This window comes from Aegilops tauschii, chromosome 7 (genome assembly GCF_002575655.3).
Source record: "Aegilops tauschii subsp. strangulata cultivar AL8/78 chromosome 7, Aet v6.0, whole genome shotgun sequence".
In the NCBI taxonomy this organism is placed as follows: domain Eukaryota; kingdom Viridiplantae; phylum Streptophyta; class Magnoliopsida; order Poales; family Poaceae; genus Aegilops; species Aegilops tauschii.
In genome coordinates, this window is record NC_053041.3 from 518,758,383 (window position 1) to 518,902,561 (window position 144,179).

Genomic DNA, 144,179 nt, shown 5'->3' on the forward strand with positions numbered 1-144,179 from the left:
TTGTTGCGAAAGGTTTTCGACAAGTTCAAGGGATTGACTACGATGAGACCTTCTCACCCGTAGCGATGCTTAAGTCTGTCCGAATCATGTTAGCAATTGCCGCATTTTATGATTATGAAATTTGGCAAATGGATGTCAAAACTGCATTCCTGAATGGATTTCTGGAAGAAGAGTTGTATATGATGCAACCGGAAGGTTTTGTCGATCCAAAGGGAGCTAACAAAGTGTGCAAGCTCCAGCGATCCATTTATGGACTGGTGCAAGCCTCTCGGAGTGTGCAAGCTCCAGCGATCCATCTATCATGTATGCAATGTTGTGTACCAGACCTGATGTGTCCCTTGCTATAAGTTTAGCAGGGAGGTACCAAAGTAATCCAGGAGTGGATCACTGGACAGCGGTCAAGAACATCCTGAAATACCTGAAAAGGACTAAGGATATGTTTCTCGTTTATGGAGGTGACAAAGAGCTCATCGTAAGGGGTTACGTTGATGCAAGCTTTGACACTGATCCGGACGATTCGAAATCGCAAACCGGATACGTATTTACATTAAACGGTGGAGCTGTCAGTTGGTGCAGTTCTAAGCAAAGTGTCATGGCGGGATCTACGTGTGAAGCGGAATACATAGCTGCTTCGGAAGCGCCAAATGAAGGAGTCTGGATGAAGGAGTTCATATCCGATCTAGGTGTCATACATAGTACATCAGGACCAATGAAAATCTTTTGTGACAATACTGGTGCAATTGCCTTAGCAAAGGAATCCAGATTTCACAAGAGAACCAAGCACATCAGAAGACGCTTCAATTCCATCCGGGATTTAGTCCAGGTGGGAGACATAGAAATTTGCAAGATACATACGGATCTGAATGTTGCAGACCCGTTAACTAAGCCTCTTCCACGAGCAAAACATGATCAGCACCAAGACTCCATGGGTGTAAGAATCATTACTATGTAATCTAGATTATTGACTCTAGTGCAAGTGGGAGACTGAAGGAAATATGCCCTAGAGGCAATAATAAAGTATTATATATTTCCTTATATCATGATAAATGTTTATTATTCATGCTAGAATTGTATTAACCGGAAACATAATACATGTGTGAATACATAGACAAACAGAGTCACTAGTATGCCTCTACTTGACTAGCTCGTTAATCAAAGATGGTTATGTTTCCTAGCCATAGACATGAGTTGTCATTTGATTAACGGGATCACCTCATTAGGAGAATGACGTGATTGACATGACCCATTACGTTAGCTTAGCACCCGATCGTTTAGTATGTTGCTATTGCTTTCTTCATGACTTATACATGTTCCTATGACTATGAGATTATGCAACTCCCGTTTACCGGAGGAACACTTTGTGTGCTACCAAACGTCACAATGTAAATGGGTGATTATAAAGGTGCTCTACAGGTGTCTCCAAAGGTACTTGTTGGGTTGGCGTATTTCGAGATTAGGATTTGTCACTCCGATTGTCGGAGAGGTATCTCTGGGCCCACTCGGTAATGCACATCACTATAAGCCTTGCAAGCATTGTGACTAATGAGTTAGTTGCGGGATGATGTATTACGGAATGAGTAAAGAGACTTGCCGGTAATGAGATTGAACTAGGTATCGAGATACCGACGATCGAATCTCGGGCAAGTAACATACCGATGACAAAGGGAACAACGTATGTTGTTATGCGGTCTGACCGATAAAGATCTTCGTAGAATATGTGGGAGCCAATATGGGCATCCAGGTCCCGCTATTGGTTATTGACCGGAGAGGTGTCTCGGTCATGTCTACATAGTTCTCGAACCCAAAGGGTCCGCACGCTTAAAGTTACGATGACAGTTATATTATGAGTTTATATGTTTTGATGCACCGAAGGTTATTCGGAGTCCCGGATGTGATCACGGACATGACGAGGAGTCTCGAAATGGTTGAGACATAAAGATTGATATATTGGACGACTATATTCGGACACCGGAAGTGTTCCGGAGAAGTTTCAGATTAAACCGGAGTGCCGTAGGGTTACCGGAACCCCCCGGGGAAGTATTGGGCCTTGGTGGGCCTTGAGGGGAGAGAGAGGGCAGCAGCCAGGAGGTGGCGCGCCCCCTCCCAGGAGGAGTCCTAGTTGGACTAGGAGAGGGGGGCGCAGCCCCCTTTCCCTCTCCCTCTCCCTCTCTTTCCTTCCCCCCTTCTTTTCCTAGTAGGACTAGGAAAGGGGAGTCCTACTCCTACTAGGAGGAGGACTCCCCCTCTCTCCTTGGCGCGCCTAGGGCAGCCGGCCTCCCCCTTGCTCCTTTATATACGGGGGCAGGGGGGAACCTCAATACACACTTGATATACGATATTTTAGCCGTGTGCGGTGCCCCCCTCCACCATATTACACCTCGATAATACCGTTGCGGAGCTTAGGCGAAGCCCTGCGTCGGTGGAACATCATCATCGTCACCACGCCGTCGTGCTGACGAAACTCTCCCTCAACACTCGGCTGGATCGGAGTTCGAGGGACGTCATCGAGCTGAACGTGTGTAGAACTTGGAGGTGCCGTACGTTCGGTACTTGATCGGTCGGATCGTGAAGACGTACGACTACATCAACCGCGTTGTGATAACGGTTCCGCTGTCGGTCTACGAGGGTACGTGGACAACACTCTCCCCTCTCGTTGCTATGCATCACCATGATCTTGCGTGTGCGTAGGTAATTTTTTGAAATTACTACGTTCCCCAACAATCATGCTCCTGCGGGACGGTGAACTCCACCAATGGGTCTGGGATCCCCTTTCGCATTTCGCATCCTGCATGGCCCATATGGGCCTCTTCCACGCGTAACCACAGCTTCTGAGGTGGTGGCACCCCATGTTCCACTCTTGAAGCCCCTTCATGTACTCCAACTTTTCTTTGGCAGCTTCGGCAACACAAGCTACCTTGAATATTTCAAACTGCTCTTCCGTAATTGTCGGATTATCCTTTACAATCTCGGAGTAGGGTCCCTTTTTGTCGATGATCCGATGTTTCACCCTTACTTTCCAGGCAGACAACGCGCCGCTAAACTTGCCCATGGCGCATTTGTTTATCTTCTTCATTGCTGGGTCTTGCCACGGTTGAGTATATTTGACTTCATCCCGGCCCGGGAACAAGAATACCTGGTGCAGCTTAGTTAGGAGGGAGTGCTCCATATCTGGTATCTTATTTAGTTTCTCATCGTTGATGGTGGCGGTTGTCCATAGGATGCAGCCTATTTGATTGCCGTAGCATGCGCGCGCTTCCGCAGGCTCTTTTGGCTCAAAATTGCCGGAGTCCACCTCCGTGACCACCAGTCTAGTAGAGCTGGTTTGGGCGCCATATCCTCTTTGGTTTCGGTTCTATACCGCCTTCGCCAGTCTCGGTGCCGGTGTCAGTCTTAGTGCCGGTCTCGATGTCGGTCTCAGTCTCGGATGTGACAGGTGGGCCCTACAATAACCGTTGCTCCTCGACAAGGTTCAAATAGTCGACTACCGCCTCATAGACGTTGCAATCACCAGAACCCTGTCCTTCATCGTTGCTAGTCATGTTTCCTACGATTAAATCTAGTCAATTAATTCTAGACCTAATAAAATGAATAATGACATAAAAAGGCCCATTTTTTGCAGGAATGTTGATTCATTCCCGTTGCGGCAAATCCCGGGCACTCGATATGTCCTAGTTTGTAGCACAAGTCATGCCGAAATTCACAAAAAATTTCGGCATGAACATTGCTACAAACTCGACAAATAGAGCGCCTGAAATTTGCCGGAACATAAACGAACCAACATTCCAGCAAAACATAGGCCACTCGGAATCATTCCCTGGAAACAACAAAAGGCCACTTGGGCACAATCGAACCACTTCAATGAAAAGATATAATATAACCACTTCAATGGAAAGATATAATCAACAATAATGGAATATGCAAATGAACATCAATGACATATATCATATAACATCAATTCTGTTTTTTGTTTATAGCTAAATGCCATAGCTACTATTTTCTATCTATAGCTAAATGCTTTTCTTTTTTGTTTAAAGCTAAAAGTCTAGGAAGGGATCATCTTTAAAATAAAACTTGCCTAAATTCTTTTCCTTGGAAAATAGTGGTATTCTCAAAAATCAAAAACCTTTGCAAAATGACCTCACTAAACACTTCTCTGCCTAGGACAGAACCCAAATTCTGTTCTAGCTATTCCTCTCTCTCTCATACACACATGCAAACGCGCGCGCACACACACACACACACATTATTTTCTCTAACCCTTCTCTGCCTAGGACAGAACCCAAATTGTAAAGGAACTCCATTTTCTCTAACCCTTCTGACCTCACCAAAATTTCCACAACAAGACCTTAGTACCTACACCCAATTTCTTCAAAAATATTCAGGTCCATAGTCCAAACAATTAAAATTTCATTTAAATGAAATTTGGACCAGATTCACGTCCATAGTCCAAATAATTTTTGCTCTAAACCCTACTGCCCTAGTTAAACCTACTGCCCAAACTAAATTTTTGCTCTAAACTAAATTTTTGCTCTAACCTAGCCAACCTAGTTAACCTAGCTTGTTAACCTAATGAACCTAATTAACCTAGCCAGTTAACCTAGGTAATTAACCTAATTAAACTAGTTAACCTAGCTAGTTCTCTGTCAAAGCCCTAACTAATTTTTTGCTCTAACCTAGATAATTAACCTAATTAAACTAGTTAACCTACCTAGCTAGTTCTCTATCAAATGTTTATGCTATGCATGAGAGAGAGAGAGAGGAGGGGTGGGGGCTTACAGAGGATGGCTCCGGTCATGGCAAGGGAGGCAGGGCGTCTCCGGTGATGGTGAGGGAGGCAGTGGTGGCGAGGCAGGAAGGGGTGTCGAGGGTGGCTCCGGTGGTGGCGAGGGCGGCTCTGGTGGCGTTGATGAGGCCGCGCGGTTTCGGTGGCATCGGGGGCGGCTCCGGTGGCGTCGACGGCGCGCAGCTCTGGTGGCTCCGGGGGCGTCGACGTCGGCAGGAGACGTCGGTAGGAGATGACGGCGAAGTGGGGCAATTGGCCGGCGAGGGATTTTGCGGAGAAGTGGTGGCCGGGAGGGGGGGGGGGAGAAACCGCCCGGGGGTTAAGTCAAACGTAGAGGTAGTGATGGTAGGCAAAAAGCATTATAGCTACATTAGCTATAGCGCTTGTTACAAAAACGCGCTACTCCTATAGGAAGTAGCTATTTATTTTTCTTTTTTCATTTTCATTTTCTATAGCGGGGATCAACAAAACGCGCTGCTGCTATATTATCTATAGCGCCTGTCCTGAACAAACGCTACTGCTATGCCTTTCTCCTTTATTTTTCTTTTTCTTTACATTTTCCTTTTTCCTTTTCTTATTTCTTTCATTTTCATTTACTTTTCTATTTATTTTTCATTTTATTTTATTTTCATTAGCAGCAGCGCTTTTCTTAGAAAATGCACTGCTACAATAAGCTTAGCCGTAGCACATTTTTCCGCTACGACTATTCCTAGCCTGCTCGCAATAGTGTGGGAATTTTAGTAGTAGCGCGTTCTCCAGTAGAGGCGCTACTGCTACACTCACATCTGTAGCGCGGTTTGTTTACACACGCTACGGGTAAGTAGCAGTAGCGCTTGCTTTTAATAGGCGCTACTGGTAAGATTCTATGTATAAGGTTTTCCCTAGTAGTGTGGAGTTCCAATCCTAAGTGCATATGATCCAAGAACGAAAAGTATGTTAGCTCATGCCTCTCCCTGTAACATCCCAAAATTCTAAATTTTTGGAATGTTATAATAAATAGATAGATTTGATTGTTAGTTTGATTGTGGTGTGATTGATTGAGTGAAATTCGAAACTTTTTGAAAGTTAAATGAGAGGGAATAAAAGGACTTTCCCAAACTTTCATTTTGCTTTTATGATCTCCGTAAATTCAAATTCTTTTCACCACAAAACCCTAGAGAGAAGATGACATGACTTCTTCCATTTATTTAAATGAAAAGGGGTGTTGAAAATATTTGAATTTCATTTGAAGATATTTCCAATTCTGAAACTTTATGCAACTCAATGATTTTCACGAGAGAAGATAAAATGACTTCTTCAAATTATATGAAATATGAGTTGGGAGTTTTAAAAGAACTAAATTCAAAGTCCTTTTGAAATTATTTTCAATTTGGAGTTATTTGGCTTTTATTCAAATTATTTTTCTCCAAAAATAAATATACAGAAATTAGGGTAAAATGATTCCCTACATCGGAAAATTTAGAGAAATAAATTTGAAATCATTATGGTATTTTTAAAATGATTTTTATTGGATTTTATTAAGGCAGTAGCACTATTTGATTTATTTGAAATTTTGAGGATTTTATTGGACTTTAGAAAAATGTTCATGTTGTAGAAAATCTTTTTCTAAAAATTTCGATATATTATATGCCTATGTTTTTATTTTATTTTAGTTTATCTTTTTTTCTGCTGTCTGTCGTCGTTTAAAACAAAAATCCTCGCCGACTGGGCCGGCCCAGCACCCAGCCAGGCCGCGGCCCAGCCAGCCCAGCCCCGCGCGTCCCCGACCTGCGCCCGGACTCTGGCTCCCGCACGCCAACCGCCGCCGCCATGGACGCCGTGCCGCCTCCGGCCTCCTCTGCCCCCTTCCCCAAGCATCGCCGCCGCCTTCCCCGCCTATATAACCCGAGGCCCCGGCCCCTCTCTCTCTCTTTCCCCGCATCGCGCCGTCGCCGCGGCCTCTCCTTGCCCCGTTCGCCGCCGCACCGCTGCTCGCGTCGCCTGCAGCCGCGCCTCCTCCCGCCGCACTCCACCGGCGCCCGCGCCTCGCCGCTGTTGCCGCTGCACGCCGCCACCGCCGCCGTCTTCGCCGCCCGCGGCCGTGCCCGGAGCTGCCGCCGTTCGCTCCCTCGCCGCCGGAGCTCGCCGTCGCCACTGCCCCACCTCGCCGGAATTTCCCCGCCGGCGCCGAACCGCTACTGAACCGGTAAAAACCGCCGGTCCAATCAAGTTTTCCCTTCAAGTTCGTTTAAAAAAAACCTAGACTAGATCTGTTTTTTTAGGTTTTATTAAACAGCGAACGTCCACTGTTTAGATCCTATAAATGGACGTTCGTTATTTTAGTCTTTTCGTTTTCTGTTTATTTATGTCAGGGACCTACCCATGAAAATAATTATTTACAGAATTGCCCCTAGTTTTCAAACGACCACAACTCTTTGCTCGTTTATCCAAATCCAACGAAACCAATGCCCACTTCTTCGTTATGATCTCCTCTTTCCAGTAGAACAACTTAAACATGTTTTGAAAGTTTTAAATTTTGAATTAGATCAGATTTGTATTTGAACTTCGTTCGACCGTAACTTGAGTTTTACAACTCCGATTTAGTTGATACTTTTTGCAAATTAAAGCTCTCGACCAAAACATTCTGATAAGGCCAAATTCACTTAATTTTGGTACTGTTAGAAATTGTTTTCTGTTGCAAGAGTTATTTGCTTGGTTTTGATGTTTTTGAATTGTCTTCTTCGTTCTATCTAATCTTTTGAGTGATTGCTTATGTGTGGTTACTATTGCTTTCTTACGATAGATTGACCGGAGTGTGACGAGTAGAACTATCAAGAGTTTTGAGTGCGAATCATCTTCATCAACATTGCAGGCAAGTTCACACTTTGATCATATCCCTTCCATACCCAGTTTTTATGCATTAGTTTCACCCTCAAACATTGCATGAGTAGGATTGATAACATGTGGGTGTTGGGAAGTAGATGATGAGGTAGAACTTATTGCCCTGTTTATTATCAAACCCTGGGAGTTACTTCCACGTTTTGCTTATACTGCTATGCTATGCTCGTAGACGTGGATTGGGTTTGAGTGTATTCCATGACAGATGTGAGATTGTTATTTAACGGTTCAACTTAAGGTGGCAACATTAATACACATCTGGGTGGATTGCTAGGGGCACCCTCGGGATATACCAGTGGACTTGCCAGGACACCTGGGGATATACCAGTGTTGTCCTAGGAGATCCCGGGAATATACCGTGTGATCCTCCTATGGTCCGCCACCCAGGCTCAAAGGGATCATAAGATTATTCATGCTAGAAACTTCCGTGTGCAGCCACAAGCTATTATGGGCTCTAGCATAGTTGAGTATGTTGCATGACCTCTTCCAGTGGTAGGCTAGCAGATGTAGGGGATGTAGGTTGGTACTGTCTACCCGGGGTTAGAGTTAATGCTTCTGAAAGACTGTGTCTCGGTCATCCGTTTCTCAAACACCATGTAGTGCGAGAATCCCAAAGAAGGAGATCGAGTCTTGTGGGGAAAAGTGCACAAACCTCTGCAGAGTGTACAAACTAATCATGGTTAGCCGTGTCCCCGGTTATGGACAATTTTGAGTCTCTGGTCTTTGGATATACATATTGATCTCATCATGTTACTTTAATTAATCTTGTTGGGTTAATGATGATACTTAATTGGGATTGAGATGTTGTCAACCATCTCATTGTTTAACAACCACCATGATAGTCAAATAAAATTTATTCCTTTGCAGTAGGGAAAAATTGGCTTTTCGCAAAAACATTATAACCATAGAGCTCTTCCACCAGCCATATATGCATGTAGTGATAGCCTTTGTTCATCATTTCTCTATGGTATGAATTTGCCAGCATATTCCATGTGCTGACCCGTTTTCGGGGTGCAACGTTTCATGTTGTAGGATTCTTACGACGAGTAAGTGATACGTTAGGGTTACGATTTCTACACTCAACTTTGCCGTTGGTTTTGATGGGAATCCACAACCTTGTTACTTCCGCTATTTGGATTGAGGTAATAGTATTTACGTTACTTTATACATGTGATTTACCTCTGTTATAAATCCTCAAGTACTGTGTGTGTCAGCATACCGATCCAGGGATGACACTTAAGCACAGAGACTTGATCCATTCGGGTCGGGTCGCTACAAGATGGTATCAGAGCACATGTTGACTGTAGGACGTGACCCTAGAAATTGGCAAGCCCATAGGAAGGATTTTCTCTAAAACCTTCTTTTTCAAAAAGATCTTTTACCTCTTTTCTCTTCTGAGCTTATTCAAACATTCCCTTTAAGTGAGACCATACCCCTTTTCCCTTTGGACAACTCGAAGATTCGACGGCTGAGACCACTTCAAGAAGTACAAGATATCGGACAACTAAGACCACTTTGGAATGAAGAAGATTTTACCGTGTAAATGGAAACTACAACGGTTGAAGTCTCTGAAGACTAGGAGAATTGGAAGATTTGTATGACCTAGGAATGGCTACTCTTATGGAAGTTGGCAGACTATGGAAGCCGTCAATGCCTGAGATCAAGGTGTATCGGAGAAAGACCGGAACATAGAGCATTAGAACTCAAAGATTTTATCAAGAAAACCTTAAGGCAAGGGATATCAACTATGGAATGATAGCTCATGGTAATGACAAGGGTAGAAACATGGCTATCCATGATGTTATCGCCCGCTTATGCTATTTTCACCGTGCTGAGTTAAGCAAGCATATGCATGGAAGGATTGGATGGTAGAAGGCTGATGGAACACCTATCAGCAAGATGAAGTTTTAACCTTAGCCGGTGTATCACCAGGATCTGGAGTATTACATCAAGAAGTTAAGATGGACCTGCAGGAAACAGTATTTGATAAGGAAGCGTTTCGTGAAGAACTCAGGACCCAGAAGCTGAAAGTAGCCAAGCTAGAGGAGCAAAACCTTGAGACATCAAAGATTCGTCAGGAACTGAAGGACAGTAGGACCATGGTTCATGCCAAGGATGTTGAGACCCAGAAGTTTGAAACACAATTATTAAAGGACGCCACGAGAGACTTCGCGTCAACAGAGAGGGTCTGGCAAAAGAACTTGAGAAGGACAAGCATGATCGGAAGAAGCCCATCGGAGACATGAACAAGACTTGAAGAGTTTGGCGACGTTGAAGATTTATTGACCTTTAGAAGACCAAACCCCTGTTATACCTACGTTAGATGCAACATTTGTGAGCTGTCATTTGTTTGTTGTTTTTCCGACAGCCACAATAAAAATCTGTCTTTTCAAAACCATTGTTTGTATTGTGTGCATCCCTCTCGATCTCTCTTATCCCACCCGAAAACCCATGGACCCAATAGAGGATTAATGGAGATGAACCCATATTTTTCTGGACCGATGATTCAATTGGAGATGGACCGATGGATTCAGAACATGGAGGATCACATGAAGAATAACCCTATAGCCGGAAAAGATATGGCCCAGCATGCTCTTCAGTGTTTTGAAAGAGGTGCTGCTACTTGGTGGAGGATGTACCAAACCATCAACGGATGGCAAGGAGTAACCACTTGGAAAGAATTTAAGTTGACCTTGCCAAAGTCTTGGCTTGTGTCCCAGAAATTGAGGCCTTATGGAAAGGATATGAAGAAACCTTGTGCATACAAGCTTTGTGGAGAAATAGGACACAACCATAAAGAAAACAAGGACGAATACCCTCATAATCGGAGGATTACCAAAGGAGTTAGCCGAGGATCTAGGGGAACTTCGGTTGGAGATTGTTCTCATAGGTTTTGTTGCAGCAAGGGAAGTTCAGTCTACATTGTTGGGAAAGATCCGTGAAGCTCAGAAGGATGACAAAGAGATTGCCGAGATAAAAGAGAGGATGAGCAAAGGAAAGGCCAAAGATTCGTAAGGATGAGCACGACACCTTATGGTTCGAGGACCGTGTATATGTGCCCAATAATGCAAAGATCAGGAAGTTAATACTTCAGGAGGCTCATGACTCACCATAGTCGATTCGCCCTGGAAACACCAAGATGTATTTGGATTTGAAGGAGCGTTTCTGGTGGACTGGTATGAAGAAGGATATTGCGGAGTATGTAGTCGTAGGTGATGTATGCCAGAGAGTAAAGGCAGAGTATCAGAAGCCAGCCGGATTACTACAGCCTATGCCGATACCCGAATGGAAGTAGGATAAGCTTGGCATGGATTCCATTACCAGATTTCCCAGAACCCGATCAGGATATGATTCTATCTGGGTAGTAGTTGATTCGCTTGACCAAAGTGGCTCACTTTATCCCAGTGAAAACCACCTATACAAGTGCGAAGTTGGCCAAGATATATTTGAGCAGGATCGTATGTCTGCATGGAGTTTCGAGGACCATTGTATCAGATAGAGGAACACAGTTTACCTCAAAGTTTTGGAATCAGCTGCACCAGACTTTGGGTACTAGGCTAGAGTTCAGTACAGCCTTTCATCCGTAGACAGATGGATAGACCGAGAGAGTCAATCAGATTCTGGAGGACATGTTGAGAGCGTGTGCGCTAGATTATGGATCTAGTAGGGATGATAATCTACCTTACGCGGAGTTCTCATACAACAACAGTTACCAAGCCAGTTTGAAGATGGCCCCTTTTGAAGCTTTGTATGGGAGAAGGAGCCAGACACCGTTGATGTGGGATGAAGTTGGAGACCGTCAGTTGTTTGGACCAAATGTGATCAAGGAGTCAGAAGAGAATGTCAAGTTGCTTCGAGATAGACTGAAGGTAGCTCAGTCCAGGCAGAAGAGTTATGCAGACTAAAAACGCAAGGAGGTAGTCTATGAAATTGGAGACAGAGCATGTCTTCGTGTGTCCCCTCTGCGAGGAGTTAAACGATTTGGAGTTAAGGAAAGTTAGCCCCGAGATTTGTAGGACCATACCGAGTTTTGGATCGTATGGGAGAAGTGGCCAACAAGTTGGAGTCACCCGAAGGACTGTCAGGAGTTCATGATGTGTTTCATGTTTCCCAGTTGAAGAAGTGCCATGCAGAGATGGCCAATATTCCCCTGTAAGGACGCTTGACCCTGGAAAGGATAATGATGTTCCACGAAGTGGAGTATGGACTTCATAAGTATAAGTTTTATCTCGGTATGTGGGATATCCCACGAGGATGAAGACGTAAATTACTATTGGATATAAAGGAGGTATGATGTTGGAAATATGGATCAATGGAAATGCCATGATGAGTCTGAGGAATCATGTCCTAGTTTGGTGCCAATAGAAGGAAGGAAGACAGTACAATTGGATGGATTTAAGAATACTAGGAAGTTGGATGTTGGATTAAGGATTAGTTTCCCCAATAATGAGTTCAAGGATTTCAAGTGATGAGATGGGCCATAACCCACAGGCCCCAGGACCTGCCAAGAAGCAAGCACATTCTTGCTGAAGGAAAAATCCTGGAAGAAGTTACGATTTTATCGACAGACGATCTTATAGGAGTTACGCGAAACCTGAGAGTTGTGCAGAAACGATAGATGTTTGTTTGGCTTGCAGAATCAATGGATTTATCCGAACCTAGTTCGTTGACAAGAGAAATTCTACAATGTTTGTGAGGATGACCGAGTGTTAGAATGCGAGATTCGCTAAACCATGTACAAGGTAATGATTTGGGTGCGGGATGGATTGATCACCATACCGACTTACTCTTATTGTTCACCTTGCTATACGGGATGGTAAATCTGAGTGACTTACCTATAGTAGAGAGACGACGGTATTAAACCTTGTTTGAACCTTAGAATGGTATAAGAATGTTTCCCTTGTACACGGCAGTTGTTGCCAATCGTAGGTTATACGGTGAGGATCAACCAGACCCATTTCCTGCAGGAGAAACCATAATTGGAAGACCACCATGAGATATCAATAGTTGTTTAGTATTGGCGCCTGACCCGTCAGCTAAGAAGACCCAGTCATGGAAGGACAAAAGAATTGAGGTAAAGATTATGCCACTACCGGAAGAGCCCAGAGAAGAAATTTTCCGAGAATCTGAGAAGACTGACACTGTCAAAGATAAGGATGGAGTATATGAGTTTTGATGGAACAGTAACAATGTTTCTAAGGGTGGTAGCACCCCAGACCCCCTCTGATGATCGATGGATTTTGAGAAGACCCCAAACCTAACCTATTTCTTGCTAGCTTCTCCGAATCTCGAGGACGAGATTCATTTTAAGGGTGGTACGTTTGTAACATCCCAAAATTCTAAATTTTTGGAATGTTATAATAAATAGATAGATTTGATTGTTAGTTTGATTGTGGTGTGATTGATTGAGTGAAATTCGAAACTTTTTGAAAGTTAAATGAGAGGGAATAAAAGGACTTTCCCAAACTTTCATTTTGCTTTTATAATCTCCGTAAATTCAAATTCTTTTCACCACAAAACCCTAGAGAGAAGATGACATGACTTCTTCCATTTATTTAAATGAAAAGGGGTGTTGAAAATATTTGAATTTCATTTGAAAATATATCCAATTCTGAAACTTTATGCAACTCAATGATTTTCATGAGAGAAGATAAAATGACTTCTTCAAATTATATGAAATATGAGTTGGGAGTTTTAAAAGAACTAAATTCAAAGTCCTTTTGAAATTATTTTCAATTTGGAGTTATTTGGCTTTTATTCAAATTATTTTTCTCCAAAAATAAATATACAGAAATTAGGGTAAAATGATTCCCTACATCAGAAAATTTGAGAGAAATAAATTTGAAATCATTATGGTATTTTTAAAATGATTTTTATTGGATTTTATTAAGGCAGTAGCACTGTTTGATTTATTTGAAATTTTGAGGATTTTATTGGACTTTAGAAAAATGTTCATGTTGTAGAAAATCTTTTTCTAAAAATTTCGATATATTATATGCCTATGTTTTTATTTTATTTTAGTTTATCTTTTTTTCTGTTGTCTGGCGTTGTTTAAAAAAAACAAATCCTCGCCGACTGGGCCGGCCCAGCACCCAGCCAGGCCGCGGCCCAGCCAGCCCAGCCCCGCGCGTCCCCGACCTTCGCCCGGACTCCGGCTCCCGCACGCCAACCGCCGCCGCCATGGACGTCGTGCCGCCACCGGCCTCCTCTGCCCCCTTCCCCAAGCATTGCCGCCGCCTTCCCCGCCTATATAACCCGAGGCCCCGGCCCCTCTCTCTCTCTTTCCCCGCATCGCGCCGTCGCCGCGGCCTCTCCTTGCCCCGTTCGCCGCCGCACCGCTGCTCGCGCCGCCTGCAGCTGCGCCTCCTCCCACCGCACTCCACCGGCGCCCGCGCCTCGCCGCTGTTGCCACTGCACGCCGCCACCGCCGCCGTCTTCGCCGCCCGCGGCCGCGCCAGGAGCCGCCGCCGTTCGCCCCCTCGCTGCCGGAGCTCGCCGTCGCCACTGCCCCGCCTCGCCGGAATTTCCCTGCCGGCGCCGAACCGCTACTGAACCGGTATAAACCGCTGGCCCAATCCGGTTTTCCCTTCAAGTTCGTTTAAAAAAACCTAGACTAGATCTGTTTTTTTAGGTTTTATTAAACAGCGAATGTCCACTGTTTAGATCCTATAAATGGACGTTCGTTATTTTAGTCTTTTTGTTTTCTGTTTATTTATGTCAGGGACCTATCCGTGAAAATAATTATTTACAAATTGGCCCCTAGTTTTCAAACGACCACAACTCTTTGCTCGTTTATCCAAATCCAACGAAACCAACGCCCACTTCTTCATTATGATCTCCTCTTTCCAGTAAAACAACTTAAACATGTTTTGAAAGTTTTAAATTTTTAATTAGATCAGATTTGTATTTGAACTTCGTTCGACCATAACTTGAGTTTTACAACTCTGATTTAGTTGATTCTTTTTGCAAATTAAAGCTCTTGACCTAAAATTTCTGATAAGGCCAAATTCACTTAATTTTGGTACTGTTCAAAATTGTTTTCTGTTGCAAGAGTTATTTGCTTGGTTTTGAAGTTTTTGAATTGTCTTCTTCGTTCTATCTGATCTTTTGAGTGATTGCTTATGTGTGGTTACTATTGCTTGCTTACGATAGATTGACCAGAGTGTGACGATTAGAACTATCAAGAGTTTTGAGTGCGAATCATCTTCATCAACATTGCAGGAAAGTTCACACTTTGATCATATCCCTTCCATACCCAATTTTTATGCATTAGTTTCACCCTCAAACATTGCATGAGTAGGATTGATAACATGTGGGTGTTGGGAAGTAGATGATGAGGTAGAACCTATTGCCCTGTTTATTATCAAACCCTGGGAGTTACTTCGACGTTTTGCTTATACTGCTATGCTATGCTATGCTTGTAGACGTGGATTGGGTTTGAGTGTATTCCATGACAGATGTGAGATTGTTATTTAACGGTTCAACTTAAGGTGGCAACTTTAATACACATCTGGGTGGATTGCTAGGGGCACCCTGGGGATATACCAGTGGACTTGCCCGGACACCTGGGGATATACCAGTGGTGTCCTAGGAGATCCTGGGGATATACCTTGTGATCCTCCTACGGTCCGCCACCCAGGCTCAAAGGGATCATAAGATTATTCATGCTAGAAACTTCCGTGTGCAGCCACAAGCTATTATGGGCTCTAGCATAGTTGAGTATGTTGCATGACCTCTTCCAGTGGTAGGCTAGCAGATGTAGGGGATGTAGGTTGGTACTGTCTACCCGGGGTTAGAGTTAATGCTTCTGAAAGACTGTGTCTCGGTCATCCGTTTCTCAAACACCATGTAGTGCGAGAATCCCAACGGAGGAGATCGAGTCTTGTGGGGGAAAGTGCACAAACCTCTGCAGAGTGTACAAACTAATCATGGTTAGCCGTGTCCCCGGTTATGGACAATTTTGAGTCTCTGGTCTTTGGATATTCATATTGATCTCATCATGTTACTTTAATTAATCTTGTTGGGTTAATGATGATACTTAATTGGGATTGAGATGCTGTCAACCATCTCAATGTTTAACAACCACCATGATAGTCAAATAAAATTTATTCCTTTGCAGTAGGGAAAAATTGGCTTTTTGCAAAAACATTATAACCATAGAGCTCTTCCACCAGCCATATATGCATGTAGTGATAGCCTTTGTTCATCATTTCTCTATGGTATGAATTTGCCAGCATATTCCATGTGCTGACCCGTTTTCGGGCTGCAACGTTTCATGTTGCAGGATTCTTACGACGAGTAAGTGATACGTTAGGGTTACGATTTCTACAGTCAACTTTGCCGTTGGTGTTGATGGGAATCCACAACCTTGTTACTTCCGCTATTTGGATTGAGGTAATAGTATTTACGTTACTTTATACATGTGATTTACCTCTGTTATAAATCCTCGAGTACTGTGTGTGTCAGCATACCGATCCAGGGATGACACTTAAGCACAGAGACTTGATCCATTCGGGTCGGTTCGCTACACTCCCTCATATAAAATTGCAATAATGATTACCGGTTTAGTTATCGATCACCTAGGGACAAATAACTTTCTTTTGTGATAAAAAGCTCTCTACTAAACAACTAACTTTTATTATCTCGCAAAGTACTCCTAGTTTTATTCTTGAAAGTAGTTCTAGCATCACACCTACGAAATAGTTTCATACTTGTTTTAGGTAAAGCAAACGTCAAGTGTGCGTTGAGTTGTATCAGTGGTCGATAGAACTTGAGGGAATATTTGTTCTACCTTTGGCTCCTCGTTGGGTTCGACACTCTTATTTATCAAAAAAGTCTACAAATGATCCCCTATACTTGTGGGTTATCATACACCAAGAGTCATTGTGGTGTGCCGGTGAACAAGTCTGTGAAGGTTTTCGAAGTCTACCTTGAAGACTTACCACAAGTGATTGGGCAAGGACTAAGTGACCTTAGCTCAAGAGGATTACGGTGAGGAGTGTCCTCTGAGTTGCGACTCAGCCGCCTCAACCAGACGTATAGTTGATACAACAATTGGAACTGGTCTACCAAGTTGCATTATCATCACCGAGCCAACCTGGTTTCAAATTCCTCACCCTCTCTTATATTATTCCTCTACTAAAGAAATTGTGATCTATCTTCTGATAAATTTGAACAGAAGAATTTCATCATGCTATATTTCATTTCCTCAGTTCATATTCCTCATGCTTGAATGCCTATGTGATTGCATGTTCTTCACTCTTATGTATCATGTATGCATGTACTATGATTCTATGATGACTTAGTTTCCCTCGCGTTTCTATTTCTTCACTTTGATCTTCGTCAAATTCTTCAGAGTTTGACGAATTTCTTAAAATCTCCCATTCACCCCCTTTGGGAGTAAACCCGCACTTTCAGTTTCCGTTTCCGTTTTATACAACAAATTCTAACATTCAGAGAACACAAGTCGGTATCTTTGAAATGATGTGTTTTTTTGCTTTTGCTTGGGACTATGATGTTTGGCATCCCTTAGTTCAAATTACCAAATAATAGTTTCATGTTCATCTATGATAATATCTTAGTTCACATTACCATCATAATCCCTGAACCTAACCAGATGTCTGCAATGATAACATCTTAGTTCACATCACTATGATTCTTAAATAACCAAGGAAAAAGGAAATACTTTTAATGAAATCTGACATACCATGGGGCCGAGGAGCCAGCTGAGGCAAGGGAAAGTGACCGAGGGAGGGCGGCGAGGCTAACAGCTCAAATGACAGGGAGAAGCCATGGTGGAGAAGGTGTGGTGTTGTTGGGGGAGATCAGCCGAGTGTGTCGCTATTCGGAAACGTAGTAGAAAACAAAAAATTCCGCACCTACAATCACCCAAGATTAATATGAAGATGCATAACAGGTTGGGATCACGATCGTTACCGTCACTGGGTTGCAGTGGAAGAAGAAAGTGTCATGTGTAGATCGTACTTGAAGTCCCTCGAACCGTTGATGAACGATCCCTCGCACCGTCAATGAACAATCCCTCAAACCAAAGACCGAAATCATGACCTCTCTACTTGGTTGCAAGCGTGCAACCTTCACGATCTGGCAGCGCTTCGTCATCCAGAGCTAATCGTCGCCTAAGAATTAGACGAAAGAGATTAGAACCACACTGGGCTTCTAATTATGAGGACAAGAGGATTATCCTAGCTCTAATTAGTCAACTAGGACCAACTAGAACTAGAACTTGAAGAACTAGATGAGGCTCCAAAACGTGTATGAACAAAAGAGCACAAATCCTCATGTCGGGTAGAGGGACGGCTGCCACCAAGGGGAGAGTTTCCGCCTTGGTGTGCCAGCCAGGGGGAGGAGGAGTTTGACTCCTCGCCCTCCCAATTTGGCCTCCTTCCTTCTAGGAAGAGGCGCCTCCCCTCTTGGGCCCTTGTGGCCCAAGATACATGACTTCCACCTCTTGTCCTTTTAAGGCTCTTGATATTTAAATTAAATATAAAATGTTCTAATACTTATATACCATTTTATATATAATTTAACATCTTCAGAAACATTTTGCACCTATATATAATATATCGGTAATACCCGGCATTACCTGATATTCACCGAAATCCTTCCAGTGACCCCAGTATGCTTCTGGATCCTCTCGGAACTATCCAGTATATTAATGAAACAATTCCGTAGATATTCTCATCACTCTCATCATACTAACACTCAACAAATCATGATTTCCTTAAGCTTGTGACCCTGTAGGTTCGGTAACTTATAGACATGAACGAAACCATTCGTTCAATGACCAACAGCGGAACCGTAGACGTCCATATCGATCCATGTGAGCACACGAATGATATTCGAGTGAACCTTTGGTTATTATGTGATGTTCCCTTTTCTTCTCGATACTTCACAAAAACCTGGATGCATAGGTATCCTCCTGAGTCATCACCATGCTTACGATACCGAAATCCTCGTTATCGGTTTTGTTCTTCTTTCTCGTTATTGTGTTTTGGCATCCTCGTGACATAGTCACCTGTGTCTGGCTAGACGATGGTGGATGGCGTCACACCGAGTGGGCGCTAAGAAAATCTCTCCATCGTTGGAGGAGCAAATCCCACTCTCGAGCTATCTAGTCCATTGTCAAACTTTCCGATGAACTTGTAAGTTGTCATTATGATCACTGTGTTATAGGTGACGTTTGAGCAACCCCGAAGCCCACCGCACGTTATGAAGTGTCTATGGTACACTCATGGTCTAAGGAGAAAATTCACATGCTAATACTCTGTGTTATTACAATTGATTACAGAAGATATTAACAACAATTGGGATGTACATACGAACGAAAACGTTTGTATGATATTCACTGTGTGGGATGTACATACGAATGGAAACGTTTGTTTGGGATTCACTATGTGGGATGTACGTACGAACGAAAACGTTTGGGCCTGAATAATTGTATGCGACGGCTCGCCCGATCGCACACAAGCCCATTTTGCCCCGCATGTGTGACCGGAGTACCTATCCCCGACGGTTTTTGGGTTTTTTGGGAAGGACCCCCCATCGCACACACAGGCAAGGCGACGGTTTAAAACTCCGTCGCAAAAAGGGGTTAAAACCGTTTGTATAGCAGCTCATTGTACCAGCGGAACCTTCATGGGTGGATCCCTCTGTGGACTCCCGCAATCGTTACCCTCCATGAAAGATGTGTGAAGCTAGCATCGGTGTACAGAAAGTAAGGGATGGAATGAAGAACTTGTTGTAAATGGTTACTGAGATGCTAGCTTCATGACTGATATAGATGACTGTAAATCTCAATCGGGTTATGTTTTTACACTTAATGGTGGTGCGGTTGTTCGGAAGAGTTTCAAACAAAACACTGTTGCGGATTCTATGACAGAAGCAGAGTATATTGCAGCTTCAAAAGCTTCAAAGGAGGCGTTCTAGATCAAGAACTTTCTTGAAGAAATTGGTGTTGTACCAAGTGTGATGAATCCAATGGCTCTCTACTATGATAATAGTGGTGCTGTTGCCCAAGCAAAGGAACCAAGATCACACATGAAGACTAGACATATTGAATGCAAGTATCACATTTCCGACAATATGTTGAGAAGGGCTATGTGAAGATTCTCAAGATTAACACGGATTTGAATGTTTCAAACCCGATGATGAAGGCTCTACCACGAGCAAAGCATGAGCAACACCGGATAGCCATAAGTGTTAAAGAGACTATGTAAACTAGATTAGACTCTAGTGCAAGTGGGAGACCATTGGAAATATGCCCTAGAAGCAAAACTAATTTTATTATTATATTTCCATATTCATAATTAATAGTTTATATTCTATGCTATAAGTGTTATGATCCTGGAATATGTGATTCAGTGGAAAACTCATATGCACGTGTGGAATGATAAACAGTAAATGAAAGGTTCGTACTCTTGCCTCTAAGACTAGCTCAAGTGTTGTTGGTAATCACGTTTTCCAGATCTTAGGATATCGTTAAGTGTAACAATGATCGTGAAACAACATTGAGATTATGACATTAGAAGAACGATCATATTGAATTGACCCAATCTTGTTTGTTATGAATTGAGTTAATATCATCTGCATTCAATTGTAATAACAAGGAGTGTTAACATGTGATATTGCTCCTTAGATCATGAGAGTATCATGGTCACTTCTTACCATATGGTGGACTTTGGGGTTGCTCAAACGTCACCTGTAACACGGTGATCATAACGACAACTTACGGGTTCATCAAAAGTTTGACAAGTGACCGGATAGCTCAAGAGTGGGATTTTCTCCTCCAACAATGTAGAGATATTATTAGGGCCCTCTCGGTGTGACGGCATCAATCATCGTCTAGCCAGACACATGTGACTTTGTCACGGGGATGGCAGAACACAATAACGAGAAAGAAGAGCAAAGCCGGCAACGAGGATTTCGGTATAGTGAGCATAGTGATGACTCAGGAGGATACCGATGCATCCCGAATTTTGTGAAGTATCGCAAAGCAAAGGAAAGAACATATGATACCCAAAGGTTCACTCTAATATTATTCGTGTACTCATAGGGACCGATACAGACGTCCAAGGTCCCGCTGCCGGTGATTGAACGAAAGGTTGCATTCATGTCTATGAGTTACCAAACCTATGGGGTCACAAGCTTAGGGCAATCACAATCTACTGAGTGTTAGTAGGATGGGAGTCATGAGATTATATTTGTGGAATTGTTTCATGAATATCCGGAATAGTTCTGAGAGGACTCGGAAGCGTTTCGGGGTCACCGGAAGGGTTTCGGTGAATATCGGGTATTATCGATATATTATATATAGGTAGAAAATGTTTCTGGAGTTCTTAAAAAATATAAAATGGTATAAAAGTATTTAGAACATTTTATATTTAATTTAAATATCAACAATCCTTAAAAGGCCAAGAGGTGGAAGGAGTTATGGGCCACAAGGGCCCATAAGGAAGTGCCCCCCTACCATATGGGGCACCGAATTGGACCAGGGGAAGGAGACCAATTCCCCCTCCTAGGCCGACGCCCCTCCCCCCTTGGTGGCTGCCCTTTCCTCCTCCAACCTATACATACTAGGGGTTTTTGCTCTATTGTTAATACAAGTTTTGGAGCCTCCTCTAGTTCTTCTAGTTCTTGTTCTAGTTGGTCCTAGTTGACTAATTAGAGCTTGGCTAATCCTCATGTCCTCATAATTAGAAGCCCAGTGTGGTTCTAAGACTAGTACATCGAGGTGCTATACAAACGGTTTTTAACCTCTTTCCGCGACGACATTCTGAACCATCGCCTAGTGATTGTGGGCGATAGGGGGGTCCTTCCCACACGACCCAGAAACCGTCAGGGATATACCCTCCTGGCACACACGCTTAGCAAAATGAGGTTGTGTGCGACCGGCGAGTGATCAAATACGGTTATACGTACAGTAGTGCTAAAAAAATACAATTATACAGGTGAAATCGTTTCCGGTCGTAAGTACATCACACAGTCAGTCCCCGCTAAACGTTTCCGTTCGTATATACATCCCACACAGTCGCTCCAAGGAAAACATTTCTGTGTGCAGGTACATCACACACAATTTTCCCCATTAAATCATTTGTGATAGTGATACGTCTTCGTCGTATCTATAACTTTTGATTGTTTCATGCCAATATTATACAAGTTTTACATACTTTTGGCAACTTTTTATATGATTTATTGGACTAACTTATTGATCCAGTGCCCAGTACCAGTTCCTGTTTTCTGCATGTTTTTTGTATCGCAGAGTATCCATATCAAACGAAGTCCAAATGCAGTAAAAAATATGGAGATTTGTTTAGGAATATTTGTGATTTTTGGGAGTTGGAATCACCGCAAATGGAGGCCCACACAGGGCACAATACACCAGGGCGCGCCAGAGGCCCCTGACGCGCGGTGGTGGGTTGTTCCCACCTCGTACGTCGGTTGGACCTCTACTTCGGGCGCAAGGAAGCTTATATCCGGAAAAAAATCGTGTTAAAATCTCAGCGCAATCGGAGTTATGGATCTTCGGGAATATAAGAAACGGTTTTAGGCCAGATCTAGAGAGCGCGAAACAGAAGAGAACAGAGAGGGAGATCCAATCTCGGAGGGGCTCTCGCCCCTCCCATGCCATGGAAGCCAAGGACCAGAGGAGGAACCCTCCTACCATCTAGGGGGAGGCCAAGGAAGAAGAAGAAGGAGGGGGGCTGAGGGAGTCCTGGATTAGGGGGTCCTCGGACAGCCGGACTATATCCTTTGGCCGGACTGTTGGACTGCAAGATTGAAGACTTCGTCCCATGTCCGGATGGGACTCTCCTTGGCATGGAAGGCAAGCTTGGTAATGCGGATATGTAGATCTCCTCCCTTGTAACCGACTCTGTGTAACCCTAGCCCCCTCCGGTGTCTATATAAGCCGGAGGGTTTAGTCCGTAGGACAACAACAATCATACCATAGGCTAGCTTCTAGGGTTTAGCCTCTACGATCTAGTGGTAGATCAACTCTTGTAATACTCATATCATCAAGATCAATCAAGCAGGAAGTAGGGTATTACCTCCATCGAGAGGGCCCGAACCTGGGTAAACATCGTGTCCCCCGCCTCCTGTTACCATCCGCCTTAGACGCACAGTTCGGGACCCCCTACCCGAGATCCGCCGGTTTTGACACCGACATTGGTGCTTTCATTGAGAGTTCCACTGTGCCATCACCATAAGGCTTGATGGCTCCTTCGATCATCGGCAACGATGCGATCCAGGGTGAGGTTTTCCTCCCCGGACTGATCTTCGTGTTCGGCGGCTTCGTACTGCGGGCTAACTCGCTTGGCCATCTGGAGTAGATCGATAGCTACGCCCCTGGCCATCAGGTCAGGTTTGGAAACTTGCACTATATTGCCGACATTCGCGGAGACTTGATCTTCGACGGATTCGAGCCCATGTCAGGTGCGCCGCACGACCACGACGAGCATGATTTAGCTCTGCCGTCGGACTGTGTTCGGGAGATCACACCTGCAACTACTCCGGCCCTCAATCCGGAACAAATTGCGCCATCCGAGGACGGGTGGATAGACCCCGCCATGGAGGCCGCACTCTCAGTGGCGATAGAGTCGAATACTGACTTCACCCCTTACGAGAGTCGTGTTGCCGAACCATTGGGTTCGTCCCCGGCCACGGGCTCCGAGCCGCCTGCGTCCGTGCCTATCGAATCCGATTGGGCACCGATCATGGAGTTTACCTCTGCGGATATCTTTCAGGACTCGCCTTTTGGCGATGTGCTAAATTCGTTAAGGTCTCTCTCCTTGTCAGGAGAACCTTGGCCGAACTATGTCCGGCTAGAATGGGATGCGGACGACGAAGAAATTCGCTCCCCACCCACCACCCACTTAGTAGCCACTGTCGACGATTTAACTGACATGCTCGACTTTGACTCCGAAGACATCGACGGTATGGACGACGATGCAGGAGACGAACAGGAACCACTGCCCACAGGGCGCTGGACCGCCACCTCATCATATGATATATACATGGTGGATACCCCCAAAGAAGGCGATGGCGATAAGACAGCGGAGGATGACCCCTCCAAGAAGCAACCCAAGCATCGACGTCAGCGGCGCCGCTCTAAGTCCCGCCATAGCAAAAGTAATGATACCGGCACAAGAGACAATAACACTCCGGATAGTGCCGAAGACGACGACAATCCCCTCCAGCCAGATTTAGAGCGGGAGGATGAACAAGCTAGCCCTGCAGAACAGGCAGCAGATGGAGAAACGGAGGATGACAATTACATGCCTCTCTCCGAAGACGAGGTGAGCCTCGGCGACGAAGAATTTATCGTGCCTGAGGATCCCGTCGAGCACGAGCGCTTCAAGCGCCGGCTTATAGCCACAGCAAATAGCCTGAAGAAAAAGCAACAACAGCTTCGAGCTGATCAAGATTTGCTAGCAGACAGATCGACCGAAGTCCTTGCGGCCGAGGAATACGAACTGGAACGCCCCTCCAAGAGTTACCCAAAGCGCAGGTTGCTACCCCGACTCGAGGAGGAAGCATTAAAACCAACGTCACCAGCATATGACGCGGCTGATCGGCCACCTCGTGGCCGGGACAGAGAGGCATATCAGCCCAAAGTCCAGACCGCACCCGCCACCGTTCAACCAAAAACACCAAGGCCCGGGGCAACACGCAGGACCTGCGAGACGTATTAGAAAACAAGGCAAAACATGCAAGATCGATCTACGGATGACGGGGTCGCGCCCCAACGCGAGATGATGATCGTCACGCCGGATATACCAAAAGCAAATCCGGCCGGGCCGAATACAGCAGACAAGACTCGTATGAACTGCGTCGTGATATAGCCCGGCACAGAGGCGCCGCACACCCCCTATGCTTCACTGATGAAGTAATGGATCACGAATTCCCAGAGGGTTTTAAACCCGTAAATATTGAATCATATGATGGTACAACAGATCCCGCGGTATGGATCGAGGATTTCCTCCTCCACATCCACATGGCCCGCGGTGATGATCTACATGCCATCAAGTACCTCCCACTAAAACTCAAAGGACCAGCTCGGCATTGGCTGAATAGCTTGCCAGCAGACTCCGTTGGCAGTTGGGAGGATTTGGAAGATGCATTCCTTGACAACTTCCAGGGCACTTATGTGCGACCACCGGATGCTGATGACTTGAGCCATATAACTTAGCAGCCAGCGGAATCGGCCAGGCAATTTAGGACTCGGTTCTTAACTAAGAAAAACCAAATTGTCGACTGTCCGGATGCAGAGGCCTTAGCGGCATTCAAGCATAACATCCGTGACGAGTGGCTCGCCCGGCACCTCGGCCAGGAGAAGCCGAAGTCTATGGCAGCCCTCACGACACTCATGACCCGCTTTTGCGCGGGCGAGGATAGCTGGCTGACTCGCAGAAACAACACATCAAGGAATCCGGGCACTTCAGATACCCAAGATAATAACGGCAGACCAGGTCATAACAGACATAAGCGCCGCAACAACGGCGATAACGCCGAAGATACGGCAGTCAATGCCGGATTCAGTGGCTCTAAACCCGGTCAGCGGAAAAAGCCATTCAAAAGAAGTACTCCGGGCCCGTACAGTTTGGACCGCATACTCGATCGCTCGTGCCAAATCCACGGCACCCCCGATAAGCCAGCCAATCACACCAACAGAGAATGCTGGGTGTTCAAGAAGGCCGGCAAGTTGAATGCCGAAAACAAGGACAAGGGGCTGCATAGTGATGATGAGGAGGAGCCCCGGCCGCCGAACACAGGAGGACAGAAGAGGTTCTCTCCACAAGTGAAAACGGTGAACATGATATACGCAACCCACATTTCCAAGAGGGAACGGAAACGTGCACTAAGGGACGTCTATGCGATGGAGCCAGTCACCCCAAAGTTCAACCCATGGTCCTCTTGTCCGATCACCTTCGATCGCAGGGACCACCCCACTAGTATCCGTCATGGCGGATCTGCCCCATTGGTCCTTGACCCCATCATCGACGGATTTCACCTCACCCGAGTACTTATGGACGGCGGCAGCAGCCTGAACCTCCTCTATCAAGATACAATGCGCAAAATGGGTATAGACCCCTCGAGGATCAAACCCACTAAAACCACCTTCAAAGGTGTCATCAGGTGTAGAGGCCCATTGCACGGGCTCAATCACACTGGAAGTAGTCTTCGGATCTCCGGACAACTTCCGAAGCGAGGAGTTAATCTTCGATATCGTCCCGTTCCGCGGTGGCTATCACGCACTGCTCGGGCGAACCGCATTTGCCAGATTCAATGCGGTACCGCATTATGCATACCTCAAGCTCAAAATGCCAGGACCTCGTGGGGTTATAACAGTAAATGGAAACACAGAACGCTCGCTCCGCACGGAGGAGCACACTGCGGCCCTCGCAGCTGAGGCACAAAGCAGCCTTTCAAGGAAAACTGCCAATTTGGCGATAAAACCCCCGGACACCTTCAAGCGAGTCCGGAGCAACCTGCAATAGGACCGGCTGGCATGTTCAGAGCTTTCCTAGCAATTCGGCCCCCGTCCTAGTCCCAGTCAAGCGACGGAATCTGTGCCACGCGTACATAATTACGCACTAGAAATACCATGGGCATAGGCGGGGGCACGACCAGGGCACGTCCCACAATGCGGCTCAACCGCCCCAGGGGCTGTATACCTTTATCATTTGCTCTCTTTCAGGACCTTACTCTCTGGAAGCCCTTTCCGGCAGTCTGATTGCTGGACACATTACGGGAAGGAACACCCAAGGAGGCAAGAAGCTAAGACGTATAAGGGAATCCCCAGATGGTCTCTGATAACAATCGAAGTACCCATTTTTAATACCCATACGCAGCTTATCCTTGGATAGGACATGTCAAATAGTCCTATTTTTTGCTCATTGCACTACTTGTATCAGTACGCTTCAACGTATTATTTAAAAAACAATGCATAGCATTAGTCTATTATTGCATTACCCTTCCTTTTTCTTGTCTGTTTTATTTACGACAACTTGCACCCATACATTCTGGTATGACCAGTACGCCAGGGGCTTCAGTATACCCCATAATACGGCGTGAGAAGTCCGAACACTTTCGACAGTGCGGCACCCCGAACTTATAGCATTATATGCATCAGCTCCAAATCATGTCTTGGGTCAATAGTTGGGTTTGCATGGCTCCCATGTTTTGGTACCTTACGTTCCGCAATATCGGCTAAGGTAGCGCTGGGAGAACTACTGTGATTGTGTCCCGGTTCTTCCGGACGAGCACCTCAGTAGAGAAAGCCGAAAACTGACTGTCATGATAAGGCGAGAGCTGGTCGCTGTTCGAGAGGTCTCAAGTCCTTAAAGACTTTTTCCGCTTCAGGCGAGGAGTTGGCCTTGCCCGACTTAGGCGTATATAGCTCCCCAAATTCGGCCTTCCGAATACTAGGGGCTTCGCCAAAATTTAAAATTGTAGACTTCTATGGCTAAGTGAGAGTGATAAAGCCTTACAGTCCGATTGCCTGGTTCGTTGTGCTGAACACCTTCCTCGAAGGACCCAAAATTGGGATAAAGAGTGCTCAGGTTTATCCCGAACACCTCAGTACTAGTTACATGGCGGCAGAAGCCGATGACTGGCCAACTCTCAGATTTTATAAACGGCCGCACAGAAGGTAATATTATAAATTCAAAAGCGTTGCATAGCGCAAATGAACTCGTTTCATACTACAGGATCGCATGAGTACATTCATTCAAATATTACATCTTTAGCACATTCCTCCGCCACAAGGCGGGAACCCTTCAGGACACTGTCATAATACATTTCGGGGTGGCGATGCTCCTTGCCTTCCGGCGGCCCCTCCTTTACCAGCTTTTCGGCGTCCAGCTTTGCCCAGTGCACCTTCACCCGGGCAAAAGCCCTGCGCGCACCCTCGATGCAGACCGACCGCTTTATGACTTCAAGCCGTGGGCAGGCATTCAGAAGACGCCTCAGCAGACCGAAGTAGCTGTCAGCCAGGGGATCGCCAGGCCACATCCGGACTATAAGACCCTTCATGGCCTGTTCGGCGACCTTGTGGAGCTCGACCAGTTGCTTCAGCTGGTCGCTCAAGGGCATTGGGTGTTCGGTCCCAGTATACTGAGACCAGAACAACTTCTCCGTCAAGCTCCCCCTCCTTAGCCTGGTAAAACTCTGCGGCATCCAACACACTGCGGGGAAGATCTGCGAACGCTCCTGGAGAGCTCCAAACTCGGGTAAGTAAAAGGAAAGTTTCCTTCACATGCTTGCTTTGCATAATGAATGCCTTACCCGCTGCTATCTTCTTAACCGCCTCAATCTCCTGGAAGGTCTTGTGGGCTTCAGCCTTGGTGTTTTGTGCGCTTTCGAGGGCCTTCGCAAGCTCGGACTCTCGCGTCTTAGAGTCAAGCTCCAAGGACTCGTGTTTTTTGGCGAGAGCCTGGAGCTCTTGCTGCACCTCGCCTACCCGAGCTTCTTGCTTTTCTCGCTCGATGCGCTCCTTGGCCACTTTGTCTTTGGCCTCGGACAGTGCCTTCTTTAGGGTCGCCACTTCGGTCGTGGCCCCTGGCAAATTCATGATGATCCTACTATTTTACAACCAAATTTCTTTTTAATATATAGACAAGGTATCGCTTACCTTTGTTCTCTTCAAGCTGCCTCTTGGTAAGGCCGAGCTCTTCCTTGGACCGCTCAAGGTCCTGCTTCAGTGCGGTGACCTCCGCAGTACATGCGGCATCGGCTAGCAGTGGAGCCTGCACATGCACATAGACATATTTCCATTAGACTCCTGCGGTTATTATTTGATCCTCTCTTCGGCCTTCTCCGCAAATGCCAAACAGAGCATCAGGGGCTAGTGTCTATGCGGTAACATTCTCTTATAATCTGGTTACTTACCTAAAACCTGTTAGGAGGCTGGCACAGGCTTCAGTCAGTCCGCTCTTGGCGGACTGAACCTTCTTGACCACTGCACTCATGATAGTGCAGTGCTCTTCGTCGATGGAAGCGCCGCGAAGCGCTTCCAGCAAGTTGTCCGGTGCCTCTGGATGGACAGAGGCCACCGTCACGGGCGGCTTGCCCCTCTTAACGGGGGGTCGCCTGACAGAGTCCGGAACCACTAGAGGTTCCGGCGCAGTGTTCGGCTGGAGGCCGAATTCGGAGCCCATGGGAGTCTTGCTCCCCTTGCGCCCAGGGTCCGGAACGTCGCCTTGAGGCGCCTCCAGGACAACCTCCCCTCGACTCGGTGCCCTTTGAGACAACACCTCGATGTTTTCCGTAGGGCGAGGGGTGGAGGCGGTCGGAAGTGAATCACTATTCATATCCGACGGGTCGAAAGAACCATCTGACGACGATACGTCGATATGGGCTCGGGATGGACTGCATAATCATGTTTGGCGTGATGAGAAGCAGTGTAATAAAACATACCATGAATTACTATGGTATCCGGATACTTACGACTTCGCCAGGGGCTTGTCCCTGGGTAACCACTCGTCGTCGCTGTAGGCGGCCGTCGTGGAGCAGTCCGGAAGGAGGGTCCTTCCCTTCTTGGACCCTTCGGCCTCCCCAGTTGGGGCGGCCTTCCTTTTCTTGTCTCCCCTGGCTGGGGGGGGGGGAGAACTTTCCTCTTCCTCCTCGTTTTCTTGAGAGGTGTGCGCCTCGGAGTTATCGGACGATGAGTCCGATATAACCTTGCGCTGGAGACCCTTTCGGGTCCCCGTGGCCTTCTTCTTGGCCTTCTTCATCGGCACCTCGTATGGCGCCGGAACCAGCATCTCCGTTAGGAGAGCATCTGCAGGGTCTTCAGGCAGGGGGGCTGGGCAATCGATCTGCTCCGCTATCTCTACCCAGTCCTGTTAACGGCATGGAGGCTTAGATCCCGCACATGATTAAACTGGAGAAAATAAACATCCTGTGAGATATAAAAAACTTACCGGATTGGCATGGCGCTTTGCGCTGAGTCCACGGTCCTCGGTAAGGGGAGGAGGTACCTCGGCGCCCTTGAACAGCACCTTCCAGACGTCCTTGTGCGTCGTGTCGAAGAGCTCTTGCAGCGTCTGGTGCTCGGCCGGGTCGAACTCCCACAAATTCAATGCCCGTCGTTGACACGGGAGGATCCGGCGGAAGAGCATGACCTGGACCACGTTGACAAGCTTGATTTTCTTGCTCATCATGTTTCTGATGCATTTCTGGAGTCCGGTCAGCTCCATCGATGAACCCCAGGACAGGCCCTTTTCTTTCCAGGAGGTGAGCCGCGTGGGGATTCCGGATCGGAATTCGGGGGCTGCCACCCAGTTGGTGTCGCGCGGCTCAGTGATGTAGAACCACCCCGATTGCCACCCCTTTATGGTCTCCACATAGGAGCCTTCGAGCCAGGTGACATTAGGCATTTTTCCCACCATGGCGCCTCTGCACTCCGCTTGCTGGCCGACCACCACCTTCGGTTTAACATTGAAGGTCTTCAGCCACAGGCCGAAGTGGGGCCTGATGCGGAGGAAGGCCTCGCACACGACGATAAACGCCGAGATGTTGAGGATGAAATTGGGGGCCAGATCGTGAAAATCCAGCCCGTAGTAGAACATGAGCCCGCGGACAAACGGGTGGAGGGGAAATCCCAGTCCGCGGACAAAGTGGGTAAGGAAAACCACCCTCTCATGGGGTTCGGGCGTAGGGATGATCTGCCCCGCATCTGGCAGCCGGTGTGCGATGTCCGCGGCTAGATATCCGGCTCCCCGTAGCTTTGTGATGTTCTCCTCCGTGACGGAGGAGACCATCCACTTGCCTCCCGCTCCGGACATGCTTGGAGTGGTTTGAGCGAAAAAATGCGAACTTGGGTGCTGGAGCTCAAGTGCGCAAGAATGGATGAGCAAGGAGGAAGAAGGCGTGGGTAAAAAGAGGAATCCTTGTCCCTTTATAGGGGCGGAGGTAACTATACGCCTCCCCACCTGCTTGGTAAAACTCGCTTATTCCCCAAGCGCCGTAATTGATGGCGTGGTTGGGTTACCCACACCCGTATTGATGAGAATCCCGTGATAAGGGGACACGATCTCTACTTTGACAAGACGTGCCAAGGAAACCGCCTCGCGATATGTGCGGTGGCTGGTTGTGAAAAATGGTTCGAATAATGACCGGGCCGTGGTGTGATGTCATACTGCAAAATGCGTCAGCAGATTAGATTTGTGGGAATATTATTCTCTCTGCGGTGGTATGTGGAATTTGTTTTGCAGAGCCGGACACTATCCTTGTGTTCAAAATCTTCTATGGAGTATTCGGAGGAAGAACCCGCCTTGCAATGCCGAAGACAATCTGCGCGCCGGACTCATCGTCATTGAAGCCTGGTTCAGGGGCTACTGAGGGAGTCCTGGATTAGGGGGTCCTCGGACAGCCGGAGTATATCCTTTGGCCGGACTGTTGGACTATGAAGATACAAGATTGAAGACTTCGTCCCGTGTCCGGATGGGACTCTCCTTGGCGTGGAAGGCAAGCTTGGCAATGCGGATATGTAGATCTCCTCCCTTGTAACCGACTCTGTGTAACCCTAGCCCCCTCCGGTGTCTATATAAGCCGGAGGGTTTAGTCCGTAGGACAACAACAATCATACCATAGGCTAGCTTCTAGGGTTTAGCCTCTACGATCTCGTGGTAGATCAACTCTTGTAATACTCATATCATCAAGATCAATCAAGCAGGAAGTAGGGTATTACCTCCATCGAGAGGGCCCGAACCTGGGTAAACATCGTGTCCCCCGCCTCCTGTTACCATCCGCCTTAGACGCACAGTTCGGGACCCCCTACCCGAGATCCGCTGGTTTTGACACCACCAGGGGCCTCTCTCCCCCTCGCTTCCGGTGGCGCCGGAGTGCCGCCGGGGCAACGATCGTGATTGCGATCTACATCACCAACCTTGCTACCGTCAACACCAACTTTCTCCCCCTCTATGCAGCGGTGTAACACCTCTTCTCCCTGCTGTAATCTCTACTTAAACATGGTGCTCAACTCCATATATTATTTCTGAATGATCTACGGTTATCCTATGATGTTTGAGTAGATCCGTTTTGTCCTGTGGGTTAATCGTGATCATGGTTGGTATGATTGTATATTTTATTTATGGTGCTGTCCTACCGTGCCCTCCGTTCTCACGCAAACGTGAGGGGCCCCCGCTGTAGGGTGTTGCAATATGTTCATGATTTGCTTATTGTCAGTGTTGCGAGAGTGACAGAAACTTAAACGCGGATAGGTGGGTTATGGCGTATGGGAGTAAAGAGGACTTGATACTTAATGCTATGGTTGGGTTTCACGACCTTAATGATCTTTAGTAGTTGCGGATGCTTGCTAGAGTTCCAATCATAAGTGCATATGATCCAAGTAGAGAAAGTATGTTAGCTCATGCCTCTCCCTCATATAAAATTACAAGAATGATCACCGGTACTTGTTATCGATTGCCTAGGGACAAATAACTTTCTTGTTGACAAAAGCTATCCACTTTTATTACCTTGCAATTTATTCGTAGTTTTATTCTCTCAAAGTACTCGTAGTTTTATCCTTGCAAAATAGTTTCATACTTGTTTCCAGTAAGGGAAACATCAAGTGTGCGTAGAGTTGTATTGGTGGTCGATAGAACTTGAGGCAATATTTGTTCTATCTTTAGCTCCTTGCTACCTCTTGAGCACTGCGTGGGTTTTCCCTTGAAGAGGAAAGGGTGATGCAACAAAGTAGCGTAAGTATTTCCCTCAGTTTTTGAGAACCAAGGTATCAATCCAGTAGGAGGCGACGCGCGAGTCCCTCGCACCTACACAAACAAATAAATCCTCGCAACCAACGCGATAAGGGGTTGTCAATCCCTACACGGTCACTTACGAGAGTGAGATCCGATAGATATGATAGGATAATATTTTTGGTATTTTGATGATAAAGATGCAAAGTAAAATAGAAAGCAATGAAAATAACTAAGTGTTGGAAGATTAATATGATGGAAAATAGACCCGGGGGCCATATGTTTCACTAGCGGTTCTCTCAAGAGCATAAGTATTTACGGTGGGTGAACAAATTACTGGTGAGCAATTGACATAATTGAGCATAGTTATGAGAATATCTAGGTATGATCATGTATATAGGCATCACGTCCGAGACAAGTAGACCGACTCCTGCCTGCATCTACTACTATTACTCCACACATCGACCGCTATCCAGCATGCATCTAGAGTATTAAGTTCATAAGAACAGAGTAACGCTTTAAGCAAGATGACATGATGGAGAGGGATAAACTCATGCAATATGATATAAACCCCATCTTGTTATCCTCGATGGCAACAATACAATACGTGCCTTGCTGCCCCTACTGTCACTGGGAAAGGACACCGCAAGATTGAACCCAAAGCTAAGCACTTCTCCCATTGCAAGAAAGATCAATCTAGTAGGCCAAACCAAACTGATAATTCAAAGAGACTTGCAAAGATAACCAATCATACATAAAAGAATTCAGAAGATTCAAATATTGTTCATAGATAAACTTGATCATAAACCCACAATTCATCGGTCTCAACAAACACACCGCAAAAGAAGATTACATCGAATAGATCTCCACGAGAGAGGGGGAGAACATTGTATTGAGATCCAAAAAGAGAGAAGAAGCCATCTAGCTAATAACTATGGACCCGAAGGTCTGAGGTAAACTACTCACACATCATCGGAGAGGCTATGGTGTTGATGTAGAAGCACTCCGTGATCGATGCCCCCTCCGGCGGAGCTCCGGAACGGGCCCCAAGATGGGATCTCGTGGGTACAGAAGGTTGCGGCGGTGGAATTAGGTTTTTGGCTCCGTATCTGGTAGTTTGGGGGTACGTAGGTATATACAGGAGGAAGGAGTACGTCGGTGGAGCAACAGGGGGCGCACGAGGGTGGAGGGCGCGCTTGGGGGGGGGGGGGTATGCGCGCCCTTTACCTCGTGCCCTCCTGGTTGATGTCTTGATGTAGGGTCCAAGTCCTCTAGATCACGTTCGTTCTGGAAATCACGTTCCCGAAGGTTTCATTCCATTTGGACTCTGTTTGATATTCTTTTTCTGCGAAACTCTGAAATAGGCAAAAAACAACAATTCTGGGTTGGGCCTCCGGTTAATAGGTTAGTCCCAAAAATAATATAAAAGTGTATAATAAAGCCTAATAATGTCCAAAACAGAATATTATATAGCATGGAACAATCAAAAATTATAGATACGTTGGAGACGTATCAAGCATCCCCAAGCTTAATTCCTCCTCGTCCTCGAGTAGGTAAATGATAAAAACAGAATTTTTGATGTGGAATGCTACTTGGCATAATTTCAATATAATTCTTCTTATTATGGCATGAATGTTCAGATTTTATATGATTCAAGATAAAAGTTTAATGTTGACATAAAAACAATAATACTTCAAGCATACTAACTAAGCAATTATGTCTTATCAAAATAACATAGCCAAAGCAAGTTATCCCTACAAAATCATATAGTCTGGCTATGCTCCATCTTCCCCACACAAAATATTCATATCATGTACGACCCCGGTTTTGGCCAAGCATTTGGTTCATACTTTTAACGCGCTTCAGCCTTTTCAACTCTTACGCAATACATGAGCGCAAGCCATGGATATAGCACTATGGTGGAATAAGGTATCATGGTAGGGGTTATGTGGGAAGACAAAAAAGGAGAAAGTTTCACATCAACGAGGCTAATCAATGGGCTATGGAGATGCCCATCAATTGATGTTAATGCGAGGAGTAGGGAATGCCATGCAACAGATGCACTAGAGCTATAAGTGTATGAAAGCTCAAAAAGAAACTAAGTGGGTGTGCATCCAACTTGCTTGCTCACGAAGACCTCGGGCATTTGAGGAAGCCCATCATAGGAATATACAAGCCAAGTTCTATATATTGAAATTTCCCACTAGTATATGAAAGTGACAAAATGAGAGACTCTCTATTATGAAGATCACGGTGCTACTTTGAAGCACAAGTGTGGTAAAAGGATAGTAACATTGTCCCTTCTCTCTTTTTCTCTCATCATTTTTTTATTTGGGCCTTTTCTCTTTTTTATGGCCTCTTTTTTTTAGTCCGGAGTCTCATCCCGACTTGTGGGGGAATCATAGTCTCCATCATCCTTTCCTCACTTGGGACAATGCTCTAATAATGATGATCATCACACTTTTATTTACTTACAACTCATGAATTACAACTCAATACTTAGGACAAAATATGACTCTATATGAATGCCTCCGGCGGTGTACCGGGATATGCAATGAATCAAGAGCGACATGTATGAAAGAATTATGAATGGTGGCTTTGCCACAAATACAATGTCAACTACATGATCATGCAACGCAATATGACAATAATGGAGTATGTCATGATGAATGAAACGGTGGAAAGTTGCATGGCAATGTATCTCGGAATGGCTATGGAAATGCCATGATAGGTAGGTATGGTGGCTGTTTTGAGGAAGATATAAGGAGGTTTATGTGTGATAGAGCATATCATATCACGGGGTTTGGATGCACCGGCGAAGTTTGCACCAACTCTCAAGGTGAGAAAGGGCAATGCACGGTAACGAAGAGGCTAGAAAATTGCGGAAAGGTAACTGTGCGTATAATCCATGGACTCACATTAGTCATAAAGAACTCATATACTTATTGCAAAAATTTATTAGCCCTCGAAGCAAAGTACTACTACGCATGCTCCTAGGGGAAGGGTTGGTAGGAGTTAACCATCGCGCGATCCCGACCGCCACACAAAGGAAGACAATCAACAAATACTTCATGCTCCGACTTCGTTACATAACGGTTCACCATACGTGCATGCTACGGGATTCACAAACTCCAACACATGTATTTTTCAATTCCACAATTACTCAACTAGCACAACTATGATATTACTACCTTTATATCTCAAAACAATTATTAAGCATCAAGTTTCTCATGATATTAATTAAAGAAAATTTCCATGCTATTTTAAGACTCTCAAAATAATCTAAGTGAAGCATGTGAGATCAACAGTTTCTATAAAACAAATCCACCACCGTGCTCTAAAAGATATAAGTGAAGCACTAGAGCAAAAACTATATAGCTCAAAAATATAAGTGAAGCACATAGAGTATTCTAATAGATTCCGAATCAAGTGTGACTCTCTCAAAAAGGTGTGTACAGCAAGGATGATTGTGGCAAACTAAAAAGCAAAGACTCAAATCATACAAGACGCTCCAAGCAAAACACATATCATGTGGTGAATAAAAATATAGCTCCAAGTAAAGTTACAGATGGAAGTAGACGAAAGAGGGGATGCCTTCCGGGGCATCCCCAAGCTTTGGCTTTTTGGTGTCCTTAGATTATCTTGGGGGTGCCATGGGTATCCACAATCTTAGGCTCTTGCCACTCCTTGTTCCATAATCCATCAAATCTTTTACCCAAAACTTGAAAACTTCACAACACAAAACTTAACAGAAAATCTCGTGAGCTCCGTTAGCGAAAGAAAACAAAAGACCACTTCAAGGTACTGTAATGAACTTCATTATTTATTTATATTGGTGTTAAACCTACTGTATTCCAACTTCTCTATGGTTTGTAAACTATTTTACTAGCAATAGATTCATCAAAATAAGCAATCAACACACAAAAAACAGAATCTGTCAAAAACAGAAGTCTGTAGTAATCTGTAACTAACACAAACTTCTGGAACTCCAAAAATTCAGCCAAAATAGGACGACCTAGAAAATTTGTTTATTTATCAGCAGCAATTTGAATCAATATTTTATCACGTTCTGGTGATTTTTAATAATTATTTTCCCGAACAGAAAGTTTCTGGAATTTTCTGCAAGATCAAATAACTATCATCCAAGAAGATCCTATAGGTTAAACTTGGCACAAACACTAATTAAAACATAAAAACACATCTAACCATAGGTTAGATCAAATATTTATTCCTAAACAGAAGCAAAAAGCGAAAAACTAAAATAAAATAAAATTGCGTTGCCTCCCAACAAGCGCTATCGTTTAACGCCCCTAGCTAGGCATAAAAGCAAGGATAGATCTAGGTATTGCCATCTTTGGTGGGCAATCCATAAGTGGCTCTCATAATAGATTCATATGGTAGTTTTATTTTCTTCCTAGGGAAGTGTTCCATGCCTTTATTTAATGGAAATTGGAATCTAATATTCCCTTGCTTCATATCAATAATTGCACCAATCGTTCTAAAAAAAGGTCTACCAAGAATAATAGAACATGAAGGATTGCAATCTATATCAAGAACAATAAAATCTACGGGCACATAGTTCCTATTTTCAACAATAAGAACATCATTAATTATTCCCATAGGTTTCTTAATAGTGAAATCCGCAAGGTGCAAGTTTAAAGAGCAATCATCAAAATCACGGAAACCTAACAAATCGCACAATGTTTTGGGAATAGTGGAAACACTAGCACCCAAATCACACAAAGCATAGAATTCATGATCTTTAATCTTAATTATAATAGTAGGTTCCCACTCATCATAAAGTTTTCTAGGGATAGAAACTTCCAACTCAAGTTTTTCTTCATAAGATTGCATCAAAGCATCGACGATATGTTTGGTAAAAGCTTTATTTTGACTATAAGCATGAGGAGAATTTAGCACGGATTGCAACAAGGAAATACAATCTATCAAAGAGCAATTATCATAATTAAATTCCTTGAAATCCAAAATAGTGGGTTCATTAACATCTAATGTTTTGATTTCTTCAATCCCACTTTTATCAATTTTAGCATCAAGATCGAAAAACTCCGAATTTTTGGAACGCCTTCTAGGTAAAGGTGGATCATTCAGTCCCATCATTATCAAGATTCATATTGCAAAACAAAGATTTAATAGGGGACACATCAATAACTTTTTAGATCTTCATCTTTATTTTAATAGAAATTAGAAGAACACGCTTTCACAAAGCAATCTTTCTTAGCACGCATCCTAGCGGTTCTTTCTTTGCACTCATCAATGGAAATTCTCATGGCTTTGAGAGACTCATTGATATCATTCTTAGGAGGAATAGATCTAAGTTCTAAGAATCAACATCAAGAGAAATTCTATCAATGTTCCTAGCCAATTCATCAACTTTAAGCAATTTCTCTTCAAGCAAAGCATTGAAATTCTTTTGCGAATTCATAAACTCTTTAACACTAGTATCAAATTCAGAGGGCATCTTATTAAAATTTCCATAAGAATTGTTGTAGGAATTACCATAATTACTAGAGGAATTGCTAGGATAAGGCCTAGGATTAAAGTTTCCTCTATACGCGTTCTTACCAAAATTATTCCTACCAACATATTCACATCCATGGATTCATTATTATTCTCAATCAAAGTAGACAAAGGAATATCATTAGGATCAGAAGAAACACTCTGAGTAGCAAATAATTTTATAAGTTCATCCATCTTTCCACTCAAAACATTAATTTCTTCTATCGCATGCACTTTTTTATTAGTAGATCTTTCAGTGTGGCATTGAGAATAATTAACCATAATATTATCTAGGAGTTTAGTAGCTTCTCCTAAAGTGATTTCCATAAAAGTGCCTCCCGCGGCCGAATCTAAAAGATTTCTAGAAGAAAAATTCAATCCGGCATAAATTTTTTGTATAATCATCCACAAATTCAAACCATGTGTAGGGCAATTACGTATCATTAAATTCATCCTCTCCAAGCTTGTGCAACATGTTCATGATCAAGTTGTTTAGAATTCATAATATCGTTTCTAAGAGATGATCTTAGCGGGCGGAAAATACTTAGATATAAAAGCATCTTTGCACTTATTCCAAGAATCAATACTATTTTTAGGCAAAGATGAAAACCAAGCTTTAGCACGATCTCTAAGCGAAAAAGGAAATAGCTTCAACTTAACAATATCATTGTCCACATCTTTCTTCTTTTGCATATCGCACAAATCAATGAAGCTATTTAGATGGGTAGCGGCATCTTCACTAGGAAGGCCGGCGAATTGATCTTTCATGACAAGATTCAACAAAGCATTATTGATTTCGCAAGATTCAATATCGGTAAGAGGAGCAATCGGAGTGCTAAGGAAATCATTGTTGTTGGTATTGGTAAAGTCACATAATTTGGTATTATCTTGAGCCATCGTGACAAGCAAACAATCCAACACACGAGCAAACGAAAAGCAAGCGAAAAAGAGGCGAACGGAAAAGAGAGGGCGAATAAAACGGCAAGGGTGAAGTGGGGGAGAGGAAAACGAGAGACAAATGGCAAATAATGTAATGCGGGAGATAAGGGTTTGTGATGGGTACTTGGTATGTTGACTTTTGCGTAGACCTCCCCGGCAACGGCGCCAGAAATCCTTCTTGCTACCTCTTGAGCACTGCGTTGGTTTTCCCTTGAAGAGGAAAGGGTGATGCAGCAAAGTAGCGTAAGTATTTCCCACAGTTTTTGAGAACCAAGGTATCAATCCAGTAGGAGGCTACGCGTGAGTCCCTCGCACCTACACAAACAAATAAATCCTCGCAACCAACGCGATAAGGGGTTGTCAATCCCTACACGGTCACTTACGAGAGTGAGATCTGATAGATATGATAGGATAATATTTTTGGTATTTTTATGATAAAGATGCAAAGTAAAATAGAAAGCAATGAAAATAACTAAGTGTTGGAAGATTAATATGATGGAAAATAGACCCAGGGGCCATAGGTTTCACTAGTGGCTTCTCTCAAGAGCATAAGTATTTACGGTGGGTGAACAAATTAATGTTGAGCAATTGACAGAACTGAGCATAGTTATGAGAATATCTAGGTATGATCATGTATATAGGCATCACGTCCGAGACAAGTAGACCGACTCCTGCCTGCATCTACTACTATTACTCCACACATCGACCGCTATCCAGCATGCATCTAGAGTATTAAGTTCATAAGAACAGATTAACGCTTTAAGCAAGATGACATGATGTAGAGGGATAAACTCATGAAATGTGATATAAACCCCATCTTGTTATCCTCGATGGCAACAATACAATACGTGCCTTGTTTTTCCTACTGTCACTGGGAAAGGACACCGCAAGATTGAACCCAAAGCTAAGCACTTCTCCCATTGCAAGAAAGATCAATCTATTAGGCCAAACCAAACTGATAATTCGAAGAGACTTGCAAAGATAACCAATCATACATAAAAGAATACAGAAGATTCAAATATTGTTCATAGATAAACTTGATCATAAACCCACAATTCATCGGTTTCAACAAACAGACCGCAAAAGAAGATTACATCGAATAGATCTCCATGAGAGAGGGGGAGAACATTGTATTGAGATCCAAAAAGAGAGAAGAAGCCATCTAGCTAATAACTATGGACCCGAAGGTCAGAGGTAAACTACTCACACATCATCGGAGAGGCTATGGTGTTGATGTAGAAGGCCTCTGTGATCGATGCCCCCTCCGGCGGAGCTCCGGAACAGGCTCCAAGATGGGATCTCATGGGTACAGAAGGTTGCGGCGGTGGAATTAGGTTTTTGGCTCCGTATCTGGTAGTTTGGGGGTACGTAGGTATATATAGGAGGAAGGAGTACGTCGGTGGAGCAACAGGGGGCCCACGAGGGTGGAGGGCGCGCTTGGGGGGGGGGGGGGTAGGCGCGCCCTTTACCTCGTGCCCTCCTGGTTGATGTCTTGACGTAGGGTCCAAGTCCTCTAGATCACGTTCGTTCCGAAAATCACGTTCCCGAAGGTTTCATTCCGTTTGGACTCCGTTTGATATTCTTTTTCTGCGAAACTCTGAAATAGGCAAAAAACAGCAATTCTGGGTTGGGCCTCCGGTTAATAGGTTAGTCCCAAAAATAATATAAAAGTGTATAATAAAGCCCAATAATGTCCAAAGCAGAATATTATATAGCATGGAACAATCAAAAATTATAGATACGTTGGAGACGTATCAAGCATCCCCAAGCTTAATTCCTCCTCGTCCTCGAGTAGGTAAATGATAAAAACAGAATTTTTGATGTGGAATGCTACTTGGCATAATTTCAATAATTCTTCTTATTGTGGCATGAATGTTCAGATTTGATATGATTCAAGATAAAAGTTTAATGTTGACATAAAAACAATAATACTTCAAGCATACTAACTAAGCAATTATGTCTTATCAAAATAACATAGCCAAAGCAAGTTATCCCTACAAAATCATATAGTCTGGCTATGCTCCATCTTCCCCACACAAAATATTCATATCATGTACGACCCCGGTTTTGGCCAAGCATTTGGTTCATACTTTTAACGCGCTTCAGCCTTTTCAACCTCCTAAAACCGTTGATGCTGGTTATGTGAAAAGTATTATGCACTACTTTGATAATCCAGAGAAAACCCCATTCAACTTGATAATGGGAGTAACGTTGGATCAACGTGAATACTTTAGGGATTATCGCTTGAGTCATAAAGGGAAATTGTTATGGGATCAAATTCATATGTTGCATTGGTATACTTGGGAATTATGCTTAAGATATGATTATACTTGTTGCTCTAGAATGAATGCTCCACATCTTCCCTTTTCATGTGAATTTAATGATGATGAAACCATGGCTTCTTATGCTAAAGGTATATATGATTATTATGATGTGGAACAAACAGAAGAATTTGTTGCTTTTAAGGGTGCTTGTGAAATTAAATTTTGTTTGAAGAGTATGAAAACTTTGATGATGCTGTTTACAGATATGAAAATCTTGCTATACTTAAATATTGCTATTTGAATTATAAATACAATGCCCATATATATGCTTTTATTGAGAAAGTCTCCGCTATCCAAGAAGAGACTAATATTTTGCAGAAGTCTGTGGAGGAAGAAATTAATGACATTGTTAGCTCATTGGATGAAAAAGATGTAGAGGAGAGTGAAGAACAAAAGGAGGAAGAGCGGATTGATCACCCGTTCCCACCTTCTAATGAGAGTATCCCCTCAACTCATACATTTTTTAATGCCCCTTCGTTCTCACCGAAGGATGAATTCCATGATAATTGCTATGATCTCATTGATTCATTTGAAATATCCCTTTTTGATGAACTTGATGCTTGCTATGCTTGTGGCCAAGATGCTAATATGAATTATGCTTATGGAGATGAACTTGCTATAGTTCCTTATATTAAGAATGAAATTTTTGCTATTGCACCCACACATGATAGTCCTATTATCTTTTTGAGTTCTCCCAACTACACTTATCGGAGAAGTTTGCTCTTGTTAAGGATTATATTGATGGGTTTCCTTTTACCGTTGCACATGATGATTTTGATGAATATAATATGCATGTGCTTGCTGCTCCTACTTGCAAATATTATGAGAGAGGAACTACATCTCCGCCTCTTTATGTTTCCAACACGAAAAAATTGCAAGAAACTACTTATACTATGCATTGGCCTTTACTTGATGTTCATGAATTGTTCTTGTATGACATGCCGATGCATAGGAAGAGAGTTAGACTTTGTCATTGCATGATATATGTTGCTTTGTGCTCACTACTAAATTACAAATCATTGTTAATTAAAATTGGCTTTGATATACCTTGGGATCCGGGTGGATTCATTACTTGAGCACTTTATGCCTAGCTTAATGGCCTTAAAGTAAGCGCTGCCAGGGAGACAACCCGGAAGTTTGAGAGAGTCATTTATTTGTGTTGAGTGCTTTTATAAAGTTTAAAAACAAAAAAATATAGAGGGAAACCCAATTTTTTTCAAAAAGGGAAGTGAAAGTGAGAGAGACAAGCATTGTTGAAGTGGAGGAGCTCCTTGAACTTTGTTCATGCTCACGGAGACTTTGTAAATCTTAATTACAGAAACATTAAAAAAATAATTATCCCCTTGTACAATTCCATTGTATTATAAAAATAATGTGCCAATGTTTGCCTTTAGGATGTTTAGATTGCTTGTTGGTTTGTGCGGTGCAAAACAGAAACTTTGGCTGTAGTGCACAATTTTTCATTTTTTACTGGAACATCAAACGGTTCTGAAACTTTTTGAACTGTCTTTTCTATACATTTTTCCCTAATTTTTCAGAATTTTTGGAGTACCAGAAGTATGGTGAATGTTCGGATTACTACACACAGTCCTGTTTAAGACAGATTCTGTTTTTGTTGCATTGTTTTGCTTGTTTTGATGAAACTATCGATTTCTATCAGTGGGTTAAGCCATGAAAGAGTTATATTACAGTAGCTACAATGCAAAAACAAAATATGAATTGGTATGCAACAATACTTAGAGTAGTGATTTTCTTTATTATACTAACGGATCTTACCGAACTTTCTGTTGAGTTTTGTGTGGATGAAGTGATCAAAGATCGAGGAGGTCTCGATGTGAGGAGAAGGAGGAGAGGCAAGAGCTCAAGCTTGGGGATGCCCGAGGCACCCCAAGTAAATATTCAAGGATACTCAAGCAACTAAGCTTGGGGATGCCCCGGAAGGCATCCCATCTTGCTTCAACAAGTATCTGTATGTTTTTGGTTTCGTTTCGTTCATGTGGTATGTGCAAATCTTGGAGCGTCTTTTGCATTTAGTTTTTCCCTTTATCTTTTGTGCACCATGCTGGTATGAGATAGTCCTTGGTTGATTTATAGAATGCTCATTGCACTTCACTTATATCTTTTGAGTGTGGCTTTATAGAATGCTTCATGTGCTTCACTTATATCATTTGAAGTTTGGATTGCTTACTTCTCTTCACATAGAAAACAGTTATTTGAAGAATGCTCTTTTGCTTCACTTATATTTGTTAGAGCATGGTCTTTTGTAGAAAGAATTAAACTCTCTTGCTTCACTTATATCTATTTAAAGAGTCAAAAAGGAATTGGTCAATTGCATGGTTAGTCATAAAATCCTACATAAAACTTATGGATCACTGAATATGAAATGTTTGATTCCTTGCAATAGTTTTGCGATATAGAGATGATAATATGTGGGAGGTACTAGTAAATGGTTATGGTTAGTAAGAATATTGGTGTTAAGGTTTGTGATTCCCGAAGCATGCACGTATAGTCTCTCGTTATGCTATGAAGTTGGAGCATGATTTATTATTGATTGTCTTCCTTATGAGTGGCGGTCGGGGATGAGCGATGGTCTTTTCCTACCATTCTATCCCCCTAGGGGCATGCGTAGTAGTACTTTGCTTCGAGGGCTAATAAACTTTTGCAATAAGTATATGAGTTCTTTATGACTAATGTGAGCCCATGGATTATACGCACTCTTACCTTTCCGCAATTTGCTAGCCTCTACGGTACCGTGCATTGCCCTTTCTCACATCGAGACGTGGTGCAAACTTCGCAGGTGCATCCAAACCCCGTGTTATGATACACTCTATCACACATAAGCCTTATTATGTCTTCCTCAAAACAGCCACCATACCTACCTATTATGGCTTTTTGTAGGATCGAAAGTATGTCTAGAGGGGGGGGGGTGATTAGACTACTTGACCAAATAAAAATCTAGCCTTTTCCCAATTTTAGTTCTTGGCAGATTTTAGCAACTTAGCACAAGTCAAGCAATCAACCTACACATGCAATTCTAAGAGTATAGCAGCGGAATGTAAAACAATTGCATATGAAGGTAAAGGGAGGAGTTTGAGGGAGCAAACGCAATGTTGACACGGAGATTTTTTATTCGTGGTTCTGATAGGTGGTGCTATCGTACATCCACGTTGATGGAGACTTCAACCCACGAAGGGTAACGGTTGCGCGAGCCCACGGAGGGCTCCACCCACGAAGGGTCCACGAAGAAGCAACCTTGTCTATCCCACCATGGTCGTCGCCCACGAAGGACTTGCCTCACTAGGGTAGATCTTCACGAAGTAGGCGATCTCCTTGCCCTTACAAACTCCTTGGTTCTACTCCACAATCTTGACGGAGGCTCCCAAGTGACACATACCCCATCTAAGAGACACCACTCTCCAAGAAGTAACAAATGGTGTGTTGATGATGAACTCCTTGCTCTTGTGCTTCAAATGATAGTCTCCCCAACACTCAACTCTCTCTCACAGGATTTGGATTTGGTGGAAAGAAGATTTGAGTGGAAAGCAACTTGGGGAAGGCTAGAGATCAAGATTTATGTGGTTGGAATGGAATATCTTGACCTCAACACAAGTGTAGGTGGTTCTCTCTCAGAAAATATGTGTTGGAACTGTAGTCATGTTCTGATGGCTCTCTCCACGAATGAAGAGTGGGTGGAGGGGTATATATAGCCTCCACACAAAATCTAACCGTTACACACAAATCACCAAACTCAGTGGGACCGATTCAGAGAACTCGGTCAAACCGATTTGGTTCATAATGTGACCGTTAGGCATTTCGGTGGGACCGACACGTCAACTCAGTGAGACCGATTTAATTAGGGTTAGGGCATAACGTAATCTCGGTGAGACCGATTACACAAACTCGGTGAGACCGATTTTGGTAATAGACAAACATAGAGTTGGTCAGGCAAACTCGGTGGCACCGATTCGCTCATCTCGGTTGGACCGAAACGTTACGAAAAGGAAACAGAGTGTTTGCATTGCAATCTCAGTGGGACCGATTGCTCATCTCGGTTTGACCGAAACGTTACGAAGGGAAACAGAGAGATTACAATCCCATCTCGGTGAGACCGAGATCCCTATCGGTGAGACCGAAAAGACTAGGGTTTTTTGGCAGTGGCTATGTCAACTGAACTCGGTGGCTCCGGATATGAAATTTCGGTGGGGCCGAGTTGGACTTTTTGGTTTGGGACATATGTGGATGTGAGAAAGTAGTGGAGGGTTTTGGAGCATATCACTAAGCATTTTGAGCAAGAACCTCATTAAGCAACACCTCATCCCTTCTTAATAGTATTGGCTTTTCCTATAGACTCAATGTGATCTTGGATCACTAAAATAGAAAATGTAGAGTCCTGAGCTTTGAGCTTGAGCCAATCCATTGTCCTTAGCATTTTGAAGGGTCCACTTTCTAATCCATGCCATGCCAATCATTGAGCTTTCCTGAAATATTTATGTTGGAATAGCATTAGCTCAATGAGCTATATGTTGTTAGGAATTACCAAAACCACCCAGGGATAGTTGCACTTTCACTTTTCCATGGCCATTCTGAGATACATTGCCACGCGACTTCCACTGCTTTCGTTTGATGACTTTTAAGCATTCATTGTCATATTGCTTTGCATGATCATATAGCTGACATAGTAGTCGCGGCTCAGCCACCGTTCATCATTTTTCATACATGTTACGCTAGATCATTGCCAGAGGCATTCATATAGAGTCTTATTTTGTCATAGGTATCGAGTGGTAATTTTTATTTCTTTTGAGTTATAAGTAAATATAAGTGTGATGATCATCATGATTCATTTTTAGAACAGTGCCCCAGTGAGGGAAGGATGATGGAGACTATGATTCCCCCACAAGTCGGGATAAGACTCCGGACAATGAGAGAAAAAATATATAAAAAGAAAAAAAGAAAAAGAAAGAAAAAGGAAAAAAGGAAAAAAAGAAAAATAAATAAATAAACAAAGAGAGAAGGGGCATTGCTAGTATCCTTTACCACACTTGTGCTTCAAAGTAGCACCATGTTTTTCATATGGAGAGTCTCCTATGTTGTCACCTTCATATACTAGTGGGAATTTTTCATTATAGGATTAGATGCACACCACTTAGTTTCATATTGAGCTTTCATACACTTATAGCTCTTAGTGCATTCATTGCATGGCAATCCCTACTCCTCACGTTGATATCGATTGATGGGCATCTCCATAGCCCGTTGGTTAGCCTCATCGATGTGAGACTTTCTTGCTTTTTGTCTTCTATATATTTACCTCTATCATCATACTCTATTCCACCCATAGTGCTATATCCATGGCTTGCACTCATGTATTGCACTAGAGTTGAAAAGGCTGAAGCGCGTTAAAAAGTACGAACCAATTGCTCGGCTTGTCATCGGGGTTGTGCATGATAAATACTTTGTGTTAAGAGGACAGAGCATGACAAGACTATATGATTTTGTAGGGATAACTTTCTTTAGCATTGATATTTTGAAAGACATGATTGTGTGTTGGGATGCCTGAGTATTGATGTCTTTATGTCAAATTATAGACTATTGCTTTGAATCACTTATGTCTTAATATTCATGCCATGACAACACATATGATCAACTTTATGCTAGGTAGCATTGCACATAAAAAATTATCTTTTTTATCATTTACCTGCTCGAGGACGAGCAGGAATTAAGCTTGGGGATGCTGATACGTCTTCGTCGTATCTATAATTTTTGATTGTTTCATGCCAATATTATACAAGTTTTACATACTTTTGGCAACTTTTTATATGATTTATTGGACTAACCTATTGATCCAGTGCCCAGTGCCAGTTCCTGTTTTCTGCATGTTTTTTGTATCGCAGAGTATGCATATCAAATGAAGTCCAAGTGCAATAAAAAATAAGTAGATTTATTTTGGAATATTTGTGATTTTTGGGAGTTGGAATCACCGCAAACGGAGGCCCACACAGGGCACAATACACCAGGGCACGCCAGAGGCCCCTGGCGCGTGGTGGTGGGTTGTGCCCACCTCGTACGTCGGTTGGACCTCTACTTCGGGCGCAAGGAAGCTTATATCCAGAAAAAATCATGTTAAAATCTCAGCGCAATCGGAGTTACGGATCTCCGGGAATATAAGAAACAGTTTTTGGCCAGATCTGGAGAGCGCGAAACAGAAGAGAATAGAGAGGGAGATCCAATCTCGGAGGGGCTCTCGCCCCTCCCATGCCATGGAAGCCAAGGACCAGAGGAGGAACCCTCCTCCCATCTAAGGGGAGGCCAAGGAAGAGGAAGAAGGAGGGGGGCCTCTCTCCCCCTCGCTTCCGGTGGCACCGGAGTGCCACCGGGGGAATGATCGTGACGACGATCTACATCAACAACCTTGCTACCGTCAACACCAACTTTCTCCCCCTCTATGCAGTGGTGTAACACCTCTTATCCCCATTGTAATCTCTACTTAAACATGGTGCTCAGCTCCATATATTATTTCCCAATGATCCATGGTTATCCTATGATGTTTGAGTAAATCCGTTTTGTCCCGTGGGTTAATCGTGATCTTGGTTGGTATGATTGTATATTTTATTTATGCTGATGTCCTACCGTGCCCTCCGTTCTCGCGGAAACGTGAGGGGCCCCCGCTGTAGGGTGTTGCAATATGTTCATGATTTGCTTATTATCAGTGTTGCGAGAGTGATAGAAAATTCATTGCGGATAGGTGGGTTATGGCGTATGGGAGTAAAGAGGACTTGATACTTAATTCTATGGTTGGGTTTCACGACCTTAATGATCTTTAGTAGTTGCGGATGCTTACTAGAGTTTCCATCATAAGTGCATATGATCCAAGTAGAGAAAGTATGTTAGCTCATGCCTCTCCCTCATATAAAATTACAAGAATGATTACCAGTACTTGTTATCGATTGCCTAGGGACAAATAACTTTCTTGTTGACAAAAGCTATCCACTTTTATTACCTTGCAATTTATTCGTAGTTTTATTCTCGCAAAGTATTCATAGTTTTATCCTTGCAAAATAGTTTCATACTTGTTTCTGGTAAGGCAAACATCAAGTGTGCGTAGAGTTGTATCGGTGGTCGATAGAACTTGAGGGAATATTTGTTCTACCTTTAGCTCCTCATTCGGTTGGACACTCTTACTTATCAAAAGAGGCTACAATTGATCCCCTATACTTGTGGGTTATCAAGACCTTTTTCCGGCGCCGTTGCCGGGGAGTTATAGCGTGGGGTGAATATTCTCGTGTGTGCTTGTTTGCTTTATCACTAAGTAGTTTTATTTCCTGTTCTAAGTTGTTCTCTATCTTTAGTTATGGATATGGAACAGGAAACACCAAAAAATTAGTGGTACTTGCTGCTCATGGAGATGGGGAACCTCCTAAAACCCTCGATGCTGGTTATGTGAAAAATATTATGCACTACTTTGATAATCCAGAGAAGACCCTATTCAACTTGATAATGGGAGTAACATTGGATCAACGTGAATAATTTAGGGATTATCGCTTGACTCATAAAGGGAAATTGTTATGGGATCAAATTCATATGTTGCATTGGTATGCTTGGGACTTATGCTTAAGATATGATTATACTTGTTGCTCTAGAATGAATGCTACACATCTTCCCTTTTCATGCGAATTTAATGGTAATGAAACCTTGTCTTCTTATGCTAAATGTATATATGATTATTATGATGTGGAACAAATAGAAGAATTTGTTTCTTTTAAGGGTGCTTGTTAAATTAAATATTTGTTTGAAGAGTATGAAAACTGTGATGATGCTGTTTAAAGATCTAAAAATCTTGCTATTTGAATTATAAATACAATGCCCATATTGATCTGTTTATTGAGAAAGTCTCCGCTGTCCAAGAAGAGACTAATATTTTGCAGGAGTCTGTGGAGGAAGAAATTAATGACGTTGTGAGCTCATTGGATGAAAATGATGAGGAGGAGAGCGAAGAACAAAAGGAGGAAGAGCGGATTGATCACCCGTTCCCACCTTCTAATGAGAGTAACCCCTCAACTCAAACATTGTTTAATGCCCCTTCGTTCTCACCGAAGGATGAATGCCATGATAATTGCTATGATCCCGTTGATTCATTTGAAATATCCCTTTTTGATGAACTTGATGCTTGCTATGCTTGTGGCCAAGATGCCAATATGAATTATGCTTATGGAGATGAACTTTCTATAGTTCCTTATATTAAGAATGAAATTGTTGCTATTGCACACACACATGATAGTCCTATTATCTTTTTGAATTCTCCCAACTACACTATATCGGAGAAGTTTGCTCTTGTTAAGGATTATATTGATGGGTTGCCTTTTACCGTTGCACATGATGATTTTAATGAATATAATATGCATGTGCTTGCTGATCCTACTTGCAATTATTATGAGAGAGGAACTACATCTCCGCCTCTTTATGTTTCCAACACGAAAAATTGCAAGAAACTGCTTATACTATGCATTGGCCTTTACTTGATGTTCATGAATTGTTCTTGTATGACATGCCGATGCATAGGAAGAGAGTTAGACTTCGTCATTGCATGATATATGTTGCTTTGTGCTCACTACTAAATTACAAGTCATTGTTAATTAAAATTGGCTTTGATATACCTTGGGATCCGAGTGGATTCATTACTTGAGCACTTTATGCCTAGCTTAATGGCTTTAAAGAAAGCGCTGCCAGGGAGACAACCCGGAAGTTTTAGAGAGTCATTTATTTCTGTTGAGTGCTTTTACAAAGTTTAAAAACCAAAAAATATAGAGGGGAACCCAAAACTTTACAAGATGGTAAGTGAAAGTGAGAGAGACAAGCATTGTTGAAGTGGGGGAGCTCCTTGAACTTTGTTCATGCTCACGAAAACTTTGTGAATCTTAATTACAGAAACTTTTCAACAAAAATAATTATCCCATTGTAAAATTCCATTGTATTATAAAAATAATGTGCCAAGGCTTGCCTTTAGGATGTTTATATTGCTTGTTGGTTTGTGCGGTGCAAAACAGAAACTTTGGCTGTAGTGCTGGATTTTTCATTTTTTACTGGAACGCCAAACGGTTCTGAAACTTTTTTCACTGTCTTTCTATACAAATTGTTTATTTTTCTAAAAAATTTAGAATTTTTGGAGTACCAGAAGTATGGTGAATGTTCAGATTACTACAGACTGTCCTGTTTAAGACAGATTCTGTTTTTGATGCATTGTTTTGCTTGTTTTGATGAAACTATCGATTGCTATCAATGGATTAAGCCATGAAAAAGTTATATTACAGTAGCTACAATGCAAAAACAAAATATGAATTGGTTTTCAATAGTACTTAGAGTAGTTATTTGCTTTATTACACTAACGGATGTTACCGAACTTTCTGTTGAGTTTTGTGTGGATGAAGTGATCAAAGATCGAGGAGGTCTCAATGTGTGGAGAAGGAAGAGACGCAAGAGCTCAAGCTTGGGGTTGCCCGAGGCAACCCAAGTAAATATTCAAGGAGACTCGAGCATCTAAGCTTGGGGATGCCCCGGAAGGCATCCCATCTTTCTTCAACAAGTATCGGTATGTTTTCGGTTTCGTTTCGTTCATGTGATATGTGCAAATCTTGGAGCGTCTTTTGCATTTAGTTTTTCCCTTTATCTTTTGTGCACCATGATGGTATGCGATAGTCCTTGGTTGATTTATAGAATGCTCATTGTCCTTCACTTATATCTTTTGAGTGTGGCTTTATAGAATGCTTCATGTGCTTCACTTATATCATTTGAAGTTTGGATTGCCTGTTTCTCTTCACATAGAAAACCGTTATTTGAAGAATGCTCTTTTGCTTCACTTATATTTGTTAGAACATGGTCTTTTGTAGAAAGAATTAAACTCTCTTGCTTCACTTATATCTATTTAAAGAGTCAAAAAGGAATTGGTCAATTGCATGGTTAGTCATAAAATCCTACATAAAACTTATGGATCACTGAATATGAAATGTTTGATTCCTTGCAATAGTTTTGCGATATAGAGATAATAATATGTGGGAGGTACTAGTAAATGGTTATAGTTAGTAAGAATATTGGTGTTAAGGTTTGTGATTCCCGAAGCATGCACGTATAGTCTCTCGTTATGCTATGAAGTTGGAGCATGATTTATTATTGATTGTCTTCCTTATGAGTGGCGGTCGGGGACGAGCTATGGTCTTTTCCTACCATTCTATCCCCCTAGGGGCATGCATATTAGTACTTTGCTTCGAGGGCTAATAAACTTTTGCAATACGTATATGAGTTCTTTATGACTAATGTGAGTCCATGGATTATACGCACTCTTACCTTTCCGCAATTTGCTAGCCTCTATGGTACCGTGCATTGCTCTTTCTCACATCGAGACGTGGTGCAAACTTCGCAGGTGCATCATAACCCCGTGATATGATACGCTCTATCACACATAAGCCTTATTATATCTTCCTCAAAATAGCCACCATACCTACCTATTAGTGCTTTTCCATGGCCATTCCGAGATACATTGCCACGCAACTTCCACCGCTTTCTTTTGATGACATTTGAGCATTCATTGTCATATTGCTTTGCATGATCATATAGCTGACATAGTAGTTGTGGCTCAGCCACCGTTCATCATTTTTCATACATGTTACGCTAGATCATTGCCAGAGGCATTCATATAGTCATATTTTGTCATAGGTATCGAGTTGTAATTTTCATTTTTTTGAGTTATAAGTAAATAGAAATGTGATGATCATCATTATTCATTTTTAGAGCAGTGCCCTAGTGAGGAAAGGATGATGGAGACTATGATTCCCCCACAAGTCAGGATGAGACTCGGGACAATGAGAGAAAAAAATATAAAAAGAAAAAAAGAAAAAAAGAAAAGGAAAAAAAGGAAAAAAAGAAAAAGAAAAAATAAATAAACAAAGAGATAAGGGGCATTGCTAGTATCCTTTACCACACTTGTGCTTCAAAGTAGCACCATTTTTTTCATATGGAGAGTCTCATATGTTGTCACTTTCATATACTAGTGGGAATTTTTTAATTATAGGATTAGATGCACACCCACTTAGTTTCATATTGAGCTTTCATACACTTATAGCTCTTAGTGCATTCGTTGCATGGCAATCCATACTCCTCACGTTGATATCAATTGATGGGCATCTCCATAGCCCGTTGGTTAGCCGCATCGATGTGAGACTTTCTTGCTTTTTGTCTTCTATATATTTACCTCTGTCATCATACTCTATTCCACCCGTAGTGCTATATCCATGGCTTGCACTCATGTATTGCACTAGAGTTGAAAAGGCTGAAGCGCGTTAAAAAGTACGAACCAATTGCTCGGCTTGTCATCGGGGTTGTGCATGATAAATACTTTGTGTTAAGAAGACAGAGCATGACAAGACTATATGATTTTGTAGGGATAACTTTCTTTAGTGTTGATATTTTGAAAGACATGATTGTTTGTTGGGATGCCTGAGTATTGATGTCTTTATGTCAAATTATAGACTATTGTTTTGAATCACCTATGTCTTAATATTCATGCCATGACTAGACATATGATCAAGTTTATGCTAGGTAGCATTCCAGATCAAAAATTATCTTTTTTATCATTTACCTACTCGAGGACGAGTAGTAATTAAGCTTGGGGATGCTGATACGTCTCCGTCGTATCTATAATTTTTGATTGTTTCATGCCAATATTATACAAGTTTTACATACTTTTGGCAACTTTTTATATAATTTATTGGACTAACCTATTGATCCAGTGCCTAGTGCTAGTTCCTGTTTTCTGCATGTTTTTTGTATCGCAGAGTATCCATATCAAACGAAGTCCAAATGCAATAAAAAATACGGAGATTTATTTTGGAATATTTGTGATTTTTGGGAGTTGGAATCACGGGCAAACAGAGGCCCACACAGGGCACAATACACCAGGGCACGCCAGAGGCCCCTGCCGCGCGGTGGTGGGTTGTGCCCACCTCGTACGTCGGTTGGACCTCTACTTCGTGCGCAAGGAAGCTTATATCCGGAAAAAAATCATGTTAAAATCTCAGCGCAATAGGAGTTACGGATCTCCGGGAATATAAGAAATGGTTTTCGGCCAGATCTGGAGACGCGAAACAGAAGAGAACAGAGAGGGAGATCCAATCTCGGAGGGGCTCTCACCCCTCCCATGCCATGGAAGCCATGGACCAGAGGAGGAACCCTCCTCCCATCTAGGGGGAAGCCAAGGAAGAAGAAGAAGAAGGAGGGGGGCCTCTCTCCACCTCGCTTCCGGTGGCGCCGGAGTGCCGCCGGGGCAACGATCATGACGGCGATCTACATCAACAACCTTGCTACCGTCGACACCAACTTTCTCCCCCTCTATGCAGAGGTGTAACACCTCTTATCCCCGTTGTAATCTCTACTTAAACATGGTGCTCAACTCCATATATTATTTCCCAATGATCTATGGTTATCTTATGATGTTTGAGTAGATCCGTTTTGTCCTGTGGGTTAATCGTGATCTTGGTTGGTATGATTGTATATTTTATTTATGGTGCTGTCCTACCGTGCCCTCCGTTCTAGCGCAAACGTGAGGGGCCCCTGCTCTAGGGTGTTGCAATATGTTCATGATTTGCTTATTGTCAGTGTTACGAGAGTGACAGAAACTTAAGCGTGGGTAGGTGGGTTATGGCGTATGGGAGTAAAGAGGACTTGATACTTAATGCTATGGTTGGGTTTCACGACCTTAGTGATCTTTAGTAGTTGCGGATGCTTTCTAGAGTTCCAATCATAAGTGCATATGATCCAAGTAGATAAAGTATGTTAGCTCATGCCTCTCCCTCATATAAAATTACAAGAATGATTACCGGTACATTTATCGATTGCCTAGGGACAAATAACTTTCTTGTTGACAAAAGCTATCCACTTTTATTACCTTGCAATTTATTCGTAGTTTTGTTCTCGTAAAGTACTCGTAGTTTTATCCTTGCAAAATAGTTTCATACTTGTTTCCGATAAGGCAAACATCGAGTGTGCGTTGAGTTGTATCGGTGGTCGGTAGAACTTGAGGAAATATTTGTTCTACCTTTAGCTCCTCGTTGGGTTCTACATTCTTACTTATCAAAAGAGGCTATAATTGATCCCCTATACTTGTGGGTTATCAGATAGCGTTATTGAATGCATCACACACGGTGCGTAGAAGAAACTGTGTGGCAAAGGCTGTCCATCTCACACAGTTTTTATGTGGTAAACGTTTGCACAAGGTGGCCTGACGCAAATAGTTTTCAAGAGGATGTTGTGTGTGATTGTTCGTTGATCCAACACAGTTTATTCCAAGAAACTGTGTGCGTTGCCTGATGTCATCGCCCACAGTGTTTTCCCAATAACCGTTTGCAATAGAAAAACCCAATTAGCAGGCTAATTGGCCATTATCAGGCTAATTGCCCTATTGTTAATAATCCATTTATTAATATAATTGGCATTTCATATCAAGCACACAATATATTCCATTTCCATATTAGGAAGCAGGATTTCATAATTGAAATACATGAGAGTACAACATCATATAGCTTCAGCACTCAGCTATCCCGTTACACAACTGCACCAGCACCAAGTTTCACATGCAACATCTAGAACCTTTTGAAATTAGCATTATAGACGGTACATAGACAGATGCATCTCATCTGGAAAACTGCTGAAGCGGACGGCGAATATTGAGCCTTCATTGATGTTGAAGGTCTTTGCAACTTTAGGCCAGTGCCTATGGATGATTGACCGTCCATCCTTCGTCCTCTTCAGGAACACGTCAATATTGAACCGTGGGTGTTGTATGAAAGCCTTCCTCACCTCCTGACCATAGAGGTGGTTTGAGAGGTAATCATCGGTGAACTGCTTTGGAAAGTCCGGAAAACAAGGATGTGCATAAATATCTTATCTATATTGGAAATGGGGCAAAGGAATAAAAAAGGCAAGGTATAATAGTTAGTACCATCTTGTAGTGAACTGATGTCTTCTTCATTGTGCAGACAAAGATCTTGTTGCTTTTTGTTGCTAATTTCTTTATGCTAACAATCTTTTTGAGTTTCTTGACTTGATTGATATTCATGGACAACTCATTTCCCCATATGCAAAAAGGGTCGAACAGTGGGCCAAAACCTCTGACAGCAGGACCTACATGCGCAACACCAAATTGTTAAAGACCTAAATATTAGAATGGTTCCTGCAATTGCACAATAATGTGCTATTAGACAATGGACCATGCATGTGCTAACCTCGATTGTAAACCTCAGTGCTTCCCATTATTTCCCTACAACACATATAAGGTAGTTAGTTATCAGGTTAAGTGAGGGTTCGCATGCTATCAGTAAAATATGTTGATGAAAAATAAGCACATTGCAGATTCATCAGATTAATTCAAGCCATATGGAAAACCCATTTATCCAAACCAAGCAGGATTAAGAACTAGGAAATATAGCACTTGTATATGCTTCTCATGTATTAAGTGCAGCCAAATTCAGTTTATTCCTCACATGCACAACAATACAAAATTCTACCCACGACAATAGGACATCGCATTGCAGAATTGAACCAAGCAGTCAACTAAACACCACAACAAATGAACCAAACATTAACTGAGCACCACATTGCACAATATAACATACTCCTAATAGAAGATCAGACAGATAACCAAACCAAGCATGCTTAACAACTTGGAAATATAGCAATTGTATTTATTTCTCATGTATTTAGTACAGCCAAATTCAATTTATTTCTCACATGGTATACAATAATAGAATGCACCCACAACAATTGAACATCGCATTACAAAATTGAACCAAACAGTTAACTAAACACCACAACAAATGAACCAAATGTTTACTGAGCACCACATTGCACAATATAACATACTCCTAATAGAAGATCAGACAGTTAACCAAACCAAGCATGCTTAACAACTTGGAAATATAGCAATTGTATTTGTTTCTCATGTATTTAGTACAACCAAATTCGATTTACTGCTCACATGGTATACAATAACAGAATGCACCCACAACTATTGAACATCGCATTGCAGAATTGAACCAAACAGTTAACTAAGCACCACAACAAATGAACCAAATGTTAACTGAGCACCACATTGCACAATGTATAACATACTAGAAGATCAGATAGTTAACCAAACCAAACATGCTTGACAACTTGGAAATATAGCAATTGTATTCGTTTCTCATGTATTTTGTAAAGATAAATTTGATTTATTTCTCACATGGAAGATAATACAAAATTGCAGCCTGAAGAATTGAACATCACATTTACAGAATTGAACCAAAAAGTTAACTGAAGATGACAACTAATTAACAAAACAGTTAATAAGTGAGCACCACATTGCACGGCATATAGAACATATACACTAGAGCAACAGATTGCATGGTAAAATTAGATAGCACACTTCACTAGAATTTGTTAAGGCAAGGCAGGAGCAGCACACGCAATGGGTAAACCGTGCATGCTTAACTGGTGTAGCTAGCAAATGGCAAGGTGCTCCTCCAAGATCTGGGGGTCGGCACGAATGGCAACCATCACGACCTCATCCGCGCGTGCGGCCGCGATTTGCTTCTCCGCTGCCAAATGCTCCTTGAGCTCCTACCTATACTGCGTGCACCATGGCTTAGGGCGGCGCTTATTTGGTGGAGGGGTCGGTGATTTGGGTGGAAGGTGTCTCGCTAGTGGTCGAGGCATGTGGGATGTGGACGGAGGAGGAGGATGCGGTCGGGTGTGGATTACCTTCCTGGATAGACGATGCCGAGCAGCGTGAAGGAGGGTTGCCAGCGAGGAGGCGGCACTGCAAGCAAGGAGTGGAGGTTTCAACTTGGGAAGGAAGGTGGAAACAGGGGACATGTGGCTTTTGTTAAGGGGAAGGGGGCGGGGAGGTAGATATTTCCACGGAAGCCGAAAATTTTGAATCGGTTCAGCGAAAAAACTGGCACGCAAAGTGTCATCAGACACGGTCCCTTATTCAGAACTGTGTACGATATGTGAACATCACCAATGATTCAGATAGCTTAACCCGTGTGTGATGAGTTTGAACATCAAAAATTTTGGTTCGAATTTCCCTGGTTATAGTGGTCATCCACGTCATTGCATAATTTGGGTACACAATGGAGACTACAGGTCTACAGCACACCCACACTTCTTAATCAAGGAAGTTCAACAATTAAACAGAGCTAGCTGACCTAAACTCTAACAAATTAAATATCAGCGCTCTTAATTAAAAAACAAAGAGTACTTCTACGGCTGGTGCTCGTCGATCTCTGCAGCCTCCTCCATGTCCAGCTCACGCCCGACGGTCTCCTGGGGAAGGGGCTCCATGGCATCCATCGAACCATACTTGGCAAGCATCTCGCCATCCGCGTCTGCCACGATCTGGGCGTGGGCGGCCATGATCTGGGCTTGGACAAGCTCCGTCGTGGCAAGGTATGCGGCGGAGGAACGGACGGCTGATCGAACGCTCTCGGTGATTGCCAACTCTTCGGTCGTGGGTTGCTGACCGTGTCGGAGAAGCTTCGCTCGATTTGTGCGGTGACCGCCACGAGCTGGGCGTGGGTGGCCTTAACATGGTCGTGGGCGGCCTCCATCAGGGCTACGGCCGCCGTTGCGGAATGGACAGCTGATCTGCCGCTCCCGCTAGTTGCTATCCCCGAGGCAGATTTTGCTGCCGCCACTTGAGAAGCAATAGCGGCCATTTGGGCTGCCTTGCCGCCCGATCGCAGATTGCGACCGCGCTAATGCACCTTGTTCGCACATGCATGGCGGCTGCGACCGCGCTGTCACCGGAGTGGGCCGCCGAAGTTGCCCTCACGACGCAGGTCCACGTCCCCATCTTTCATCGGCGATGATTGAACAGTGAAATGATATTTGGGGATCGAGCTAGTGTGCTTGACACGCCGGTTGTGGGTTGTAGCCGACGCACCTTCTTGCGTAAGCCATAGGCGTACTATACACCAACCATGCTCCAAGATATTTTGTACTACATCTCACACGGTTGGTGATAATAAACTGTGTGTGATCTACTTGATTTTTCATCTTGATTTGAATTACATAATGGGGTCACAGCGGCAATGGAGGGTGTTTGAATTGCCAGAACTTTTATCTGCAGTGAACATGCAACTATATGTGTGTCGTAAAAAATTTGGAATTATTCAGGGTTCGTTTGCACATTTTATACATTAAACTGGTTTTCTAGCCATTTCAGGTGCACAATTGAAAATTAAACTACATGCACATGCTCCGGTGCACCAACATGGGTTGTAAATTCATATATGTGTCCATGGCTTTATGCTTATGTCCCATGCAAGAAATGGGGATGAATTTCGAACACCACGGCACCATGGCTCTCCGGCAAACGTTGAGCTACTTGCCTTTTTTAATTCTAGTAAATCCAAAACCCGTCTGAAATTCATGAACCTTGGCATGCTATCATGGAATGGCATCAACATGCTGGGGTAATTGTTTTTGTCCCATTTGGGGCAGGTTATGGTATAAGCTTCTCACAAACCAGAGCTTCTCACAAGAAGCCTCATGGTTCCGTTAGGGAAACGTGTCAACTTTGTGGACAAAACGATATTCGTCGCCTCTTCTTGTTTTCAGTTTTTTCCTGGTGTCAACATAGAACAACATGAGTGACGTATTAAATTTTGGAAATTTTCGGGGATCGTTTGGACATTTTTATACGTTAACTGAGTTTTCTAGGCATTTATGTGCATAATTCAAAATTGAACTACATGCACATGCTCCAGTCCATAAAAATGGGTTAGAAAATCAAATGGGTGTCCTTGGTTGCGAGCTTAGGTCACATGCAAGAAATGAGAATGAATGTCAAAAACCTTGACACTGTCGCTTGGCCGCTAACATCGAGATACATGGTTTTAAAATTCTAGTAAATCGAAAAATCGTCTGAAATTCATGAAAATTGACATGATATCATGGAACGGCATCGACATGTTGTGGTAAAAATATTGTCCCATTTGGGGCAGGTTTGGGTATAAGCTTCTCGCAAACGAGAGCTTTTGTCACAACAAGCCTGATGGTTATGGTAGGGAGCATGCCAACTTGGGGATGAAACGATATCTGTTGCCTCTTCTTACATTCAAAATTTTTCTCGTGTCAACATAGAACAACAGGAGTGTTGTGTCAATTTTTGGGATTTTTCGGGGTTCGCTTGGACATTTTTATACATTAACTGAGTTTTCTATGCATTTATGTGCATAATTAAAATTTGAACTACATGCAAATGCTCCAGTGCATATAAATGGGTTCAAAATTGAAATGTGTGTCCTTGGTTGCATGCTTAAGTCCCATGCAAGAAATGAGAATGAATGTCAAACACCTTGCCACCGTCGCTCGGCCGCTAACATTGAGATACCTGGTTTTTAAATTCTAGTAAATCAAAAACGCGTCTGAAATTTATGAAACTTGACATGCTAGCATGGAACGGCATCAACATGCCGTGGTAAAAATATTTTCCCATTTAGGGCAGGTTTGGGTATATAAGCTTCTCACAAACCAGGCCTTCTCACAAAAAGCCTCATGGTTACGGTAGGGAACATTTCACCTTTCTGGACGAAACGATATCCGTTGCCTCTTCTTGATTTCAATTTTTTTCTAGTGTAAACATAGAACAACATTAGTGATGTGTTAATTTTAGGATTTTTTCGGGGTTCGTTTGGACATTTTTATACATTAACTGAGTTTTCTATGCATTTATGTGCATAATTCAAATTTGAAGTATAGGCACATGCTCCAGTGCATGTAAATTGTTTGAAGAAACAAATCTATGTCCTTGGTTGCATGCTTAGGTCCCATGCAAGAATGGGAATGAATGTCAAACACCTTGCCACCGTCGCTCGGCCGCAAACATTGAGATACATGGTTTTTAAATTCTAGTAAATCCAAAACTCGTCTGAAGTTCATGAAACTTGACATGCTATCATGGAACGGCGTCAACATGCTGTGGAAAAATTTTTGTCCCATTTGGGGCAGGTTTGGGTATAAGGTTCTCGCAAACCAGGGCTTCTCACAACAAGCCTGATGGTTTTGGTAGGGAACGTGCCACCCTTGGGGACGAAACGATATCCATTGCCTCTTCTTGCTTTCAAAAATTTTCTAGTGTCAACATAGAACGACATGAGTGTTGGGTCAATTTTTGGGATTTTTTGGGGTTCGCTTGGACATTTTTATACATTAACTGGGTTTTCTAGGCATTTTATGTGCATAATTCAAATTTGAACTACACGCACATGCTCCAGTGCAGAAAAATGGGTTGACATATGAAATGTGGGTGCATGCTTAGGTCCCATGCAAGAAATGGGAATGAATTTCAAACACGTGGGCACTGTTGATTGCCAAGAAAACATTGAGATACTTTGTTTTTAAATTCTAGAAAATCCAAAACTCGTCTGGAATTCATTAAACTTGGCATGCTATCATGGAATGGCACCCGACATGCTGTGGTATTTTTCATGTCCATTTTGACAGAAGGCGCACTCGAATAACAACCAACAAAGGCATTTTGAAAAAATAGCTGCCACTTTAATATCTCAAACGTTTGTGTAATTTAAATCGTGTGCGTTCTGTTAACCATTCGTGTGCTGCCACGTGTCTTCATTTTAATGGCTATAGGAGGTGTCGTGCGGACAGCTGCTTGACTGAATGGGAGGCATGCGAGCGCAGTCCGATGCGCAGGCTGACCGAGAGGCGTGCAAGCTGTCCTCCAATGCGCAGGCTCACCGGGAAGCGTGCGAACTATACGCTGCACAGGCTCACTAGGATTAGAGCCCTTGGACTTCCATGGCCGCCTGCCTTGCTCACATCCTCTCCATTAATGGCGCCTGAGCCTCTGTTTAATACGGGCGGCCTTACTGTTCGCCTCCCATTCCCCTCCCTCCCGCAGACCTAGCTCCACCAACGCCATGGCGCAGAAGGATCATCTGCCACTAGTCTTCAAGTTTGGTGAAGTCGACTCCGAGCCGGAGGAGATAGAAAATAAGGAGGAATGGGGCCTCATGGACATGGCCCTGAACGAGCTGGCCGCGGCGGTTGCTGCCCCCACGCCCGTCCCAGCTCCCATCCCCGTGCCCGCGCCAGCGACCATCCCCGTAGCATTGACGGGCTGGTCACCGAGCACTATCATAGAGCTGGAAGCCGCAGGCATCAGTGAGGTCTCCGTGGACCACGCGAGCTCGTGTACATGCCAGCGCCAGCGCCTGTGCCCGTGCCCGTGCGTGCCCCTCCGCCCATTGCGGCGCCGGTCCCCATGTGTTTGCCTGCACCCGCCGCGCCCGTGCCCATGCGTGCGCGCCTCAGCGGCATGGGACGCCGCCGTCGATCGGTACCTCGCAATGCCGCCAGTTGCCGTCCTCACGCGCCCCGCCCATCGATCGCGCGACGACATGATGTTTAATTTCCAAGTGAAGAGCATTTTGTGCTGCCTTGAAGACTTCAACAACGGCGTCCCGGAGGCGACAACGACAGCGCGGCACGCCGCCTCCGCCGCCGCCGGAAATAGTTTTTTTGGGTTTAATATTGTATCTCAATCATATGAATATAAATTTGTAGTGTGACTAAATGAAAGATATGGTTTGAACGAACTTGCGTTTTTCTCTCTTAATGTACAGACTTATCAAACATTTTCTTTTGAAAAAAATGTCATTGGTTTTTAAATATAAAACAGTCATCGCAAACGTTGTAGTTAGAACACCCGTATGCAAACCGACAGCTTCCCCAGGAAGCCAAGGGAAAATGTGCCGAGCAGGATTTGTGCAGCTCTTGATCGCAAACGTTTTAGATAGAACACCCGCATGAAAAGTGAGAGCTATGGTCTTCCCCCTTAAGTCAGGGGAAAATTCGTAGCGCAGGATGTGTGCATCTCTTCAACGCAAATGGTTCAGACTGAATACGGTATGCAAAGCCAGACTTCGGCGCTAAGCCAAGAGAAAATGTGCCGAGCAGGATTTGTACATCCCTTCAACGCCAATGGTTGTTTTGGATAACCCGTGTGCAACCACGTACAGACAATTTGGTAAGATTTGCATCTGTCATATCGGGTATATTGCCATTTTTCAAACTGGAAAGATTGACATCGTTGATCTAGTAACATTGCAATTTGTCAACCTTGTAACACTGCGATTTGCCAAAATATGCAGCTAAAAATCACTAGCACTATCTAATTTTTGCAACTAAAATTCAGTAATTAAGCATAGATTTCATTCATAGATTAAGCAGTCGTTCTTTATACAAATAGTTCAACTCAACAGCTGAACCGACCAAACTTTTACCCAATTGTTGCCAACCACGTACTGAAATAGCTAGTTCAACTATGTATACTAGCTAATTTTAAGTACGTTGTACAGTTTCACCACATCTATAGTCAGATGAACAGAACAAAATAGCCCCTAAATACTACTACTATGGAGGGGCTTTGTACTACTTCCGACAGCCTCTCCTCTGCTGAGCGCGCTCAGTAAGAGGCAGAGGAGGAGAAGCCTACCGACGAGCTGGACAACTGCAATACGGTGCCTACCGCTGCCGCACCTTCAGCGACGCTCACCTCGAACGCCCTCTGCCGCTCCAGACGACCCCTCTCGAAGGGTGAATCTCCGCGTAGATCTCCTGATTCCTCGCCTCTGCGGCGGCGTGTGTTGCGGCCACGGTTGCGGTAAGGCTCTTTGCATGCTCGACGAGGCGCTCCTCCTCCTCCCGCAGGAACTCGATGTAGCGCGCAAGGTCGCTGACGCACGTGCGGGCCTCCACCTCTGCCTCCCGCCTTCGGGCGGCGGTGGCGGAGCGGGTGATGACCCCAGCGGTCGATGGCGGCCACGGCGGCCGACGATGGGGTGCCAGCCACGACCACCACCTCCCGCCTTCGGGCCGCGACACCGAAGCGGGTGATGGCCACGGCGGTGGAGCGGGCGATTGCCCTGGCTTTCGACGGTGGTGTGGTGGTCACGGCGGCAGACGGTGGGGTGGCGGCAACGGCAGCCGGCAACAGCTGCCGACGGGCAGCGGCGGTGGAGCGTGTGGTGGGTGTTCCGCGCACACCCAACAGGGATGCCATGCGCACTACACTACGCCGGGGACTGCAGTGCCGCCGCGGTGTAGCCTCCCAGTTGGAGCTGTCCTCTAATGATGGCGGAGTGGCTGAGCGACGACGACAGACCAGTGCCATTGGCGATTGTGGGAGAAGCAGACGATATAAGCTACGGGAGGGAGCGGAAAATGCGACGCAGGACTCGCCGGCCGTGAGGGTTTATGTAGCAGGCCGGTAAGCATTGGGATTTTGGGGGATTTCACCGAGTCGGGCGGGAAGCTTGCGCGGGAGCCTGCGAGGTTGCGTGGGAACAGGCTCACCGACGATTCATTGGCGCCACTTCGAGCCACCGTTTAGCCGAAAGAACGCCCCCGCGCGCTGCGCAAGCTTGCGCTGTAAGCCGTCTGCGACAGCGGGGTGACAAGACGTGCGAGAGGAGGAAGAAAGGCCACGTATACATACGGTTAATAAAAAAGTTTTGATTTAATTACCTACTATACCCCCGTCCTCGTTTATAAGTAGGATTTAACTAATAAAATACAAATGCATGTCGCCAAAGATTATGTCTTTGCATTCGTATTTGAACATAGTTTCCAATTATATAATTGTCGTAACACGTATTAACATTTTGTTGGTTTAATTTAAGGGAAAAGTATGGCACAGAATATAAAGGGGACTAATAGACCAAGACGGAGGTAGTAGCACACGGCCGCTCTCTACGTAGCGACGCAACTGTCGGCCGGCTTGTAGGCGACCATTTCCTGCGTGTTCAACTGCTCTATGCGTGTGGTTGCTTGCGGTTGAGGCGGCCGCGGCGCGCTCTCCTCAAATCCCGTCGCGTGCGCTCTACTCTCGCGTCCCTCCGGGCGCTCTTCCCTCGTCCCTCCACGCGCGCTGCCATTGTTTGGGGCCGGTGCACGATCACACACATTCGTGTGCATGCGGTTGCGCCAGGCGCGGCGCGACGATGCAGTTACCCGCTGCAAAAACTGCCATGCATACGCACCGAGAATCCAGGCCGCCCGGCCCCCATTTATTCCTGCGGCCATTTATCTTCATCTCTCGCTCCACACGACACAGTAAGCACACCGACGATGACACATACAGAGAGGACATCTAGCGGTTCCAATGGCACTCTCCATGGCTCCAATGGCGCTCCTAGCAGCCGACGATGACAACAGCAGGCAGTTCACCACGCATCACGTGAACTGCATCACGTAGTGGACACCCACGTGAGGGGGAAGGCCCTCTCGGTGGTGTACACGAACGATCCAGTCTCAGTGGAGAGCTCCATCCAAACTATGGAGGAGTTGCTTGCCGAGGACAAGTACCAACTGGTCGGCTTCGACCTCGAGTACACCATCGGTCGTGCCGGGCACGATCAAAAGGTTCTCGCTGCCCAGTTGTGCGTGCGACATGACGTCCTCGTCTACCACTACCACCTGGCCACAAGGCCTTGAGCGTTTCTCCAGGTTTATCAATAGCTCCGACTACAGTTTTGCTACGGTGGACACCACCAACGTTCTAAAAGCGTTCAAGGTTTCAGGCTTGAAATGCGAGAATCTTGTCAACATCCAGGATCACTATAAGGTCTGGGGCAGCGACAACAACAAACAGAACTCCCTGTTTGACCTCGCCCCAATCATCATCGACCCCTACTACATGAAGATGAAGGATGAGAGCAGGAAGGACAAGAACGCCTAGCATAGTGTCTGGCATGAGAGACTGGCTGAACAACACGTCAAGTACGCGGCCAAGGATGCATACACAAGCTACGAGATGTACAGGCGGATCGTTGACATGAGGAAGTGTCTTCTTCCTGCCCCAGACGAGGGATCGAGCCACAAAACAGTGGCGGGAATGTCACAAGAAGTAGATGACTAGACGACTGTTTCTCCTAGTTTAGAATGCATGCAATTGTTTATTGAGGTGTGTGCGAATGATCTGTATAGTCACTTATGTAATTGGATGTTTATTTCAGTTAAATATATATATTTATACATGTTATTCTTCTATAGACAGAGCAAATCACATGGCTTATTAACAGCAATCGTATGTGTTATTATTGGTCTTCGCACACATTTGTAATTACAGACCTGTTTGCCGCGTATCACACACATCTTGTTCAGTTGAACCGTTTCCATTGTGTTTCCTAATCACGCAAAGTTCATCCAAGTGAACTGTATGTCGTATATCAAACACACCCTCATCTGGCTGCCTGTTTTTGTTGTTCTGCATCATCGCAAACAGTTCTTCTGGAACCGTTTGCCACTCATTAAACACGCAACTCTAATATGAACAGTGTTTGATGTCGCTGCCATTGCAAATGTTTTGCATCTTTTTTGACGGTTTTATTACATCACCGTTTGTGATTGATGCACCGCACACAGTTTCGTCGATGGGTCTCTGATCCGACAGTCGCGTTTGGACCATCATGTAGTAGTGTAATCTCCTCCCTCTAATTCTCTGATGACGATTAGCTCTGGACGGCGAAGCGCTGCCGGATTGTGAAGGCTGCACGCTTGCAACCAAGTAGAGAGGCTATGCTTTCGATCTTTGGTGCGAGGGATTGTTCGAAGGACTCCAAGTACGATCTACACCGCCACGTTCTTCTTCCACTGCAACTCGGTGACGGTAACGATCGTGATCCCAACCAGTTATGCATCTTCATATTGATCTTGGGTGATCGTAGGCACGATTATTTTGTTTTCTACTACCTTTCCCAACACCAATACCACCACAACATCCTATAGATGGTGCGTCGGGGCAGAACTAGACCAGATGGCAATGACCACATTCTATCCAACATATGCCACCGCTCAAGCACCATTCCAACGCCGTCATTGTTTATGATCGGGCCAACTGAAGCACCATGCACCAGAAGATCCCATGCAAAGGGCAACACTCCAGTGTCTTGTTGACGCAAACACCGACGTCACTGGTGAGTTGCGGATCACCGATGATGACTTCCAAGGTGACGATCCTATGCTACATCTGGACGAGTATCGCCGCACCGACCTAGAACTTGTGCCACTGCCGGTCCACACCCCACGGATCAGATTGGTGGCACTGTTGAAAACATCGGTCACATTATGTGAGGCAAGCGCCATGGCCGTACATCTTAGTCGGCCATCGAGAGAAACCATACGAGGATTTTCGGACGCCGCCTCTCCCCGCCGGGTGCACCACCAAGCTAGGTGGCTAGACCATGTTGTCATGGCTACGCATCCATAGGTGTGACACCCTGCGAATGCCACGAACCACTATCGTGCGAAAATAGCCAGGAGTGGATCTGTCGCCATCCGCTGCGTGGGCTTCGCCCAGCGACCTCCTCCAGCAGTGATGATGAGCGGAAAGCGCAGCCGCTGGACCCAAGCGACTAGGTTTTCTGTAACCGCCCATGTCACCCTAGGAGAGCGAAGTGGGGCCGAACCATTTTTCTCTATTGATGGTGGATCTCCTAGAAGGTCCTAAAATGTGTGGTGAAGAGTATTAACCCAAGAAAGGCTACGATGGTTTGGCATGATTCAAAGGATAAGAAGAAGTATCACCTATAAATTGGCTAGCAATATGTTTGCCAAAGGAATGGGGGTCTTGGGGTGTTAGACCTGGAAGTGATGAATCAATGTATGTTGATGAAATGGCTTTGAAAATTGAAAAACATTGATGGTGTGCGACAGATGATGTTGGAAAAGAAATGTCTCCAGAAGAGAACTTTGTCGGGTTGGAGTGCTGAATCCGGTGGATCCCTCTTTTGGCAAAGTTCGATAAATGTTAACCATACATTTCAGGTATTGCTAGAGAAAGGGTGATTGGGGGTGGTGCTGAACACTTTTCTAGGAGGATATATGGTTGGGCGATAATACACTGGCCGAAAGATTCCCGGGATTATATGCCATCTGTTTTAAATTTATTACTATCCAGTCTACTAAAGCTAGAGGTCGGAAGCCTTTGAATTTAGAAGACCACTTTAATGGGAGACTGAAAAGCAGTGAATTGATCTGAAACTTATGGTAGATAAAGTGAAATTGACTGATAATAAAGACAGAATGAAGTGGTATTGAATAGAAAGAATGAATTCATTGGATAGATCTTTACCCTCATTTAACGACATCTGATTTATGAAAATGCCTTGCAAAATTTAATTTTTCTTATTTTCATGTGGCTCATGCTGAAGGAGAGTATCCTTACTAAGAAGAACTTACCAGAAAGGTTGGACTGGTAATGACCACTGTCACTTCTGTGAGAACAACAAGGGTACTCCCTCCGATTCATATTACTTGTCGTTGGTTCAGTACAAAGTTAATCGGAGGCAGTATTAAACATCTGCTTTTCGAATGCAATCTTGCCATATTGATATGGCAACTTGTTGTATGTGCTTCTAATCTTTGATACACCTGTTGATGATATCGATTACTTTAGTTGGAGATTGGGCTCAATCCTTTCACAAGAACCCAGGGCGCTCCGGTGCTTGTCGGTGTCAAAACCGGCGGATCTCGGGTAGGGGGTCCTGAACTGTGCGTCTAAGGCGGATGGTAACAGGAGGCGGGGGACATGATGTTTACCCAGGTTCGGGCCCTCTCGATGGAGGTAATACCCTACTTCCTGCTTGAGTGATCTTGATGATATGAGTATTACAAGAGTTGATCTACCACGAGATTGTAGAGGCTAAACCCTAGAAGCTAGCCTATGGTATGATTGTTGTCCTTCGAACTAAAACCCTCCGGTTTATATAGACACCGGAGGGGGCTAGGGTTACACAGAGTCGGTTATAAGGGAGGAGATCTACATATCCGTATTTCCAAGGTTGCTTTCCACGCCAAGGAGAGTCCCATCCGGACACGAGTCGAAGTCTTCAATCTTGTATCTTCATAGTCCAACAGTCCGGCCAAAGGATATAGTCCGGCTGTCCGAGGACCCCCTAATCCAGGACTCCCTCAGTAGCCCCTAAACCAGGCTTCAATGGCGATGAGTCCGGCGCGCAGATTGTCTTCGGCATTGCAAGGCGGGTTCTTCTCCAGATTCCAAATACTTGTTTGAGTAGTGTCTGGCTTCCCATAAATGTTGCACTCCTTGGCTTCTGCGCCTAATAATGGATACCCTCCATGCGTCGAGCAAATGCGAGAAGTCGGGGCATTTTTACAGTTGCCACCCTAGCCATGTGGGTAAATCGTCTATTAAAGAGACGGGGATTCTCAGATCCAGATCACACCGTCCTCCCACAGCGAGTATCCATCGGAGCGCGCCCGGAAAAAATCCATTCCAACATGGCCGGTCGTCGCAGCTCCTCCTCTCGCTCCCGTAGCCCTAAGCCCGGCAATTGGAAGAAGTGTTCTGTCCCCCACAGCCAATTAGTAGAGTTGCAGACCCATGGGTTTCTCCCTTCAGCGTATATGGTCCCCGTTCGAGCCGGGCTCGCCACCTATAACGGCGGGGAGCAAGCGGAGATCTTTCCCAGCCCATCCATGGGGGAGCGGGTATGCCTCGTCCCTTACTTATTAAAAGGGCTTGGATTTCCAATTCATCCGTTCCTCCGCGGGCTCCTGGAGTTCTATGGCCTCCAGCTGCATAATTTCACTCCCGCCTCCATATTGCACATAGCTGGCTATGTCGCCCTTTGCGAGCTGTTTCTGGGTTGCGAAGCTCATTTCGAGCTATGGAAGAGGCTATTCTGCCTCATACCCCGTACACAGGAGGGGTCACTGTACCAAGTGGGCGGAGCCAAAATATGGCGCATCGCCGGGACCGGATACCTGTCCGGTACTCCGAAGAATACATCCGAGGACTGGCCTTCGGAGTGGTTTTATATGGAGGACGTCCCCCTTCCGGACCCTATTCGGATGGGCCTCCCTGAGTTCGACAACGCTCCCCTGAAGAAACACCGCAGCTGGCGCCCTCGGAGCCCTCAGGAGGAAGATAACGGAGAAGTCCTTTACCTGATGGGCCGGATAAAAATGCTGGCTCAATCAGGACTGACAATAATCGAGGTTATGTCAATATGCATAATGCGGGGGGTACAGCCACTTCAATATCGAGGGCACCCCATGTGGCACTTTAATGGGGAAGATGATGCCACCCGCTGCGGGCGTAAGGGACCAGACTCAGTTGCTGCTCTAGCAAAAATCGTGTCCGATTTGTACAAGGGAGAGGAAGAGGAGTTCATCCGCATTAAGCCACGGGATGGATTCTCCATGTACAACCCTCCAAGCTGGGTGAGCTGTCACTTTTTACTCCCAACCTTCCCGCATTCTTCGTCATAAGTACTTACCTTGTCGTTTCATGGCAGGAACTGCGAAAAGCTGTAAGGGAGGTCCACAGCCCGCCTCCACAACCGGAGGACCCTGACCGGGCCCTCGATCCCGGACTCGAAGAGGATCCGAACATATTTGTGGAGCTGATCGACAGAACATTCTATCAATTGAGCTGCGATGATGCCATGGTGGCCATCACAGCCGACTATCCTGGGCTACTCCCTGCATTGCATGTAAGTAAAACCGGAGTCCCAACTTCCGAGAAGGATCCCCCCTTTTCTGCACTTCACCTACCGTACACATATGGTGTCTTACAGGGAAGGCCCTCGGGACGCCATGCCGAACCCGTAGTGACTCGCCAACAAGGGGCACCGAAGCCGGGTAGGCTAAAAAGGAAGGTGGTCAGGACTGAGACGCTGCCGTAGAGGTATGATACAGAACCTTGCTCCGTGGTTGTCGTCTTTTAAAATATAATAACGTCCACGTTTCCTAGTAGGAAAAACGCTCGCCGGACTATATCCGGAGAGGCTGCTGATCACGCCTCCACCAGTCGGGCTCCAGGGCCGGACATAGAGGTGGAAGCTAATACGGGGCGAACGCCGTATCTTCCTCCTACAGAGGATGCGGATAGATTATCCGCTACAAATTCCGAAGTGGAGAGCGCCATGAATCACAGGCGTCACCGGGCCGTCCTCTGTGACGCTTGTTTCTCCCAAGAGGCGTTTGATGCCTTCAACTCAGGAGACGCGTACATCCGTGCTGCTCAAAATGCTCTTGCCAGAGCCACGGACCAGTATGTAAAGGATATACGGGTAAGAAAATCTGATGATTATATATATCAGTAGCCCCTGAGACTTGAAACAGTTGACACAACTGATTTAAGGATCATTATTTGTGCAGGTTCTTATAGAGAAGAATACTCAATTGTCTCAAGAGCTGGAAGAGTGCCAAGCCCAACTACGGGCCGCAGTTGCCGCGCTGAAGGAGTCCGAGAAGGCCCCCTCTGGTAACACTTGTCTCTATTGCAAAGAATGACAGGTACCAGATAGTATGCGGCATGCATGCAAATCTAACAATAGATTCTTCAGATGACCCCGGAGTGAATCCGGAGGTCGTGATAGGGAACGAGCCGCATGCCCAATGACAGCTAAAGGCTGGTGAGCGCGTGCTTAAAAAGGTTAGGCAGGAGAAAAACACTCTCCACGATGCCAATATCCAGCTGAGCGTGGAACTGAAGGATGTTCGGGCCCAGCTTGCTGACTCTGTAAAGGAGAATAGGAGGCTTCGACGCGGCATTTTCAGCGAGTGCTTGAACGAACTTTTTAAAGAGTTCGGCGAAGAAACCGGCTAACAGACTTATATCTCCAGGTATGCTGACGGGTCGTCCTGAGAAGGAGATGCCCGGGTCCGCGGGTGATCTTCTGCCAGAGCTCTCAAAACTGCACGAACAAGTTCGGCAGGTGATGCAGGGCATTGCCCAAGCCTTGTGGCCATCCGTCTCTCTGCCCGGAGGCATGGGGGAGCCTGTAGAGAAGCTCAAGGGAGCGCGGCGGCGCTTCCCATTATGGAAGATATCAGCCTGCCGACAAGGTGCGAGGGAAGCCTGGACCATGGTGAAGACGCGGTATACCAAGGCTGACCCTAACCACATGGCCGAGGTCGGACCTGTGGGGCCTGACGGGAAGGAGATCCCCGTCAGTTTGGTGTATGACCAGGTAGAATTAGCCGCAAAGTATTCCCAACAGGATTGTAGGCTAGACAGCCTGTTGGATGGTATAGAAGAAGAATTTAGTCAGTCTAAGTGACTGTGTACTTCAAGTGACATATATTGTCCCTAGCCGGATTGTAAATCATTTGTCATGGCGGACCTTTTCGCTTCGATCTCTGGACCCGATAGTCCGGAGTGTATCCGAATACCCGCTCAGTTATGTAAAAACTAGGGTACGCGTGGAAACCAGGCGTAGGGGTCATAAGTGCTTGAACAGACAAGTACCCAACTAGCTATGTTATATTACATGGATAGTAAGATACATCTTCCAGGGAGAATAGTTCCGTTAAGGGTTCCTTTCCCTGGGTACGCATGCCCTAATGTGCATGTCCGAACTGCGAAAAGAGACGCAGGCTATAAACATATGGGGCGTGTATTAAAATAAATAAAAGTCATCTTTTGTTCACCGACCGAGTATTCCCTTAAGAATGCTAGCTTTCGGCTTCACCCATTCTAAGGTACACATCCAGCTGACCCGGCAGTAACAATCGCAGAGGTGCTCCCCTTATGCCCTAGCCGAATTAACGGGAACGTAGGGCATAAACACAAGAGCCAGGCAACCCAGCTTGGCCAAAACTTAAGTCATATCGATGCATATAATGGCGAAAAAATTTACATGTGGAAGGATAACACATGTTTGGGGCATAGAGCCCGGAAAATAGTTATATTAAGCTTCCGTATAAGAAGCCCACGGGTATAATGAGCGTGGTTAGCGCGTCAATATTGTGTAGTCAAGACACAATTTAGCCTTTTAAGGCCTTGAAGAAAAGGAAAAAAGAAAGAGATAAAAGACAAATAACGGATATTTAAAAAAATTGACGGAGGTAAGGAGACGAACATAGAGTCCGGCACTAGGCATAGAACCTTCAGAGTCTGGCTGCGTTCCATGGGTTTGGCTCGAGTTGATTGTCCGATGCGTCCCGCAGACGGTACGCTCCACCGGTCAGAACTTGGTCAATAACGAAGGGACCTTCCCATTTGGGTTTGAGCTTGTTCTTTTTCTTCTCCGGTAGGCGTAGAGCGAGTTCGCCAACGTTATAGGTTTTTGCCCGTACTTCTCTGGTTTGATACCTTCAAGCCTGTTGCTGATAGAATGCGGAACGGGCTTTTGCCACATCACGCTCCTCCTCTAGAGCGTCCAAACTGTCCTGCCGATCAAGCTCGGCTTCTTTCTCTTCATACATGCGCACTCGAGGTGAGTCATGGATTATGTCGTAGGGCAGTACCGCCTCTGCGCCGTACACCATAAAAAACGTTGTGTATCCGGTAGTGCGATTCGGCGTGGTTCACAGCCCCCATAGTACGGAGTCGAGCTCCTCTACCCAGTGCGTGTTTGATTCCTTTAAGGACCGCACTAATCTGGGTTTAATGCCGCTCATGATAAGACCATTTGCTCGCTCGACTTGACCGTTAGTTTGCGGGTGATAGACAGAAGCATAATCGAGCCTGATGCCCATGTTGCTGCACCAAAGTTTTACCTCGTCGGCTGTAAAGTTCGAGCCGTTATCTGTGATGATGCTGTGGGGGACGCCATAATGGTGTACAACCCCAGATATGAAGTCTATCACTATTCCGGATTCGGCCGTTTTAACTGGTTTGGCTTCTATCCATTTGGTGAATTTATCCACCATGACCAATAAGTATTTTTTCTTATGGCTTCCCCCTTTGAGGGGTCCGACCATATCGAGCCCCTAGACCGCAAAGGGCCAAGTAATGGGGATTGTTTGGAGGGCGGTAGGTGGCATATGGCTTTGGTTTGCAAAAAGCTGGCAACCAACGCAACATTGGACAAGGTCCTGTGCGTCTGCTCGGGCCGTCGGCTAGTAGAAACCTGTACGGAAGGCCTTGCTTACAAGGGCCCGAGCTGCGGCGTGGTGGCCGCCAAGTCCAGCATGAATTTCTGCCAAAAGTTTCCGCCCTTCCTCTTCGAACATGCACCTTTGAAGGACTCCGGTGGCGCTTTTCTTATAAAGCTCTCCCTCATGGACCTTGTAGGCTTTAGACCGCCGCACAATGCAACGTGCCTCGTTTGGGTCCTCCGGTAGTTCCTGCCTAGTTAGGTAGGCCAGGAAGGGTTCTGTCCATGGGGCGATGACAGCCATAATCACATGGGCGGAAGGTGTTATTTCGGTGGCGGAGCCTCCGATTACGTCAAAGTGTTCGGTATCTGGTGTTGTGGCCAAGTCCGGACTGTTGTTGCTGGTCTCTCCTTCCCATACCACGGATGGCTTAAACAGCCTTTCCAAGAAGATATTGGGTGGGACAGGGTCGCGCTTAGCGCCGATGCGGGCGACGATGTCCGCCGCTTGATTGTTTTCTCGGACCACATGGTGGAATTCAAGCCCCTCGAACCGAGCTGACATCTTGAGGACGGCGTTGCGGTAAGCCGCCATTTTTGGATCCTTTGCGTCAAAGTCTCCATTTATCTGAGATATTGCGAGGTTCGAGTCCCCCGCACCTCCAGGCGTTGAATGCCCATGGAGACTACCATCCGGAGACCGTGTAACAGGGCCTCATATTCTGCCGCATTGTTGGAGTCTGTGTATAGTATTTGGAGTACGTACTGGACTGTATCTCCGGTGGGGGATGTACGGACGACACCAGCCCCCAGACCCGCCAGCATTTTGGAGCCGTCGAAGTGCATGATCCAATTGGAGTACGCGCCGTATTCTTTAGGGAGTTCGGCTTCTGTCCACTCGGCGACAAAATCGGCCAGTACTTGCGACTTAATGGCTCGCCGTGGTTTATATGTTATGTCGAACGGGAGGAGCTCGATAGCCCATTTAGCAATCCGGCCCGTGGCATCGCGGTTGTTTATTATGTCGTTGAGTGGTACTTCCGAGGCCACCATAATTGAACACTCTTGAAAGTAGTGTCGTAGTTTCCGGGATGCCATGAATACCGCGTATGCTATCTTTTGATAATGTGGGTACCGTGATTTGCATGGAGTGAGGACCGTGGATACATAGTATACCGGCTTTTGAAGTGGGAATTTATGTCCGTCCATCTCTCATTTGACGACGAGCACTGCGCTTACAACTTGGTGAGTTGCCGCTATATATAACAGCATTGGTTCGCCGACATTTGGCGCGGCCAAGATTGGGTTGGTGGCCAGGATGGCTTTTATTTCTTCCAATCCAGCCGTGGCCGCATCCATCCATTCAAAGTGTTCGGTGCGCCGAAGAAGGCAATAAAGGGGTAGTGCCTTTTCTCCTAATCGGGAGATAAAGCGGCTTAAGGCCGCCACGCATCCAGTTAGTTTCTGAATTTGCTTGAGGTCTGTTGGGGTAGCCAACCGTGACAGAGCTCGGATTTTAGCCGGATTTGCTTCGATTCCTCTACTGGAGGCGATGAAGCCCAGGAGCTTTCCGGCAAGCACGCCAAAAACGCATTTTTCCGGATTGAGCTTGATGTCGTATGTTCGCAGATTGTCGAACGTGAGCCTCAAGTCGTCTATTAAGGATTCGACGTGTCTGGTTTTAACGACCACATCGTCTACGTATGCCTCCACTGTTTTGCCGATCTGTTTTTCCAGGCATGTCTGAATCATGCGTTGATACGTTGCCCCGACGTTCTTAAGCCCGAAAGGCATGGTGTTAAAACAGAAGGGGCCGTATGGGGTGATAAATGCCGTTGTGGCTTGGTCGGACTCCGCCATCTTGATTTGATGGTATCCGGAGTATGCGTCGAGGAAACACAATGAGTCGTGTCCTGCGGTAGCGTCGATAATTTGATCGATACGGGGGAGGGGAAGGGATCCTTGGGGAAAGCCTTGTTAAGGTCCTTGAAATCGACACATAGGCGCCAGGATTTGTCCTTCTTTGGTACCATCACCAGGTTTGCTAGCCAGTCCGGATGTTTTATTTCTCTAATGAATCCGGCCTCCAGTAACTTGGCTAGCTCCTCTCCCATGGCTTGTCACTTAGGTTCAGAGAAACGCCGAAGGGTCTGCTTGACCGGCTTGAACCCCTTTAGAATGTTAAGGCTATGCTCGGCCAGCCTGCGTGGGATTCCTAGCATGTCTGAAGGATGCCAGGCGAATATGTCCCAATTCTCGCGCAGGAATTCCCATAGTGCGGCGTCTACAGCAGGGTTTAACTGTGTCCCGATGGATGCTATTTTTGTAGGGTCCGTTGGGTGGACTTGGAATTTGACTATTTCATCCGCTGGTTTAAAAGAGGTGGACTTGGATCTTTTGTCGAGTATCACATCGTCCCGGTCCACTATGGAGCGCAGCGCAGTTAATTCCTCGGCCGCGAGGGCTTCGGATAATGCCTCGAGGGCCAGTGCGGCTGTTTTGTTTTCGGCGCGGAGTGCTATGTCCGGATCACTAGCTAGAGTGATGATTCCATTGGGCCCAGGCATTTTGAGCTTCATGTACCCGTAATGGGATATGGCTTGGAAGATCGTGAATGCCTCCCGCCCTAGAAGGGCGTGGTATCCGCTACTGAACGGGGCCACTTGGAATGTGATTTCTTCAGATCTATAATTCTCTGGCGTGCCGAATACCACATCTAGTGTGATTTTCCCAGCGCCTCGTGCCTCCCGACTAGGGATGATTCCTTTGAAGGTCGTGCTGCTTTGCTCAATGCGGTTTCTGTCTATTTCCATTTTTTGAAGAGTCTCCTCATACATGAGGTTTAATCCGCTGCCGCCGTCCATGGGCACTTTAGTAAGCCAAAAGCCGTCCACAATTGGACTAAGGACCAAGGCGGCTAGTGCTCAGGCTGTTCGGAATTTAGGTTCGTCACTGGCATTGAAGGTGATAGCCGTGTCGCTCCATGGATTTATTGCTGCCACGTGGCAGACTTCGGCAAGGCCGCGGAGTGCTCGCTTATGCCTATTATTTGAGGCGAAGGTCTCGAAGACTGTCAATATTGTATTGTTGTTATCCACGGGATGGTGCTCTGCGGTATTTTTAATGAGGAGATCCTCACCGCTCTTGGCCACCTGCTGGAGTACCCAACATGCTCTGAGGCTGTGTGTTGGTATGGTATCCGATGTACTGTGAAGTTTGCATGGCCCATTAAGCCATCCCTCCAATACGGTTCCACGCCCTGTAGTGGGCTTTTGCTTCTTTGTAATTGAGTCGGGCGACTTATGAGAGTGCACCCTTTTAGTTTGGGCTGGGGGTTTTGTCAGAGCCGGATTATCCCAAAATTTTGTTTGGGTTTTCCAGGCGCTTTCCATCGCACAGTACTTCCGTACTATGGCCGCCAAGTCAGCGAAGTGTGCTATGTCACGGCGACTTATGGCGTTGAGGATTCCCTTGTCCGTGCAATTATTACAAAAGAATGAAATGGCGTCTTCCTCGCAACAGTCCTTGACCTTGTTCTTTACAAGGAGGAATCAGGCCCAATAGTGGTGTACTGTCTCCTGGGGCTCTTGTCTAATGTGGGAAAGATCGTCTCTATCTGGGTGGGTGGGTGGATTTAAGTCCAGACCATGACCCGATCTGAGACCCAGGGGGCGGAGGAGTTTCCGATCTTGGAAGTTCGGGCTCCGGGATGTTGCCCAGTAGGTCTGGCCCGCTGCCTGATTCTAGGTTCAAGGTTTGGGCGATGTCCTCCCGTAGACGGGTATCCAGCTCAGAGAGCTCGGGAATTCGGACATAGTTTGTCCTCAAGATAGAGGAAGAATCACCGCATTGCTCCTCCACCACCGCTATCTGATGGGTGACCGGCGGGGAGTTAATCTTCCTTTGGTCGGGTTTAAGCCCGATCTGATCATAGTCTGTAGCGACTCCCAAAGCGGCGATGCGATCCAAGAGCTCGTTCAAAGAGGAGAGCTCTATTGGATCCAACTACTCGGCGAGTCCCGAGCTGACGTGGAGGCTGTTTTCGATGACCCGGGAAGTCATTGTCGGCGTAGCGGCCGAACAGGCGGTCATGAAGAAACCGCTTAGTCGGAGAGTTTGGCCTACAGCCAGTGCTCCCCCAGAGGTGATGCTGTCCTTGACAACAAGGGGAGCCATCCAGCCTTATGATGACGGCATAGTGGAACTCTCAATGAAAGCACCAATGTCGGTGTCAAAACCGGCGGATCTCGGGTAGGGGGTCCCTAACTGTGCGTCTAAGGCGGATGGTAACAGGAGGCGGGGGACACGATGTTTACCCAGGTTCGGGCCCTCTCGATGGAGGTAATACCCTACTTCCTCCTTGATTGATCTTGATGATATGAGTATTACAAGAGTTGATCTACCACGAGATCGTAGAGGCTAAACCCTAGAAGCTAGCCTATGATATGATTGTTGTCCTTTGGACTAAAACCCTCCGGTTTATATAGACACCGGAGGGGGCTAGGGTTACACAGAGTTGGTTACAAGGGAGGAGATCTACATATCCGTATTGCCAAGCTTGCCTTCCACACCAAGGAGAGTCCCATCCGGACACGGGTCGAAGTCTTCAATCTTGTATCTTCATAGTCCAACAGTCCGACCAAAGGATATAGTGCGGCTGTCCGAGGACCCCCTAATCAAGGACTCCCTTAGTGCTGATCAGAAGAGTTAGAGCATCTACAACCAGACCACTCAAACCCCCGGACAGGTCGCCTGGTCACTGCCCAGTCACGATTTTTTGACCCAGATGGGCCTCTCAAACGACCCTCAAACGCTCGGGCTGACCGGCACCCCCCATATCCAGCCCAAATATGGGGCGGATATGGGGGCGCTCGGGCGCGCCCGGGCATGCCTGCCACGTCGGACCTGGCCCACGCTGGCCCACCCAACCCCACATAAAATCCTCCCCATCCGCTCGCTGGACCAAACCCTACCACTTCACCCCCCTCCCCTCCACTTCTCTCAGCCACCCAAGCTCGTCTCCGGCTCCTTCCGGTCTTCTCCTGCATGGCGGACAGCAAATCCAAGTCCTTCACCTCTAGATCCGTCGACTCCGAGCTCATCTCGCGCGGCCCCGAGGAGGAGATGGCCGTCCAGGTTGCGCTCCGCCTCACCCGGGAGAGGCCTGTGGACGACTGCGCTCAGACTCCATCCGTCGGGAATCCATTGCTTCCACCCAAATGGGGCACGAATCCAGCGCTATGCCGACCATAGCTGCCTCGCCAGCGGCCGTGCGGTCCGTCTGGCGTTCGAACACACTGACGGACGCGCAACATCTCCCGTGGCACGCCGAGCATGGGGACGCACCATGGTCCTTGTCTGACGAGGCCATGGCACGGCGTGCCCCGCCGTGCAAGGGACCGGGCGCGGGAGGCGGTGGTGGATGTCGGCGAGGCGGAGTCGCATTCTCTGGGGCCCCGTATGCCGCATCAGTCCGGGCGCCGCAACCGCATTGTTGTGGACGTCGGCGGCTCGTCCCCGGATGGATCCATCACTGATCTGACGTCCACCGACACCGTTCGGGTTTCGGTCTCCGACGAGGAAGAGTGCATGTTCAGGAAAAAGCTAGTGGGTTATACTAGCTATTTAGGAATAGAAGATGTATATATGGAAGTTGTAGGGAAAGAGACGACATGTATGTCAATTCCTATGAGTAGGGATTGGAAAAGAGATGTCATTTGGTTCACATCATAGGAACTTTTCTATTGAAACTAGAGAAGACATGTATCTCAATTCCTATGAGGGATTGGAAAAGAGATGTCATTTGGTTCACACCATAGGAAGTTTTCTATTGAATCTAGGCTAATGTTTATTTTCCTTTAAAATTGTGAGAGTATAGGAATCCATTCATATGAACCAAGTGTTTTGCACCCCTTTACTTGTGCGCGGGCAGTCGCAGCCCCACGCCCCTGGCCACGCTTGGCGGGGCAGAGGAAGCAAAGGCACGAGACGACTAGGCCAACGCCAAGCCGGAAACACAAAGAGCAGGAGAGCGAGGTGGACTTCCCCGGCAAGGCCCTTGCCGGGGTGGCCTCCACAGCCCCGGCAAGAGCCTTGCCAGGGCAACTTGCCCAACGCCAGCAAGGCTGCCACCCTTGAGCCTGAGAGTTCCGACGCCCTCAACCACATTGGAACCAAAGATCGGGAGGCGCCTCCGTGGTGGCATGCAGATCTTTGTGAAGACCAAGAACGTGCAAGATCAAGATGAGAATCAGAAGACGGAGATCCTCGGCGAGATCCTTGCCGAGGATACCCACTTGCCCCCCGGCAAGACCCTTGCCGGGGACGCCCACGACACCGCGGCAAGACCATTGCTGGGGCCCCGGCAAGACCCTTGCCGAAAGCATCCGCGGGGCCGCAGCCAGTCCCACGTCTGCCAAGACTCCGTCGCCGTTCCCATACAACTGCCAGCCCACCAACTAGGCGATCACCTGCGTAGCGACGTGCGCCCTCTAGAGCAACTCAGCAAGCACCTGCATGGTGGCACGCAGATCTTCGTGAAGGCTCAGCCACCGCACCAACTCAGCAGCCAGCCAGCCGGCGTGGCACTACCCGCCTTGTCAGTTCGGACGCGCGTCGAAGCCAGGCGAGGCGACGATAGCTGGGACGAGCTTCCTTGCTGTCCCCGATAAAGCAAGAAGGACACATCGGCGGCGCATTAAATGCGTTTGTCCTACGGTGCCAGAGGATAGACTCGACCACTGTATAGCTTTCCACCTCCTATGTGCCACTATGGCAGCCCCTTTGTCTATAAAAGGAGGCCCGCGGCGTACTGGGAGAGGATTCGGACTTTTTGGACCCTGCACACCTTGTAGCTAGTCCAAGAACACCAGATAAACAGAAACCAGCAGGAGTAGGGTATTACGCATCACTTGCGGCCCGAACCTGGATAATCCCCCCTCCCACCCGCGTTGATCTCTCAATCCCGCTCTTTCCACAGCCCCGCGCCCGCCAACCGTAGCAAAAGGGATTCCTCAGGACTACTTTTGTACACCGACAGGAGCCCCCGGGCCTGGGCCATATATAAGCGTGGGGCGTTATTAGGCTAGGCCTAGAACGGTGCGCGGGCGCGCATGCGGCGGAGTTTTTACCGCAGTAATCCCCTCGCTCGTTGCGCTTCCCCACGACCCGCGTTGAATGCGCGACGTGGGGGTCGGGCGCGACATGGGGGTCATGCGTGGGGCGGTTGCTGCCCTTGCGTCACATCATAGTAAAGAGGTGGCTCGCGCCTTCCCCATAAAAGGAGGAACACGCAGGGGTGCAACTCATTTACTAAGTGGACTCGAGTCGTGGCCTTCAAGGCGCCCGTGCCCCACGATCACGGGGTGGAAAATGGTCGCCTCACTCGTCTCCTCGATTTCGGCTTGCTCGCCACGTGGCCCCTATGCCTCGAAGATGGTAGGCGGTGGACGCGGGGGGCACGGGCCTTAAATGACGAGGCGGGGAACCGGGTCGTCGCTGATTAGAGTAGCGGGTCGGTCTTGATTCCCTACACCCCCGGTGGCCGGATTGGTTAAGTGGGGCGGCCGAGCCCCGGCCCTGCCCCTTTATAAGAAGGGGAGGGGGATGGCACCCCTCAATCTTTCATCATTCATCTCCTTCCACCTTGGCTCCTTTCCTTCTTCTGCTATGGCGAGAGGGCGCGCCGGCACTCCGATGGCGGCGACGAGGGTCTCTGCTCAACAGCGCGCCCCTCCTTCCCAAGAGCTCGTGGCGGCGGAGCCGGCCGTGAGAGGAAGGGGGAGGGGGCGAGGCCGAGGCCGCCGTGGCGCTCGGGGAAGAGGAGGACAGGGCGGCGCACCGGCCTCACCTTCGCCAACGGCCCTTCCCCCAATGGAGGGCCACGTCAGAGACTAGCCTCGTGAGTTCGTCATCAGGCTGCACCGGCCAGTGCGCCGTCGTCTTCGTCTCCCTACTCCGTTTGCTCGGGAGATGGATCTCGACCCGCCACAGGCTCTGAGGTTGCATTTGAGGGGCTGCGGGAATGGCAGCATGCGGGTCGACGTCAACTTCCCGACCCCTCACGTCATGTATCTTCGTCGCGGATGGAAGACCTTCGCTCGTGCCCACAGCCTATCGAAGGGGCTCGTTGTCCACTTCAAATTAATGGAGAACGGGCTGCTCTCCGACAAGGTCTTTGGGCACTTGGGAACTCGCCTAAGGTGTTGCGTGGAGAGCTTCTCCGATGATGAAGACTTCTCCTAAAACGGGAGTGACGAGGAGGACAGCGACAGCGACGACGAGGGTGTCAAGCGGGAGGACGCGGACTCTGACTGACCCCGCCGCCCTCCTCCCTCGGCCACGCGCCCTGCCGAGGGTCTTCCTCGTCAAGCACTCCATCGGCGTGTTCCCCGTCGCCTCCTTTTTGCCTTCACCTGCCGCACCTGGGAGGAAAGGGGCAAGAACAGGGATCACGAGGCACTTGTCTTTTTTAGTTTTTAAGCCTGCGGGCTCCTGTTAGATTTAAACCTTGTAATCCCATTGCTCATGTTTGCATTCCATACGAACTGTACCTGTTTGGAACGTATTAATGAAAAAGGGTGCTTGTCGGGTTCTTTGTGCGTGAGCGAGGCCCATGCCAAGGCATGAATCCTTGTTATTTTTAAAATAAACATTGTCGCCTGGCAACAGGCCTTGCCGTCCCCTCACTTCATTCATGACCATACTCACGCTCTCGATGGGGGCAGGGAGAAGTAGGGTTAGGCCCTTCGTTTGCTTCCTTGTCACCGCAACTACAACCAAGTTCCGGCCCAGGGAATAGTTCTTGGGCACAGGAAAGGGGGAGCACGGTGGCCCAGGAATAAACGAGGCTTCATACGTCCCAATTCCATACGGGAATGCATAACAGGGGATAAAGGACTCATCTGGATCTGCAGGCCCCGGCAACCTTGGCTTGCCGTGGTGGGTGCTTGAATTTGCAGCCCCCCGGCAATGGCTTGCCGGGGTCGGGGATGTCGATTCGTCCCCCTGCCCTTAAATGGCTTAGCAGAAACGCCTATGCAACCTGCGAACCAAAGAAAAGACTCGAAAGGATGGAAAGACACACACCCGACCTCTATGCTAGGGGTTAGTTGCCGCGGGGCACTATCAACCCTACCAAAGAGAGACTTAACCTAGCATGCATGCTAAAACTTAGGGCGCCAGCGCTTCATTTATTTATGCTCAAGGTCTGCTCCTGGCTTTGTACAAAGGGTTACATGCCTGGTCGGCAAGGCTTGTACAAAAGGTGGCTTGCCGAGAGGCCCGGCAACCGCGCCTCATGGGTAAAACTTACGAAGATGTTCGATGTTCCATGAGTTGCTCACTGGGATACCATCTTCGGTCTCCAGGCGGACTGCACTAGGCCTGGTGACTCGTATCACCCGATAAGGGCCTTCCCACTTTGGCGTCAACTTGTTGGAATTCTTGGCCGACTGAACGCGCCGAAGAACAAGGTCGCCTTCCTCAAGACTTCGGGCATGAACCTTGCGGCTATGGTAGCGGTGCAAGGCCTGCTGGTAGCGTGCAGCTTGCACAGCCGCCCGAAGACGATCTTCCTCAAGGAGTGTTGCGTCATCTTGCCGCAACTGCTCTTGCTCAAGCTCGTCATAAGCGAGCACTCGAGGTGACCCGTATGTGAGTTCCGTAGGGAGAACCGCTTCTGCCCCGTATACCAGGGCAAAGGGTGTCTGGCCGGTGGCTCGATTTGGCATCGTTCTGATCGACCAAAGAACCGCCGGCAACTCATCAATCCAGTGCCTTCCACACTTGTGCATCCTGTCAGAAGTCTTTGTCCTCAGGCCTCGCAGTACTTCAGCATTTTCCCTCTCTGCCTGGTCGTTGCTCCGCGGGTGTGCCACTGAAGCAAAACAGACCTTGCTATCGAGGTCCTAGATGTATTGAATGAAGGTGCGGCTTGTGAACTACATGCCGTTGTCGGTGATGACTCTGCTCGGCACACCAAAGCAGCAAACTAGCCCCTTGAAGAACTTGACGGCTGACTGTGCTGTCACCTTCCTTACTGCTTCCACTTCGGGCCACTTTGTGAACTTTTCGATTGCGACGTACAAGTACTGAAAGCCCCCGACAGCACGGGGGAAGGGGCCCAGTATGTCGAGCCCCCAGACCGAAAATAGTCGGGAGAGAGGGATTGTTTGAAGGGCTTGAGCTGGTTGATGACGCTTCTTCGAATGGAACTGACACGCTTCACACTTGGTTACTAGCGCAGCTGCATCCTGGAGGGCTGTGGGCCAGAAGAAACCTTGCCGGAATGCCTTGCCGGCAAGGGCCCTTGACCATATGTGGGAGCCACACATACCTCCATGTATCTCTGCCACAGCTCTAGTCCGTCCTCTCAAGGAATGCACTTCATCCTGACTCCGTTTGGCCTCCTTCTGTACAGGGTATCATCCACAAACTGGTACATGTTGGTACGACGGGCTACTTTCTCTGCTTCTTCCTGCTCCTCGGGGAGCTCTCCTGTTTGGAGGAAACGGACGGTGGGCTGCGCCTATGCCGTAGCCTGGGGCTCGACGGCAAGGACCAAAGGCACATCTTCGGCCGCAGGGGCAGCTGCCTCTACGTTTAGGGCCTGGGGCCCTGTCGGAGGTAGTTGCCCCTTGGCAAGCTTGGGGTACCCGGCAACCTCCTTGTCGGCAGCTCCTGGGAGCTCAGCGGGAAGGTACTTGCCGGGGCTTGTCTTCCCTCACTTGTTCTGCCCTGTTGGTGGCTCTACGGATGGTTGTATTAACTAAAGTACAAAGGTACCTGGTTCCACAGGCAACTTGAGGGCATCGCATTTCGAGAGGTCGTCGGCAATGCTGTTCTCCGCTCGGGGAACATGTTCTGCCTGTAGGCCGTCGAAACGTTCTTCCAGCTTCCTCACTTCATTCATGTAGGACTCCATCAACGGGCTCTGGTAATCCTTGTTGACTTTCCTGACGATGAGCTGCGAATCACCTCTGATGATGAGCTTCTTGATTCCAAGGTCAGCCGCGATCCTGAGACCGGCAAGCAACCCCTCGTACTCCGCCGTATTGTTTGTTGATTTTTCCCGGGGGAAGTGCATCTGGATTATGTACTTGAGGTGCTCTCCGGTGGGTGCGACGAGTAGCACGCCAGCACCAGCACCTTGGAGTGAGAAAGCTCCGTCAAAGTACATAATCCACTCACTGCTCGTCTCCTTGTCGGGAACGATGGTCTCTTGGATCTCCTCGTCGGGCGTTGCGGTCCACTCCGCTATGAACTCTGCCAAAGCTCGGCTCTTGATCGTTGAAGTACTTTCAAACCTGAGGCCAAAGCTTGACAGCTCCAGTGCCCACTCCACAATCCTCCCTGCCGCATCTCGATTGTGCAAAATCCGTTGCAAAGGGAGGCGAGTGACGACTGTGATCTCGTGTGCTTGGAAATAGTGGCGCAGCTTTCTTGAGGCCATGAGAAGGCCGAAAAGCAGCTTCTGCATTCCAGAATATCTTGACCTAACCCCCTGCAAGAGGGATCTGCCAAAATACACTGGGTGCTGCACCATCTTCTTATTCTGTCCCACTTCGCCCATCCGCTCAGGTTTTGCCTCGGCGGGTCCGAGCCTTGCCGGGGATTCTGATTTGCCGGCATCAGGCTCTTCCGGGGAAGACCCCGGCTCTCCATCCGATGGCTCTGCTGCAACTGCTGCTTCTCCCTCAAGTTCCCTCTGCACCACCAGCGCAACACTGACCACTTGATTCGTCGCTGCTAAGTACAGCAGCAACGGCTCCCGTGGTTTGGGCGCGACTAGTATTGACGTGGAGGAGAGGTACCTCTTCAAATCTTGCAGTGCTGCCTCTGCCTCCGGATTCCATTTTACTGGAGCCGCCTTTTTCAAAACTTTTAAAAAGGGGAGGGCGCGCTCAGCAGATTTGGAGATGAACCTACTCAGGGCAGCAGCGCAGCCGGCGAGCCTTCGGACGTCTTTGACCCGTTTCGGTACCTCAATCTGCTCGATTGCTTTGATCTTGTCGGGATTTGCTTCGATTCCGCATTGAGACACAAAGAACCCAAGATGTTTGTTGGAGGGGACACTGAACACGCACTTCTCGGGGTTGAGCTTTGATACGTCTCCAACGTATCTATAATTTATGAAGTATTCATGCTATTATATTATCCATCTTGGATGTTTTATGGGCTTTACTATGCACTTTTATATTACTTTTGGGATTAACCTATTGACACCCAGAGCCCAGTGCCAGTTCCTGTTTTTTCCCTTGTTTCAGTGTTTCGAAGAAAAGGAATATCAAACGGAGTCGAAACGGAATGAAACCTTCTGAAGAAGTTATTTTTGGAAGGAAAGCAACCCGGGAGACTTGGAGTCCACGTCAAGAAAGCAACGAGGAAGGCACGAGGTAGGGGGGCGCGCCCACCCCCTGGGTGCGCCCTCCACCCTCGTGGGCCCCTTGTGGCTCCCCTGACGTATTTCTTCTGCCTATATATTCCAATATACCTTAAAAACTTCGGGGAACGGAATAGACCGGGAGTTCCGCCGCCGCAAGCCTCTGTAGCCACCAAAAACCAATCGGGACCCTGTTCCGGCACCCTGCTGGAGGGGGGATCCCTCACCGGTGGCTATCTTCATCATCCCGGCGCTCTCCATGACGAGGAGGGAGTAGTTCACCCTCGGGGCTGAGGGTATGTACCGGTAGCTATGTGTTTGATCTCTCTCTCTCTCTCGTGTTCTTGATTTGGCACGATCTTGATGTATCGCGAGCTTTGCTATTATAGTTGGATCTTATGTTTCTTCTCCCCCTCTACTCTCTTGTAATGGATTGAGTTTTCCCTTTGAAGTTATCTTATCGGATTGAGTCTTTAATGATTTGAGAACACTTGATGTATGTCTTGCCGTGCGTATCTGTGGTGACAATGGGATATCACGTGATTCACTTGATGTATGTTTTGGTGATCAACTTGCGGGTTCCGCCCATGAACCTATGCATAGGGGTTGGCACACGTTTTCGTCTTGACTCTCCGGTATAAACTTTGGGGCACTCTTTGAAGTTCTTTGTGTTGGTTGAATAGATGAATCTGAGATTGTGTGATGCATATCGTATAATCATACCCACGGATACTTGAGATGACATTGGAGTATCTAGGTGACATTAGGGTTTTGGTTGATTTGTGTCTTAAGGTGTTATTCTAGTATGAACTCTAGGGCTGTTTGTGACACTTATAGGAATAGCCCAACGGATTGATTGGAAAGAATAACTTTGAGGTGGTTTCGTACCCTACCATAATCTCTTAATTTGTTCTCCGCTATTAGTGACTTTGGAGTGACTCTTTGTTGCATGTTGAGGGATAGTTGTATGATCCAATTATGTTATTATTGTTGAGAGAACTTGCACTAGTGAAAGTATGAACCCTAGGCCTTGTTTCCTAGCATTGCAATACCGTTTGTGCTCACTTTTATCATTAGTTACCTTGCTGTTTTTATACTTTCAGATTACAAAAACCTATATATACCATTAATATTGCACTTGTATCACCAGCTCTTCGCCGAACTAGTGCACCTATACAATTTACCATTGTATTGGGTGTGTTGGGGACACAAGAGACTCTTTGTTAGTTGGTTGCAGGGTTGCTTGAGAGAGACCATCTTCATCCTACGCCTCCCACGGATTGATAAACCTTAGGTCATCGACTTGAGGGAAATTTGCTACTGTCCTACAAACCTCTGCACTTGGAGGCCCAACAACGTCTACAAGAAGAAGGTTGCGTAGTAGACATCAAGCAGTCTCTGGTGCCGTTGCCGGGGAGGTGAGTGCTTGAAGGTATATCTTTAGATCTTGCAATCGAATCTTTTAGTTTCTTGTTTTATCACTAGTTTAGTTTATGAAAGAAAACTACAAAAAAATGGAATTGAGTTTGTCTCATACGCTTCATCTTTTTAATATCTTTCGTGAGTATGATGGAAAGGAAAATTGTGCCAATGTGTTAGAAAAACAATGCATTAAAATGTTTGGCACTAAATCTTTGAATGATGAGCATGATTGCAATGTTGTTAGTATTAATTCTATGAATATCCATGATGCTAATGATATGCAAAGCCACAAGCTTGGGGATGCTATGTTTGATGAAGATGATATTTTTTGTTCCCCAAGTTTTGATGAGCAAATTTACTATGATGAAAGCATGCCCCCTATCTATGATGATTATTGTGATGACATGTATGCTATAAAGAATAATGATAACCATGAAACTTGTCATCTTGATCCTAATTTTCAATCACATGATAGTTATTTTGTTGAGTTTGCTCCCACCACTATTCATGAGAATAAATTTGCTTATGTGGAGAGTAATAAAATTTCTATGCTTGTAGATCATGAAAAGAATGATTTGTGTGATGGTTATATTGTTGAATTCATTCATGATGCTACTGAAAATTATTATGAGGGAGGAATATATGCTTGTAGGAATTGCAATAATATCAAGTTTCCTCTCTATGTGCTCAAAGTTTTAAAGTTATGCTTGTTTTGCCTTCCTATGCTAGTTGATTATTGTTCCCATAAGTTGTTTGCTCACAAAATCCCTATGCATAGGAAGTGGGTTAGACTTAAATGTGCTAGTCATATACTTCATGATGCTCTCTTTATGTTTCAATCTTATCTTTTATGTGAGCATCATTGAAATCACCATGCATAGCTAGGGGCGTTAAACGATAGCGCTTGTTGGGAGGCAACCCAATTTTATTTTAGTTTCTTGCTTTTTGGTTCTGTTTAGGAATAAATAATTTATCTAGCCTCTGGTTAGATGTGGTTTTGTGTTTTAATTAGTGTTTGTGCCAAGTAAGACCTATAGGATCTTCTTGGATGATAGTTATTTGATCTTGCTGAAAATTCCAGAAACTTTCTGTTCACAAAAACAATTGTTAAAAATCACCATAACGGGATAAAATATTGATTCCAATTGCAGCCGATCAATAAACAAATTTTCTAGGACTTCCTATTTTGGTATAATTTTTGGAGTTCCATAAGTTTGCTTTAGTTACAGATTACTACAGACTGTTCTGTTTTTGACAGATTCTGTTTTTCGTGTGTTGTTTGCTTATTTTGATGAATCTATGGCTAATAAAATAGTTTATAAACCATAGAGAAGTGGGAATACAGTATATTTAACACCAATATAAATAAAGCATGAGTTCATTACAGTACCTTGAAGTGGTGTTTTCTTTTCTTTCGCTAACGGAGCTCACGAGTTTTCTATTGAGTTTTGTGTTGTGAAGTTTTCAAGTTTTGGGTAAAGATTCGATGGACTATGGAATAAGGAGTGGCAAGAGCCTAAGATTGGGGATGCCCAAGGCACCCCAAGGTAATATTCAAGGATAACCAAGCGTCTAAGCTTGGGGATGCCCCGGAAGGCATCCCCTCTTTCGTCTTCGTTCATCGGTAACTTTACTTGGAGCTATATTTTTATTCACCACACGATATGTGTTTTGCTTGGAGCGTCATGTCATTTTATTTTGCTTTGCTTGCTGTTTGAATAAAATTCCAAGATCTGAAATTCTTAAATGAGAGAGAGTCTTCAAATAGCTACATAATTTTTTAACTACTCATTGATCTTCACTTATGTCTTTTTGGAGTAGTTTGTCATTTACTTGTGCGCTTCACTTATATCCTATGAGTACATGGTTGAATGATTTGAATGTCATAAAATCTGAAATTTTATATGTTTCATATGCTTATCCCATGGGGAGTAATGCCTTCACATATAAGAAGTAGAGATGGTAAATTTTTTGAAGGTTAGCAAACATTGTATTGGTCACTTGAACAATTCATGAAAGAATATTGAAGGAAGAGAGATTTCACATATAAATATACTATCTTGGACATCTTCTATGATTGTGAGCCCCATTAATTATTTTCAGAGCAAATTAGTTGAAGTTGGACAAGGAAGACAACATAATGAGTTATGCTTGGGTATATTTGTATAGAAGTTATATTGTTATGGATCCTCTAACATGTGGTGCTTGCTATTTAGAATCCTTTGCTAGCCAAAATTTCTGTACTAAGCGGGAATACTGCTTGTGCATCCAAATTCCTTGAACCAAGTTTCTTCCATGAGTGTCCACCATATCTACCTATATGCGGTATTTACCTGCAGTTCCAAGTAAATTTGCATGTGCCAAACTCTAAACCTTCAAATAATAATCTGTTTTGTATGCCCGAATCGCTCATGTAGCGACTAGGGGTTAGCGGTATCTTCCATCCTAGGTGGGTTATTCTCACGATGAGTGGACTCCGCTCATCATTCACGAGAAAATGGCTGGTAACTGGGATGCCCAGTCCCATGATCAAAAGATCGAAATCAAATCAAAAATAATTGCAAACAAAACTCCCCCAGGATTGATGTTAGTTGGAGCCACCCGTTGTTTCGGGCAAGCCATGGATTGATGATTGTTGGTGGAGGGGGAGTAAAATCTTTACCTTTCTATTCGGGAACCGCCTATAATGTATGTAGTATGGAAGATATTGGAAGCTCTTGGTCGTTATGTTGACATTGAAAGCATACCTCTCAAAATTATTTTCATCTCTGTTTTTGCTTCGAGCTCTGGCACCTCTGCAAATCCCTGCTTCCCTCTGCGAAGGGCCTATCTTTTACTTTTATGCAAGAGTCAGTAGTATTCCTTCTCATTCCAACCTACTCTTTAGTTGGCAAGCATCATGCGATGGAAAGATCTGAGCATATATGGCCATTCAAATATATTTGATCATGAATTATTATTGTTGACAATTATCTATATGATAAATAAGTTGGGAGGCGAAACATTAAGCCCCTATCTTTCTCTGTGTTCGATGGATGCTATTTGTTCTACAAATATGCTTTGAGTGGTAGCAATCATGGAAGACTGTATGATAGTTGAGTATGTGAAGTTTGCTGAATCAAACCTCTAACATAGACTCTTCCTGAAAATAAGATGAATTGTAATTGTTTGATGACTAGTAACATGGTTTGTTAGTTTTCAAGAAAGTTATTGATATATACTTTAACATTGGAATAGTTTGTTACTTGATCATGAAAAGTTCTATGAGTTGAGCTACTGTTATGACATATAATGATGCTAGAAAAGGTGATTGAAATTATCATTGATCAAACTTATGCACCTGCTAGCATTCACACTTCATAAATTCTTTCTTTTATCATTTACCTACTCGAGGACGAGCAGGAATTAAGCTTGGGGATGCTGATACGTCTCCAACGTACCTATAATTTATGAAGTATTCATGCTATTATATTATCCATCTTGGATGTTTTATGGGCTTTACTATTCACTCTTGTATTACTTTTGGGACTAACCTATTGACCCAGAGCGCAGTGCCAGTTCCTGTTTTTTCCCTTGTTTCAGTGTTTCGAAGAAAAGGAATATCAAACGGAGTCGAAACGGAATGAAACCTTCTAGAGAAGTTATTTTTGGAAGGAAAGCAACCCGGGAGACTTGGAGTCCACGTCAAGAAAGCAACGAGGAAGGCACGAGGTAGGGGCACCCCCACCCCCCCTGGGCGTGCCCTCCACCCTCGTGGGCCCCTCGTGGCTCCCCTGACGTATTTCTTCCGCCTATGTATACCAATATACCTTAAAAACTTCGGGGAACAGAATAGATCGGGAGTTCCGCCACCACAAGCCTCTGTAGCCACCAAAAACCAATCGGGACCCTGTTCCGGCACCCTGCTGGAGGGGGGATCCCTCACCGGTGGCTATCTTCATCATCCCGGCGCTCTCCATGACGAGGAGGGAGTAGTTCACCCTCGGGGCTGAGGGTATGTACCGGTAGCTATGTGTTTGATCTCTCTCTCTCTCTCGTGTTCTTGATTTGGCACGATCTTGATGTATCGCGAGCTTTGCTATTATAGTTGGATCTTATGTTTCTTCTCCCCCTCTACTCTCTTGTAATGGATTGAGTTTTCCCTTTGAAGTTATCTTATCGGATTGAGTCTTTAATGATTTGAGAACACTTGATGTATGTCTTGCCGTGCGTATCTGTGGTGACAATGGGATATCACGTGATTCACTTGATGTATGTTTTGGTGATCAACTTGCGGGTTCCGCCCATGAACCTATGCATAGGGGTTGGCACACGTTTTCGTCTTGACTCTCCGGTATAAACTTTGGGGCACTCTTTGAAGTTCTTTGTGTTGGTTGAATAGATGAATCTGAGATTGTGTTATGCATATCGTATAATCATACCCACGGATACTTGAGATGACATTGGAGTATCTAGGTGACATTAGGGTTTTGGTTGATTTGTGTCTTAAGGTGTTATTCTAGTATGAACTCTAGGGCTGTTTGTGACACTTATAGGAATAGCCCAACGGATTGATTGGAAAGAATAACTTTGAGGTGGTTTCGTACCCTACCATAATCTCTTAATTTGTTCTCCGCTATTAGTGACTTTGGAGTGACTCTTTGTTGCATGTTGAGGGATAGTTGTATGATCCAATTATGTTATTATTGTTGAGAGAACTTGCACTAGTGAAAGTATGAACCCTAGGCCTTGTTTCCTAGCATTGCAATACCGTTTGTGCTCACTTTTATCATTAGTTACCTTGCTGTTTTTATACTTTCAGATTACAAAAACCTATATATACCATTAATATTGCACTTGTATCACCAGCTCTTCGCCGAACTAGTGCACCTATACAATTTACCATTGTATTGGGTGTGTTGGGGACACAAGAGACTCTTTGTTAGTTGGTTGCAGGGTTGCTTGAGAGAGACCATCTTCATCCTACGCCTCCCACGGATTGATAAACCTTAGGTCATCGACTTGAGGGAAATTTGCTACTGTCCTACAAACCTCTGCACTTCGAGGCCCAACAACGTCTACAAGAAGAAGGTTGCGTAGTAGACATCAAGCTTGAGGTTGATCTTGCGCAGGTTGCGAATGTTTCTTCTAAATCTTGCACGAGCGTGGCCCTGTCCTTGGCTTTGACCACTATGTCATCCATATAAGATTCCATATTTCTATGCAGCTGGGGCTCAAAACCAATCTGGACTGCTCGGGCAAAAGTCGAACCAGCGCTCTTCAACCCGAAAGGCATTCGTACAAAACAGTACGTACCACATGGGGTGATGAAACGCGGTCTTGTCTTCGTCTTCCTTCATCATGAAGATCCGGTGGTACCCCGAATAGGCATCGAGGAATGACAGCAGGTCACACCCGGAAGTGGAGTCTACAATCTGGTCGATGCGTGGCAGAGGGAAAGGATCCTTTGGACAGGCTTTATTGATGTCCGTGTAGTCAATACATAGCCTCCACTTCCCATTTTCCTTACGCACCACCACCGGATTGGCCAACCACGTGGGGTGGAGTACTCCTCTTATCAGGCCTGCCGCCTCCAACTTCCTGATCTCTTTAATGATGAACTCTTGTCGCTCCAAAGCTTGCTTCCTGACCTTCTGCTTGACGGCCCGCGCGTGAGGACAGACAGCAATATGGTGCTCAATCACCTCCCTGGGAACGCCGGGGATGTCAAATGCTTGCCATGCAAATACATCGACATTCGCCCGCAGGAAGGTGACAATCGCGCTTTCCTATTTGCTGTCGAGGGTGGAGCTTATAGTGAAAGCCCCGCCCGTGCCGTCCTCGACGGACGCCTTCTTGGTTTCTGGTGGTGCAGCCTTGGACTTCTTGCTCTTGCTGGTGGAGCTCTCTAGCACGTCCTCAACGGGAACACAACACTCCGAAGAGGTGCACTTCCCGAAGTGGGTGCAAGAGGTCTTGCCGGAAGAGGTCTTGCCGGAAGGAGTCTTGCCGGCCTTCTTCCTCCCTAGAGCTTCAGCGGCAGGAGCAAGTGCCCTGGCGGCAGTTGCTGCAACTGCCTCTCAGTAGAGTTGGTCGGCGTAGATGAGCACGTCTTTCTTGTCTGAGGGGACGGTGATGATGGTCAACGGCCCCGGCATCTTCAACGTGTTGTAGGCATAGTGGGACGCCGCCATGAACTTTGCCAGCACTGGGTGGCCAAGGATCCCATTGTATGGCAAGAGGATCTCGGCGACATCAAAGACGATCTTCTCCGTCCTATAGTTTAGCTCGCCCCCAAACGTAACCGGCGGCGTGATTTTACCTTTAGGCTGGCTCCTTCCCGGGTTGACCCCTTGAAACGTGCCTGTCTTTTCGAGGTCTCCATCAGGGATCTGCAGCTTCTTGATCACAGCGGGCGAGATCAAATTCAGACCGGCCCCACTGTCAACCAGCACTTTGGTCACCTTGAGGTTGTGTATTGTTGGTGAAACGAACAACAACAAACACCCGACCGTAGTTGTGCGGTCAGGGTGATCCTCGGTGTCAAAAACGATGGGCGTGTGGGATCACTGCAGTGGCCTCTGGGCATCGAGCGACGGCTCCGCCGCAGTGACCTCACGCGCCCACTGCTTCAGCTGGCAGTGTGAGGTATGAAACAAGGCGCGACTGTCGACGCACATAGCTTCTGTAGCCTTCTGGAACTCGTGCTCGCCGGACTCGTCGTCCTCATCGTGATCATCATCCTCCTCTTTCTTGTCGCAGCCTCGAGTGGGCCTCTCTTGTTGGCTATCTTTGCCGCGGCGTCACCCTTGGCCACCACGCTTCTTGCCGGATCCCTCAGTGCCATCCTGACCCTTTTCCTTGTCTCGCCTTTCATATTCAGCCTTCTTCTTTTCTGCAAGCAGCTCAACTTGTCGGCAGTTCTGGAGGTCATGGCCTTTGGTGCGGTGGATCTTGCAGTATTGCTTGTCGGAGCCTCCTGGCTTGCCGGTGGCCACCAGGGCCAAGCAGGCGGCACACCCGGCAATCTCCTTGCCAGGGTCGTCAGCCTTGGCATTTTTGGCGGGGCCGAGCTCGCCGGATCCCTCAACGGCAAGCATAGTCTTGCCCTTGCGCTTCCTGTTGCGGCGCCGACCCTTCTTTGTCGGGGCGGCGGTGTATTCGTCTGTAGAGTCGGTTTCCGCACCGGCATCCTCGCCGGGGTACTTCCTCCCCTCTTCAGCTCGAGCGCATCTATCAACCAGAACATAAAGTTCGGCCACATCTTTGACCTTGTTCATCGCCAACTCTTCACGTATCTTGCGGTTGTGCACCTTCTGATGGAATGCGCTGATAACGGTGGCGGGATGAACATCTGGGATGTTGTACTGCACCCGGCTGAACCTCTGTATGTACTTGCGCAGGTTTTCACCTTCTTTCTGGGGGATGATATGCAAATCGCTTGCCTAGCCATGAGCTTGGTGGCCTCCAGTGAAGGCGCCAACAAACTCATGTAACAAATCCGACCAAGAAGAAATGGAATCCACTGGCAAGTGCATCAACCATGACATGACGTTGGGTTTGAGTGCCAACGGGAAGTAATTGGCAAGCACCTTGTCATCGCGAGCTCCAGCAGCTTGCATCGCGATGGTGTAGATGTTGAGGAACTCCGACGGGTGGGTCTTGCCGTTGTACTTCTCGCCAATGTCGGGCTTGAACATGCGGTGGGAGGGCCACTGGAACTGCCACAGCTCTCGGGTAAAGGCTGGACAACCCACCTCGTAAGGCAGGTCGCCGGGGCCCCCCGGCGCCGGGTGGTCACTAGTAGGCCCCGCACGCCGATCTGACTAATGGCGCGTCTCCCGTCGTCGTTCGATGGTAGTTCGAGCGTCTTCCTGAGCCCGTTCCCGAAGGACTTGACGTTGGTCGCGGCGTGTTCGCGGGTCAGACGACGCTGTGGAAATGTTGTGAGCGACATCGGGTTGACGGGCCGGTGGCTGTTGTCGCGGCCGTGGGGGGGGGGGTGGGGGAGGGGGGAGTGCACCATGGTAGCAGCGTCTCTGGTCCCCCCACCGCCGGCGTGCACCGGCTCGTTAGGACGCCATTGTGAGGGTCCCGTCGGGAGCGGCTCGTCTTTGTTGGCAAAGCTGACAAGGCTTCGGATGGTGGCTCTCCACTCGTCGAGCTTCTCCGCAGCAGGGGGGAAGTCGAGGAGCAGTTGCACGTGCGCCAGCGCTTCTGCTGGCGTAGGCGGCGGCGAGATCTGCGTAGACCGTGACCCGCTCCGACTTCTAACCGTGTTAGAAGGGGCTCTGTTGCGGTCTCGCGGTCGCGCGCCGCCTGCACTGGCGTCTCAGCGCGCACGCCGGCCTGGTTCGTCCTGTGAGTGGTGCATAGGGCTCTTTCCGCGCCGATGCCCAGGGGCTCCGACATCGCGGTGTTGCTCATCGTGTGCGGCCTAGGAAGGGCGTGGCACGGGCGCCAGCTGGGGTGCCGTAGAGGCTGCTGCGCCGCCCGTGGGCAGCACGGCCCCGCCCCCGGACCCAGCGGTGCGTGGCTCGTCGTCTCGGATTCGGACGGTGCCGCTCGCCAGGCTCTGATCGCCAGAATGTCGTGGATGCTTGCGGGCCACGTCGCCGGCCCCATCCGTGGGCACCTGGCCGCCTGCTCGCGCTAGCGCGGACGGGCCGGCCCCGGACGAGCCGATTGTTGTGATCCCCTTTCTCTTGGGGGCATGGTGATGATGAAGTCGGTGTGCTAACCTTCAAACCGGATTTTCACAGCCTGCGCCCCCTACTTGGCATGCCAAAGATGTCAGGGGAAACGACACCTACAGGATCACGAGGAATCCCTTTGCTATGGTTGGCGGGCGTGGGGCTGTGGAAAGAGCGGGATTGAGAGATCAACGCGGGGGGGGGGGGGTATCCAGGTTCGGACCGCAAGTGATGCGTAATACCCTACTCCTGCTGGTTTCTGTTTATCTAGTGTTATTGGACTAGCTACAAGGCGTGCAGGGTCCAAAAAGTCTGAATGCTCTCCTAGTACACCGCGGGCCTCCTTTTATAGACAAAGGGGCTGCCACAGTGGCACACAGGAGGTGGAAAGCTATACAGTGGTCGAGTCTATCCTCTGGCACCGTAGGACAAACGCATTTAATGCGCTGCCGACGTTCCCTTCTTGCTTTATCGGGGATGGCAAGGAAGCTCATCCCAGCTGCCGCCGCCTGGCCTGGCTTCGACGCGTGTCCAAACTGACGAGGCGGGTAGTGCCACATCGGCTGGCTGCCTGCTGAGTTGGTGCGGTGGCTGAGCCTTCACGAAGATCTGCATGCCACCACGCAGGTGCTTGCTGAGTTGGTCTAGAGACCGCATGTCGCCATGCATGTGCTCGCCTAGTTGGTGGGCTGGAAGCTGTATGAGAACGGCGGCGGAGTCATGGTAGACGTGGGCCTGGCTGCGGCCCCGCGGATGCTTTCGGCAAGGGTCTTGTCGGGGGGGCCACGTGGGTATCCTCGGCAAGGATCTCGCCGAGGATCTCTGTCTTCTGATTCTCATCTTGATCTTGCACGTTCTTGGTCTTCAGAAAGATCTGCATGCCACCACGGTGTAGCGACCCGACCTCAAACGGTCAAGTCTCTGTGCTTCAGTGTCATCCCTGGATCAGTAATGCCGACACACACAGTACTCGAAGGATTTATAACAGAGTACCAATCACACACTTATTACATCGAATGTCTCAGAAGATAACTTATTACAATAAATATGGCTTAAGGCAATCTAATACGATAACAGCGGAAGGCTTGGAAGATAAAGTGAGTCCATCAACTCCAACGGCATAGCTGAGCTGCACGGCAACGACCTAATGAACCTTACTCCTCGTCTGAAAAGTCTGCAACATAATATGTTGCAGCCCGAAAACGGGTCAGCACATGGAATATGCTGGCAATATAGCACAGTAGAGCAAGAACAGGATAATGCTATCACTACATGTATAATTGGCTGGTGGAAAGCTCTATGGTTATAGTTTTTTTTGCGAAAAGGCAATTTTTCCATACAACAAAGAAATAAGTTTTATTTTAACTATCATGGTAGTTGAAACATCATTGAGAAGGTTCCTCCAACTCAATCCCAATTAAAGTAATTATCAACCCAACAATATTAATTTAGAGTGATGAGATACTTAGGATACTCCAAGTACTAGATACTCAAGATTGTCCATAACCGGGGACACAGCTAACCATGATTAGATTGTACACTCTACAGAGGTTTGCGCACTTTTCCCCACAAGACTCGATCGCCTCCGTTGGATTTCTCGCACTACATGATGTTTGAGAAACGGATGACCGAGACACAGTCTTTCAGAAACATTAACTCTTTACTCCGGGCAGACCATACCAACCTACAACCCTCTACCTGCTGATCCACCTCTTCAACAGCTCATGCAACTTACTCAACTATGCTAGAGCCCATAATAGCTTGTGGCTGCACACGGAAGTTTCTAGCATGAAAATATCTCAGTTCCCTTTGAGCCTGGGTGGCGGACATTAGGATGATCACACGGGTACTCCGGGATATCCTAGGACAACACTGGATTCTCCAGGTGCCCGACAAGCTCCACCCAGATGTGTATTTAAATTGCCACCTTAAGTTGAACCATTAATTAACAATCTCACATCTGTCATGGATTCGCTCACCCAAACCACGTCTACGAGCATAGCATAGTAGTATAAGCAATACGTAGAAGTAACTCCCAAGGGTTTGAATATAACAGGACAATAGGTTCTACCTCATCAACTACTTCCCAATCCACATGTTAATCACATCCTAATCATGCAATGTTTGAGGATTGGAGCTAATGCATAAAAACTGGGTATGAAAAGAGTATGATCAATGTGTTACTTGCCTTGCTGACGATCCGCAAAACCTAGGGACTCGTAGTAGCACGCTTCGCACTCCGGAAATTCTATCGCAAACAAACAATAGCATACATAAGCAATCAAGCAAAGAAGCACGGGTAAATCTCAAATAAGAAGAACTAACCAGAAAGTTCAACTTAAGAACTCCGGTTTGCAAAAAGAATCAAATCAAACGGAGCAAGGAAACTCAAACTGCAAAAGAAACAAGATCCCTTTACTAATCTGGACTAAAGTCAAATTTTACAGTACCAAAATCCAAGCGCTTGAATCGCCTGATTCCGATGAACGAGCGGAAAGATAAACTGAAACAAAAATCGGATCAGTGATCGCGATCAAAAATAATCGCGAAAAATCTGAGAAAAAGAAAAACTGACGAACAGGCTAACGAACGAACGTTCGTTGTCTGCGGCTAATGAGCGAAAACCATTCGTTAAAACGAACGTACAGACGAACGTCCGCTAAACAAACTAAACGGAGAAAACCGACGAACCGATATAAAAAACGAACTAGGGTTTTCAAAAAAAACGGATCGGTTTTAGAATAAACCGAATGGCGGCGGCAGCGTATACCTCCGGCGGGGCTCCGGCGAGGCGGGGCGGCTGCAGCAAGGTGGGGCTGCAGCGGGGGGTGCTCAGGCGGCAGCGGCGCGGCAACGGCAGGCGGCGGCGCGGGCTTGGAGGCGGCGCTGGCGGCGGGTGCGGCAGGCGGCGGGGTTCGGTGGTGGTGGGGGGTCCGGGGGCGGCGTATTTAAAGGAGGGGGGTTGCTTGGGGAAGGGGCAAGGCGGCGCGGCAGAGGAGTTCCGGCCGGACTCGGGGTCAGGCGGCGGCGGCAGACGAGGCGCGGGACGGGCCGGCTCGGCTGGGCTTCGGCCCAGTCGGGCGCTGGAGAGTTTTTTTTAATAATTCCGCAAAAACTTAAATAAATCCTAGAAAAAGAAATAAAAACCTAAAAATGCCAAAACAAATTTTCCCCATCTAAATAAAGTATTTAGAACAAGATGAACATTTTCTTGGCCCTAAAATGCAAATTTGAAAAACATGCAATTTTTGTAATGCAAATAAAATAACTATAAAATCCGAATAAAATCAAATATTTGATTTAATATTTTTCATCCAATATTTCAATTACTTTGGCGAAGCCATATTATCTCCTCTCATATATTTTAATATGAAATATTTTCGGAGAGAAAAATAATTAAAACCAAAAATCCTCGTTTCAATATTTGATAAAACTCAAATATGAAAACAGGGAATCCCCAACTCTCTCCGAGGGTCCTTGAGTTGCTTAGGATTTTGAGGATCGCGAAACGAAATGCAGCAAAATATGATATGCATGAATGATCTATGTATAACATTCCAAATTGAAAATTTGGGATGTTACAAACCTACCCCCCTTAAGATGTATCTCGCCCTCGAGATTCTGGTTGGCTAGAAAATAGGTGTGGGTGGTCTTTGCGAAGATCATCCTCTCGTTCCCAGGTGGCTTCATCCTCGGTATGGTGGCTCCACTGAACTTTGCAAAACTTGATAACCTTGATGCGGATGACTCGGCTGGCAAATTCAAGAATCCTGAATGGCTTCTCCTCATAGGTCAGATCATTGTCCAGCTGAATCGCCTCCAAGGGCACTGTATCTTGTAACGGTATATCGGCCATCTCAGCATGACACTTCTTTAGTTGTGAAACGTGAAACACATCATGTACTCCTGATAGTCCTTCAGGTAACTCCAACTTGTAGGCAGCTTCTCCCATACGTTCCAAAACACGATACCACCCTAAAAATCTCGGGGCTAACTTTCCCTTAACTCCAAAACGTTTCACTCATCGCAGAGGTGACACTCGCAGATATGCTATGTCTCCAATTTCATAGGTTACCTCCTTGCGTTTCAAATCTGCATAACTCTTCTGCCTGGACTGAGCTACCTTCAGTCTATCGCGAATCAACTTAACCTTCTCTTCAGACTCCTTGATCAAATCTGGTCCAAACAACTGTCGGTCTCCTACTTCATCCCACATCAACGGTGTTCTGCACCTTCGTTCATACAAGGCTTCAAACGGTGCCATCTTCAAACTGGCTTGATAGCTATTGTTGTATGAGAACTCTGCGTAGGGCAAATTGTCATCCCAACTAGATCCATAATCTAGTGCACAAGCTCTCAACATATCCTCCAGAATCTGGTTGACTCTCTCGGTCTGTGCATCTGTCTGAGGGTGGAATGTTGTACTGAATTCCAACCTTGTCCCCAAAGTTTGGTGCAGCTGATGCCAAAACTTTGAAGTAAACTGTGTTCCTCTATCTGATACGATGGTCCTCGGAACTCCATGCAGACATATGATCCTGTTCATATATATCTTGGCCAACTTCGCACTCGTATAGGTGGTTTTCACTAGGATAAAGTGAGCCACTTTGGTCAAGCGATCAACTACTACCCATATAGAATCATATCCTGATTTGGTCCTGGGCAATCCAGTGATGAAATCCATGCCAAGTTTATCCCACTTCCATTCGGGTATCGGCATAGGCTGTAACAATCCTGCTGGCTTTTGATGCTCAGCCTTCACTCTCTGACATACATCACATACAGCTACATACTCGGCAATATCCTTCTTCATACCTGTCCACCAGAAACGTTCCTTCAAAAAATACATCTTGGTGTTTCCGGGGTGTATCGAGTATGGTGAGTCACGAGCCTCCTGAAGTATTAACTTCCTGATCTCTGTGTTATTGGGCGCATAAACACGGTCCTCAAACCATAAGGTGTCGTGCTCATCCTCACGAAAACCTTTGGCCTTTCCTTTGCTCATTCACTCTTTTATCTCGGCAATCTCGTTGTCATCCTTCTGAGCTTCTCGAACCTTTCCTAACAATGTAGACTGTACCTCCGTTGTTGCAACAAAACCTCTAGGAACAATCTCCAATCGAAGTTCCCTGAGATCCTCTGCTAACTCCTTTGGCAATCCCGTGCTTACTAAGGCATTAGAATAACTCTTCCGACTCAAAGCGTCTGCTACAACATTGGCCTTGCCTGGATGATAGTGAAGCTTCATGTCATAATCCTTTATAAGTTCCAACCATCTTCTCTGCCTAAGGTTCAACTCCTTCTGTGTGAAAATGTACCTCCAACTCTTATGATCCATGTACACATCACAACGGTTTCCAATAAGGTAATGTCTCCAAGTCTTGAGCGCATGCACTACAGCAGCCAATTCCAAATCATGGGTGGCATAATTCAATTCGTGCGGTTTTAGTTGTTGTGAGACATACGAAACAACTCTTCCGTCCTGCATAAGCACGCTTCCCAGTCATAGGCGAGAGGCGTCGCAATACACTTGGAAATCCTTGTGTATATCCGGCAGAATCAGCACTGGGGCTGTAGTCAAGCATTTCTTTAACTCCTGAAAACTTGCCTCACATTCTTCCGTCCATTTAAATTTGGTATCGTTCTTTAATAACTCCGTCATTGGCTTCGCAACCTTGGAAAAATTCTTAATGAATCTTCGGTAGTATCCCGCGAGTCCAAGAAAACTGCGAATCTCACTAACTGAAGTGGGTGCCAACCATTCAGTGACTGACTGAACCTTGGTGGGATCTACTGCTACACCTTCTCCTGATATAACATGTCCAAGGAATCCGACTTCCTTAACCAAAACTCACATTTGCTGAACTTGGCATACAACTGGTGTTCCCCGAGTTTCTTGAGAACTAAACGCAAATGCTCCTTGTGCTCCTCCTCATTCTTCGAGTATACCATTATATCATCAATGAACACCACAACAAACTTATCCAAATATTCCATGAACACCTTGTTCATCATGCTCATGAAGTAAGCACGGGCGTTAGTCAGTCCGAATGCCATGACCTTATATTCATACAATCCGTACCTTGTGGTGAATGATGTCTTTGGTATATCCTTCTCTCGAATCTTCAGCCGGTGATACCCTGACGCAGATCGATCTTTGAAAACACCTTAGCTCCTTGCAACTGGTCAAACAAATCATTGATCATCGGCAGTGGGTATTTGTTCTTGATCGTCACCTCATTCAACGCACGATAATAAACAACCATTCTTAGAGACTTATCCTTCTTCTCAACAAAAATCACTGGGGCTCCCCAGGGTGATGAACTCCGTCGAATGTAACCTTTCTCCAATAACTCCTTGATCTGCTTCTTAATCTCCTCCAGATCATTTGCGGACACTCTTTGATATTGGTCCTGTACCTGGTAATAGATCTATCAAAAACTCGATGTCACAATCCGGTGGCATGCCTGGTAACTCCTCTGGAAAAACATCTGGGTAATCCTTCACTACAGGCACTTCCTCCTGAACAAATCCCGTGAGGGTATTTACTTGGCTCCTCCTAGGCGCATGCCTAGATACATACTTAATCCTTTTTCCCTCTGGGGTGGTGAGATAAATCGACTTACTAGCACAGTCAATACTTCCTCCATACTTTGACATCCAGTCCATGCCTAATATCACATCAAATCCTTGTGACTCCAAAATTATTAGGTCTGACGGGAAAACATGGCTACCAATGGTTAAGGGTATCTGGTCGCACCATCGGCTAGCCATATACTCTGCTCCAGGTGAACTCACTAACAGAGGGGACCTAAGGGTTTGGGTTGGTAGTTTAAACTTATCCACAAATCCCCTTGATATGTATGAATGCGATGCACCAGTATCAAAAAGAACAAGGGCGGTAAAAGACTTAACCAAAAACTTACCAATAACCGCGTCTGGCTGCTCTTCAACCTCCTCCACGTTAACGTGGTTCACTTGTCCTTTGTTGAATGGATTGGGCTTCTTCCCAGCGATCCCATTACCGTTTCCATTCTTCGCTTCAGGGCACTCCGTAGCATAGTGTCCAGTCTTCCCGCACTTGAAGCAAGTAATGTGACTTAGGTCTCTCTTGGCAGGTGTGGCTGGATTGGAGCGGTTCTGATTGTTGCTTGCTCCATTCCCATTCCCATTCTTGGAACCATTGTGGTTATGCGAACTTCCTCTGGTGTGGTTTATTCTGAATTTTGCAGCCTGTGAATAGAAATCCACTTTTTCTTCTTTTTCATCCCAATAGAAAGAAATGTTATTAATTTGCAAATTCTTCCTCAACTAGTTAAAAAATGAAATTGGTGGTTTAATTCGATGCAAAGCGAAGAACCTTACCAGGGCTTGACATGCCGCGAATCCTCTTGAAAGAGAGGGATGCCCTCGGGAACGCGTACCTCCATGGTTATGAACAAGTCCTCCCGCGTTCGGGGTTAGATGGGGCTTCTGCTGAGCTCCAGAGTTGTATTTTCCTTGCCCATACTTCCTCTTACGGCTCTCAATCTGTTGCTGCTTCCCTTCAATCATAAGAGCCTTATCTACCAACTCCTGGTAGTTGTTGAATGTTGCCACCATCAACTGCATGCTCATCTCATCATTCAGCCCTTCCATAAACTTCTCCTGCTTCGCGGCATCTGTGGCCACATCATCAGGGGCATAGCGAGATAACTTGCTAAACTCATCCACGTACTGAGCTACAGTACGGTTCCCCTGGTGTAAGTTGCGAAACTCAATCTTCTTCATATTCATAGCTCCAGTTGAGACATGGGCTGTGCGAAAAGCTTGCTGAAACCGATCCCAAGTGACGTTGGCTATGGGGAAAGTGGCCGTATAATTCTCCCACCATGAGGCTGCTGGTCCATCCAATTGATGTGCGGCAAAGCGCACCTTCTCAGCATCTGTGCAACCTGCGGTGGTCAACTCCCTTCCAATACGGCGTAGCCAATCATCTGCAACTATAGGCTCGGTGCTACTGGAAAACACCGGCGGCTGCAACCTCAGAAAGCGAGCTAAGTTGTCAACTGGAGGCGGGTTGTTGTTGTTGTTGCCTTGGTTCTGGACTAACAATTGCATCAAGGCATTCTGCTGCTGGATCAACTGCGTGAGCTTCGGTGGGATGGCAAATCCGGTGTCACGTCTCGGAGGCATCTGGCGGTTTAGAGGGGAGAGATTAGAATAGAAAAGGGGTCTAGTGAGAAAGCACTACCCATATGCACATGAGACAAACACAATCATTTCACTCAATCAATCAAGCAAGGGCATACAAACGGTCTAGATCTTATCGTAAAAGTGCTCAACTACTACTATATACATGGGGAAATACTACTAATCATCTGGTGGTCATCTAGAAATTTTGATTGGTGGAAGACTCCATGATGTCTGCTCCTGCTTCGTCTTCAAAGTCATCCTCACTGGGGTTGGAGTCGGTGTCGTTGCTGATGATGTAGTTCTCCGGGCAAGTGGAATCGTCGTCCTCTCCTCCCGGCGCGGGATCTCCCATGAATACTCCGATCTTCTTTATCAAATCGTCATTCTTCTCCAATAGTGTTGCAATTTCCTCCTCATATCCATCGCGTGTAGACTTAAGTTCTTCTTCCAGCTCGATGATCCTTGTCTTCGCCTTCTTCATATCTATCATATCTGCGCACATCTGGTTCTCCTGGCGTCGAATATGTTAGTTCAACTCCTGGATGAAAGCTGCAATGGATCTGTCCTTCTTGGTGCTGATCATCTCCCATTGCTCATCTCGGCGCCCACATATCTGATAGATAGTGTCCTTAAGATCCTTGTTGTAGACTTCTCCAATGTGTCCCATGGTAATGTGGGCTGCCATGCTCTTGCCTAGACTCCAGGTGGGTGCTTCAAAAGAAAATTCTATGGGCTTAGTGGTTGGCGAGAACGTCCTTCCTGGTACTGGAACTTGAATCATCCAGCGCTCCTCTTCTGGTAAAGTGGCGTTGTAAGTCCCGGTGAAGCTTGGTATTCCGATGTTTAGGTACCTAGTGACTTCCTTCAAGTGGCGTCCAAAGGGGGTGTCTTCATCCGGTTGTGCAAACTTGTTCCTTGAATCCGCCATCCTAAAGAGTAGAAAATGGAGAGGAGTCAGAAATGAGTAGAGAAGAGTGACCTATGGGTTTATCTTAGTGGCCGTGTCCTACACTCAGCGTGTGCTCTGATACCATCTTGTAGCGACCCGACCTCAAACAGTCAAGTCTCTGTGCTTCAGTGTCATCCCTGGATCAGTAATGCTGACACACACAGTACTCGAAGGATTTATAACAGAGTAGCAATCACACACTTATTACATCGAATGTCTCAGAAGAGAACTTATTACAATAAATATGGCTTAAGGCCATCTAATACGATAACAACGGAAGGCTTGGAAGATAAAGTGAGTCCATCAACTCCAACGGCATAGCTGAGCTGCACGGCAACGACCTAATGAACCTTACTCCTCGTCTGAAAAGTCTGCAACATAATACGTTGCAGCCCGAAAACGGGTCAGCACATGGAATATGCTGGCAATATAACACAGTAGAGCAAGAACAGGATAATGCTATCACTACATGCATATTTGGCTGGTGGAAAGCTCTATGGTTATAGTTTTTTTTTTGCGAGAAGCCAATTTTTCCCTACAACAAAGGAATAAGTTTTATTTTAACTATCATGGTAGTTGAAACATCATTAAGAAGGTTCCTCCAACTCAATCCCAATTAAAGTAATTATCAACCCAACAATATTAATTTAGAGTGATGAGATACTTAGCATACTCCAAGTACTAGATACTCAAGATTGTCCATAACCGGGGACACGGCTAACCATGATTAGATTGTACACTCTGCAGAGGTTTGCGCACTTTTCCCCACAAGACTCGATCGCTTCCGTTGCATTTCTCGCACTACATGATGTTTGAGAAACGGATGACCGAGACACAGTCTTTCAGAAATATTAACTCTTTACTCCGGGCAGACCATACCAACCTACAACCCTCTACCTGCTGATCCACCTGTTCAAGAGCTCATGGAACTTACTCAACTATGCTAGAGCCCATAATAGCTTGTGGCTGCACACGAAAGTTTCTAGCATGAAAATATCTCAGTTCCCTTTGAGCCTGGGTGCCGGACCTTAGGATGATCACAAGAGTACTCCGGGATATCCTAGGACAACACTGGATTCTCCAGGTGCCCGACAAGCAATCCACCCAGATGTGTATTTAAATTGCCACCTTAAGTTGAACCCTTAATTAACAATCTCACATCTGTCATGGATTCGCTCACCCAAACCACGTCTACGAGCATAGCATAGCAGTATAAGCAATACGTAGAAGTAACTCTGAAGGGTTGAATAAAACAGGACAATAGGTTCTACCTCATCAACTACTTCCCAATCCACATGTTAATCACATCCTAATCATGCAATGTTTGAGGATTGGAGCTAATGCATAAAAACTGGGTATGAAAAGAGTATGATCAATGTGTTACTTGCCTTGCTGACGACCCGCAAAACCTAGAGACTCGTAGTAGCACGCTTCGCACTCCGGAAATTCTATCGCAAACAAACAATAGCATACATAAGCAATCAAGCAAAGAAGCACAGGTAAATCTCAAATAAGAAGAACTAACCAGAAAGTTCAACTTAAGAACTCCGGTTTGCAAAAAGAATCAAATCAAACGGAGCAACGAAACTCAAACTGTGAAAGAAACAAGATCCATTTACTAATCTGGACTAAAGTCAAATTTTACAGTACCAAAATCTTGTTCAATCTAAAATCTTGTTCAAGTTGATTAAACAGAAAGAGGGTTTTGAGTCAAAGGTCCAGGCACTTGAATCGCCTGATTCCGATAAACGAGCGAAAAAATAAACTGAAACAAAAATCGGATCAGAGATCGCGATCGAAAATAATTGCGGAAAATCCGAGAAAAAGAAAAACTGACGAACAGGCTAACGAACGAACGTTCGTTGTTTGCTGCCAATGAGTGAAAACTGTTCGTTAAAATGAACGTACGGACGAACGTCCGCTAAACAAACAAAACCGAGAAAACCGGCGAACCGATCTAAAAAAACGAACTAGGGTTTTCAAAAAAAGGATCGGTTTTAGAATAAACCGAACGGCGGCGGCGGCGTATACCTCAGGCGGGGCTCCGGCGAGGCGGGGCGGCTCCGGCGAGGTGGGGTGCGCGGGCGGCGGCGGGGTGCGCAGGCGGCGGCGGCGCGGGCTTGGCGGCGGCGCTGACGGTGGGTGCGGCGGGCGGCGGGGTTCGGTGGTGGTGGGGGGTCAGGGGGCGGCGTATTTAAAGGAGGGGGGTTGCTTGGGGGAGGGGGCAAGGCGGCGCGGGAGAGGAGTCCCGGCCGGACTCGGGGACGGGCGGCGGCGGCGGCGCGGTCTCCAGGAGGGAGACAAGGCGCGTGGCGGGGGGGCCGGCTCGGCTGGGCTTCGGCCCAGTCGGGCGCTAGAGAGTTTTTTTTTAATTATTCCGCCGAAACTTAAATAAATCCTAGAAAAATAATTAAAAATCTAAAAATGCCAAGACAAATTTTCGCTGTCTAAATAAAATATTTAGAACAAGATGAACATTTTCTTGGCCCTAAAATGCAACTTTGAAAAACATGCAATTTTTCTAATGCAAATAAAATAACTATAAAATCCGAATAAAATCAAATATTTGATTTTAATATTTTTCATCCAATATTTCAATTTTTTTGGAGAAGTCATATTATCTCCTCTCATATATTTTAATATGAAGTATTTTTGGAGAGAAAAATAATTAAAACCAAAAATCCTCGTTTCAATATTTGATAAAACTCAAATATGAAAACAGGGAATCCCCAACTCTCTCCGAGGGTCCTTGAGTTGCTTAGGATTTCGAGGATCCCGAAACGAAATGCAGCAAAATATGATATGCATGAATGATCTATGTATAACATTCCAAATTGAAAATTTGGGATGTTACACACGGAGGCGCCTCCCGAGCTTTGGTTCCGATGTGGTTGAGGGCGTCGGAACTCTCAGGCTCAAGGGTGGCAGCCCTGCTGGCGTTGGGCAAGTTGCCCCAGCAAGGCTCTTGCCGGGGCTGTGGAGGCCCTTGCCGGGGGAGTCCACCTCGCCCTCCTGCTCTTTGTGTTTTCGGCTTGGCGTTGGCCTAGTCGTCTCGTGCCTTTGCTTCCTCTGCGCCGCCAAGCGTGGCTAGGGGCGTGGGGCTGTGACTGCCCGCGCACAAGTAAAGGGGTGCAAAAAGGGACCCCTACTTTTGTACACCGACAAAGTGGTTTTAAAGCTATACAAATCATATCATGTTTATTTTCCTTTGAAATGTGGAGTATAGGAATCTATTCCTATGAACCAATTGGCTCTAATGGAAAAATTCCTATAAAAATCATATCATATAGAGTTCCTATCACTGGTGCGTGTTGGTCCTAAACAAACGGTTTTTAACCCCTTATCGTGACAGCATTTGGAACCATCGCCAAGTGAGTGTGGGCGATAGGGGGGTCCTTCCCACACGACCTAGAAATTGTCAGGGATAGGCCCTCCAGGGAACAGGCTGGGGCCATGTGTGATCGGGCGAGGCATCGAAACCCAATCATTTCCGTAGGTATGTACATCCCACACGGTAATCCGAGAAAATCATTTCTGTAGGTATGTACATCCCACACGGCGAATCCCAGAAAAACATTTTCGTTCGTATGTATATCACACACAGTCAATCCAAGGAATACGTTTCCGTTCTTATGTACATCCCACACAGTCAATCCAGGGAAAATGTTTCCATTCATACGTACATCCCACACAGTTTTATGTGTAGGCTCGTGTGTGAAAGGTGTAACTATCACACACGGTCTGCCTTGGTTAACTGTTTGCTTTTATCAACTATATCACACACGATTTGATGAAGAAAACTGTGTGGCATTGGGCTATCCATCGCAAGCGCTTTTACTGCTAGAACCGTTTGCAAAGGTCCATGACACATTTAGCAGGTTTATTAGTTTACAATTAATAATTCCAGTATTACGCAAATTCACATTTCATATCGAACAGCTGTTTCCCAATTTCATATCAGGCACATAAATATATTATAACATCACAGTACGGTAGCTACATGAAAACAGCATAGTACAACATATAGCTAGTTCAACTTCAAAAGAACAATATATTTATTTCCCTAATCGAGATCATCCAGGCTCGTCTTATCCACCTCTGCTTTCAGTTCAGTAAGAACCTGTTTTGCACGGGCCAACTGGAAAAGTGCCTCCTCCTTCGCCAACGCCATCTTAGCAAAGTCTGATTTAAAAAATCTGAGCTCATTCTCCACCTTCAAATTTTATCCCGCATCTTCAAATATTCTTCAGCGTTGACAATAGTTTCTCTAAGCCTATGTATGTTCTCTTCCTCATACATGCTCCAGAGCTTCGCTATGCATATCTTCAAAGACTATGGCCACTCTTGATCAACCCACTCGAAGTAAGAACACTTCCGTTCATCCTATAATATTTAAAACTAGATCAGTGACAATTGTAGGGGAAATGGGTTTATAGCAACATAGAAAATCACCAATGCTTATTTTGAAAAACTGAAGAAACATGTTAATTATGACATATCTTCTCAAAAAGATCAATGTGCAAATGAAATAATTGGTACTGAGACAACAACCAAATTCTGGAACCTCAGAAGCTATAATTAACTACAACGACGCTACAAGTTCTTACCCATGTACAATAAATAACAAATTGAACATTTTATGAGGAAGGTAAATATAACTGCAACAGCATAGCGACAGTGTTTGGATGACAGCAAATTGATACTAACAGGTGTGTACATGCACAAATTTAGTAACATAGAACTACTAGCACTAAGGCCGTCCACTATGTATGCCAAAACTGGGGTAAAGACAACTGTTGCTACATCTCGCACTGGTGCCCTGCACTGGCGAGCGGATGCAGCGGGAAAAAATCAGGGACCCGGACTCTAGAGCACGTAGTTGCTCCGATGCCCAGTTCGTTCGTGCCATAAAGATTTACTATTTTACTGCTTGGCTGCTCGGATGTGTGGACCAAAGTTGGCTGCACAAACTGCTGAAGCGGTGCCAAATAATTTTCTAATGGTACCGCTGATGAGATGGCAACAATTTAAGATACTAGGTACAAACTGTGACACTGTCTTAGGATGCGTTTGGTTGAAGGTGTGGTATGAATGGGTTGGGACTGTGACAGTGTCTGAATCACATCTAACAAATGATTTGTAACAACGAAAGAGGGTCTAACCTTCTCTACACATGCCAGAAACTTCCTCCCACTGTCCATAGAATCAAACGTAACTAGCTTCACGCATGGAGATTGATGGTGACAACGAGCAGATAGATCTTCAGCCACCCCGCTCCATTTGTTGCCACTGATGGTCCTAGGGAGCTACAAGAGGAAGAAATGACTCAAATCGACCGCCGGGTAAAAATCCTTCATTCCAAGTCATAGCCCGAGAGAGAGAAGAGAGGCATACCCGGGTGGTGAAGGAGTCATCGCCGGAGGAGGAACCGCTGGAGATGTCTTTCAAGAAGACCATGGCGACCCCAGCGGTAGGATGCGAGACAGCGAGATCGAGGAAGTGGCTATAGCTTAGCAAGGAAGGAAGGAAGGAGGAAACAGGGGAAATGTGAGTTGTGGTCGGGGAGAAAAGGGGGTGGGGAAGGGGGAAGGGGGGCGGGGGTAGATATTTTGGTGGTAGGCCAAAATTTTGGAAATGTGGAGGGAGACTTTGCGCGTGGTGCCGCCGGACCATTCACTTTGAATGATTGTGTGCATTGCAAATGATTCTTCTGCTTTACGCGCATGGGATGAGTTTGATAATTCAAATTTTGGTGGAAATTTCCCCGGGTATGTCATTGCATAATTTAACATCACTTGCTAATTTGCGCACACAGAAGACCTTACAACAGACAGACCACACTTACTGAATCGAGAAATTTTAGTAATTAAACAGAGCCAGTTGACCTAAACATTGCTCTAACAAAAGACTAGCATTAAAAACAAAGCCTAAGTACGCATAATTTTAACAAATCCGTCGTTGCGCCGGCCTATGCATCGCCGGTGTGAGATGACGTCGATGACTTGTCCTGGTGACATGCCGCCGTTGGTGGACTCTACGTCCCCCCTGCTGAAGTCGACCGCATCCTCGCCCTCGTCCTCGGCGCCGCCCTCAATGTTGTAGTGCTCGTAGTAGTGGCTGCGCCAGAGCTCGCGTTGGGACTCCATCACCGATTCCTCGACGGACAGACTCTTTCTACCTCGACCTCGGCCACGCACAACTCCTCCTCCCAGTGCTCCTCGATCTTCGCCGCCTCCTGCATCTCTAGCTCCCGCTCGGCGACCTCATGAGGAAGAGGTGCTCCATGGTCACCGCCGCCTTTTCAGACGTGGGTTGCATGCTGGAGTCCGAGGTGGCCTGCAATATCTTGGCGTATGCATCCTCGATCTTGGCATGGATGGCCTCGACCCAGGCCAGGGCGACATCGGCGGCATGGATGGCAGCTCGAGCGCTCTCGGCGTTTGCAGCCGCCGTCGCAGCAGCAGCTGCAGCCGTCTCGGCTGCTGCAGCTGCCTTGTCGACTGCTGCAGACGCCCTCTCGGCGGATGCCGCCGCGCTGAATGCGTATGCGGCGGCACTCTCGGCGTAGGCCGCCGCGCTCTCGGCGCAGGCGGCGGCGCTCGGGGGGGGGGGGGGGACGCGGCCATCGTACGGGCCTTCACGAAGCGTTTCCACGGCGTCATCTTTGCAAGAAGGGGTGCGGGAATGGGGATCGGGATTCGTGGATTCGGGGGTTGCCGGCACTGGAGCAGACGAGCCAGCCAAGCTTAAGGAGGGAGACTTAAATAGACCCAGATATTTTCATCGCAAATGGTTCCTAGAAAACAACTATGTGTGATGTTGTAGATATTATTTTTATTAGCTGTGAAAGACGAATTTGGAGTAAAGTGGCAACGGATGGTGTTTTAAATGAATGAGAAATTTTGTAGTACTAATACAACTGTCATGTCAAAATTTGGAAAATTGCAGGGGTCATTTGACCATTTAAGACATTTAAGTGATTTTCTAGCCATTTAATGACCGTAATTGAAATTTGAACTACAAGTACATGCAACAGCTAATCATAACGGATTGAAAACTAATATTTTGTGTACTTGTGTGCAATTTAATTCCATGTGCAGTAAATTGGAAGGAATTTTCAAACATATTGGTCTAACGGCTATGACACAATTAAGCATGGAGTGACATGTCATTTGAATTCCAAAAAAAATCAGAAACACATGAAACCTTGGTTGATGTAATGTCATGCCACCAAGATGATGTGGTAAAAAAATTGGCATGTTTGACGAAAGTTTGGACACACACCCCTCACAAATCGGAGCAACTCACTAGAAGGCTTGTGGTTCCGAGAGGGAACAATGCATGTTTGATGACGAACGGGAGATAGCTTCCTCTTACGGCAATCAATTTTTTTCTACATCTAAGGTGCACTACTGCAACTGTAATGTGAATTGTTTTTGAAAATTCTAGGGGTCATTTGACCTTTTAAAGACATTTAAGTGATTTTCTAGCCATTTAATGACCGTAATTCAAATTTGAACTACATCTACATGCAACGCCTATGTCAGGACTCCGATCCTAAGTCACACTGATCTAGCATGTAACACATCATATCACTTTGCGGCCTCACGCACAGTATTCCCACGGGTGCCACCTTACCTGGCCCGGGACCGTTTGCGCCTTTTGGCTCACGTATATGATAGTGTCGCTAGCATCCATATGACAGAGAACCCGGGCCGACATGACTAGTCGTGAACCCAAAGTGGCACTAACTTACGGGGATAGGCATACATGAAACAACATCGAGGATGTCGGTCATCAACGTGTGAATCCGGGCTGTAGCAACTGGGCTAACAGGACTCCGGGAACCCGGGCTATAGTAGGCTAGCAGGACTCCGGAAGTCACCGCGTGACATTTCCCCGAAGGGACAGACATAGGAATGGTGTGAATCACATGCCGGCCAGTCTAAGTGTTCCGGAGCAGTAGTGCTGGGCTAGCAGGACTCCGGTAAACTGGGTTGTAGCAGACTACCATGGCTCAATGGAAGCCCCAGACTACATTTCCCCATAAGAGAGGCTACCAAGGATAGATAACTAGGTTGTCGGATCCCACACATACCAAGCATTTCAATCATACACACAATATGCTCAATATGTGCAAATACAACATGGCATCACAACAAGACTCTACGACTCAGAGTATTTATTCATTAGGCTCCGAGGAGCCAAGTATTACAAACATGGGTCTCATGACCCAACATACAGGGCATACAAGCAACAAGCACATGCGGAAGCTTAACTTGTCTGAGTACAGACAACTACAAAAGAAAAGGCTGAGAAGCCTGACTATCTATGAGACCCTGCTGAGGGCACAAGATCGTAGCTGAGGTAAGAAGCTAAATGTCGGAGTCCACGCGGAACTACTACATCAAAACTAGCTACATATGCATCGGTATCAACAAAGGGGTGGTGGAGTTTGATTGCAGCAAAGCCAGCTTTGACTCGGTAGCTATCCTGAACTACGACTGCAAGTAACTCTTTTGAGGTGGCGCACACGAGTCCACATATTTACCATGTCAATACACTACTATGGATCTGCTCCCGTCTCCCTACGAGAAGGCCATCCATAGCACTCACGCTTATCTTGCGCATTTTAGAGTATACACTTTCACTTGTCTATGAACTGTACAGGCAACCTAGAAGTCCTTTACCGTGGACACGGCTTTTCGAATAGATGATGTTAACCCTGCAGGGGTGTACTTCTTCACACACGCTCTCGCCACTTACCACCATGTACACGTTGTGTATCTCGGCAACCTTCAAGCGGAAGCCTGGCGAGGGAGTCGGCCACGACCTGACTAACCACACGAGTCTCTCGTCCAGGTTTATCGCCTATTCGGGTTCCATCCGCAAGGAGATCCGGCCGGGGTGTCGCTCACGGCCCCAAACGATGTGTACAGGGTTCCAAACCCACCAAACGGGCGACGCTTGGCATACCCGGCCACGGTGCCTAGTCTGTCCCAAGCCCACCTATACCGGGTGCCACTTGGTAGACTACTAACACTACCTACAAACACCAGAAACTAGTTGCAACTCCTGGACAGAGATTATGTTGATTAATAAGTCGAGAGGGGTCAAGTTGCCGGAACCCAATGTGTGGTAGAAACTGTTCATGGATCACAAACACAGAACTCAGTTCCTAAGAATGACTTTAATGAGACAACCCACCATGTACTCCTACATGGCCTCTCACCAATACCTTTACCAAATCGTGTTCACACACTTAGCTCACAACAGTAGGACATGTTCACACACCTCTAATTCATCCCCAATGAATCAAACCTGACTCAACTCTAGGCAGTAGCAGGCATGACAAACAAGCATGAATGAGTAGGCACATCAGGGCTCAAACAACTCCTACTCATGCTAGTGGGTTTCATCTATTTACTGTGGCAATGACAGGTCATGCAGAGGAAAGGGGTTCAGCTACCGCAACATGTAACAGTTGAAACTTTGTTGTCCTAATGCAGTAAAAGAGAGCAGGAGCAAGAGAGTGGGATCGTATCAGAATGAACAAGGGGGTTTTGCTTGCCTGACACTCCTGAAGATGATATACTTCTTCATCGATGTCATCGAACTCAACGTCGGAACACGTCTATCGAGAGGGAACAACCACCGGCAACAGAGAAAGAACACAATCAATGCAATGCACATCCAAATGAATGATATGTCATATTAAGGTACTGAATTGACCTAGTGCAACAGTTAGTCATATTCATCGAAGTGGAATTCAAACATATAGCAAATTCCAACTCCAAAACTAATTACCATTTATTCCATAATCATGAATTGCCCTATTCAGTGAGGTTAACATGTTCAAACATGCATGAAAATGCCATATTCAGATTCTTTGGATTTTTCTGATAATTGTTCATATATAAAACTTTTTAATCTGAGTTACAGGTTATTTTCTATGATTTTTAGAAGTTTTAACTATTTTCTAGAATTTTCTAAACCTTTTTTGATTTATTCAAATTTCAGAAAATAGTTACAGCGTCAGCATGACGTCAAGATGACGTTATCAGGTCAACACAGCTGACCCGGGTCAAACCTGAGCCGTGGGTCCCGCATTCCATGTCACTGTGCTGATTAGGTTTAGATTTAAACTAATCCAAAACTTAACAGGGGTTGGCCCCACCTGTCATGGACCCAGGGGGTCATTAGGTTAGTGCCTAATGACGTTTTCGCCGGAGTTAGGCCGCCGGCCATGGCCAGACGCGGCGGGGGTGCTCGGGAATCACCCACAAGGCTCGTTTTGAAGTGTGCTTTGGCTCGTTGGAGAGCCCTCGCTGGCGCGCGTCGAATGATGGTGGTGGCCGGGCTTGAGGTGGCCGGAACCAACGATGGCGACCTCGTGAGCGGTGGCCGGAGCTCAGGTGCGGTCTGGTTCGGCGCTGCTGCTCACAAACGAGCGAGCTGAGGCGCTGGGGGTGCTCTACGGGTCGCGGCAAGCACAACGGCTGCACGCCCGTGACCAAATGGTCACCGGGGCTTCGCCGGCGAGGAGCCCGTGCGGCGGCGGCTGCTGTTAGCAAGGGGCGGCGGCTACGGCAATCAAACGGAGGCGGGGTTAGGGGGAAATGACCGGGGGCTCACAGCGGTTGCAACGGGGGCCTCGGCGAGCTCGGGGAGGGGCTGGTGACGTCGGAAGGTCGCCGGCGATCTCGGCGACCCGAGGTTGCAGAAGACGATGGCGACGGCGATGCGGGCCGTCTGGGCTTGGTTCCTTCGTCTTGGAGAAGCGGCGTGGGGATTCAGAGCTCAGAAACACGACCGGAGGGCGAGGGGACGGTTGTGGCTGCGCGTACGGCGGTCGGCGTCGATGACCGCGCTCGGTGGACGCGCGTGAGAGAGACAGGGGAGGGGAGAGAGAGCGAGGAGAGAGAGAGATCGATCCAGACGGCTCCGGGGCTTACCCCTCACCGACGAGGCAGGCAAGGAGGAAGGAGGTGGCGCGAGGAGGGAGGGCGTGCGTCGGCCACCCGCTCGGTATCCTACTGGCGAGAGGAAGACGACGACTGGCGTGTCGGCTGCCTGCTGGGCTGGGCCTCGGCTACAGTGCTGGGCCACGAGGTGGGTTGCACGGGTGAGTTCACTGCCTCTCTCTGTTTTGCTATTTAAGTTTCTGTTTTCTATTCCTTTAACTATGTTTTGATTTAGTATAATACTAAACCACATCTAAAAATCCTGAAATAAATTGTGGGGACATTTTGAATTATTTCCAACAACCCACATTTAGTTTCAAAATTATTTGAGCATTTAAAATAATTATAGCAATTAAATGCCCAAATTCAAATACATAATGATTTAATTCAAATGTCCAGAAATGGCCTAGAAATATGTGCATCATTTTTGGCAGAGGTTTTCACCTTTATCAAAAATCATGAACTTTTCTAAAGGGCATTATGGGATCATTGAAAATGTTTTTAAGTTGAACCTAGTCGAGTTCTTTTGGGTGCTAGGGATTGATCACCCCTATTTCAAATTCATTTAAACTTAGACATGATGCATGGATGCGAATGCAACTATTTACAACCAATTCTGGGGCTGTGACAGCCTAACCAAAACGGTTTGAAAAAACATATTTGTGTACTTGTGTGCGAGTTAATTCCATGTGCAGTAAACTAAAAGGAATTTTCAAACATATTTATCTCACGACATGGACACATGCATACGTATGCATGGAGTGACATGGCATTTTAATTCCAAAAAAAATCAGAAACACATGAAACCTTGGTTGATGTAATGTCATGCCACCAAGATGATGTGGTAAAGAAATTGGCATGTTTGACGAAAGTTTGGACACACACCCCACACAAACCGGAGCAACTCACTAGAAGGCTCGTGGTTCCGAGAGGGAACAATGCATGTTTGATGACGAACGGGAGATAGCATCCTCTTACGGCCTTCAATTTTTTTCTACGTCTAACGTGCACTACTACAACTGTAATGTGAAATTTTGGAAAATTCTAGGGGTCATTTGACCTTTTAAAGATATTTAAGTGATTTTCTAACTATTTAATGACCGTAATTCAAATTTGAACTACATCTACATGCAACGCCTAACCAAAACGGTTTGAAAAATCATATCTATGTACTTGTGTGCGAGTTAATTCCATGTGCAGTAAATTAGAAGGAATTTTCAAACATATTGGTCTCATGACATGGACACATGCATATGTATGCATTGAGTGACATGGCATTTTATTTCCAAAAAATAAAAAAAATGATCAGAAAAACATGAAACCTTGGTTGATGTAATGTCATGCCACCAAGATGATGTGGTAAATAAATTGGCATGTTTGACGAAAGTTTGCACACACACCCCTCACACACCGGAGCAACTCACTAGAAGGTTCGTGGTTCTGAGAGGGAACAATGCATGTTTGATGACGAACGGGAGATAGCTTCCTCTTACGGCCTTCTAATTTTTTTCTACATTTAACGTGCACTAATACAACTGTCATGTGAAAATTTGGAAAATTTCAAGGGTCATTGACCTTTTACAGACATTTAAGTGATTTTCTAACCATTTAATGACCGTAATTCAAATTTGAACTAGATCTACATGCAACGCCTAACCAAAACAGTTTGAAAAATCATATTTTCGTGTACTTGTGTGCGAGTTAATTCCATGTGTAGTAAATTAGAAGGAATTTTCAAACATATTGGTCTCAACGCATGGGCACATGCATGGAGTGCCATGGCATTTTAGTTCCAAAATATTAAAAAATTATCAAAAAAACATGAAACCTTACTTGATTTAATGTCATGCCACCAAGATGATGTGGTAAAAAAATTGGCCTGTTTGACGAAAGTTTGGACACACACCCCTCACAAACCGGAGCAACTCACTAGAAGGTTCGTGGTTCCGCGAGGGAACAATGCATGTTTGATGACGAACGGGAGATAGCTTCCTCTTACGGCCTTCAAATTTTTTTCTACGTTTAACGTGCACTAATACAACTGTCATGTGAAAATTTGGAAAATTCTAGGGGTCATTTGACCGTTTAAAGACATTTGAGTGATTTTCTAACCATTTAATGACCGTAATTCAAATTTGAACTGCATCTACATGCAACGCCTAACCATAACAGTTTGAAAAATCATATATTGTGTACTTGTGTGCGAGTTAAAAAATCATTAGACGATGTAAATATCTGGTGTTCAAAAAAGAAAATGTAAAGATCTGGAAAGACAACCGGCCCCCACACGATTAGCACTCTATCTTGTGGCTCGAGGTTTGGTAGGTGAGTGACGGGGATCATTAATCAGACACGGTTCTGTGTTGGAAACCGCCAGCTATTATGTTCACACACGGATTTTGCTGCGGGAATCATGTGTAATTCAAACTACAATACTTGTAAATTCTGGCGACCGGCGTGTGTACTGTCCCCGTCGATCTAGATTCCGGCCGCCAATAAATACTACCTTGCTCACGTCGTCCCGCCTGCATTCTCATCTACATCCTCCCCTCGCTCGCTGTCTCTCTCTCTCTCTCTCTCTCTCTCTTTCTTTCTCTCTCTCAAATCTCTGCCATGGCGCCGCCGGTCTGCCCACGCACCGACGAGGAGTCGCTGCCTCCCGAGGATGCTCACTCGATTAGTAGCGAAGAGGACCCCTACGCGCCGTCTGACGAGGTTGCGCCGGACCCCCCCCCCCCAACTTTGGATTGGTTTTGGGGCCAGTACAATCTTTGTCTGTGGAAGTCGCTGCCGCCGGCTGAGAAAGCCAGGCAAGTGACGTTCAAGAAGGAGACGGCGGAGGACGAAGCCAGGTACCAGGAGGCCTATGAAGCCCGTGATGCCGCCTGGAAAAAGGAGGCGACAGAGCTTTGGGGGCGGGCGCGTCATCGTGCCGAGGAGGTGTACGGAGACGGGTACTTCGCGAGGAAGGTCATAGGCGCTGGGCACCTCGTCGCTACGTGGAGGTGGGCCAATAAGCTCCAGCGTGCCACCGATGAGGAGCTCCAGTGGGCGCCCAACGAAATGGCAAGATCGGCCGCGCGCGTCCGCCAGCAAGAGGCAGATCGGTATGTCAAGCGCTGCGAGGCGGAGTACTGGCTCCGCACTAGGAAGACGCCGCGCACCAGGGAGCTGCTGACGAGGGGCTGTCGGAATACTGGCCCCAGGAGGGATTATTAGTTTTAGCATTGTTTGTTTCCAATTTTGTGCATTGTACCTAGTAGTTAAGTATCATCACGTATCTGTGATGATATTTTATATATATATATATATATATATATATATATATATATATATTCTATGATGAACTAATGAGTAATTAATATATATATATATATATTATGAATTCCATTTTCTATCTGTTTTTGTATACTAATTTGAATCTAGCTGTTATCATCCACATATACAAAATGGAATAGGTATATACACACATTGAAACAGAACATATAAAAATGGTAAACATAGTACACACATTGAAACAGAGCAATAAACAGAGCAATACTATGATTTCTGCCAATACATAGCTATCCACGTCGAAATGACTTTTCAAAATAAAACGCGTCCATGAGACCATGACCAGCAGCCCTTGCCTACAATAGCTCTTGGCTCTGCCTGAACTCATGCAGGCGTTCGTCCAAGCGGTCGACATGCTCACGGTACATATGGAGCACGATCTCGAGCTCCAAGTTGGCTTTTTCACCAGAGATCACCAGCTCGAGGATGCGATGGCCATGTTCCTCTACTGCGCCCAGGTGGACACCTGGGCCAAGGAGGCGGTCGAGCCTACGGACCAGCGCATTGGCAACCAGCGGGCCACGGACAAGGTGAATGCCGGCACCCATGCGAACGGCGCGGCGGGCGTCCAGTGCAAGTACGGCGCGGCCGGCCTCTGGTGCAACTACGGCGCTGAGGGCCTCTGCCCACTCCTGGCGAGGAATGGAGGTACTGACGGGACGTATACCCAGCTGCAACGCCGTGTCGACAGCAGGCAAGCGCCGATGGATCCGCTCTTGCTGTGCGGCGCGCCGCGCCTCTCGCTCTGCGGCGCTCCAACGGTCTCGTCGTGCGGTGAGCCGCAACCTATCGGCGCGGACGCGCCTAGCTTGCTCTGCGGCACTCCCTCGATCATGTTGTGCGGCGAGCTGCAGCCTGTCGGCACTGACATGCCTATCTTTGATCCGCTGCGCTCAAGCGCCATGCGCCAAAGGTCTGCTCAACCTTGGCGATGACGCGCATCACGGCATCGTCCATCGCGTTGCCGGGGAGCACCTCGGCCTCGATGGGCCGTGGCGCCTGCTTGTTTTCCTCGTCGAGGAGGTTTTTGGTGGGTTGGCATGCTTGGAAAAGGTGGATGTGCTACCGGCTGCGCTTGTCGCCTCCGTGCGTCGCGCGGCGCCTATGCGCAATATCGCTGGGTGGCGAGAAACAGGTGAGGAAATGGCGGGAAATGGTGGCGTTTTCTTACATGAGCTACTGGTGGAACAGCTAGTCCTTGCTGATAGGATGCCTCTTCGCATCCTTACGGCGTAACCGGAGGACCGCCCGTCCCCCAATGGCCAATAGATGTTGTGTAGATAGAGCATATCACATACGTCTTATTAGAAGCAATCGTCTGTGTTATTATCGGTCTTCGCACACATTTCTTATTACAGACCTGTTTGCCACGTATCTCACACATCTTGTTATATTGAACCGTTTCTGTTCTCTTGTCTCAATGCAAACAGTTCATCCGAGTGAACCGCATGCCGTATATCGCACACACCTTCATCTGGCTGCCCGTTTCTTTTGTGTTTCCTAATCACAAATAGTTCATCCGAGTGAACCGTATGATGTATACCGCACACACCTTCATCTGGCTCCCCGTTTCTTTTGTTCCTCCTCATCGCAAACTGTTAATTGAGCTGAACCGTATGCCCTGCATCGCACATGCAACTAAATCTGAACCGTGTTTGATGCATCCTCCATCGCAAATGTTTTGCACCTTTTTTACGGTTATTTTACACCACTATTTGCGATTATGGCATCGCACACAATTTTGTCGAAGGGTCTCTGATCGTAGTGTCGCGTTAGCAGCAACCTGCAGCAGTGTATGATACTCCTTCACACCAAAGGATGGTTGGAATTGCTACAGGTGATACGACGGTCTTTCTTTGTACACTCCTCCCCCATCTCTATAATTACCTCTTGAAAATGAATGAAATGATATATACTTGGTATTCTATATGTGCATTTTGTTATATGAAAACTCGGTAAAAGTTTGCGAGGTTCAAATTTTCAATAAAGCTATATGCACTACATTTTGGAACGGGGGGAGGAGCATACGACAGTTGCTAACACTAATGTGGAAGATTTGTGTGTCGGAGGAGTGGCTGTTCTGTTAAATGCCATGGCAAAACTGGCACTGTCGGGTGCCGATCTATCGGTTCTTTTGGCATTCGTCAGGAAACGGCTTGTGGTGAATGTTTGTCAGGTATGATTTACGGACACATGCATTGCATTGATACGTGCCCCCTCTCTCTCACGCACACACACACCCTCACGAGTCACGACTCTCCCGAGTCCTCTCGCACCCACCGTCTATCTGTAGGTAGATGTCACACGCACATGTGTGCTCTTCACACCCTACCCTCAGAACTTCTAAAAAATAAAAGACGCCGCACACCTTTTATTTTAACTCACACATCACACACTTATACTACTACTCTTGTGGCGAACGTTCTTTGGGCATAGTATATTGTACTCTCACGAAGAGAAGTGGTGCACGCATGCACTAGTTCTCTCACACCCACTCGTGGGTACACGTAGGAGCACATTTGTTTACAAAGAGGCATCCCTATTGACATTTCGACGCGTCTAGTTTTCAACTTCATGTAGGGCCGGGGACCACACGTGAATGATACAATACATAGTGCGTCCTGGACGCGGTGATTTGACAGTGCGACCTGGAAGCGGTGGCACGTTATTGATTTTTACTTGAACTTCAAATGAAAATAGTGGTTCGCGTGTATTCAATTTAATAACGGTTGATACAACAAAATCACTCCACTATATATATAAGCAGGAGCCTCAGTGCTTGCTTTACTAGGCACTACTGCAGGATGCTGCTAACGCGACACTACGATCAAAGACCCTTTGACAAAACTGTGTGCGATGCATTAATCGCAAATGGTGATGTAAAAAACGGTCAAAAAAGATGCAAAACGTTTGTGATGGCGGAGCCATCAAACACGGTTCCAATTTTCGTTGCGCGTGCGATGCAGGGCACGCGGTTGATCCATCCGAACTGCGATGAGGCAGAACAACAGAAACGGGCAGCCATATCAATGTGTGTGCGATATATGGCATACAGTTTGCTCCAATGAACTGTTTGCTATTAGGGAGTGCAACAGAAACGGTTAGCCAGATCAAGGTGTGTGTGATATACGGCATACGGTTCACTCGGACGAACTATTTTCGATTAGGGAACACAACAGAAACGATTCAACTTAATAAGATGTGTGTGATATGCGGCATACAGTTCACATAGATGAACTGTTTGTGATGAGCCAAAACAATACAAATGAGTCGTGTAAACAAGATGTGTGTGATACGCGGCAAACTTCCGACTCGGATGAACTGTTTGTGATGAGAAATTACAACACAGACGGTTACTACAGTTAGTTCATGTGTGATTTTGTGTGTACAAAAAACTTTGAAAAATGCAAACTAGTTGCTTGCGGTGGCTAGGAGTATTGCACACGATGCGTCTGCGAGTACTCGTGTGCGATGATTAGTAAGTTACACATACGTTTCCTTATGTTAACACGTGTGTGAATTTGCAATATGGACAGTTAATATGCAAATGCCTTTTGGACATCAGGCATACGCTTAAACTCAGTGAACTATGTACGATACTAATACTTCCATGAAAATTTAAGAACTTGGCTGACAGCATTTGAGTAACATATATATAGTGGTTACACTATTCGACAAAAGGAGGATCTTCGTAACACGGTTTTGACAACCATATGGTCCATATCTACATACTTAACATAGTAACAACTATCACATTTTAAGAGGCTGAGGGCGAACAACCATATGATCCATATCTACATACTTAACATAGTAACAACTAGCACATTTTAAGAGGTTGAGGGCCAACAACCACAAATATCCGCTGGAAGCAGCTTGATCACAGTGACTCGGCATCTCGTTAGTGAAAAGGAAGAGCCCTCCTGTGCCTTGGTAGAGCATGAGTAGAACAGTGTCTCCAATTTTCCAATATGGATGCATTGCCATGACAAGCGAGAACTTGTTAATTTGAATGGTTCCATTTCTGCGGGAAATGCAGTACCTTGCAATCACTTTGGCGTTATTAGCAGGCACAAGTGTAATTCAACCACGCCAGAAAATCAATCTAGGAACTGCTACAGCGGGGAATTTCTGTTGAAATGTAGAATAAAAACCAATTGTAACATATCGTTGAAGATATATATAGTTTATGAGCATCAACATTAAAATAAGACTTTTTACCAGCGTTTTGTGCACACAATTGGTCTTGTTCAATGTGTGCACCATAGGTATAATTAATCCCATCAAAAATCCAGCGTTCATACGCTGTGCTATCTCTATCAGATTATCAACAAAGTTTATGACATGCTTCAAGTCCTTCGAGTGAAATTTGGTACGCTTAGTAACATACAGATCGTTCACTATGCATCCAACATATCCTGCTTAAAAGGTGGAAAGGTATTATTTATTCAGAACATGGAAGAAGAATATATAGTGCACATAAATTGGTAAATAGAATTTGTTACTGCCTAGGAATGGAGTGAGAAAATGAAATCACAATTGGTTGCCTAAATAGTGATCAATTAGTCAAAACAAATACCCCGATTTTGCTAAGTAATATGCCAGTATGGAGAAAGTTGAAAGGACACTAACCTCGATCAGACTTTCATCGGCTGATGACGTTGGGGAAGTAAACATCCATGTTAATTAGACCAGGCTGCAGTGCACGGACTAGAATTTTATTGCCAGCTTTCAGTTCATAACACTTAGACATTTTTCTCCAAAGGTCCACATCAAAATAGGACTAACCATCTTTATCGAGTTTTACGCTAACCGTCATTGTAAATCCATGATGCGTTGTCAATATGACATCCATGGAGTCATCAACAAAGTAAAGCCCAAGATTTCATTCTACTCCTGTTCTTGCAAAGCAAGGGGTGTATTGCTTGGAATAAAAATTAAGATCGTAAATTAGATATATGGAAATAACAGGGCAAGATGCAAATATGGGAGTAACTGATAGAACAGATCAATATATAAATGAAAGCAAAGTACAAAAATATATAATTAAAAATAGATAATATCACTACTGCAGGATGCTGCTAACGCAACACTACGACCAGAGACCCTTCGACGAAACTGTGTGCGATGCCATAATCACAAACGGTGGTGTAAAATAACCGTCAAAAAGGTGCAAAATGTTTGTGATGGAGGATGCATCAAACACGGTTCAGATTTTAGTTGCGTGTGCGATGCAGGGCATACGGTTCAGCTCAATTAACTGTTTGTGATGAGGAGGAACAAAAGAAACGGGCAGCCAGATGAAGTTGTGTGCCATGTACAGCATACGGTTCACTCGGATGAACTGTTTGTGATTAGGCAACACAAAAGAAACGGTCAGCCCGATCAAGGTGTGTGTGATGTACAGCATACGGTTCACTCAGATGAACTGTTTGTGGTTAGGCAAGAGAACAGAAATGTTTCAATATAACAAGATGTGTGTGATACGCGGCAAACAGGTCTGTAATTAGAAATGTGGGCGAAGACTGATAATAACGCACGCGATTGCTTCCAATAAGACGTATATGATATGCTCTGTCTACACAACATCTATTGGCCATTGTGGGACGGGCGGTCATCCGGATACGCCATAAGGATGCGAAGAGGCATTCCTATCAGCAAGGACTAGCTGTTCCACCATAAGCTCATGTAAGAAAACTATCAAGTTAAGTGTGCTTAGGCTGGAGCAGCCATCGAATGGATGACTGGATGGGAAGTTGTGTCGATGTTAAATTAGCTGATGGGATGGGTCATTTCGATCAAATGACCGAAATGCCCCATTCCTTCAGCTAATTTAACCTCGAGGTCCTTGTTTTTTATTTTATTTTTTATTTTTTAACACATGTTAAAGAAGGTCTACCGCATTACTTTTTGACAATGTGCGATACATGGCATACAGTTGATCCATCCGACCTATTTGTGATGGAATAGGCCGTGTGTGTTGTGGGCAAATGCTTGCTAGTATTCAACCGCTTGGGATTGATGAATTCATCACCGACGGGTTCCCTAGTGTGGTCCGTGTTCATCTGATCATCATCTACTTCTTGTGCTAGCTCGATGCTAAGTTTCCATTAATTGATGGCGTTTTATGAACACGCCACCGTTTCCCGCCATTTCCTCACCTGTTTACCGCCACCCTGCTATATTGCGCATAGGGGGCGCGCGACGCACGGAGGCGACAAGTGCAGCCAGTAGCACATCCACCTTTTCCAAGCATGCCAACCCACCAAAGCGCCGCCTTTGCCATCAACCTCGTCGACGAGGAAAATGAGCAAGCGCCACGGCCCGTCGAGGCCGAGGCGCTCCCCGGCAACGCGATGGAGGACGCCGTGATGCGCGTCATCGTCAGGGTTGAGCAGACCTTTGGCGCATGGCGCTTGAGCACCGCGGATCAAGATAGGCATGTCAGTGCCGACAGGCTGCAGCTCGCTGCACAACATGATTGATGGCGCGCCGCAGAGCAAGCTAAGCGCATATGCGCCGATAGGTTGCGGCTCGCCGCACGGCGAGACTGTTGGAGCGCCGCAGAGCGAGAGGCCCGGCGTGCCGCATAGCAAGAGCGGATCCATCGGCGCTTGCCTTCTGTCGACATGGCGTCGCAGCTGGGTACACATCCCGTCAGTACCCCCATTCCTCGCCAGGAGTGGGAAGAGGCCCTCAGTGTCGTACTTGCACCAGAGGCCGGCCACGCCGTACTTGCACCGGACACCCGCCGCGTCGTTCGCATGGGTGCCGCCATTCACCTTGTCCGCGGCCCGCTGGTTGCCAACGCGCTGGTCCATAGGCTCGACCGCCTCCTTGGCCCAGGTGTCCACCTGGGCGTAGTAGAGGAACATGGCCATCGCATCCTCGAGCTGGTGATCTCTGATGAAATAGCCAACTTGGAGCTCGAGATCGTGCAGATGTACCACGAGCGTGTCGACCGCTTGGACGAACGCCTGTACGAGTTCAGGCAGAGCCAAGAGCTACCCTAGGCAAGGGCTGCTGGTCATGGCCTCATGGACACGTTTTATTTTGAGAAGTCCTTTCGACGTGGATAGCTATGTATTCACAGCAATCATAGTATTGCTCTGTTTCAATGTGTGTACTCTGTTTTCCATTGTTATATGTTCTGTTTCAATGTGTGTATATACGCTTTCCATTATGTATATGTGGATGATAACAGCTAGATTCAAATTACTATACAAAACATATAGAAAATGGAATTCATAATATATATATATATATATTAATTGTTCATTAGATCATCACAGAATATATATATATATATATATATAATATCATCACATATACGTGATGATACTTAACTACTAGGTACAATGCATAAAATTGAAAACGAACAATACTAAAACTAATAATCCCTCCTAGGGCAAGTATTCCGGCAGCCCTGCTACCTCTTGAGCACTGTGTTGGCTTTCCCTTGAAGAGGAAAGGGTGATGCAGCAAAGTAGTGCAAGTATTTCGCTCAGTTTGAGAACCAAGGTATCAATCCAGTAGGAGACTACACGCAAATCCCTCGTACCTGCACAAACAAATAAGAACCTTGCAACCAACGCGATAAAGGGGTTGTCAATCCCTTCACGGCCACTTGCAAAAGTGAGATCTGATAGAGATAATAAGATAAATATTTTTGGCATTTTTGTTGTATAGATTGAAAAGTAAAGATTGCAAAATAAAATAGATCGAAAACTTATATGATGGAAAATAGACCCGAGGGCCATAGGTTTCACTAGTGGCTTCTGTCAAGATAGCATACTCTACGGTGGTTGAACAAATTACTGTCGAGCAATTGATAGAAAAGCGCATAGTTATGAGAATATCTAGACATGATCATGTATATAGGCATCACGTCCGCGACAAGTAGACCGAAACGATTCTGCATCTACTACTATATTACTCCACACATCGACCGCTATCCAACATGCATCTAGAGTATTAAGTTCATAAGAACAGAGTAACGCATTTGGCAAGATGACATGATGTAGAGGGATAAACTCAAGCAATATGATATAAACCCCATCTTTTTATCCTCGACGGCAACAATACAATACGTGCCTTGCTGCCCCTGCTGTCACTGGGAAAGGACACCGCAAGATTGAACCCAAAGCTAAGCACTTCTCCCATTGCAAGAAAGATCAATCTAGTAGGCCAAACCAAACTGATAATTTGAAGAGACTTGCAAAGATATCAAATCATACATAAAAGAATTTAGAGGAGATTCAAATATTGTTCATAGATAATCTTGATTATAAACCCACAATTCATCGGATCTCGACAAACACACCGCAAAAAGAATTACATTGAATAGATCTCCAAGAGAATCAAGGAGTACTTTGTATTGAGATCCAAAGAGAGAGAAGAAGCCATCTAGCTCATAACTATGGACCCGAAGGTCTATGGTAAACTACTCACACATCATCGGAGAGGCTATGGTGTTGATGTAGAAGCCCTCCGTGATCGATTCCCCCTCCGACGGAGCGCCGGAAAAGGCCCCAAGATGGGATCTCACGGGTACAGAAGGTTGCGGCGGTGGAAATAGGGTTTCATGGTGCTCCTATATGTTTTCGGGGTATATGAATATCTATTGGCGAAAGAAGTCGGTTGGGGAGCCACGAGGGTGGGGGGACCGCCTACCCCCCTAGGCACGCCTCCCTGTCTCGTGGCCACCTCGTCGCTTCCTTGACGTCCACTCCAAGTCTCCTGGATTGCGTTTGTTCCAAAAATCACTCTCCCGAAAGTTTCATTCCGTTTGGATTCCGTTTGATATTCCTTTTCTGCGAAACACTGAAATAGGCAAAAAAACAGCAATTTGCATTGGGCCTTTGGTTAGTAGGTTAGTCCCAAAAATAATATAAAGTGTATAATAAAGCCCATTAAACATCCAAAACAGATAATATAATAGCATGGAACAATCAAAAATTATAGATACGTTGGAGACGTATCAAGCATCCCCAAGCTTAATTCCTGCTCGTCCTCGAGTAGGTAAATGATAAAAATAGAATTTTTGATGTGGAATGCTACCTAGCATATTTTTCAATGTAATTTTCTTTATTGTGGAATGAATGTTCAGATCCGAAAGATTCAAGACAAGAGTTTAATATTGACATAAAAATAATAATACTTCAAGCATACTAACAAAGCAATCATGTCTTCTCAAAATAACATGGCCAAAGAAAGTTATCCCTACAAAATCATATAGTCTGGCTATGCTCTATCTTCATCACACAAAGTATTTAATCATGCACAACCCTGATGACAAGCCAAGCAATTGTTTCATACTTTTGATGTTCTCAAACTTTTTCAATCTTCATGCAATATATGAGCGTGAGCCATGGACATAGCACTATATGTGGAATAGAATGGTGGTTGTGGAGAAGACAAAAAGGGAGAAGATAGTCTCACATCAACTAGGCGTATCAACGGGCTATGGAGATGCCCATCAATAGATGTCAATGTGAGCGAGTAAGGATTGCCATGCAACGAATGCACTAGAGCTATAAGTGTATGAAAGCTCAACAAAAGAAACTAAGTGGGTGTGCATCCAACTCGCTTACTCACGAAGACCTAGGGCATTTTGAGGAAGCCCATCATTGGAATATACAAGCCAAGTTATATAATGTAAAATTCCCACTAGTATATGAAAGTGACAATATAGGAGACTCTCTATCATGAAGATCATGGTGCTACTTTGAAGCACAAGTGTGGTAAAAGGATAGTAACATTGTCCCTTCTCTCTTTTTCTCTCATTTTTTTTGTTTGGGCCTTTTCTCTTTTTTATGGCCTCTTGTTTTTCTTCTCTTTTTTTCTTTTCGTCCGGAGTCTCATCCCGACTTGTGGGGGAATCATAGTCTCCATCATACTTTCCACACTTGGGACAATGCTCTTATAATGATGATCATCACACTTTTATTTACTTACAACTCGAAAAATTACAACTCGATACTTAGAACAAAATATGACTCTATGTGAATGCCTCCGGCGGTGTACCGGGATGTGCAATGAATCAAGAATGACATGTATGAAAGAATTATGAAGGTGGCTTTTCCACAAATACAATGTCAACTACATGATCATGCAAAGCAATATGACAATGATGGAGTGTGTCATAATAAACGGAACGGCGGTAAGTTGCATGGCAATATATCTCGGAATGGCTATGAAAATGCCATAATAGGTAGGTATGGTGGCTGTTTTGAGGAAGGTAAATGGTGGGTTTATGGTACTGGCAAAAGTTGCGCGGTACTAGAGAGGCTAGCAATGGTGGAAGGGTGAGAGTGGACTCAACATTAGTCATAAAGAACTCATGTACTTATTGCAAAAATCTATTAGTTATCGAAACAAATTACTACGCACATGCTCCTAGGGGGATAGATTGGTAGGAAAAGACCATCGCTCGTCCCCGACTGCCACTCATAAGGAAGACAATCAATAAATAAATCATGCTCCGACTTCATCACATAACGGTTCACCATACGTGCATGCTACGGGAATCACAAACTTTAGAACAAGTATTTCTCAAATTCACAACTACTCAACTAGCATGACTCTAATATCACCATCTTCATATCTCAAAACAATCATCAAGTATCAAACTTCTCATAGTATTCAATGCACTTTTTACGAAAGTTTTTATTATACCCATCTTGGATGCCTCTCATATTAGGACTAATTTTATAGCCAAAGAAAATTACCATGCTGTTCTAAAGGACTCTCAAAATAATATAAGTGAAGCATGAGAGATCAATAATTTCTATAAAATAAAACCACCACCGTGCTCTAAAAAGAAATAAGTGAAGTACTGGAGGAAAAAATTTCTAGCTCAAAAGATATAAGTGAAGCACATAGAGTATTCTAATAAATTCCGATTCATGTGTGTCTCTTCAAAAGGTGTGTACATAAAGGATGATAGTGGTAAACTAAAAAAGCAAAGACTCAAATCATACAAGACGCTCCAAGCAAAACACATATCATGTGGTGAATAAAAATATAGCATCAAGTAAAGTTACCGATGGACAAAGACGAAAGAGGGGATGCCTTCCGGGGCATCCTCAAGCTTGGGCTTTTGGTCGTCCTTGAATTTTACCTTGGGGTGCCTTGGTAATCCCCAAGCTTAGGCTCTTGCCACTCCTTATTCCATAATCCATCAAATCTTTACCCAAAACTTGAAAACTTCACAACACAAAACTCAACAGAAAATCTCATGAGCTCCGTTAGTGCAAGAAAACAAACCACCACTTTAAGGTACTGTAATGAACTCATTATTTATTTATATTGGTGTTAAACCTACTGTATTCCAACTTCTCTACGGTTCATACCCCCCGATACAAGCCATAGATTCATCAAAATAAGCAAACAACACACGAAAAACAGAATCTGTCAAAAACAGAACAGTCTGTAGTAATCTGTATCTAACGCAAACTTCTGTAACTCAGAAAATATACCAAAATAGGAAGACCTAGATAATTTTTTTATTGATCTACCGCAATTGGAATCAGTATTTTATCACTTTCTGGTGATTTTTAACAATTGTTTTCGTGAGCAGAAAGTTTCTGACTTTTTCAGCAAGATCAAATAACTATCATCCAAGAAGATCCTATAGGTTTTACTTGGCACAAACACTAATTAAAACATAAAACCACATCTAACCAGAGGCTAGATCAATTATTTATTACTAAACAGGAACAAAAAAGCAAGGAACAAAAATAAAATTGGGTTGCCTCCCAACAAGCGCTATCGTTTAACGCCCCTAGCTAGGCATAAAAGAGAGAATAGATCTAGTTATCATCATCTTTGGTATGCAATCCGTAAGTGGCTCTCATAATAGATTCATAAGGCAATTTAATTTTCTTTCTAGGGAAGTGTTCCATGCCCTTCCTTAATGTAAATTGGAATCTAATATTCCCTTCTTTCATATCAATAATTGCACCAATCGTTCTAAGGAAAGGTCTACCAAGAATAATAGGACATGTAGGATTGCAATCTATGTCAAGAACAATGAAATCTATGGGCACATAATTCCTATTTGCAACAATAATAACACCATTAATCCTTCCATAGGTTTCTTAATGGTGGAATTCACAAGATGCAAGTTTAAAGAACAATCATCAAATTCACGGAACCTAACACATCACACAAAGTTTTTGGAATCGTGGAAACACTAGCACCCAAATCACACAAAGCATAGCATTCATGATCTTTAATTTTAATTTGAATAGTAGGTTCCCATTCATCATAAATTTTTCTAGGGATAGAAACTTCTAATTCAAGTTTTTCTTCATAAGATTGCATTAAAGCATCAACGATATGTTGGGTAAAAGCTTTATTTTGACTATAAGCATGAGGAGAATTTAGCACGGATTGCAACAAGGAAATACAATCTATCAAAGAGCAGTTATCATATTAAATTCCTTGAAATCCAAAAAATCCGAATTTTGACCTCTTCAATCCCACTTTGCTATGTAAAGTGGGTTCATTGCTATGTAAAGTTTTGACCTCTTCAATCCCACTTTTACCAATTTTTGCATCAAGATCTTAAAACTCCGAATCATTGGGACGCCCTCTAACTAAAGTTGACTCATCTCCAGTCCCATCATTATCAAGATTCATATTGGAAAACAAAGATTTAATAGGAGACACATCAATAACTTTTAGATCTTCATCCTTATTATCATGAAAACTAGAAGAACACGCTTTCATAAAGCAATCTTTTTTAGCACGCATCCTAGCGGTTCTTTCTTTGCACTCATCAATGGAAATTCTCATAGCTTTGAGAAACTCATTGATATCATGCTTAGGTGGAATAGATCTAAGTTTCAAAGAATCAACATCAAGAGAAATTCTATCCACGTTCCTAGCCAATTCATCAATCTTAGGCAATTTTTCTTCAAGCAAAGCATTGAAATTCTTTTGAGAAATCATAAATTCTTTAACACTAGTCTCAAAATCAGAGGGCAACTTATTAAAATTTCCATAAGAGTTGTTGTAGGAATTACCATAATTATTAGAGGAATTACTAGGATACGGCCTAGGATTAAAGTTTCCTCTACACGCGTTGTTACCAAAATTGTTCCTACCAACAAAATTTACATCCATAGATTCATTATTATTCTCAATCAAAGTAGACAAAGGCATATCATTAGGATCAGAAGAAATACTCTTATTAGCAAACAACTTCATAAGTTCATCCATCTTTCCACTCAAAACATTAATCTCTTCTATCGCATGAACCTTTTTACTAGTAGATCTTTCAGTGTGCCATTGAGAATAATTAACCATAATATTATCTAGGAGTTTAGTAGCTTCTCCTAAAGTGATTTCCATAAAAGTGCCTCCCGCGGCGAATATAAAAGATTTCTAGAAGCAAAATTCAATCCAGCATAATTTTTTTTATAATCATCCATAAATTCAAACCATGTGTAGGACAATTATGTATCATTAATTTCATCCTCACCCAAGCTTGTGCAACATGTTCATGATCAGGTTGCTTAAAATTCATAATATCATTTCTAAGAGAGATAATCTTAGCGGGAGGAAAATACTTAGAGATAAAAGCATCTTTGCACTTATTCCATGAATCAGTACTATTTTTGGGCAAAGACGAAAACCAAGTTTTAGCACGATCTCTAAGCGAAAACGAAAATAGCTTCAATTTAACAATATCATTATCCACGTATTTCTTCTTTTGCATATCACACAAATCAACAAAGTTGTTTAGACGGGTAGCGGCATCTTCACTAGGAAGGCCAGAGAATTGATCTTTCATGACAAGATTCAGCAAAGCAGCATTAATTTCACAAGATTCAGCATCGGTAATGGGAGCAATCGGAGTGCTAAGGAAATCATTGTTGTTGGTATTGGAAAAGTCACACAATTTAGTATTGTCTTGAGCCATTGTGACAAACAATCCAACACACAAGCACACAAGGGGCAAGCAAAAAGAGGCGAACGGAAAAAGAGGGTGAATAAAATGGCAAAGGTGAAGTGGGGGAGAGGAAAACGAGAGGCAAATGGCAAATAATGTAATGCGAGGGATAAGAGTTTGTGATGGGTACTTGGTATGTCTTGACTTGTGCGTAGAGTCCCCGGCAACGGCGCCAGTAATCGCACGTTGGCGGGAGATCAAATCTTGACTTGACTTGGCGTAAACCTCCCCGGCAATGGCGCCAGAAATCCTTCTTGCTACCTTTTGAGCACTGCATTGGTTTTCCCTTGAAGAGAAAAGGGTGATGCAGCAAAGTAGCGTAAGTATTTCCCTCAGTTTGAGAACCAAGGTATCAATCCAGTAGGAGACTACACGCAAATCCCTCGTACCTGTACAAACAAATAAGAACCTTGCAACCAACGCGATAAAGGGGTTGTCAATCCCTTCACGGCCACTTGCAAAAGTGAGATCTGATAGAGATAATAAGATAAATATTTTTGGTATTTTTTTGTATAGATTGAAAAGTAAAGATTGCAAAATAAAATAGATCAGAAACTTATATGATGGAAAATAGACCCGGGGGCCATAGACTTCACTAGTGGCTTCTCCCAAGATAGCATAATCTACGGTGGGTGAACAAATTACTGTCGAGCAATTGATAGAAAAGCGCATAGTTATGAGAATATCTAGGCATGATCATGTATATAGGCATCACGTCCGCGACAAGTAGACCGAAACGATTCTGCATCTACTACTATTAGTCCACACATCGACCGCTATCCAGCATGCATCTAGAGTATTAAGTTCATAAGAACAGAGTAACGCGTTAGGCAAGATGACATGGTGTAGAGGGATAAACTCAAGCAATATGATATAAACCCCATCTTTTTATCCTCGATGGTAACAATACAATACGTGCCTTGCTGCCCCTGCTGTCACTGGGAAAGGACACCGCAAGATTGAACCCAAAGCTAAGCACTTCTCCCATTCCAAGAAAGATCAATCTAGTAGGCCAAACCAAACTGATAATTCGAAGAGACTTTCAAAGATATCAAATCATACATAAAAGAATTCAGAGGAGATTCAAATATTGTTCATAGATAATCTTGATCATAAACCCACAATTCATCGGATCTCGACAAACACACCGCAAAAAGAATTACATCGAATAGATCTCCAAGAGAATCAAGGAAAACTTTGTATTGAGATCCAAAGAGAGAGAAGAAGTCATCTAGCTAATAACTATGGACCCGAAGGTCTGTGGTAAACTAGTCACACATCATCGGAGAGGCTATGGTGTTGATGTAGAAGCCCTCCGTGATCGATTCCCCCTCCGGCGGAGCACCGGAAAAGGCCCCAAGATGGGATCTCACCGGTACAGAAGGTTGCGACGGTGGAAATAGGGTTTCGTGGTGCTGCTGGATGTTTTCGGGGTATATGAATATATATAGGCGAAAGAAGTCGGTTGGGGGAGCCACGAGGGGCCCACGAGGGTGGGGGCGCACCTCCCTGCCTCGTGGCCACCTCGTCACTTACTTGATGTCCACTCCAAGTCTCCTGGATTGCGTTTGTTCCAAAAATCACTCTCCCGAAGGTTTCATTCCGTTTGGATTCCGTTTGATATTCCTTTTCTGTGAAACACTGAAATAGGCAAAAAAATAGCAATTTGCACTGGGCCTTTGGTTAGTAGGTTAGTCCAAAAATAATATAAAAGTGTATAATAAAGCCCATTAAACATCCAAAACAGATAATATAATAGAATGGAACAATCAAAAATTATAGATACGTTGGAGACAAATCAAGCCCCTCGCCAGCAGCTCCCTGGTGCACGGCATCTTCCCAGTGCGGAGGCAGTACTGCGACTCCTCCGCCTCGCAGCGCTTGACGTACCAATCTGCCTCTTGCTGGCGGACGCGCGCGGCCGATCTTGCCATTTCGTTGGGCGCCCACCGGAGCTCCTCGTCGGTGGCACGGTGGAGCTTATCGGCCCACCTCCATGCAGCGACGAGGCGCCTAGCGCCTATGACCTTCCTCGCGAAGTACCCGTCTTCGTACACCTCCTCGGCACGACGACGCGCCCGCCCCAAGCTCCCCCGCCTCCTTTTTCCAGGCGGCATCACGGGCTTTGCAGGCCGCCTGGTACCTAGCTTCCTCCTCCGCCATCTCCTTCTTGAACGCCACTTGCCTGGCTTTCTCAGCCGGCGGCAGGGTCTTCCGCAGACAAAGATTGTACTGGCCCCACAACTAATCAAAAGTTGGGGGACTGGCGCAACCTCGTCAGGCGGCGCGTAGGGGTCCTCGTCGCTGCTAATCGAGTAAGCATCCTCGGGGGGCGGCGACTCCTCATCGGCGCGTGGGCAGACCGGCGGCGCCATGGCAGAGATTTGAGAGAGAGAGAGAGAGAGAGAGAGCGAGCGAGGGGAGGATGTAGATGAGAATGCAGGCGGGACGACGTGAGCAAGGTAGTATTTATTGGTGGCCGGAATCTAGATCGACGGAGACAGTACACACGCCGGTCTCCGGAATTTACGAGTACTGTAGTTTGAATTACACACAATTCCCGCAGCAAATCCGTGTGTGAACATAATAGCTGACGGTTTCCAATACAGAACCGTGTCTCATTAATGATTCCCGCCAATCACCTACCAAACCTCGAGCCGCGAGATAGAGTGCCAATCGTGTGGGGGCTGGTTGTCTTTCCATATCTTTACATTTTCTTTTTTGAACACCAGATATTTACATCATCTGATGATTTTTTAACTCGCACACAAGTACACAAAACTATGATTTTTCAAACCGTTTTGGTTAGGCGTTGCATGTAGATGTAGTTCAAATTTCAATTACGGTCATTAAATGGTTAGAAAATCACTTAAATGTCTTTAAAAGGTCAAATGACCCCTGCAAAATTCTAAATTTTCACATGACAGTTGTATTAGTGCACGTTAAACGTAGAAACAATTTGAAGGCCGTAAGAGGAAGCTATCTCCCATTCGTCATCAAACATGCATTGTTCCCTCTCGGAACCACGAACCTTTTAGCGAGTTGCTCCAGTTTGTGAGGGGTGTGTGTCCAAACTTTCGTCAAACATGCCAATTTCTTTACCACATCATCTTGGTGGCATGACATTATATCAACCAAGGTTTCATGTGTTTCTGATCATTTTTCTATTTTTTTGAATTAAAATGCCATGTCACTCCATGCATACGTATGCATGTGTCCATGTCGTGAGACCAATATGTTTGAAAATTCCTTCTAATTTACTGCACATGGAATTAACTCGCACACAAGTACACAGATATGATTTTTCAAACCGTTTTGGGTAGGCATTGCATGTAGATGTAGTTCAAATTTGAATTACGGTCATTAAATGGTTAGAAAATCACTTAAATGTCTTTAAAAGGTCAAATGACCCCTAGAATTTTCCAAATTTTCACATTACAGTTGTAGTAGTGCACGTTAGACGTAGAAAAAATTTGAAGGCAGTAAGAGGAAGCTATCTCCCGTTCGTCATCAAACATGCATTGTTCCTCTCGGAACCACGAACCTTCTAGCGAGGTGCTCCAGTTTGTGAGGAATGTGTGTCCAAACTTTCGTCAAACATGCCAATTTCTTTACCACATCATCTTGGTGGCATGACATTACATCAACCAAGGTTTCATGTGTTTCTAATTTTTTTGGAATTAAAATGCCAAGCTACTCCATGCATACGTATTCATGCATATGTGTCCATGTCGTGATACAAATATGTTTGAAAATTCCTTCTAGTTTACTGCACATGGAATTAACACTACTAGGAAAAGGGCTATAGATGATATGGACACTAATGGCGCACCAGACATGTGGTGCGCCACTACTATATACTAATGGCGCACCATGTGTTGGTGCGCCATTAGTGTCCAAATACTAATGGCGCACCACATCCACGGTGCGCCACTAGTAACAATTTTTTTTTTCAAAACTAGTAATGGCGCACCAGGGGATAGTGCGCCATTACTAGTTAAACTAGTAATGTCGAGTTAAACTAGTAATGTCGCACCACATCCACGGTGCGCCACTAGTAATTTTTTTTCAAATTTTTTTTATTTTTTTTCCAAAACTAGTAATGGCGCACCAGGGGATAGTGCGCCATTACTAGTTCAACTATACTAGTTCAACTAGTAATGGCGCACCACTCCCACGGTGCGACATTACTAACTTGACCCAAAAATTCCACCGAATGCACCCCCCCCACCCGTGGACCGCCTTTTCAGTTTTAAAAAAATAAAAGAAAATAATGGAAATGTCAAAAAAATAAAAGAAAATAAGTTTCCCATGTGATATGTGGTCTAGTTGTTGGGAAAATTCACAAATATGAATTTCGACTTTATTTGCAAAATCTCTCTGGAATTTGTAAAATGGGCATAACTTTTGCATACGAACTCGGATTAAAAAGTTTTTTATATGAAAAATCATCTACTCGAAAAGTTACATCCGAATTTAATAGAAAAAAAGTTACGGGGCTTTCAAGATCTAGAGGCAAAAAAATTCAAAAAAAATTCAAACTTACTAGTGGCGCACCGTTTGCTAGGTGCGCCGCTAGTAACAGAAAAAAAATTGGTGTTGAATTTTTTTTGGAATTTTTTTTCAAAAAATGATACGTAATATGACCGGGAAGTTTGAAATATTTTTCAAAATTTCATCATACTCATGAACATGAACAAAGTCCTAGACATCAACAAGGTTTAATAGGATTGATATGGTAGATATATCAACAAGTGCCTGTTAAGTGAGGTGGTGCTGGGGTTGGATAGAACTGTGAAGTTAAGCGTGCTTGGGCTGGAGTAGCGTGCTTGGGCTGGAGTAGTGTTAGGATAGGTGACCTTTCGGGAAGTTTGACCACTTAGTGCGATTTGACTTGAGATTAAGCATATTGACCCGAGATTAAGCCATAGTGACCCGAGATTAAGAAAAAAACGAAAAAAAATTGAAAATTTTTTTTTTGAAAAAAAATTCTGAAAAAATATTTGAAAAAAAATTGTTACTAATGGTGCACTTCTATGTGGTGCGCCATTACTAAGTCAGATAGTAATGGCGCACTTCTATGTGGTGCGCCATTACTAAGTCAGATAGTAATGGCGCACGGCGTGATGCGCCATTAGTATACCAGATACTAATGGCGCACCAGTGGTGCGCCATTAGTATTTAATACTAGTGGCGTGGTACTAGTGGCGCACCAGTAGTGCGCCACTAGTAGGCCTTTTCCTAGTAGTGTAACTCGCACACAAGTACACAAATATAATTTTTCCAACCGTTTTGGTTAGGCGTTGCATGTAGATATAGTTCAAATTTCAATTACGGTCATTAAATGGCTAGAAAATGACTTAAATATCTTTAAAAGGTTAAATGACCCCTACAATTTTCAAAAATTTCACATTACAGTTGTAATAGTGCATGTTAGACGTAGAAAAAAATTTGAAGGCCGTAAGAGGAAGCTATCTCCCGTTCGTCATCAAACATGCATTGTTCCCTCTCGGAACCATGAGCCTTCTAGTGAGTTGCTCCGGTTTGTGAGGGGTGTGTGTCCAAACTTTGGTCAAACATGCAAAAAAAATTACCACATCATCTTGGTGGCATGACATTACATCAACCAAGGTTTCATGTGTTTCTGATTTTTTTTTGGAATTAAAATGCCATGTCACTCCATGCTTAATTGTACTGTCATAGCCGTTAGACCAATATATTTGAAAATTTCTTCCAATTTACTGCACATGGAACTAAATCGCACACACTTACATGAAATATGAGTTTTCAAACTGTTATGGTTAGCTGTTGCATGTACATGTAGTTCAAATTTCAATTACGGTCATTAAATGGCTAGAAAATCACTTAAATGTCTTAGAAGGTCAAATGACCCCTAAAATTTCCAAAATTTGACATGACAATTGTATTAGTACTACAAAATTTCTTGTTCATTTAAAACACCATCCGTTGGCACTTTATTCCAAATTCGTTTTTCACAGCTAATAAAAAATATCTACAACATCGCACATAGTTGTTTTCTAGGAACCGTTTGCGATGAAAATATCTGGGTCTATTTAAGTCTCCCTCCTTAAGCTTCCCCGGCTCGTCTGCTCTAGTGCCGGCAACTCCCGAATCCACGAATCCGGATCCCCATTCCCGCACCGCCTTCTTGCAAAGATGACGCCATGGAAACGCTTCGTGAAGGCCCGTACGATGGCCGCGTCCCCCCCCCCCCCGAGCACTGCTGCCTGTGCCGAGAGCGCGGCCGCCTACGCCGGGAGTGCCGCCGCATCCGCACTGAGCGTGGCCACTTCCGCCGAGAGGGCGTCTGCGGCAGCCGACAGGGCAGCACACGCCAAGATATTCCAGGCCACCTCGAACTCCAGCATGCAACCCACGTCTGAAAAGGCGGCGGTGGCCATGGAGCACATGCTTCCTCATGACGTCGCTGAGCGGGAGCTGGAGATGCAGGAGGCGGTGGAGATCGAGGAGCGCCAGGAGGAGGAGTTGCGCGTGGCCGAGGTCGAGGTAGAGAAGAGTCTGTCCATCGAGGAATCGGCGGTGGAGTACCAACGCGAGCTCTGGCGCATCCACTACTACGAGTACTAAAACCTTGAGGGCGGCACCGAGGACGAGGACGCGATCGACTTCAGCAGGGGGGCGCGGAGTCCACCAACGGCGGCATGTCACCAGGACAAGTCATCGACGTCTCATCTCACATCGGCGATGCATTGGCCGGCGCGGCGGCGGATTTTTAATTATGCGTACTTAGGCTTTGTTTTTAATGCTGGTCTTTTGTTAGAGCAATGTTTAGGTCAACTGGCTCTGTGTAATTACTAAAATTGCTCGATTCAGTAAGTGTGGTCTGTCTGCTGTACGCTCTTTTGTGTGCCCAAATTAGCAAGCGATGTTAAATTATGCAGTGACGTACCAGGGGAAATTTCCACCAAAATTTGAATTATCAAACTCATCCCATGCGCGTAAAGAAGAAGTATCATTTGTGATGCACACAATCGTTCAAAGTGAATGGTCCGGCGGCACCCCGCGCGTTCAAAGTGTATGTGCCATGCCTTGGGACCAAAATTTGAATTATCAAACTCATCCCATGCGCGTAAAGCAGAAGAATAGTTTGTGATGCACACAATCATTCAAAGCGAATGGTCCGGCGGCACCGCGTGCAAAGTTTGCCTCCACATTTCCAAAATTTTGGCCTACCGCCAAAATATCTACCCCCGCCCCCCTTCCCCCTTCCCCACCCCCTTTTCTCCCTGACCAAAAGTCACATTTCCCCTGTTTCCTCCTTCCTTCCTTCATTGCTAAGCTATAGACGCTTCCTCGCTCTCGCCGTCTCGCATCCTACCGCCAGGGTCGCCATGGTCTTCTTCAAAGACCTCTCCAGCGGTTCCTCCTCCGGCGACTACTCCTTCACCACCCGGGTATGCCTCTCTTCTCTCTCTCGGGCTATGACTTGGAATGAAGGATTTTTACCCGGCGGTCGATTTGAGTCATTTCTTCCTCTTGTAGGTCCCTAGGACCATCGGTGGCAATGAATGGAGCGGGGGTAGCTGAAGATCTATCTGCTCGTTGTCGCCATCAATCTCCATGCGTGAAGCTAGTTGCGTTTGATTCTGTGGACAGTGGGAGGAAGTTTCTGGCATGTACAGAGAAGGTTAGACCCTCTTTCGTTGTTACAAATCATTTGTTAGATGTGATTCAGACACTGTCACGGTCCCAACCCATTCATACCACACCTTCAGCCAAACGCATCCCAAGACAGTGTCACAGTTTGTACCTAGTATCTTAAATTGTTGCCATCTCATCAGCGGTGCCATTAGAAAATTATTTGGCACCGCTTCAGCAGTTTGTGCAGCCAACTTTGGTCCAAACATCCGAGCAGCCAAGCAGTAAAATACTAAATCTTTATGGCACGAAGGAACTGGGCAGCGGAGCAACTACGTGCTCCGGAGTCTGAGTCCCTAAATTTTTTTCCGCTGCATCGGCTCGCCAGTGCAGGGCACCGGTGCGAGATGTAGCAACAGTTGTCTTTACCCCAGTTTTGACATACATAGTGGACAGCCTTAGTGCTATTAGTTCTATGTTACTAAATTTGTGCATGTACACACCTGTTAGTATCAATTTGCTATCATCCAAACATTGTCGCTATGTTATTGCAGTTATATTTACCTTCCTCATAAAATGTTCAATTTGTTAATTATTGTACATGAGTAAGAACTTGTAGCGTCGTTGTAGTTAATTATAGCTTCTGATGTTCCAGAATTTGGTTGTTGCCTCAGTACCAATTATTTCATTTGCACATTGATCTTTTTGAGAAGATATGTCATAATTAACATGTTTCTTCATATTTTCAAAATAAGCATTGGTGATTTTCTCTGTTGCTATAAACCCATTTCCCCTACAATTGTTACTGATCTAGTTTTAAATATTATAGGATGAACGGAAGTGTTATTACTTGGAGTGGGTTGATCAAGAGTGGACACAGTCTTTGAAGATGTGCCTAACGAAGCTCTGGAGCATGTATGAGGAAGAGAACACACGTAGGCTTAGAGAAAGTCTTGTCAATGCTGAAGCGTATTTCAAGATGCGGGATAAAAAGTTGAAGGTGGAGAATGAGCTCAGATTTTTTAAATCAGACTTTGCTAAGATGGTGTTGGTGAAGGAGGAGGCACTTTCCTAGTTGGCCCGTGCAAACGGGTTCTTACTGAACTGAAAGCAGAGGTGGATAAGACGAGCCTGGATGATCTCGATTAGGGAAATGAATATATTGTTCTTATGAAGTTGAACTAGCTATATGTTGTACTCTGTTGTTTTCATGTAGCTACCGTACTGTGATGTTATAATATATTTATGTGCCTGATATGAAATTGGCAAACATCTGTTCAATATGAAATGTGAATTTGCGTAATACTGGAATTATTAATTGTAAACTAATAAACCTGCTAAATGTATCATGGACCTTTGCAAACGGTTCTAGCAGTAAAAGCGCTTGCGATGGATAGCCCAATGCCACATAGTTTTCTTCATCAAATCGTGTGTGATATAGTTGATAAAAGCAAACAGTTAACCCAGGAAGACCGTGTGTGATAGTTACACCTTTCACACACGAGCCTACACATAAAACTGTGTGGGATGTACGTCCGAACGGAAACGTTTTCCCTGGATTGACTGTGTGGGATGTACATAAGAATGGAAATGTATTCCTTGGATGGACTGTGTGTGATATACATACGAACGGATATGTTTTTCTGGGATTCACCGTGTGGGATGTACATACTTATGGAAATGATTTTCTTGGATTACCGTGTGGGATGTACATACCTACGGAAATGATTTTCTCGGATTACCGTGTGGGATGTACATACCTACGGAAATGATTGGGTTTCGATGCCTCGCCCGATCGCACACGGCCCCAGCCTGGGTCCCAGGAGGGCCTATCCCCGACGATTTCTGGGTCGTGTGGGAAGGACACCCTATCACACACACTCACTTGGCGACGGTTCCAAATGCCGTCGCGGAAAGGGGTTAAAAACCGTTTGTTTAGAACCGACGCGCACCAGTGTATAACAATGATTTGATGCAAATATGAGAGTAACTTAATGAACAATACATCATATATTTGCCTAATATAGGGGGGAATCGGCTTCGACATCTAGGCTGCACGTGGCACCGTACAAAATGTAGCAACAAAGGGTATATGTTCACAAATTTAGGCCATGCCAACTGTGGTAGGTTGAGATTGAACATACCGAGCGCTCCCTGAAGTCATCCGAAATGGTGAGATAGAACCAGACTGGCCGCGACCACACTTGCCCGATTTGTGCTCGCACTGTGGACACATGAATGAACACCGACGAAATAGCTAGAACAAAAATGAATGCACGGCGATTTCAGCTGGTTGATTAACAGCGACAGACGGACTGCGATAAGGGATGGGTGAATATTTCGCTAAGTTGATTACCTTCTCCATGAGAAAAATCCCTGGCCCAATCCCGCAGAAAACCCCAATCGACCAGAGTCTAGAATGTCGGTGCAAATAGGCGGCGGAAAGCTGTAGGGGCGAAATCCCGTGCCGTTTGGAGTGCGACCTCCACCCACCGACAACAGCCGTCGAGCTTAGGGTGGCCGCCGCGATAGAAGTTGATGAGGTGCAAAGTTGCGGAGGAGTCCGCGGCGAGTGGGTGGGGACGAAGTGGGCGAGGGTTTTGTTTTTTCCTTTTGCATGTGTGGGTGAACACACACGGTTCGCAAAGGCAACGGAGATGAATTGTGTGCGATAGTAAATCACCGAGATTGAAGGGGCATCCAAATTTCCATTGTCCTTTGTCCATGATTTTTTCTACGATGAACATAAACCCTACAAATCACCGTGTTCAAATTTGGCACTTTTCCGGGTTCATTTACAATATTTAGGGGATTATGTGCATTTTCTAGGCATTAATGCACATAATTCAAATTCAAACAATCGGTGCATGAAAAGGTGCACAAGAACGGTCTGGAAAACCATGATCATGCTATTTAGTAAATTCCCATGCCTTTTACAAGGAATGGGCAGATATTTCAAGGAAATATGTGGCAATAGTCAACCATAAATGCGTCGTTTACTGGGTTAACAACTATGCAAAAATGAAATACATGCTTGGAAAACATGACGCCTGGCGTGGTGCCATGGTGTGGCCTCACCATGCCCTGGTAAAAATTTGAGAATGTTTGCCTTATGTCGTCATGCACGCCATTCATAAATCGAACCATCATCGAGGAAAATTCATGGTCTCGAGCGGGAAATCAACAAGATTGAAGGGGCCAGGAATCCAAATTTCCTTCCTAGCTTGTCATTTAGTTTTTTCTACAATCAACATACTCCCTCAAATGCAATGTGTTCAAATTTGGAATTTTTCCGGGCTCATTTATCATATTCGGGGATTATGTGCATTTTCTAGGCATTAATGCACATAATTCAAGTTGAAACAATCGGTGCATGAAAGGGTGCACAAGAACGGCCTGCAAAACCATGCTCGTGCCATTTAGTAAATTCTCATGCCTTTCACAAGGAATGGGCAGATATTTTGATGAAATGTGTGGCAATAGTCAACCACAAACGTTTGTTTATTGGGTTTTCAACTATAGAAAAAATGAAATAAATGCTTGAAAAACATGATGCCTGGCATGGTGCCATGGTATGGCCTCATGATGCCCTAGTAAAAATTTGAGAAGGTTTGGCTTATGTCGTCATCCACGCCCTTCATAAATCAAACC